The 144,179-nt window shown below is 41.9% G+C and overlaps 2 protein-coding genes and 1 long non-coding RNA gene across 6 annotated transcripts; 2 read left to right on the forward strand and 1 right to left on the reverse strand.

The window, feature by feature from the left end:
• The first annotated feature begins 1,425 nt into the window (after positions 1 to 1,425).
• On the forward strand, positions 1,426 to 35,875 carry LOC138747486 (carbohydrate sulfotransferase 12-like). 3 transcript variants are annotated; one of them, XM_069906749.1, is made up of 5 exons: positions 1,426 to 1,642; positions 2,651 to 2,848; positions 17,278 to 17,397; positions 21,643 to 21,739; positions 27,058 to 35,875. In XM_069906749.1, exon 5 carries the CDS (start codon positions 27,104 to 27,106, stop codon positions 28,433 to 28,435), a length of 1,332 nt encoding a protein of 443 aa, XP_069762850.1. In that variant the 5' UTR covers positions 1,426 to 1,642; positions 2,651 to 2,848; positions 17,278 to 17,397; positions 21,643 to 21,739; positions 27,058 to 27,103; the 3' UTR covers positions 28,436 to 35,875. The 3 variants fall into 3 exon arrangements, with proteins under 3 accessions (XP_069762850.1, XP_069762849.1, XP_069762851.1); XM_069906748.1 differs by lacking the exon at positions 2,651 to 2,848; XM_069906750.1 differs by lacking the exons at positions 2,651 to 2,848; positions 21,643 to 21,739.
• On the reverse strand, positions 8,879 to 58,447 carry LOC138747487 (uncharacterized). 2 transcript variants are annotated; one of them, XR_011347514.1, is made up of 3 exons: positions 58,368 to 58,447; positions 22,429 to 22,486; positions 8,879 to 9,027 (listed from the first exon to the last, which is right to left on the reverse strand). It is a non-coding gene; the product is annotated as an uncharacterized lncRNA (long non-coding RNA). The 2 variants fall into 2 exon arrangements; XR_011347513.1 differs by lacking the exon at positions 58,368 to 58,447 and adding an exon at positions 25,284 to 25,383.
• Positions 58,448 to 111,104: 52,657 nt separating this feature from the next.
• On the forward strand, positions 111,105 to 112,394 carry LOC138746474 (carbohydrate sulfotransferase 12-like). Its single transcript, XM_069904668.1, has one exon. The coding sequence runs from the start codon at positions 111,105 to 111,107 to the stop codon at positions 112,392 to 112,394; it is 1,290 nt and encodes a 429-aa protein (XP_069760769.1).
• The last annotated feature ends 31,785 nt before the right edge of the window (positions 112,395 to 144,179 follow it).

Genomic DNA, 144,179 nt, shown 5'->3' on the forward strand with positions numbered 1-144,179 from the left:
CTTTGCCTTTTGTCAGTGAGGTGTGCTCTGCGGTCTTCTTCAAAGGACGTTGCTGCCCGCTGAACTGTGAGGCGCCAAGATGCACGGTTTGAGGCGATATCAGCCCACTGGCGGTGGTCAATGTGGCAGGCACCAAGAGATTTCTTTAGGCAGTCCTTGTACCTTTTCTTTGGTGCACCTCTGTCATGGTGGCCAGTAGAGAGCTCGCCATATAACACGATCTTGGGAAGGCGATGGTCCTCCATTCTGGAGACGTGACTTCAGCAGCGTGGACTCGATGCTGTCGACCTCTGCCATCTCGAGTACTTCGACATTAGGGATGAAAGCGCTCCAATGGATGTTGAGGATGGAGCGGAGACAACGCTGGTGGAAGCGTTCTAGGAGCCGTAGGTGGTGCCGGTAGAGGACCCATGATTCGGAGCCGAACAGGAGTGTGGGTATGACAACGGCTCTGTATACGCTTATCTTTGTGAGGTTTTTCAGTTGGTTGTTTTTCCAGACTCTTTTGTGTAGTCTTCCAAAGGCGCTATTTGCCTTGGCGAGTCTGTTGTCTATCTCATTGTCGATCCTTGCATCTGATGAAATGGTGCAGCCGAGATAGGTAAACTGGTTGACCGTTTTGAGTTTTGTGTGCCCGATGGAGATGTGGGGGGGCTGGTAGTCATGGTGGGGAGCTGGCTGATGGAGGACCTCAGTTTTCTTCAGGCTGACTTCCAGGCCAAACATTTTGGCAGTTTCCGCAAAGCAGGACGTCAAGCGCTGAAGCGCTGGCTCTGAATGGGCAACTAAAGCGGCATCGTCTGCAAAGAGTAGTTCACGGACAAGTTGCTCTTGTGTCTTGGTGTGAGCTTGCAGGCGCCTCAGATTGAAGAGACTGCCATCCGTGCGGTACCGGATGTAAACAGCGTCTTCATTGTTGGGGTCTTTCATGGCTTGGTTCAGCATCATGCTGAAGAAGATTGAAAAGAGGGTTGATGCGAGAACACAGCCTTGCTTCACGCCATTGTTAATGGAGAAGGGTTCAGAGAGCTCATTGCTGTATCTGACCCGACCTTGTTGGTTTTCGTGCAGTTGGATAATCATGTTGAGGAACTTTGGGGGACATCCGATGCGCTCTAGTATTTGCCAGAGCCCTTTCCTGCTCACGGTGTCGAAGGCTTTGGTGAGGTCAACAAAGGTGATGTAGAGTCCTTTGTTTTGTTCTCTGCACTTTTCTTGGAGCTGTCTGAGGGCAAAGACCATGTCACCAGCTGTGGTGCAGCCATTTTTTTGTATCTAATCCAGGGAGCAGCATTCATCTGCGACACCCTCTAGTGGTCAGGAGTATCACTAGCACTCGATCACCACACATCAGTCGCGCAAAGGTTATTTCTTATTGATTGCTGCACGTGACGCGACTTCCACAAGCTGCCTCGGGACACGGGCAGGGGACTGCTCTCGCGAGACTTCGCGGACTCCCAGGGGGCGGCGCCCGGGGGTGGGATGTGGCCTCGTTACCCTAACGCTCGAACAGATGCGGGAAGGGCGACCGGTTCGCTGACATGGACGTGAGGCGTGGCCGCAGCATCCTCGGCAGCTCAGCGAGCGGGAGCTGCCGCCACGTCGGGGAGAGCGGCGGGACGTCCTTCGGAGAATAGCACAGGTGGGCAGCGAGGGGTCGAGGCAAGGATGGACGCGGGGGGGAGAGAGAGAGAGCGACCGGTCCCTTCGTGGGGGGTGGGGGGGGGGGGGGAGAGGGGGAGAGTCTGGTCCCTTCGTGGAAGTGGAGTGGAGTGGAGGGGGAGGGGAAGAGAGAGACCGGTCCCTTCGGGGGAGGGAGGGAGCGAGAGAGACCGGTCCCTTCGGGGGAGGGAGGGAGCGAGAGAGACCGGTCCCTTCGGGGGAGGGAGGGAGCGAGAGAGACCGGTCCCTTCGGGGGAGGGAGGGAGCGAGAGAGACCGGTCCCTTCGGGGGAGGGAGGGAGCGAGAGAGACCGGTCCCTTCGGGGGAGGGAGGGAGCGAGAGAGACCGGTCCCTTCGGGGGAGGGAGGGAGCGAGAGAGACCGGTCCCTTCGGGGGAGGGAGGGAGCGAGAGAGACCGGTCCCTTCGGGGGAGGGAGGGAGCGAGAGAGACCGGTCCCTTCGGGGGAGGGAGGGAGCGAGAGAGACCGGTCCCTTCGGGGGAGGGAGGGAGCGAGAGAGACCGGTCCCTTCGGGGGAGGGAGGGAGCGAGAGAGACCGGTCCCTTCGGGGGAGGGAGGGAGCGAGAGAGACCGGTCCCTTCGGGGGAGGGAGGGAGCGAGAGAGACCGGTCCCTTCGGGGGAGGGAGGGAGCGAGAGAGACCGGTCCCTTCGGGGGAGGGGAGTAACAGGAGAGCTGGAAGTGTCCGGGGGTAAGGAGCGGCCTCGCGGTGGGCTCACCACGCTGCAGCCCTCCTTCCACCCCCCGGATAGCGATCTGAGTATCGGCCACGAGGTCAGGGAGCCCCGCCGGAGAGGTCCGGGGACACGACGTGGCATCAAGGCGAAGGAAAGCGCCGAGAAGAAATAAAGGGGACATTGTGAAGGCACTAATCACGGAGACGGAGCCAAGGGCTTCTTCCGCTGTCTGCACTTTCTCTCTGCAGTGGATAACAGAAGTTCCCTTTAATATATATCTGTCTATTTTTAGTTCGACCGTTAAATTGGACGGAGGCATCTGTAACGTGTAAATGCTTCTCTATTTAACGTCGGGGTCGTCTCTTGGACTGAAAGCTTCCGTGAAATGCAGCAGTTTGCTTTCCTGCGGCCCTGTCTGAATGACTCGAGACGTCTATGAAAGTTTTCCACTCTGATGGAATTTGACTCCAGTTTTAAGTATTTTTAAATGGTAATTTATCATGATTCCATCAACCCTTGCCTTTTTTTTCCTTTTTGAGGAGTTTGTGCAGTTTGACAAATTAATCCCAGAACTTTCAAATTCAGAAATGATTTGCCCATAAATAAACATTGAAAAATTATGTATTTTAGATGCTCAATATTAGTCATTTTTTTTCATTTGTTTGTTTGGTATCTTGTGCCTTTTATACTGGCAATATTAAAGAAGGCTAGAAATAGCTGCAGCAAGTTATTCGGCCAGTCCTGCATGCTTCCTCAATGCTGCTTTTGAAGGATATTTCCCTTGGCTTTTCACCTCACTGGGGAAAAAGTTCATCTTGGTTTGGAATAGCTGGCCCTTGTTTCAATACTGGGACCCTGATTCTGGATTCCCCTGCCAGAGACCATCCTCTAATATAGGTGATCGGATGCTATAGGAATGTTGGCATGTAGGCATGTATTGACTGTTTTTGTGACAGTTTAGGCTTTAGATATAAGCAGATGATTTTCTCTTAGGACCAATATTTGTGGGGAAGCCATTTTTGCAAGACATTGATGTGGTGTGAATTTAAATGCGTGACTTGTACAATGTGAGGTGTGTTGTTCCCAGTGACACTGTATTAACTTTGAAGGTAATCAAATCTAAACAGACATTTGTGTTTGAGTAACTGGCATTCGAAGCATTTGGATCATAGTTGTCATTTCAGTCCACGAGTATTAATATTTAGACAGGCCATTTCAACCCAAGAGTCCGTGCCACCCAATTTACACAACATTAACCTATACCCCGGTATGTTTTTGAACAGTGGGAGGAAAACTGAGCCCTCAGAGAAAGCCCATGCAGACAGGGGGAGAACATACAAACAGTGCAGGATTTGAGCCCCAGTCCTGATTGCTGGTACTGTAAAGGCATTGCATTATCTGCTATACCATGTCGCCCCCAGAAAGAAATACTGAGGAGCAAAAGATGGCTTTGAGGGGGTGGGGGGAGGAAAGAGATGAGAAAGAAGGACTGGAATAGTTAAACAAGATATTTTTGGACAGAATCAATATAAAATTTATAGTTCATGTACCCATTGTTTAAGTTGATAATCTGCAGATGCAGTTAAACATGCAAAATTGTGGAACTTGATCAAAGAATTCTATTGTTCCTCAAAACATGATGATTCTTAGATGTCTGGTCCAATAGAGAAGATAATGTTGCTTGTCTTTGTGAAAAGAGCCAGGACAAGTGGCACAATTATTTGGAGGAATATCTTGAAATGTCATAAAATATAGGCTATAGGAAAGGATATTGTCATTTGGAAGAAAGCTCATTTCAATAGTATGAAAACTGATCTGCCCCAAGTAACGACATGAGTTGGCCTGTTACACCTTTTAAAAATTTTCATTGATCCTTCACCTCAGCAGCATTTTTCTCCACACACCACATGTCCCTTCAGAGATCTTTCAATGGCTATAAATTTCTGGATATTAGAATCAAAGCTTACCTAGCAAAACCTCTTAATTTTTTTTTGAAGACTTTATTTAAAATTTTAAGCAAAACCTCTTAATTGAACAAAAAGACGTCAAACATGGAAATATTTCAGATGCAATCAAGAAATTCCCATGATAGAGGGGTGTTAACGTAAAGTGAAAGCCAAACTGATTACAGAATGTTCACAAGATAAATAAAACAAGGAAATGAGGCAGAAGGAGACCATTAGAAGAGACTGGCAGCAAACCTAATAGGGCAGTGAAAAACATTCCATAGAAGTGAACAGGGAAAGACTTTTAAAGCAAGAATTGAGGCTGATGAGAGCCTGAAAGAAATCGATTCTTGGAGGCAGCGGATATGATTGAGTGTTAAATTACTCCCTCTACACCATGAACAATGCTGTTGGAGTCTCAACAAAGCATCAGATTGGAGATCAGTAAAAAGGTGATTAAGGGTTGAGAAAATCATGGAGTTTGTCTCCCTGCCCTCTATTGATGATATCTATAGGTGAGAGGTGCTTAAAGAGGGCTTGATGATCATTGAAGACCCTTGCCACCCAACTCTCAGCATCTTTGAGATACTACCTTTAAGGAAGATGTGCAGGGGTATAAAAGTCATGTCTTCCAGGTTGAGAAAACTGCTTTTTCCCTTAAGCAGTGAGACTGTTGAACAATTCTTGAAATTATTTTTATATACTGTATATTTTGGCATACAAGATGGGTCCCCAATTTCGGCCTGAATTTTATGATCTTTTCGTATATCGGGTATATTAAAATTATTAATGTTACTGCTTAAAATTAAGAAACATGTAGCTGATGTAACTAAATTAGAGGAGAGATTTTAGAAAAAGATTTACAGCAAAATTCAACAGAAGTTACGAAAATATATTTAATGAAGTTACGATATAATTCAATACAAACATAAAATTTGAGAAGTTATTACAGAGAACTAGACAAAGATATGAATAAGGGGAAAGAGCTCATAAAGCATTAGCTTGGCAATTAAAAATGGAACAAGTTTCTAGAACAATAAATGCTAATTGATGAATTTTGTTATCATGGGTCATCTCTTTTTCGGGGTAGTTAGGGGTCAGTTTTAAAATATCCTGTATGTATTTTTTTAATTGTTTGTTTTAGTCATTAATTGTATGTTTCAATATATGCAAAATCATTTAATAAATAAAATTTTCAAAAAGATGTAAGAATCAGAATGTAGGAGATTGTCAAAAGAATGTGAAGAAAAATATTTTTTTATTTGGCAAGTGTTCAGGGTATAGAATATGCTCCCAGTGATATCAGTGGAGATGGGTTCAGTTGTTTTGTTCAAAGGGAGCTGGATGAATATTTGGAAGCAAATTTACAGGGCTTTGGTGACTGGAGACATTGGATTATATTAACTCCCTTCGCATTGGAGCTGGTATAGATTGGATGGAGTAAAGGAAAAATTGGAGAAGGGTTGAAAGCAGCCGAAGGCTATGATCAATGTTGGAAGCTGTAACAATGTGTTTGTCAAAAATTCTTTTAATTTAAATTGAGTTACTAGATTATTTTTCTTTTAAAACTAAAGGTCCGTTCCCACTTTTGCTATTTGTAAACTAAAATAAGGGGAGGAAGGTTGGGGGGATTTGTATGTGCATGAAGGGATTTACTAAGCCACATATGCTATTCTTCACCAAAACAGAAATGACATCAATAGCTTTGTGCCAAATTTGCATGTACACTTTCGTTTGATCTTGACCCAGAAATGTGCTGGGTTACGCAAGGGTTTTGTTCTTGATAACTGAGAATTGTCTGTGAACTATTTTGTTCAAAGTCAGAAATTAACAATTTCAGTATGGATCAATTAACATGAAAATATATTTGTTGTATTCTATGTGGATACAATAGTACAGAATCACAAAGTTGCATTGTTTTTGTTTACATGGTAAATTATCTGATATTCAAAACAGTTTTTAAGTGACTTCCCACTGTGAACTGGCAACCTGTCGTCATTCAAGCAGTAGTTTTGTTTGATTACAGCAGGGAGGTAGTAACATGTGAACCTTATTGAAGACTGGTTGTCTTTTGAATTGATAAGTTCTTACCCATATTCCATAATTGCTGTGGTGTTTGATTTTTGTAAATATTCTATCATGAAAAACTTGACACAAATTTCCCCTAATCTTTTGAAGTTGGATTTCTGCAAGTTAAGCCTTCTGTAGCCAATTGAGTACAGGTCGTCGTCGACTTCTGACGTACGTGAGTTACGTCCACCCATACATACGACTGATTTTACAAGTACATATTTTCTATTGAAAGCAGTGGTCCACGCTCCCCGTGGCAGCCAAGGTCCCCAAATTGCAACCAATTTGATTATGGCTGTAAGTCGGGGACTACCTGTACTTAATTTTTTTAAAATTGTTGTCTCCTAGGCCCTTCTGGCACCTGCTCTTCCCCACCCATACACCTGTCAACCATTTATCTTTTCTGCTGAACAGAGAAATTAGCGAGCTTTCCACCAACATGTACTACAAACCCTCTAACTCCTTGACTACACTTCCTCACACCAAGTCCCAATGCAAGGATTCCATCCTTAATTTCTCTGTCTCTGCCTCATCTGTTTCCAGACCAGATCTTTTGAAAGAATCCACCCTCACCTTCATTGCCTCCATTTTCTGCTCATCTACCTTAGCCCCCTCTGTCCCCAGACACAACAAACATAGAATCCCCCTCATCCTCACCTACCACCCAACTAGCCTTCACATTCAATATATTATCAGCTGGAATTTCCAACACTTACTCCAGGATTCCATCACCAGACATATCTTTCCTTCTCCTCCCGTCCTTCTGCAGGGACTGTGATTCCCTCATGCACTCATCCCTCCCCCTGGCACCTTCCCCTGTGGTCATATGAAGTGCAGTACTTGCACCTACATCTCTCTTACCACAGGCTGGAGCCCCAAACGGGCCTTTCACGTGAAATAACATTTGTATATCTGATGGACTTATTTTACTGAATCCGGTGCTTCCTTTGTGGCCTTCTCTACATCAGAGAGACCGAGATTTCTTCCCTGAGCACCTCCTCAGTCCACAACCATAATGACCTCCCAGCAGCCAACTATTTCATTTCTGAGTCTCATTCCAGGCTAACATGTCTGTCCATGGCCTTTTTCACTATCCCACCCTAACCACCTGCAGATTGGAAAAGCGGCACCTTAATTTCCATCTGTACACTCTCCCGCCAAATGGTATTAAATGCTAAACTTGCTTGCCTTTTCTTCCCCCCCCTTCCTGTCTTTCCAGTTCTCCCTCCCATTCCCCTTGCCTCCCCTTCATTGCTGCTGTCCCCACCCTCCCTCCCTCCTATTATCTCTTGCCTTTGCTACCCTCCCCTCCCCCTACCCTTTCGTTCAGACGCCTGCCGGCATTCTCTCATAGCTTGAGGACCTCGAGCCTGAAGCATTGATTATGTATTTCTACCTTTGATATAGAAAGGATCCCGTTTGACCTTCTGAGCTTCTCCAGAATTTTGTGTTTGTACTTCAAAGTTCATTATTTCTATTTCCCCCTTTTGGCCTCTTTTTCTAATACACATTCTGGATTCTGAACCATTGCACTTCTAATGAAACCTGTGGTACCTCTAATATACAATACAGCTTGTGTGAGAGCACAGCTGTCATGGTGAGACCTATTTGTTTTGATCCCTAGCTTGAGGCTAAACATTTTTTGCTATGGAGGTTGTCTTGGCCTATTTCCGAAACAATTGTTGGATACTAGTCATTTGTCTGTTGGAGCAAAAGTGATCCTTTGTTTCTGGTAAAATATACTAAAGAACTCATTGGGTGTTTATTATAATCAATTCATTGCTATGGATAATCAAGGATCTTTAAAATGTTCAGCTTGTGAGTGTATAGCTCTTTTGGATTGACATCTTCTCAAATTACTTTTAAAATTGAACTGAGTTAAGGGGGGGGGGGAAACAATAAAAATGGTGGTGGGGGGAATCAGATCCAAGAGAATAGCATGAAAGTTTAAATAGTTAGACCAATAGGTAACAAGTATTAAGGATCAAAACTGAAATGGTGAAAAAAAAGTTTAACATTTACTGCTTATGTAGGAGGCGAACATCACAAAGTACTTGCCTGCCTGAATAGGCACCACCTGGTAGACTGGTAGAGGAGTGTGTGGTCCTAACATTGGCCTAATAAGACATCCAAAATCCACAAAACCAGAGTAGAAATGTCATACTTGACCCTGAAGTAACCAAGATGACAAATCAATAAAATGAAAACAAAAGAAATAAGTTTTAAAAACTAGAAAGTGCTGGAAACTCAGTGGAGATCAGAGTCTGATCTTTTCTCGTTCTCATAAAAGATCATTGACATGAAAAATTGACTTTTTCACTTCACAGATGTAGTCTGACCTGCAGAGTATTTTCAGGAATTTTTTTTCTGATTTCCATCATGTTTTTTAGTTTTACAATGTATTGTTAGTGTTCATTTTGGTTTATCTAATTGTCCTTGATGCACCATCAATAATCACAAAAGACTAAAGTTGAGGTTTTTATTCAAGAGAGACGGGAACAGCCATCAACCTCATTGACTGATAAGGGAGAGTAGAATGGGGAGCATGAAAGGGGCAATGGGTAGGATCGGTCTTGGGAGGGAGGGTCCAGCTGCAGCAGTCAATCATAGCGTAACAGTGGTTCACCACATTCACCCCTCCTTTTCAAGAGTCCTGCGGGGTGAAAGGAAAAAGTTGAATCAATTATACATGTAGACATTTTACAGATTGTCAGGGGGTCACCTTTGCTGCAGCAAATGATGTGGTAATGGTTGGTGGGGGGGGGGGGGGTTGGGGCTGCTGTAGCATCCTGAGCAGCTTGTGGATTGGCCTGTCATCAATAGTTATAGTTCAAGGGGGGAGGGAAGATGGGTAAGGGAGTGACAACAGTAGCTATGAGTGGTGAGTGATCAGCTGCAGGCTCAGGAACCTGTAAGGTAGCAGTAGGGGAGAGTGTCTGTTGATGGTCAGTGGTGGCTGGAGGGGCACCTGGTGGTGCCAAATCCTGGATTGAGACCATGTCCTGGTGCCCATCAGGGAAGACAACATAGACATGCTGGGGTTAGCATGGAGGAGTCGGACCCTTTAGACCAGTGAATCAGTCTTGGATTGCTTCCGAAGCAGGACCAGTCCGGGGAGGATCGCCAGGCGGGCAGTGTTGTCCCTGATGCAGACTTCCAAGGGAAAGCAAACACCTGTTCATGAGGCTGGTTGTTAGTGGCTGTACATAAAAATGACTGGACGGAGTGGAGTGCGTCTGGGAGGTCTTCTTGCCATTGGGAGACTGGGAGGCCTCGTGACCTCAGTGCCAGGAGGATGGTTTCCAGACCGTGCCATTCTCCCTTTCCACTTGCCCATTTCCTCTAGGGTTGTAGCTGGTGGTCCTGCTCGTGGCGATGCCCCGGCCAGCAGGTACTGCGCAGCTATCACTCATGAATGAATTCCCCATGTCACTAGGGATGAAGCTGGGGTACTCCAAGAGCGAGATGATATTCTGGAGTACCCTGATAACTGTGGTGGTCGTCATGTCCAGACATGGGATGGCAAAAGGGAAACGGGAATATTTATCGATGATTGTAAGGAAGTAGACATTCTGGTTGGGATCCCTTAAAATCAATGTTTAGGCACTCGAAGGGGTGGATAGCCTTGATCAGGTGCACCTTGTATTGTCGGTAGAATTGTGGTTTCCATTCGGCACTGACCTGGCAGTTTTTAGTCATTGTCTGGACTTCCACAACAGGGTATGGTAGGTTCCAAGCTTTAAAATGGAAAAACTTAGTCCCTCCAGGGTGGCAAAGGTTATTATTGAGGGTCTGCAGCCTATCCATTTGAACACTAGCGCAAGTCCCATGGGATGGAGCGTTTGGGGATTCATTAAATTTGCCAGGCTGGTCAAGGTTATTGCAGTTGTAAGTATTTCTCCACCTGAGGATCTTATCGTTCTTGGTTTTTTTTTTGCCCCTTTGCTTATTATTAAATATGAACGTTACCACTTGCTGATCTTTGGGGGGTTAATTGTTTTCAGGCAAGGTAATGCTTACAGTGGTGTACTGCCTCCACGATGACCTGGGCCGCCTCAACAGAGGAGAGGAGGACTTTCAGGGCCCTGGATGGTGCGTGAGAAAAAGGTAATGGGTCTGCCCGCTTGGTTGAGTGTAGCAGCCAGGGCAAACTTGGACGCATCTCTCTTCACTTGAAATGATGTGAATTTGTCTATGGCGTGCAAGGTTGACTTGGCAATGTTGTCCTTGATATGGGCCCCTGCCAGTGGGGTAACTTGGTGGCTTTGAGCAATGGGTGAATCTTGTCCACATGGTGGGGACCCATTGAGTGTAATATGAGAAGAACCCGAGGCACCACTTAAGTGCTTTGAGAGTATGTGGGAGAGGTAGCTCCAGCAACGGACACATGGGATTGGGGCCAATGATGTCATTCTCGACCAAACAGCTGAGGATGACTAGTTGACCTTGTTATAGGTAAGGTTCAAGAGTTTTGCTATGTGGACGAATTAGCGGAGATTTGCTTTGTGACCTTGCAGATAGTGGCCACAGGTGGTCATGTTATCAAGGTATGGGAAGATGACCCGCAGCTTATATGAGGTCCTTCTCCTGCTGGAAGACAGGGACCCTGTTGATGATACCTAAAGGAACCCAGAGGAAGTGGTAGAGGCTTTGAATGCAGTATACTGGCGGTCTTCTGTGCAGATCGGGTGCTGGTGATGCACCGACTTCAGGTCAATCATGGAGAATACCCGATATTGTGCGGTCTGATGACCGTATTGGATATGTGGGGAAGGGGGTACACATCAAGCTGTGTGTACTGGTTTATGTATTCTTTCCACCTTGTTAACCACAATCACCTGGCCCCTTCAAGGGCTATTGCTGGCCTCTGGTGTCCTTGTCCAACAAGTGCTGAACCTCCAACTTAATGACTGCCTTGTCTTCTGCACAGTACCATCTACTCCTGGTGGCCACCCAATTGCAGTCAGGGGTGAAGTTGGAAAGCAGTTGAGGGTGGTCGACCCTGAGAGTAGAGAGGCCACAGGTTGTATGCAAGGGGCCATCTGAATTGTTTGTTGCAAACGGTGAGGGGGGTGGGGGAAATGGGGCCCATTGAATTTCAATATAATTTTCTGGAGTTGGCACTGAAACTCTAGCCCCAATAGCAGTTGTAGCATGACAAATATCCTGAAATGTTTGTAAACTATGCCTCCAACAGTCAGGGTCATAACACATAGATGGCTGCTCTATGTGATTTGGACATGAGTGATGTCTTGTGTTTGGCGGACCATACTTTAAGAGGTGGGCACTTAGCAGTATCGGGGTGACTCTCCACACACAGTGCTGCTAGTTTTTGCAGATGGTTTGGACTGGCATAATATCCCTTTTTCCTGCACCTAACACATACCGCCACCTTGGTAGGGCAGTGTTTCCTCAGGTGATTAACCTCTCCGCAGACATGGCGATTGGGGTCACCACCCACAATGGCAGTTGAAGTCAGGTCACTAGAGGATTTTGATGTTGTGAGCTCATGGTGCAGGACGATTCCCCCGCCCCAGGATAACGGCACCTATGGCGACCAAGAGTAATTGTATGAGTTATGGAGGGCCATCCCCCAATCTCTGTCATCTCAACTGCCCTCTGTAGATCCGGTAACCTTTGTTCAAGGAGTCTCTGGCATATGTACCCAGAGCGAATGTCGGCCACCTATGCATTCTTGATGAGGTCCTCAGGATTCTGGGCGACCAACATGGCCTTACAGTCACATACTCTGCATAGGTTCCAGAGGGCCCACAGGTACTTGGTGCTTGACTCACTGGGTCGCTGCTTTCTGGTGGCCAGGAGGTGCGTGCGTAGGCCTCGTTTACTTTCTTGCGATACTGGACCTTCAGAGTCTCCATGGCCGCTGGGTACAAGCTGACATCACTGATCATTAGGAATACTTAGGATCTGACTTGTGAAAAGAGAACTCTCAATGGGTTAACATCCATGGTGATGAAATCAGCAGGTCCCCAGGAAGTCTTCAAAAAAAGGGTAGCCAAATGTGTTCATGGCATCAGGCGATCAAGGGTCGATGTTGAGCTTCTCTGGTTTCAGATACTGTTCCTTTTTTATTGAAAAATTATAGTTAATAAAATTGATTCACCATTAATAATCACAACAGACTGAAGTTGTGAATCTGATGGGCTTTTTTTATTCACTGTAGACGGGAACAGCAGTCAACCTCATTGACTGATCAAGGCAGAGTGGAATGGAGAGCATGAAAAGGTCTATGGGTAAGATCGGTCTAGGGAGGTGTGTGCAGCCGGCAGCAGCCAACAGTGGTTTACCACCGTCCTAAACCTAGCACTGTTGTCAAATCTAGGGTTGCTAAATGAAATCGTTAAATAAGGACATTCTTTCTTTAAGAAGATACTTTGTGCCATTCTGCTGAGATTTGTAGCAGCAATAATAATTATCTGCTGGTCCTCAGGAAGAAGTTCAGCACTGCTACTGGCAGCCACTCAAATTGCAATGTAGTTGAGGGAACGGGTACAAATAGAGCAAGAAATTTGGATTGGCAGGGAAACTTGGTGGCTTTGTGCACATGCCTCACCTGATCTGGTGCCATTGTGCACATGGATTGAGTTCTGTGATTGACTGCAGTTAGATTAAGAGTTTTTAAGTAAAAACACACAATGGTGGAGAAACTCAGCAGGTCAAACAGAGCCCTTTATATAGCGAAGGTCAAAATACGTTTTGGGCTTGAGCCCTTCATCAAGAATTGCCCAATTTTCTGTCGGTGATCAAAGAAACTGAAGGTATTGGAAATTAAATAAAAACAAACTGCTGGAAAAACTCAACTGATGGGCCTCGAACTGAAAAGTTGTCATTTTAAATTACATTTTAAATAAACAAGGTTTAATTCTCCTTCTCTTCCTTACCAGGGATTACAAAATGGAGCCCACATGATTTTGCCAGGAATTGATGCATTTTTGATTTTATTTGAGTAGGGGTACTAGTGTAGGGGAGCAGATGACACTCTTCCTTTATTTGTCACATTTTGTCAACCACACCCTTTGGTAACAAAGTTCGCTTTGTGTCAGTTGACACTTCCTGTAAGCGACTGAAACAGTTTCCTAACTGAAAGCATTATTCTGAAGTTATGGATTATTACCACTTTCAAATCAGCTATATGGATTTATTTACATAATGTCAATTCATTTTGTGGCGTTTTGTTCTGTGCTTCTATCTTGCTGAATACTTGGCGGACACCTTGTTTAAAATGTATTTTGATTAATCTCTCCTATATGAGATTTTTTGATTTTTAAGAAGATAAAAAACTAAATTCAATGGGGGATGTTGTGATTTTTTTTTCTGGATGTCCAAAAATAAGTCCGGAACCGCGGAGAATTCTTCGGAAAGGTTTAAGCCTTTATTTGCAAACAAAAGCTGAGATAAACCGAAGCCTGGGCTCTGAAATGCCTGTTGCTATGGGACACTGCCTTTTTTTTATATTATAGTCCTGACTTAATCACATTTCTGCGCCCAATTATTCATAACCTCATATCTTAACAGGATGTCATCCCATGGCTCGCCACAGTTATTTTCATTATTCTTCACCCATTAATCTAATCATGTTTCTTCTTTGGCTTGGCTTCGCGGACGAAGATTTATGGAGGGGGTAAATGTCCACGTCAGCTGCAGGCTTGTTTGTGGCTGACAAGTCCGATGCGGGACAGGCAGACTCGGTTGCAGCGGTTGCAGGGGAAAATTGGTTGGTTGGGGTTGGGTGTTGGGTTTTTCCTCCTTTGTCTTTTGTCAGTGAGGTGGGCTCTGCGGTCTTCTTCAAAGGAGGTTGCTGCCCGCCGAACTGTGAGGCGCCAAGATGCACGGTTTGAGGCGATATCAGCCCACTGGCGGTGGTCAATGTGGCAGGCACCAAGAGATTTCTTTAAGCAGCCCTTGTACCTCTTCTTTGGTGCATCTCTGTCACGGTGGCCAGTGGAGAGCTCACCATATAACACGATCTTGGGAAGGCAATGGTCCTCCATTCTGGAGACGTGACCCATCCAGTGCAGCTGGATCTTCAGCAGCGTGGACTCGATGCTGTCGACCTCTGCCATCTCGAGTACTTCGACGTTAGGGATGAAAGCGCTCCAATGGATGTTGAGGATGGAGCGGAGACAACGCTGGTGGAAGCGTTCTAGGAGCCGTAGGTGGTGCCGGTAGAGGACCCATGATTCGGAGCCGAACAGGAGTGTGGGTATGACAACGGCTCTGTATACGCTTATCTTTGTGAGGTTTTTCAGTTGGTTGTTTTTCCAGACTCTCTTGTGTAGTCTTCCAAAGGCTCTATTTGCCTTGGCGAGTCTGTGGTCTATCTCGTTGTCGATCCTTGCATCTGATGAAATGGTGCAGCCGAGATAGGGAAAATGGTTGACCGTTTTGAGTTTTGTGTGCCCGATGGAGATGTGGGGGGGCTGGTAGTCATGGTGGGGAGCTGGCTGATGGAGGACCTTAGTTTTCTTCAGGCTGACTTTCAGGCCAAACATTTTGGCAGTTTCCGCAAAACAGGACGTCAAGCGCTGAAGAGCTGGCTCTGAATGGGCAACTAAAGCGGCATCGTCTGCAAAGAGTAGTTCACGGACAAGTTTCTCTTGTGTCTTGGTGTGAGCTTGCAGGCGCCTCAGATTGAAGAGACTGCCATCCGTGCGGTACTGGATGTAAACAGCGTCTTCATTGTTGAGGTCTTTCATGGCTTGGTTCAGCATCATGCTGAAGAAGATTGAGAAGAGGGTTGGTGCGAGAACGCAGCCTTGCTTCACGCCATTGTTAACGGAGAAGGGTTCAGAGAGCTCATTGCTGTATCTGACCCGACCTTGTTGGTTTTCGTGCAGTTGGATAACCATGTTGAGGAACTTTGGGGGGCATCCGATGCGCTCTAGTATTTGCCAAAGCCCTTTCCTGTTTAGAACCCTATATTTCATCATATCCAGCCACCAGTTGCTTTTATTCATTACTGTGGCCTTGTGTAGTAAATACATAATGGATTATTACTTTTGTAACATAGTAAATTGTTATATAGTAATGGATGGTAGTTCATGTGGTTCATTTTCCATAGGGATAAATGCAAATTTTGTTATTTGCCCATCATGAACAAGATCTGTCCAGTCAGAAGACATGCAAATGTGTGAGAGTGCAACACTGAGGCACTGCATTGTGGTGAGCTGGAGTATTCATGGCCAGCTCTTACCCCAGCTCCTTAAAGTAATCCTTTTATTTGGCCTTTGTTCTGCTTCCTCAGTCATCTCAAGTAACCCATTATCTACACCATCTTTCTCCATGAACTTTAATCCTTTAATCCCATCCCTTTCTGCAAAATCCTCACTTTCTAAACAATCGTCTATTGCTTTTTCCTCTTCTCTTCCCCCCCCCCCCCCCCAGTTAATTTGTAATAGGTCCTTTTGTTATCAATGATGAAATGGCTTAATATGAGAGAAATATTCATAGGAAGGGATCTCTACTATTAACGTGGAATTCAGTAGGAAAGGTGTTTTCTCGGAACACAAGCCTGCTGTAATGTGGAAGTTGCCAGTGCATTGGAGCAAGTTTTTCTAGTACTTTGTGCATCCACAATCTGTTACTTTAACCAGTCAATAATGTGTTGATTCTAAATAAGATATCACTTCAGAAATGTGTGTTCCAGGTTTCTCATTAAATGACACTTTACTGTGAAAATATCTGGTAAAATGAAAAGCCATTGTGGACTCTGGCAATAGATGGAATGTTCATTTTTCAGTAATAATTCAAAAGCTAATTCCCGTCGAGTCAAGTGTTGCACCATTTGCTGATGTTTTTGAGATTTTTAAATAAGTTTTCTATGCCAAACCATTGTTATATAAAAAAACAGATAAATTGTACTTTGTTTTACTTTGTGCATTTCCAATAAGAAAGGAATATTTTGCCGAAGAGCAGAAAATACTGTCATCTGATGGATTGGATTTTGTGGCAAATGAAAGATAATCAATGTTCATTACTTTCTCATGAAAGATCATGTCTTTCTGCTTTTGGAATTGACAGTTCCTGGAATGCCACATCCAGGAATTAGTCATTTGGATGTTTGTTATCTTCCATTTGCACCCTCCTATTTTTGGTCCCAAAATCTGATATTTTTAATATATTGTGTGTAAAAGTTGACCCCCCCCCCCGCTATTTTTTTTAAGCTTTTTCAGCAACCTGCCTATCAGAGCTCCTGGCAGCCATTGCTCGAGGCTAAAGATGAACCATGCTAACCATCTCCTTATTAATGTATCCTATATCTTTGAAAATTGATACCCACTTTTTGTCTGACATTAGTTATCTTGGCTCCCATTTTACTGACCTATCCTGCATACTATAGTTTAAAAAAGTATTTGCAAGTATTCAGGTTAGTCACAAATTTGCAGAATGATGGCCGAAAAGTAAAGTGAGCATTTCAAAAATCACTTTACCAGGTATCTTTCAGGATGGTGCACTACTCAGGGATTCCCATTTTTGTTTCGGTTGCGACTTCAGATGGAAGGACTGAGTTTGAGTTTTTGACTTACTAAAAGTGTGTCTGTTGCTAAGAGAATACCATGAAGTTTGCCATTTAATCTATTAGTGCTGTCTGACAGCAGGCTTAAACTTTAACTGTGATGGCTGAAATCCAGTATGTTTAAATTACAGCATAATAAATCCCTTAACATTTCTTGTTTTGATTTCAGTGTAGACTTTTGTAGTTCCAGCCATGAGTGGCTTGTTAAGAAATTCCATCATTTTCATTTATGAAGCATTTATTTGTGTGTTCTTGGAAGATGATGGGGATTTGTCCTTGCTAATTATTTGGTCAGAGTTCAAAATAGCACCCTGATTTTTGTCAATCCCTTTTCCCTAACTTTCTCAGCATTTAATGCTTTTTTAGAAGAACATCACTGAATTGCATGATATGCTGGACTTCTTCAGAGGACAATTAAGAGTCAGCTATAGAATGGAATTGGAGATGCGTACCCCATGCTGGAAAAAAGACCGGTTTATCCCAAAGGTATGTATGATTTTATAATTTGACAAAACACAAACCTTTGCGCATTTTTATTGGCACCAGTCTGAAAGTCTCTATTCCTGGCTATTTAAAATCCTGTTCAAATTGTCTGGGTGCAACTTTTTGTATTTGTAGTAAACAGATTACACTATTGCCTCTTAAAATAAAAAATAAATTGTATGGGCACTTTAATCTTGACCAACAAAACAAATGTAAAAATGATTAAACAATGTGCAGATGTGTATTAGTGTGAGAAATCGATTCAATTGCAGGCAATTAGCCTTGTGTTACATGGCTTTAACAATCGAAGAAGAAATGTCTTTACTTTTGTCAGCTTTGGTGCTTAGTTGCATTTAAACAAGGGTTGAATTGTGTTTGATCACAAGATCTTTGATTTGTTTCATTGATCAAATTAGTTACATTATTAGTTTGATCAAAACCAATGTTTATTCTCTTATAGAACTCCCATGTTCAAAACAATTATGCCTATTTTCTATTGCTGCAATATCATCTGGATTGATTGATTTTCAGATTTATTGTCAGAATATATATATATGACATCATTGGTAGTGCAAAAAATAAACTGAACAGTGTAAAGCATGTCAGCAAAATAAGAACTGTAGACTGCAATACAGAGAACAAAAAAAAAATCAAAGTGCCCAAGTAAGATTCCTTAAATGAGTCTGAGTTTGTCGTCGAGTCTGATGCGGGGGGGGGGGGGGGGGGGGTAGCAACTGTTCCTGAACCAGGTGGTGCAAGTCTTGTGGTACCTCGACCTCTTTCCTGATGGTAACAGCAAGAACAGAGGATGTGTCGGGTGGTGAGGGTCTTTGATGATTGCTGCTGCTCTCAACTGCAACGTTCCCTGTAGATGTGTTCATGGTGGAGAGGGTTTGGCCTGTGACATCCTGGGCTGTGTCCACTACCTTATTGGAGGGCTTTCTGCTCAGACCATGATGCAACCGGTCAGCATACTTTCTACCACACCTCTGTGTGCCAGGGTTTCTGATACCATACCAAACCTCCACAAACTCCTGAGGAAGTAGAGTCTGTGACCTGCTTACTTCATGATGCTATTCGTCTGTTGGTCCCAGGAAAGATCCTCTGAGATGGTGACTCACAAGAACTTAAATTTGCTCACCCTCTCCACCTCTGATCCCCCAATGATCACTGGATTCTATACCTCTGGCTTTCCTTTTCTGAAGTCAACAATCAGCTGCTTAGTTTTGGTGGCAAGGAAAGGAAGATGGGTTAATTGCACTTTACTTTAATCAGTTCTGATTTTATTTCCTTTTTCAATCTTTTATTGGTTTTAACACGTGCAAAATACATAGATACATATGATGATGATATTAATAAATTAATAACGAGTTATAAATATCAAATAACAGTGAACAAGGTACACATGAACTGATGTTATTGATTGGGGAAAAAAGAGAAAAAAAAATTAAGTAAAAAATTTTGCCCACTCTGAGGGCAACTGGCCACGTTAAGGAGTACACTACTAACAACAACAATGGGGTCAAAAAAAGATCAATAATCTACAAGTTTTGATAGTAATTGAGAAAAGGATCCCAAAGAGAAAGAAAGTTAAAATCCATGCAGTAGTTGAATGCCTACTATTTTTCTATAGGAAGACATGCCAATGCATCTGACAACCATTGAGTAAGAGTGACAGCATTGTTCCATCCCAGCAAAATGGGACATCTTGCAAGAAGGGAAGCAAAAGCCACTGCATGAGATTGTGAAGAATTTGATGTTAAATCTATTGGCCCACTCACTGCAAAGATAGCAAAAAAGGGTTAAGGTTAACCCTAATATCAAGAACTAACTATAAAGTGCAGAATACCTCTTGTCAGAAATTAGAAGGACATAACCAAAACACATAATACAAAGTACCTTCCTCAGTTATGCATTTATCACATTTAGAAGAGATGTTAAGATAAAATTTAGGTAACTGAACCTTGGAAAATTGGGCTCGATGGACCACTTTAAATTTTAATAATGAATGCCTAGCACAAAGGGAAGATGAGTGAACAACTTTTCAAAATCCCATGTAGTTTTGGCAAATGGATGTTGAAAGTATTTTCTTGATGTCACCCAGGGAACTATCCTTGGATCTTGAAAGTGATTCACAAAGGGCTTAAACTTCCCAAATAAGGTTAGGATCAAGTCCTGGTGAAGTTTCAAAGTTAAAGAATTTAAGATGCTTCTAATTTGTAAATAATGAAAAAGTGATGTTCAGGTTTTTTAAATTTAATAGATAATTGTTCAAAAGAAGCAAGCTTTTGTCAATATATAGATCTAAAAAAGATTGGATACCCAAGCTTAACCTTTGAATGAAGCCAATATCTTGGACTGAAGGTTTTTATAAAAAAAAGTTAATAGAATAGAACTAATCAATAAAAACCTATGGTAACTAAAATGATTTCTAAAATGAAACCCTATTTTCTCTTTGACTACCAGATTATCTGTTAACTTGGAAGCCAAAAAAGTCAAGCTTTGCAATACAGAGAGAACAAAAAGAAAATTTTGTTACCGACCAGACAGTTGGCATTGTATTTAAAATAATTGTAATTAACAATGATATAACACTGAATCTAATTTACTTTTTATCTAAACTAAACTGCAATTATCTAACTTAACCCTCAACTATGTGCAAACATGTGTGTGTGTGTGTGTGTGCCACTACAGGCAGTTCCAACTTCAGTTTCAGAAAATACCAATGTTGTTACATAGCTTGAAATGAATGAGATATGCAGGCCTTGGGCAGATGTGATACGCAGGCTTTAGTTGCCCATTCAGAGCCAGCTCTTCAGCGCTTGACGTCCTGCTTTGCGGAAACTGCCAAAATGTTTGGCCTGGAAGTCAGCCTGAAGAAAACTGAGGTCCTCCATCAGCCAGCTCCCCACCATGACTACCAGCCCCCCCACATCTCCATCGGGCACACAAAACTCAAAACGGTCAACCAGTTTACCTATCTCGGCTGCACCATTTCATCAGATGCAAGGATCGACAATGAGATAGACAACAGACTCGCCAAGGCAAATAGCGCCTTTGGAAGACTACACAAAAGAGTCTGGAAAAACAACCAACTGAAAAACCTCACAAAGATAAGCGTATACAGAGCCGTTGTCATACCCACACTCCTGTTCGGCTCCGAATCATGGGTCCTCTACCGGCACCACCTACGGCTCCTAGAACGCTTCCACCAGCGTTGTCTCCGCTCCATCCTCAACATCCATTGGAGCGCTTTCATCCCTAACGTCGAAGTACTCGAGATGGCAGAGGTCGACGGCATCGAGTCCACGCTGCTGAAGATCCAGCTGCGCTGGATGGGTCACGTCTCCAGAATGGAGGACCATCGCCTTCCCAAGATCGTGTTATATGGCGAGCTCTCCACTGGCCACCGTGACAGAGGTGCACCAAAGAAAAGGTACAAGGACTGCCTAAAGAAATCTCTTGGTGCCTGCCACATTGACCACCGCCAGTGGGCTGATAACGCCTCAAACCGTGCATCTTGGCGCCTCACAGTTTGGCGGGCAGCAACCTCCTTTGAAGAAGACCGCAGAGCCCACCTCACTGACAAAAGGCAAAGGAGGAAAAACCCAACACCCAACCCCAACCAACCAATTTTTCCTTGCAACCGCTGCAATCGTGTCTGGCTGTCCCGTATCGGACTTGTCAGCCACAAACGAGCCTGCAGCTGACGTGGACTTTTTACCCCCTCCATAAATCTTCATCCGCGAAGCCAAGCCAAAGAAAAGAAAGATGAAATTAGCAATTCAGGAATGGGTGGAAGAGATGGGGAGTGTCAGAATGTTTATAACTTACAAAACCCTTTCAACGTAATGAGTGCCAACCAAACTTCCCTTTTTTTGTCATGGGGACACAAAGCAAGTGTTGCTCACAAAGCTTTTTTTTGTGGGTCCTCCGAACTCCAGTAACCCTCAATTTGTTCACTATCTAAGCACAGTATTTCTTCTGTAAGTAGAACCCTTTTCGTGGGTCAGTCAAACAAAATGTGACCTTCACACTTTTGATCCTGGTGTGGTCTTCTCATTCCTCTATAACAAACAGGAGGAAATCAGACAGATTGTCTATAACCATGTATGAGGCCAATGCAGCACAGTATTTCTTCTTCAGAGAGCTGTTTGCTCCTGTGGTGTCTCCTTAAAATGGCCTTGAGCAAAATTGTATATTCAGTCTTAATCTGTTGGTGACATGGTCTGTTCACTTGGGTTTTAGGGTCCCTGCCTTGGTTCTCTTCAAATGTATCCAATTTTGGAATGCAATGATCTTCAGCCTGCCAGCTCAGTTTAACAGATACTCCAAAGCCTGCAAGGTTTGTTAAATCTTTTTTTTTGTGATAGTCCCACATAAATTAAAATGAACTAAAAAAATGGGAGCATATAACACAAGTAAGAGTCCTTAAATGAGTCTCTGAGTGTGTTGTTGAGGAGCTGATGGTGGAGCGGTAACAGCTGTTCCGGAACCTGGTGGTGTGAGTCTTTGTTCCGGAACCTGGTGGTGTGAGTCTTTGTTCCGGAACCTGGTGGTGTGAGTCTTTGTTCCGGAACCTGGTGGTGTGAGTCTTTGTTCCGGAACCTGGTGGTGTGAGTCTTGTGGTACTATAACTCTTTCCTAATGGAAGCAGTGAGAATAGAGTGTGTGCTGGGTGGTGAGGGTTTTTGATGATTGCTGCTGCTCTCCAATGGGAACACTCCCTGAAGATGTGCTCAGTAGCGTGGAGGGTTTTGCCTGTGATGTCCTGAGCTGTGTCCACTACCATATGGAGGACATTACTCTCAGGGCATTGGTGTTTCCATTACCAGATCTTGATGCAGCCAGTCAGCGTATTGTCTATTACATCACTGTAGAAATTAGCCAGGGTTTCTGATGACAGACCAAACCTCCACAAACTCATGAGGAAGTAGAGGCCCTGACGTACTTTCTTCATGATGCCATTGGTGTGTTTGGTCCAGGAAATATCCTCTGGGATAGTGACACTCCAAAAAACTTAAATTTACTCACTCTTTCCACCTCTGATCTCCCAATGATCATTGGATTGTGCACCTCTGGTTTTCCTTTCCTTTTTTAAAATTAAAAAAAAAAAATTCAAACTGTGAACCATAGCAATCAAAATAGATACAAACATTTCCCTCTTAAGTATACACATTGACATTAAAAAAATTTGGTTTTAGTAAGTTGGATTCTTGTTTTCGATGTGATCAGACGGCCAATACTTTTTTGCATACTGTTTGGCTTTGTGATCGATTGCAACAGTTTTGGAAAGGTATTCAATCTGTTTTTAACAGTTTATATAATATCCATCTTGTATTAGATCCCGATATATTTTTATTAGGGAACATGCAATCATTAATCGATTTAGGTTTAGAGGATTATCAGATTTCATTTATTTTCTTAGTTGTGGCTAAGAAATGTATAGCACTTACTTGGAAAGATAGAAATATACTAACTTTAGATAAGTGGTATTTGGAAATGAAATTTTGCTTGACTATGGAAAGGATATCTTTTTCAATTCAGGATAAGATGTCTTTTTATAAGTTAAAATGGACTCCATTTGCTAATTATATGCATTTAAGTTTGATTTAAATATATGTTTAAGTGTGATAATTTAGTATTGACAATTTTTTTTTGTTGTTAGAATTGTTTTAGGTTAAGTTTTATTTTTTTTGTAAGTGGGTATTTTTTTCATATATAATGTCAATTTTATTAACTTTTCACTCTATCTTGGGAGGAGGGTTGGACTAATTTTAAGTTAGACTATTAATATTGTGTTACAATTAACGGGGGGGGTTATTTTGTGTAGTTTTCTGATGTAATATTGTAATCATACCTTTTTAAATTCTTTTTTTCTATTTTTATTTAAATGTAATTCTTTATTGTATTCATGTTATAAAATTTTAAATAAAGTCTTTAAAAAAAGTATACACATTGACATTTTCTCCCCCCTTCCCATGCCCTCCAAACCCATTAAACGTTCAACATATACAATACAATAAACCCATTAAACAATGTCATCACATATTGAAAATAAACAAGAAAATTGTGTCATCTACTTTTAGACACTGGGTCAGTTCATTTCATCTTCTTCTCATTCTATAATTTTAGGGGGTGGAAGCCAGAGGCAAGCCCTCTCTGTTATGTTCCACGTATGGCTCCCAAATTTGTTCAAATAATGTGACTTTATTTTTTAAATTGTTATTTTTTCCGATGGAATATATTTATTCATTTCCATGTACCATTGCTGTACTCTCAGGCTTTCTTCTGATTTCCAAGTTGACGTTATAAATTTTTTGCTTCTGCTAAGGCTATCATATTAAATCTTTTTTGAGCTTCATCCAGTTTGAGGCCTAATTTTTTATTTCTTGTATTACTTAGAAGTAAGATCTCTGGATTTTTTTTGGTATGTTGCTTTTTGTGATTTTATTTAATACCTGATTTAGATCTTCCCAAAACTTTTTCACTTTCTCACATGTCCAAATTGCACGTACTGTTGTTCCCGTTTCCTTCTTACAGTGAAAACATCTATCTGATACTGTTGGGTCCCATTTATTTAATGTTTGGGGTGTGATATGTAGCCTGTGTAACCAATTATACTGTATCATGCGTAACCTTGTGTTTATTATATTCTTCATAGTTCCAGAGCACAACTTTTCCCATATTTCATTTTTTATCTTTGTTTAAATCTTTTTCCCACTTTTGTTTGGGTTTATAGCTTATTTCATCATTTTTCTTCTCTTGCAGCTTGATGTACATGTTTGTTATAAATATTTTTATTAAAAGTGAAGCGATGCCAATGAGTAATGCGGATTATACAGAATTTTTTTTTAAATTACCATTTAAATGGCAAACACAAGCAAACTGATGCCTAGGTATAAGGTTAGATAATAATTTAAGCCACTTGTACAAATTAAATTGTCAGCCACTAATAAAGAAATTGCAGGAAGACTTAGAACATTGGAAAGAATTACTGCTAGCGTTGATAGGGAGGGTAAATTGCATTAAAATTAATGTCTTCCCAAGGATACAATACTTATTTCAATCAGTACCAATTCCCTTAACAGAGAAATTCTTCAATGAACTAAAGAGAATAATAAGGAAATTTTTATGGAAAGGGGGGAAACTGAGGATAGCATTGGATAAATTAACAGAGAGATACAACCAAGGTGGTTTGCAGTTACCAAACTTTAAAAATTATTATAGAGCAGCACAATTAAGGTATTTATCAGATTTTTATCAGACAAGGGAAAAACCAGATTGGACTAATATAGAGCTATATAAAATAGGGGAGAAGGTACCGGAACATATACTTTAAAAGTGGGATGAAAAGCTGGTGCAATATAAAAGCTCACCAGAACTGCATCATTTACTTAATATATGGAAGATTCACTTAGAAAGCAAAAAAAACAAATTACCAACTACCAAATTATTATTGATGCAAAATCAGATAATCCCTTTTACAATAGATAACCTTTCCTTTAGAGAATGGGAGAGAAAAGGAATTAAAAGAATAGAAAATTGTTATTTGGGAAATAATTTATTAACATTTGAACAAATGAAGTACAAATATGGAATAACTCATGGTACAATGTTTCCATACCATCAACTGAAAGCCTACTTAAAGGATACATTGGGAAACAGACTGAGATTACCAGAAGGAAGAAGCTTTGAATATGTGATTACAGAAACAATGGCTTTCCCTTCCTGAGGTCAACAATCAGCTCCTAGTTTTGGTGACAATGAATGCAAGGAAAGGAAGATAGGTTGATTGCACTTCACTTTAATCAGTTCTGATTTTTAGCTGTAATATCAAATTAGTCCACAAAGTTTGTTCGTAATTGGTTTATAAAAGTAACATGTACCTAGCTTAAATAATACAGGTCCATGATCCTTTATCCAGAACCCTTGGGGGGAACAGTGTGTTCTGAATTTTGGATTTTGGAAAGCCAGATTTAAACCCATCTGCATTGTGCTGCCGTATCCACCCCCACCCATTTCCAGTCGCACTATCGTCTCTTTCTCTTCCCCCCACCCCCCGCCAGATTCGCGATGAAGGTCTCTTTCCACCTCACTCGACCGATTCGTGCTGCCGGTCTCTCTCCCCTACCCCCCTCACTCAACTGACTCGCGCTGCCGGTCTCTCCTCCCCGCCCGACTCGCGCTGCCGGTCTCTGCTCCCCGCCCGACTCGCGCTGCCGGTCTCTGCTCCCCGCCCGACTCGCGCTGCCGGTCTCTCCTCCCCGCCCGACTCGCGCTGCCGGTCTCTCCTCCCCGCCCGACTCGCGCTGCCGGTCTCTCCTCCCCGCCCGACTCGCGCTGCCGGTCTCTCCTCCCCGCCCGACTCGCGCTGCCGGTCTCTCCTCCCCGCCCGACTCGCGCTGCCGGTCTCTCCTCCCCGCCCGACTCGCGCTGCCGGTCTCTCCTCCCCGCCCGACTCGCGCTGCCGGTCTCTCCTCCCCGCCCGACTCGCGCTGCCGGTCTCTCCTCCCCGCCCGACTCGCGCTGCCGGTCTCTCCTCCCCGCCCGACTCGCGCTGCCGGTCTCTCCTCCCCGCCCGACTCGCGCTGCCGGTCTCTCCTCCCCGCCCGACTCGCGCTGCCGGTCTCTCCTCCCCGCCCGACTCGCGCTGCCGGTCTCTCCTCCCCGCCCGACTCGCGCTGCCGGTCTCTCCTCCCCGCCCGACTCGCGCTGCCGGTCTCTCCTCCCCGCCCGACTCGCGCTGCCGGTCTCTCCTCCCCGCCCGACTCGCGCTGCCGGTCTCTCCTCCCCGCCCGACTCGCGCTGCCGGTCTCTCCTCCCCGCCCGACTCGCGCTGCCGGTCTCTCCTCCCCGCCCGACTCGCGCTGCCGGTCTCTCCTCCCCGCCCGACTCGCGCTGCCGGTCTCTCCTCCCCGCCCGACTCGCGCTGCCGGTCTCTCCTCCCCGCCCGACTCGCGCTGCCGGTCTCTCCTCCCCGCCCGACTCGCGCTGCCGGTCTCTCCTCCCCGCCCGACTCGCGCTGCCGGTCTCTCCTCCCCGCCCGACTCGCGCTGCCGGTCTCTCCTCCCCGCCCGACTCGCGCTGCCGGTCTCTCCTCCCCGCCCGACTCGCGCTGCCGGTCTCTCCTCCCCGCCCGACTCGCGCTGCCGGTCTCTCCTCCCCGCCCGACTCGCGCTGCCGGTCTCTCCTCCCCGCCCGACTCGCGCTGCCGGTCTCTCCTCCCCGCCCGACTCGCGCTGCCGGTCTCTCCTCCCCGCCCGACTCGCGCTGCCGGTCTCTCCTCCCCGCCCGACTCGCGCTGCCGGTCTCTCCTCCCCGCCCGACTCGCGCTGCCGGTCTCTCCTCCCCGCCCGACTCGCGCTGCCGGTCTCTCCTCCCCGCCCGACTCGCGCTGCCGGTCTCTCCTCCCCGCCCGACTCGCGCTGCCGGTCTCTCCTCCCCGCCCGACTCGCGCTGCCGGTCTCTCCTCCCCGCCCGACTCGCGCTGCCGGTCTCTCCTCCCCGCCCGACTCGCGCTGCCGGTCTCTCCTCCCCGCCCGACTCGGGCTGCCGGATAAAGGATCTTGCACCTGTACAACTGGTATTCTTGCAATAAACATGGAAATGTGAAATTGTATATGAATGATTCTGAAGTCTTTCTACTTTTTTTTGTTCCAGAGAATAGTCATTTGGCGATGATTTTTCACAGATGAACATCTACTAAATGCCTGGTGAACAAGGCAAGGCACGTTGCATTTCCCTCAAAATGAGTAAATCTCGGGTCTTCCAGTTCTGCGGGATTATCTCATGTGTGTTTATGATTCTCCTTATTATATTTTATTGGAATCATGTTGCAATAGTTCATTTCTATTTGGACACTGCTTTCATTAAAGTTCAGGCCACACACTTTCAATCCACGCTAAACCAAATCCAGGGACATCAAAACTCTAAAATGCCAACAGGAGAGAGAATAACCAGTTCTACGGCTACTGTTCAGGATAATCTAGAATTTAAGTTTCTGGAAAATACAGAAGGATACCAAGGGGAAAAAAGTTATCCCAAAATTAATCAAACCTTCAATGAAATATCTCGGGCCCCCTTTGAGGAAAAGGTTCAAGGCTATGAATTGGGAATCAATTCTGGGAAAACCAGCACTGAATTAGAATGGATACAGAATGAGAGGAAGCAAAATATTAAAGATGCTTGTACTGATTCCAGTATAATGTTCTCAGGAAAAAACAGGAAATTTGACGATATTCCAAATAAGGAATTGGATCATCTAGTTGTGGATGACCGGCATGGGATTATTTACTGTTATGTACCAAAAGTAGCTTGCACTAATTGGAAACGGATCATGATCGTCTTAAGTGAAAGTGTTTTAAAACAGGGCATTCCGTACCATGACCCCCTTGAAATCCCCAAGGATCTTGTACACAGCTCCAACAGCCATTCCACCTTTAGCAAGTTCTGGAAACGCTACGGAAAATTCTCTAAACAGTTAATGAAGATCAGACTGAAAAAGTACACCAAGTTTCTCTTTGTACGTGATCCTTTCGTACGATTGATTTCTGCTTTTCGCAGCAAGTTTGCCGTTCAGAATAATGATTTTTACAGCCGATTTGCAAGGCAAATGCTCAAACTGTATGCTAACTGCTCTGATCCTCCTGAAACTGTCAAGGAAGCTTTCTCTGCAGGGATCAAACCAACTTTTAAGAATTTCATTCAGTATTTGTTGGATCCTCAGACTGAGAAAGAGATGCCTTTTAATGAACACTGGAAGCAGATATACAGACTCTGTCATCCATGTCAAATAAATTATGATTTCATAGGAAAATTAGAGAGTTTGGATGAGGACGCCAGTTACTTACTTAAGTTGCTGAATGTGGAAAAGCTTGTTCAATTCCCAACCAGTTCACGGAACCAGACGGTTGCCAGTTGGGAAAGTGACTGGTTTGCGAAGATTCCAGTGGCTTGGAGGAGAAAGCTGTATGAAATTTACAAGCCTGATTTTGTGGTTTTTGGTTATCCCAAACCAACAAATTTATTAGTTGACTGATGTCAAAGATGCACTAATTGCCTTAAAGAAAATGAGTATTCAGTTAATGCCTTGTGTAATTCTTTGATAGACCTCTTCCAAAATCAAGTTGGTTTTGCAAGTGTTCTCTCATCGGAGCAGATTGATTGGACTCGAAAAAAATCCTCTTCTTGCTCCATTTAATCTCTAACCACAAAAAACTAATTTTTATATGATCTGGTGTTCTTGTTAATGGATATGCAATATCGATCTGATAATCCTGGATTTTATATTCTGTGCTTGCTCAACTGCTAGATGCATTTCAAATAATTTGAATTTAACATGCCCCTACTGTAAGGAACGAAGACTTTTGCACAATTTGATGCTAACAATTGATGAAAATTTTAAAGCAAATTTATTGGACACGTTAAACATCAAGATTGGAACCTTGATTTGGTTGACTTGTTTTTGTCTCTGTTTCTATCCTAATGTCCTGCCCTAATATTTGACCCTTTCCTGTGTTTATGCTATCCTTAATACAGTTGCTATAACAACAAAATGGTCCTCTCTTGAGGAAATTGAGAATTATTTAATGAAAATGTCCTTCAGAGAATACAGTGCAATATTGGGTTAATTCTAAGTAACTGTACTTGTAGGCAAATTTTTATCTCTAAATATAATGGTGCAAAAAATGTTTTGTGGGCATTGTGCTTAGAAAAGTATTTAAAAATCAAAGTTGTGCCTTGTATTTATCCCACTGTAGTAAATATGTATTGCACAGAGTTCAGATGTGTCAAATTGCAGTTAGTTGAGCTACTGATCCTCATCGATGAGGATGTAGAAATTTACCTAAGGGTTGAAGAAGGGAAATTATTCAATTATGGGGCAAAGCAATAGATTGACAAAATTTCTTGATATGTTTAGGGGATTTTTTGCACATCTAAATTGTTGGACTATTGTAAAAGTTTGTTAAGATAAGTATACAAATGACGGGATTATTTTTTTGCATTTTATTTTTCCTAGCTTAGTTTAGGCAAGGATAATTTTGGTGTCATTTGGTACAAAATGTATTAATTATATATTGTCCAGTTTAAATTTAATGGAGAATAATTGGTCCTTTGAAGTTGGCTGAAAAAATACAAAAGGATGCCATAGGAAATAAGACTGCAAAAAGAAAAAGGGAGGCTAAAATTAATAGGCCTTTTAAAGAAAGGTTGGGAAACATACTACAGGAAATGATAAACAAGGCAAGAGAGACACAACTCTCAAAGATAAGAGAGGAATGAAATATCATACTTCACAGAGAATGATATTAAGCTATGTACCCTTGACCAGGCTGCAATGCTTGAAATCATTCAAGCGTTCTTGGATTCTGACGATGCAGCAGAGAATTGATAAACTACCAATGTGATGTCCCTTTTCAACAAGAGGGATAGGTAAAAGTGGTTATAGATCAATTAGCCAAACATTTATTGATGGATAATGCTAGAGTTGTTCATTGGACGATAGCAGGGCATTTGGAAAGTTGTAAATTAAATCTGGCATAGTTTCTTGAATGGGAAATTATAAATGCTGAAGTTATTAATTATTTAAGCAGGTATCAACCAGAGTTAATAGATGGGAAACAATAATGTAATGTATTTAAACTTCCAAAATCTATTTAGCAAGTTGTGATAGGTTACTTTGCAGCATAAGAACTCATGGAGGCAATGTATTGACATGGATTAAAAATGAAGTGTTTGAAACATTTAATAAGTTGGGCAGCATCTGTGGAAAGGGAAGTAGTTAATGTAGATTTGCAACTCCTGAGCAAATTGGGGAAGAAAGAAAGTTGTTTTTTCTAGTTGCTGAGAAGGTAAGAAAGGGAATATCTCTTGGGGGCAAGGACAAATGGGTTGATATAAAGTTGCAGTTACCAATGCATGCTTCTTTGTCTGTATCGTATAATGAGGCTAATAGAAAAAAATGGATCCAAAGTGATGACTGTCAGAAATGGCTACTTCTGATACCAAAAGGAAGAGTAAATTAGCGAAAGTTAGAGAATTCACTATTTAGACTGTAATGTTACAATGTGCCCAATGAACGTGATGTGTTGATCCTCAAACTTGCTTTGCGTGTTGTAGGAACAATGCACAAGGCCACAGGCACAAAGGTCAGAATGGGTTGGGGAATTGAAATGGCAGCCAACCTGAAGATTGGGGTCACTCCTGCAGGACCAAATGCTGGTCCTCTCCAAAGCAATCCTACAATCTGCATTTGATTTCTCCAATGTAGAATGGGCTACATTGTGAATGCAAATGCAGTGAATAAGATTAGGTTTCCATTTGTATATTGCTTTCCATGTTTTTTCATGGCAATCAAGTCATTTGGAAACAGTTAGTATTGCTGGACGGAAAATCTGGCACATAATTTATGTACAGTTCTCATGTACACTAACATAATGTGATCTTATTTGGAAATGTTGAGTAAGGAAAAATGTTGGTTCAAACAGCAGAGAACATCCCTTTGCTCCTCTCTGTTGTGGCCTTTATTTTTTTCTGAGATTACTATCAATTGTATCAGGCCCATCGTTGTATATTACTAATCCAAAGAACAGAACCTCTGGGAATGTAGCACTCCATTAATATTGCGTTCAGTATTACTTAATTTCTTGCTACATGCCAAGGAAAAAAATAGTTTGCAATTATGAAGTAATAAGTAAGCCCAGGCATTAAATTGTATCACTTTCTGGAAACTCGTACCTTTCTCCTTTCGACTCAAAATATTTCTACGGAGCCCAGGTACAATAGAGATTAAATGTATATTTTTACAGAAAATAAGCTTTTGATAACTATTGCTTCATAACTCTTTCTATATCTTGACATTTTTGAAATTAAAAATGCCTCCAATTGGACAACTAATGACTTTTTTCCATCGACAGGTGAAAGTGATCATGAGTTATCAATAATCTTGTACAGCACAGCTTTAATTAGTGAATGGGCTTCAGATGTGTGATTAAATTCTACAAATCTTGGAGGTTTTATGTTAACAGTTGCAATTTGCCCTTTTGCTTGGTTGTGATGTATTTGGCTGTCTATAATGCTAACCTCTGCATGTAATACACAAGCAGTCAATTTATTGGCCATCATATTGTGTAAGTGCAGCAGACACACTCACACTCTATCCTCTCTGCCCTTTTTCTCCTCGCATGCTAATCCTATCTCGCAATTGGACAAACTCCAAGAAAACCTGAGGTAAAATTTGATGCAACATTTAATATAATTGAAGACAATGGAGCTAAAGGAGTAGTGACTGTGGGAAGATGATATTGACTAAAATTGAAAAGTAAATCAGTCTGGAGATTGACGTGTTTCCAGGGGTTGGTGTTTGGATTTAATTTCCAAGTTGATAGATGCCATGCATTATAGAAATCTAATAACCAGTGAGAAAAATAACAATTCAGACCATGTGTACTAATTTGAACATTTGAAGGACGTTTGGGGAAAGGGTTGAGCATTGGTGTGGGATGTTCACAAATTAAAGGATGTTAAACAAATTTGAGAAAGGGACTGGAAAATCATCCTGGATCATTGCGCTCCTAAATCAATGCAAATCACGAATGAATTTTACAAGAATAAACCAAGCATGTACAGAAAATTTGTAGAGTGCACAACATAGATGTCAAAAATTAAAGAATCTAGTAAAATTCAGAGCACATCCATGTTATAAAAGCACAAAGAATGTTCTCTGAAATGGATTAAATTTTATCTGGAGTATTGTGGACATCACTTTTGGTTAGGTTGTGATGCTTTCAGAGGGGCTATGATGATCATTTACAAGGATGCAAGGTTTCAGCTGTGTGAGAAAATTAAAAATGTTCTCTTTAGAATGGATATTTAATCAAAATTTTGATGTGCAGATTGCCAAAAGATTTTCCATAAAGGATTTTCTGTTCCCTGTGCATGCGAAAATGGGTTTTGGGCAAATCTGAGAAACTTGGATTTGGTTTTAATGCAGGCAGTTACTTGGGATGCATTTCATAGAAGTACAGAGGAAGCAAATTTGATTGTAATATTTAAAGAATTGGATAATTTGTCTGCTCTGAGGTTGGTAATTCAGGAGAATGGATGAGGACAGGTGCAATGATCAAAACATGGTAGATGAAATAAGTGGAAAAGGGGGAACGTAAATTGGCCAAGGTTCATCTATGAAAGCCTGCAGAAAATTTGCCTTCAAAAATTATATTAATCAACCCTGAAGAGAAGATTCTCAGCTGTTATACAACTTAAATCTCACATTCCTACTGCACCCTCCAAAAAGAATCAGCAAGCAAGATGAGTTAGGACTGTGTCATGTAAATCATTTATTAACCCACATCTGATCTTGTTTTCTTTAATTCCCTTGGTTATTGATAAAATACACATGATCCAAACCAGCTATTGTTGACCTTTTTTCTGTTCTGGCCCCCCTCATACTCCACTGACAGTTTACTCCCCCCTTCCCTGTGAACCAGTGAAGTTTTGGTTTCTTCCGTTCTTCTCGCCTACCCATGACTTTAAAAAAATTTATATTAAAAAAATTGTTACATGAAGTGAAAACAAGGCTTTTGTGCTGTTGTCTCCAGGGAACAATAGGACCCCATTGAGAGGCTGATTTAAACTACATTAGGTCGGATGCTATTTCTTGTCATGTAATAACACAGAAATGTAATATTACACAAAATGACCTGTAGTCTGTCATTAAGGCAAAGATTTGCCATTAGCACTGACTGGTTACTCTTAAGGTCAGAGAAAGAGAAGCAATAGAGAGTTCTCTCGTAATTGCTGAGTGTCCGTGGATCTGTCTCCAGCACTCCCATAGCCTCTGCAGTCACAACACTCCAGTTCAAACCATTGGCAACCTAAGGCCAGATTTTATTTTAGACATGCATACAGCAGGCCATTTTGGCCCATGAGTCCATGTCGTCCAATTAACCTATACCCCGATACATTTTTGAATGGTGGGAGGAAACCCACACAGACATCAGGAAGCTCTGACACAATGAGGAATCCTTCAGTGCCCAGGGCCCTTTGGGAATCCTTGCTTTTAGCACCCTCTCATATTCTGGTTCCAATACCTGGTTCATGAGCCAGTCTCCAGCATCCCACATCCTGGTGTTGGTCTTTTGACCTCAAGTCATTCACAGCCTGTGTAGGATCCTTGTCCACAAGTTGCCAACCGCTTGCCTTTGTGTGTCCTTCAGTCGCAGAACCCCTTGCTGGTCCACCACTGTGATTACCATCCTTGCAAAGGTCTTCTCTGCTTTTCCTTCTTAATTGGGGATGGGGGGGGGGTGTTCTTCCCATTACTGGTGCCTTGCCATTGGCAGTAGGACCCTGCAGGGGAGTGCTGTGTTTCTGCTCCCTGCTCTCCCTGGGTCCGCACCTGAGCCTAAACTGTTGTTACAGCAGCTGCCACATTATTGAGTCGCGCCACCTGTTGTTTTCACTGCAATGTGGTTGCATCTTGTGATTGGGTGAAAAAATAACGCTAGCAGGTAGTTTTAGATTTATAGATATTTAAATTTTAAATAAATGTATAAAGTTAAACATACAGCATGGTAACAGGCCATTTTGGCCCATGAGTCCATGCTGCCCAATTTACACCCAATTAACCTACACCCCCAGTATGTTTCAAACGGTGGGAGGAAACCGGAGCCCCCCAGGGAAAACCCACGCAGACATGGGAAGAACGTACAAACTCCTTACAGACAGTGTGGGATGATTAAGTTTCTGTTGAAGTAACAATCTAATTTTTAAACAATCAGTGTTTCAATCTATTATTGGAAATGTTCCATTATGTGAATAAGTAAAATAATCATCTGCAAGAATGATGCATAATTTTTTAATGTTTAATCCGTATGTTAAATTGGATGTAAACATTCTGCAAATTCAGATCTGTATATTGCTGGCATTTCAAAACTAGAGTAAAAATCGGAGATCGCTTTTATGTTGGATATTAATGTATTTCCCTCCATTTGTTGGTGTTGATACTGAGTGATGTGTATACATTTTGTAATTTATTCCAGACCAGATGTGATTTTTAGTTTTAATTTAAAACATGAGAATTTGTGCACTTTGTAAAATGTACATTTCTGGTGCTTGGTCAGGTGCTACTCGGAAGTAGAGCAGTGCATCTTTTCTCTATTTGACATGAAGTTCCATCAGTGTTCTAAGAATTTGTTTTATAAAGGGAAATCTTGAATTTTTGTGTAAATTCAACATTTCAGAGCTTTAAGTTTTGATAATGTTTTGACAAATTTCATGTTTTATGAAATTGCATGTATTTTTAACTTCATTTTCTTTACATTGTTCCATATTTATTCTGTTCCATTCTCTGAAGGTAGCTAGTCATATCCAGGTGAATGACCACAGATGAACTGGGAACATATAAAATGGAACTTTTAGAACAAATGTGAAAATGTATACTTTTTAAGTAGCTCTTTTAAAAATAGCTATTTATAAATTTGATACCTTGTGTAGAATAGATGAAGAATTGACTACACTGGACAAAAAAGAATTTGCTTCCTGAACACCTTTTTCGGTATATTATATATTTTGGGCTGCTGGTCATGCAAATCTCTTTAAAATTTCCTATCATGTACTGTTTTTAGATAGAATCTATTTTTGTGACTTTTCTGTTGTATTTTAAGTCTACTTGTATGTTTCCCACAAAGCAAGCTGTTGTGGTCAGTCCAAACATTCCTGTGTATGCACTTGATACCATGCAAATGCTGTTTTAGGCTTGGGCATGCTTAGTCAGGATAGATGTAGATAGGCTATCAAAGCAGCTCACATACAGATACTGTACATTACAGTGATATAGATTGAACATCTGTTGATGCACATGTTCTTCAGGCAATTGCATAATGAGTGTATTTAATAGTAGCATTTATTGTCTTCAGGAAGATTCAGTAAGCAGAAATGTCTTGTCAGTATCGCAACAGCTGTGATACACTGTTACATTTGTGGTGAGTCTACGCTTAAGGTTCAAAGACGCAGCATGACTGCAATTATTAAGGAAGCCTATGAGCTCTACTTCTGTTGTAAAATTGGTGACCACGTGAAGCTCTGGGCTCTTCACATTTGTTGTACAGCAACCTGAGAATTTGGCTCAGAGGTACATGATGCGATTAAACATTTTATATTCAATAAAAGTTAATTTAATGTTTCACCAATTTCCTGTGTGATACAGCAAATCTGAAATTGTGTTCAGCTTGAGGTTATCTATCATAATCCCCAATTTTTTTTCAGGAAGCAAACCTTTTGGGGTGGGAGGAGTCTAGTGATTAGTTTCTTTGGTTTTTACTCAAAAAGAAAGCAACATTGCTGTTTTTATTTGAATTTTGTATTTCTGTAAAAGTGGATAAAGAGTGAAATATGCCGTTAAGTGTAGAACATTTGTAATTTCTTTGTTTTACTTGTAACTTGTGCAATAAAACATCTCAGGCTTGGTTATGTAAAATGGCTGTATCAATTTGTCAGCTGCATCCAGCTTGGATACTGTGATTTTAAAAGAATAACTAGAATGTCTGTTCTAAACCAAATTATAATTTACAAAGAAATAATCTGATATAACCCTAAACTTTCTGAAACAATTATGTAAGAACCCTCTTACAAAAAAAAAATTGCAACCTTTGATATATGCACAGCAAGTTACGTTTTCCAAACTTTGCTGTGATGGTTAGAATTAATGCTGTGATCAATTTCAGTTTAGATAATGCTGGTCAAAGGATGGATATTGGCAGCACCCCATATAAACCCGTCTGGTTTATGAAGATCGACATGCCCAACTGAATAAAGGTAAGTGGGACAGCGCGTCCAAAAGATTACATGACTAGCAGTAGCTCTGATGTATAAACATCAAATTATGATAAAAGTTTTATCTTTTTGTTGTAAACTTGTTTCAGAAACTAAATCAAAATCTTGATTATTTGTGATTATTGATTAATTCTGCCATTTTCCCCTTTTAAAGGCTACAAGTACTTGTTTGAGTAATATGTTGTGCCTGTCCCTTTACTTCAGATATTGGAAACCTCTGAAGAATGGAAAATTGACATTGATATGAGATGTACTCTAAAGCAAGACTTTCTCTTTGATAACTTTCAGGGGTTTCATTGTGTTACGAACTGCACATAACAAGCAGCAATAGACAATGAAACACAGTGTTTAATTTGAAAACATTAATTTTATTTCTTACTCTTAAACTATAGGGTTTACTCGTAAATTATCCTTAACACTAAATCTATCTCCATCTATGCATGTAAGTAATATACCAAAACCATTACATACAGTCCAGGCTGAAATCTATAAAGTTACTTCAGAATTCACTCTTTTAAATTCAGTGTTGAAGCGTAGGCCTTTGAAATTTGATGCCCAGAATTACTGTTCAACTGATGGGAAGAGTGGAGTCGTGGTTGCTACAGACTCACGTTTTCTTCTTGCGTTGCCTTTGAAGAAATGTCCATCCACACAAGCTGTTGTCATAACACTCCTGGTCCTTTTGTAGGCGAGACTTGAACTGGGTGGCCTCCACAAAGCTTCCAAGACTCTGGCACCAGTCTCTCCAAGTAACTTCACTGCTCGTCACACTCAAAATGAATCGCTCCTTCCAAGTGCAGAGAACTGAGATTCATGTGTGTAATACTGATGGGTGGCTCTCTCTCCCAACCCCCCCCCCCCACATCTACCTAAACCCTGAGCCCCTCAGAAGACTACTGTAAGACCCTACCCTCAGTTATATGCTCATAAAAATGTTTGTTCTCCACCCAGTTCTGAGTTTTTATTCATGCTACCCCAAGATACCTCCACTGTTGAAGCACTTTTCCTCCCAAAAAGACCCTCCTGGTGCAGGTCCATTCACTGAAAATGCCCAGTCATTCACAAAGCTCGCTTTGCTCTGAATTCCACAGAAGTGGCTGGGCCACAAGGGCTGCTTCAAAGCTGTTTCAACTTTCAGAAAGGTTCTCCCTTTGCAAAATCCCAAAGACTTTGCAAACGTATTGAATTCTGGAACAGTCTGTGACAAGCCTTCCCTCAGTTCTTCCAATGTATCGAATTGTTGCTGGGCTGTGACTTGTGCTTGTGTGAAATGTTAGCTGACCATTCAGTCCCTCCTGTATACTATCCCTTACAGTGATAATCCCATTTTACTAAAAAGGGAGCTCGTAATAAGTGGTTGGGGGGCATTGAATGAATTAGCAGGGAATTGCCATTTGTTTTGAGTAACTATACCAAGACCAAATGAGTTAGCAGTATTGCTATTTTTAAATTTGTTTTTACGACAATCAATAAAAAAAATGGATTCAGCAAAGAATGGGTTGAAGGGCATGATTATTGATACTAATGTGTAGTTTCCAACTACAGTCTCATAAATAAAATGTTATGTATTTGAGTCCACTGAGTTAGTTTTCACTTCTACAGGGTAATATTAGTTAAATTATTCCAGCTAAAAGAATGTACAATTTATGAAACTATTTAAACGTCTGTCAACAGTTGCAAAAAAAAAAGTCCCGAGACAAGCACCACCTGATTCTCCTTTAGACCACAGATTTTTTTATTTCAAAAATTCAGGTGTGAGGAAAGATTATCAGGGAAGAATAAAGAAGTGGGTTATGACCTTTATCTGAAGAGCTTTAGAATATTCAGACATGCCCCTAAAGAGGCAGTGCATTGAAATAAGAGGAAATGACATTCTTTATCAGTGCCTGGTGCCTTCTGACTCGATGGATTTTTTTTCTCAGAAAAGAGAGGCAATTCCTTTCCTGTTTTGTGTCTATTTTTGTAAGTCTCTTTCCTTTGGCCGTCTCTTACAACTTGCCAGCACTTAATTTTCCTTGTTTTTCTACAGTTGTGGGCCTGAGCTTGTCATTTTGAACTTTTGGATCCAATCTAAATGCATCAGGATTTTAAATAGGTATCTTTGGAGCATAATCGAGATTTTCCTCTCCAGCTCACTTTCTTGATTAAGAACTCTTGATTAGTCTTTTAAATTTGTGGCCAAGGATCACATGCGTGGGACACGTAAAGTGCAGCACAAAAACAGGCCCTTCAGTACATACGTGCTGATCTTTTTCCTGAAACACTGATCCCTTTTGCTCATATCAGGGTCTTGTTCTTCTGCTTAAGAAGTAGTATCTGTTTCCACTACTTTCCCTTACTTGAATTTCTACAGACATTTTTGTTTACAAACCTATCCACTCCCACAACCACCTTGACCACCAAGTCCCATGTAAGAATTCTATTTTTTCCTCAATTCCTCCGTCTGTCATGTCTGCACCCAAGATGAAGTATTCCAGTCTAGGTTATCTGAAATAACTTCAAAAATATGTGGCTTCTGCTCTACTGCCATCAACTCAACTCTTTCCTGCATCTCCACTTCCCACACATCTGTCCTGGCCCCCTCTGCTCCAAGACGCAACAAAAACCGGATTCCCCATGTCCTAACCTATCACCCCACCACCTGCTTCATCCAACATATACTCTGCAATTTTTGTCAAATACATGATCCCACCACAAAACACATCTTCACCTCTCTGCCTTCCTTAGGGACCACTCCCTCTGTGAGTCTTGGCCATTCATCCCTTCCCATTAATCGCCCTCTGAAGGAGGTGCCACACATGACCACACCTCCTCTGTCACCACAATCTGCAGCCCCAAATGGTTCTTCAAAGTGAACCAACACTTGTGAATCTGCAGGAATTGTCTACTGCATCTTGTGCTCTCGATGTGCCCTTCCCATCAGGGAGACTGGACGCAGACTGGGAGATCACTTTGATGAGTACCTTCACTCTGCCACATCAATGACTGGGATCTTCCAGTGGCCAACCGTTTCAATTCATCACCCCACTCCCACGCTGATGTGTCTCTGTGGCCTCATGCACTGTCAAACCAAGGCCATCACATATTGAAGGAGCAACACCTAATCTGTCTGGACACTCTCCAACTGGATGGCATTAATATTGGCTTCTCTGGTTTCTGCTCGACCACTTCCCTTCTCCCTCTCTTTAACATCTCTCTATCTCCTTTCCTCCATCTCTCCACCCCCTTCTCTCCATTTACAGAACCATTCCCCACCCCACCCTGTTTTCTGTAGAGCCCTCCTTCCCTCATCTACCTATTTTTGTTTGTGGCTCTGTGCTTCTACCACCCCCCCCCCCCCCCCCCCCCCACCACCACCACTTTATTCAGGTGCCTTCCTATATTATGTTCATACCTTGATGAATGGCTCAGGCCCTAAATGCTGGTTATATATCTTTAATGTTGCTATCCTATCCTTTAGCATGGCAATCTGAATGGCACAATCCCAACTACGGCTTAAGGCTTGCATCCAAAGACTACTACAAATCGGCCTTCATCACCCTACCTAACTGTTGCCTCTTTGGGAGAATGAGGGACTTGAACCATTAGGGTTTTTTTTAAATTCCATGTTCCTCAGTGCCTGAACATTTTACAATACATGTCCTGACATTTCCAAAAAAAAACCATCCTCTCACACATGTTGGGATTAAATCTATCAGATGAATTCAAGTTTCTGCATGTATTTGTTTAGGTACATGTCCAAAGATCATATTTTTTTTGGACATGATTTATTAAAATTCCATTTGAAACCTTTTCCAGTCGGAATCTATTGCACACCCTATTATAGATTGCACTGTTAATAGTTTTTAATCTTTACATTCAGTAGACTTTAAATACATGACAGTTCATTTCTGACCAAGGCTGATGGGTGTTATTTCACACAATTACATGTTAAGATTTCTCGAGCTATTTCATTTATTGCCACATTTACATTTTTTGCTACTTAGGACGAAAATTTCAGTTTTCTTAAGTTTCCTGGTTTGAATTTTGTCAACTGCTCACCGCCCCTTGTACTCTAACCCACCAGGTTTTTTTAAATTCTTATTTCAACTGTTACATTCAACACTTTGTCTCACTACTGTTCTTTATGAAGACCAAGCTTCAGTTCTCAACTCTCTCAGTTCTCCACCCCACCCCCCCCCTCCCCGCCCCCACCAATCCAGCAGCTGCCATCAGGTTTTGCTGCAGAAGCTTTTAAAACTTGGTGTACTTTACAACTTAGTGCATTTTGATCTTGCAACATCAATGATCATCTGAGTCATACTCTCCCCACTGAAAGTTGAACAGAAATTAATTTCTCAACATACTTTCCACTTCCAAATACTTTTGAAAATAAACACCCATGTCCCTCTCTTCATTGCACACCTTTGATCTCTGCCATTTAATTCATATTTTCACTCAATTTGGAGTTAATTTGAAATATGTTGTATATGTAAAAAGCCAAAGGCAAGGATTTACTTAATCCAGTCATTTTATTCCTGATGGGGCAAATTATACAAGAAAGCCAAAATGAATTATGCCTTGAACCACCTAAGGCAGGGGTGTCAAACTCAAATTCACGGAGGGCCAAAATTAAAAACTTGGACCAAGTCGAGGGCCGAACTAAATATTTATTGAAAATTTTCAACAACATATGCATGTTTTCTCTTATTTCAACATATGTAATGTTAAACTTTAGGATATAACTTTAGGAAGATAATGTTACAGGTCAGGAGTAGGTAGCTCAAGTTCACCCTTTGCTTGACCTGAGGGAAACCTATTTGGTCCCTGTGGAGATGTAGTCAGCATTCACAGGCTGTGTCCATTTTGGCCTGCATCAGGTCTCAGCATTTCCTGCTCACTCCTCAGGCTCTAGGCCTCTATTTACCCTCGACCCACCATCCCTCTAACTGACCAGTCCTTTACCCAACCTCTACTCACCCCTCACTCCACTCGCTCTGCCTCTACCCACCCCATCCTATACACGCCCCTCTACTGCCTGTTCCTCCCTCTACCCGTCTCTCACCCTCTAATCACCCCTTCCCTACTCGCCCTGCCCCTCCCCTTTTACCTCTTCCCTATCCACCCCTCCTGCTCATCCCTCCCTCTAACTGCCCCTCTCACCACCCCTGCCCATTACTCCTCACCTACACCCTCTGCCCACCCCTGCTTACCCACCCACTCAGGCCCAGCGCGCTGCTGATCAGCCTTTGCGGACAGCCACCATCTCTCTCTTCACGTGCAGGGCCGAACCAGCCGTCCCTGGGGTCCGCGCGGGTGCAAGCGCTGAAGGCTGGGAGAAGTGCGCTCGCGCTGTGGAAGGGCTGTCCGGTGCCAGTAGCGCGGGGGCCATGCGCAGCCTGCCATGCCCGTCGCGCCGACAGGAAATCACAGGCGCTCGCCCATCCACCGCACCACTCGACAGGTGGGAGAAGTGACTGGTTGTGCGGGGAGCCTTCCAACTGGCTTGCCGGCTGATGACATGGACAGACTTCTCGTGTTACAATTTCTCGTGTTACAATGGGGAAGGATGTGCAATAAAGGGGGAGGATGGTGGGGGTGACTTTACCAAAAAAACAACATCGGCTCTCGCTGCAGGGCGGGCCACCTCTAATATATTTTTGAAATGATCTTGCGGGCCAAATATAATTATATCGCGGGCCGAATTTGGCCCGCGGGCCAGAGTTTGATGTGTGACCTAAGGGCTTCATTCTGCAAGATATTAGCAGGTAAATGGAATGCATGAGGCCGAGTTTATTGTGCTGAGGTCTTTCAATCCAATGGGAATCATTTGCTACCGTGAACAAATATGTAGCCAAAGACAAATTCCAAAAAATTAGATAACATTTGTGGAAGTTATCCTGACAGGCACAGTCTTCTCTTTGGCTTGCTTCGCGGACGAAGATTTATGGAGGGGTAATGTCCACGTCAGCTGCAGGCTCATTTGTGGCTGACAAGTCCGATGCGGGACAGGCAGACACGGTTGCAAGGGAAAATTGGTTGGTTGGGGTTGGGTGTTAGGTTTTTCCAGTGAGGTGGGCTCTAAGGTCTTCTTCAAAGGAGGTTGCTGCCTGCTGAACTGTGAGGCACCAAGATGCACGGTTTGAGGTGATATCAGCCCACTGGCGATGGTCAGTGTGGCAGGCACCAAGAGATTTCTTTAGGCAGTCCTTGTACCTCTTCTTTGGTGCACCTCTGTCTCGGTGGCTAGTGGAGAGCTCGCCATATAACATGATCTTGGAAAGGCGGTGGTCCTCCATTCTGGAGATGTGACGTACCCAGCGCAGTTGGATCTTCAGCGTGGATTCGATGCTGTCGGCCTTTGCCATCTCGAGTATTACGATGTTGGAGATGAAGTCGCTGCAATGAATGTTGAGGATGGAGCGGAGACAACGCTGGTGGAAGCGTTCTAGGAGCCGTACGTGATGCCGGTAGAGGACCCATGATTCGGAGCCAAACAGGAGTGTGCGTATGACAACGGCTCTGTATACGCTAATCTTTGTGAGGTTTTTCAGTTGGTTGTTTTTCCAGACTCTTATGTAGTCTTCTAAAGGCACAGTACATCTAGAGAAAGCATCATTCAATGTGATCATAAATATTTCAGTAACAATATAAATTGCTAATCCACACCTCTGTGTGCTCAATATTCTTTCTCTGCCTAGTAGTGCAGACTTGTATCGTCGATGTAACGTGATCAAAGGGTGGAAGAAACAATATTATTTGATACAGGCATGAATATTTCTAAGTCACGATGACAGGATTCTATGTAAGCGACTGGTGGGTTACCCAGGAACTCATTTATGAGTTTATGCTGACAGATTAAAGAAGTAGACCGTCATCCTGTAAACCTAAACCCCCCCCCCCACCCCCGAGCTTTGAGGTCAAGTTGAACTATCTGATGTCCCATGCAATGTATGGTTTGAAAATCACTGTTATATTTCATGCTCTTTCCCCAATACTTTGTGCTTGTGGAGAAGAACAGCCTCCAAGCCCTGAGCCATGTCTGTGTCGAAGCCAATGCATTCTGTGAATGTGGCAGGTTTTTTCCGTTTTCCTGTAGCTGGAATACTTTGGATTGTTGGCTGTACACAGTGTACAGCTGTCACTGAATGTTAAACATTTAAAAAGCTCCTCTTGCATCTAAAGCAACCAAGATTTATTATTACAGAAAACATTTAAACAAGCATAATTCACTCTCTTCAGCAAGTGGTCAAAATTTCAAATAATGACAAATAGTTACAACACAAGTGTCTTGCAACTTTCTGGAGTTCAAGGGGACGTTAACGACAAGAGCAACGAGACTGGGAAAGTCGCCAGCATTTCTACCCATCCAAGCACTTTTTTACTTGACCAATATTAATAGATTTCAAATAAAACAAAATTGAGATTAAATTTCAACAAGTTCAAAGTCTGGGGTGAGATCATGGACCTGAAGCATTCTACCATTTCTGTCTCCGTCGGGGTTCCATGATCTGTGAGTATTTCCAGCAATTTTAGCTTCCATTACAGATTCCCAAGATTTTTTTTTAAGTTGATACATTTCAAGTGTTTGGGAAAACTTACTTATGTTAACATCACAGATGACCTTGAGCAAATGCAAAGTATGTATAAGAAATTTGTGTATTGTTATCTTAAAAACCAGACACAGTAATTGCTGAAGGAAGAGGCAGCTTGATTAGCATAATGGATAGCGCAAAGTCTTTACAGAACCAGTAATCAGGACTGGGATTCAAATCCCATGCTGTGTGTAAGGAGTTTGTATGTTCTCCTTCTGTCAGCATGGGTTTTACCTAGAATCTCCAGTTTCCTCCCACCGTTCGAAATGTACTGGGAGGGTGGGGGGGGGGGGTAGGTTAATTGGGTGCCCATTTGGGCTCATGGGCCATGCTTTAGATCAATTTTTAATTAACAATAATTTGTAACTACTGCTGTAAGATTGGATGGTGAGGAATTTTTTTGTTTTTCTTCTGGAATCCAAAGTTATCTCCAGACTCGACTCGATGATAAAATAAGTTATTTTTAGAATTCAATTTTAATCCACGATCTAGGCTCATTTGAACTTCACAAAAAAAAAGTAGAAATCTCAGGGAAAATGTGTTCTGAGGAGGAAGTTTCTTTGAACTATCTAGCTGGAAATTCGTCACCTCAAATAAATTTAAAACCTTCATTCACGTTGCCAAATTATTTAGAGAAGCCATGGAATCATAGAACAACAAGCATCAAAATAGGCCCTTACCGCCACATTATCCATACCAGCTGTGATGGCTACACTAATCCAATTTGAGCACATTAGGCCCGGAGCCACCTTTCACCTTCTTAGCCAAATATCTGTCCAAATGCCTTTTAAATATTAGAATAGTATATTACTCTGGCAGCTTGTTTCAAATATCCACCACCAGCTTACCAAAAACCTAACCTTCTGATCTCTTGTAATTTTCTCTCTCATCCTAAATGTGTGCCCTCTAGTTCTGGATGCCCCTTCCCTGAGAGGAAAAGAATTTTCTTCATCCTGAGGGCGGTGAAACTTTGATACTTCCCATTCAAGAGGTTTGTAGAGCTGAGTACTTTGGAGACCAAAGATTTTTGGATGTGAAAGGAATTGAGGGATCTAACATAGATCATGATGGCTGCCTGTATCAGAACTGATTATTTTTGCTCTTCATCCTTCTGTGATTTGGCTTAGTTTGTTTCTACATTAGCCTTATTTGGGTAAGTCCCACTGCCACATATGATCTGAACAAAAAAGGTAAAATGCTTTGAAATATATTTGGTCTCGCTCTAACAATGATATTCCCTTTGACCTTTCTATCTTCTCTTTCTTCTCCCCCACCCACCCCCACCAAGCCCACCACCTGCAATACAATCTAAAACAACCTTTTCTCTCTCTCTGATCTGACAAGTGATCTCAACCTGAAATGTACTTCAGTTTCCATAGATGGCGCCTGATCTGCTGAACATTTTGTTGATGTTGGAGCACATTTTCAACACACTGAGCATTCTCATTTGTTATTATCATATAGCAAGAGATTACACAATCTGACCATTGGAAAAATGCTGTCCCTTTGAGATAATCTCGCTATTGATTTGCTTTTGCTCCATTAAAAATGAAGAACATTGGTTTCCTGGCTTTTGGTTGGACACCTTAGCTTAAGGACACCTCAACTGAAGGTGCCGATCTCATTCACAACTGTATGGAAGGGCGCACACCACCATCAGGCTTCAAATGGAGAAGCCTGCTGTTCATGTACAGTTGTTGGTCATGATCGTCTTCTATTTCTTACATTGACAAAGCTCCATCAGAACCTCTTTTCTCCTTGTGGAAATATATGGATTTATTTTTCACCTTTACAATCATTGCAATAACAAAGAATCATCTGCTGAGATAGAGCTGATGCAAACAATTTCAATCACTGCCACACCCTGGATTTTTCATTTGAAATGTAATTCTTTATAGCCTTAGTCTGAAAAGGAGGAATCTGGGCCAACTGGGAGAATGGGCCAAAAAATAGCAGATGGAGTTTAATGCAGACAAGCATAAAGTGCTGCAGGTGGACAGGGTTGAAAAGAAAGCTTTTGGCATCTTAGCCTTTATAAATCAAAGTATTGAGAGGAGGAGTTGGGATGTTCTGTTGAAGTTTTTAAGATATTGGCGAGGCCAAATTTGGAGCATTGTGTGCAGTTCTGTTCACCAAACTACAGGAAGGATATCAATAAGGTTGAAAGAAAGCAGAGAAGATTTACTAGGATGTTGCCAGGTCTTCAGGATTTGAGCTACAGGGAAAGATTAAACAAGTTACGACTTTATTCCTTGGTGCGAAAAAGAATGAGGGGAGATTTGATAGAGGTTTACAAGCTTGAGAGGCATAGACAGAGAGGGTGCGAGTAGGATTTTTTGTGTGGGGGGTGATAGATACAAGAGGTCATAGTTTTAAGCTGAAAGAGGAAAGATTTAGAGGGAACATTAGGGGAATGTTCTTCACTCAGGGAATGGTGGGAGTGTGAAATGAGCTGCTATCTGATGTGGTGAATGCGGGCTTGATCTTGTTTTAAGAATAAATTTGGACTGAAGAGGGCTGGAAAGTTATGGAATGGGAGCAAGCCAATGGGACAAGCAGAATAATGCTCAACACAGGCTAGAAGGGCTGAATGGCCTGTTCTCTGTTCTGTAGTGTTCTATGGTTCTAACCCCCAGTGCATTTTGAAGGGTGGTTAAAAAAAAAACTGTAGCCCCCGGGATAAACCTAGGCAGGCACAGGTAGAACGTACTAACTCCTTACAGATTGCATGGGATTTGAAACTTGGACCTGATCGTTGGTGCTGTAATAGTGTTGTGCCAACCACTGCACCAATCGTGATGCCCCAGCTTCTAAAAGTTGTTTAGTACCTTGGCTGTTTACTTATGACAAATTAACTATTACATCAAAGTATTAAATAATATAATGCAGAAAAGATCAAAACAATTGTACTTCCTGTAATCTTATTTCCTTGTGGAAACAAAATTGGCTGAGATGTTTCACAGGTGGCCATGTTAAAGTTATGTGTCTTCCACTTGTCTTAATTTAGAAACGTTCAAACGTAGGATGGGGGTCCAATATAAGAGTGAGGGAATGTGGTTTTATAAGTAGTCAGGCTTTTGAACAAGTGACAGATGATTCAGATCAATACTAAAGGTCCTATGCATCAATTGTAGAAGGATCTGTTCATTCTTGCCTTAAATTTGACCACAAAATTTTAATTGGCTTTTAATGTCTTTGTTGTGATTGGAGCTGGGGTTTGATGATAGTTGCTTCAAAGTTGCTGCCAGGTATGTTGTTCGATAAAGCATGAATAACCAGTTCAGAGGCAATGCAAAAGGAGTTGATAAGGTTCATTTCCAGCCACCTTTACATTAGTAACTTTGGCCTTTTGCAAAAGATTTGTTTTTGTCCAGGACCTTTGTATGATATGATTCTGTTAAAATCTAGCTCAAAACAATCCAGAAAATAACATTTATGTTTAGCAGTTAAGCAGCAATCAAAGGCCAGGTGCCCAGATATGCTCATCACCAGTCCTGTGTCAGGAACCAATATCTGCTAGATTGACAGCTGACATCCCATAATGACAACTCTTCATAGTAGTCGGTTAATTACCACTTTACAAGGACTTGTGGAGTGTTTGAATCTATGAGTGACCCTAAAGTAATTGGTACCTATGAAGAGACTCGACTTTTTTTACTAAGAAGAACCAGGTCAAGTTTGATGAAATAGACAAGGATATTGAGAGATTCCTCCATTGAGAGATTCCTCCATTGAGCGATTCCTCCATTGAGCGATTCCTCCATTGAGCGATTCCTCCATTGAGCGATTCCTCCATTGTGCGATTCCTCCATTGTGCGATTCCTCCATTGTGCGATTCCTCCATTGTGCGATTCCTCCATTGTGCGATTCCTCCATTGTGCGATTCCTCCATTGTGCGATTCCTCCATTGTGCGATTCCTCCATTGTGCGATTCCTCCATTGTGCGATTCCTCCATTGTGCGATTCCTCCATTGTGCGATTCCTCCATTGTGCGATTCCTCCATTGTGCGATTCCTCCATTGTGCGATTCCTCCATTGTGCGATTCCTCCATTGTGCGATTCCTCCATTGTGCGATTCCTCCATTGTGCGATTCCTCCATTGTGCGATTCCTCCATTGTGCGATTCCTCCATTGTGCGATTCCTCCATTGTGCGATTCCTCCATTGTGCGATTCCTCCATTGTGCGATTCCTCCATTGTGCGATTCCTCCATTGTGCGATTCCTCCATTGTGCGATTCCTCCATTGTGCGATTCCTCCATTGTGCGATTCCTCCATTGTGCGATTCCTCCATTGTGCGATTCCTCCATTGTGCGATTCCTCCATTGTGCGATTCCTCCATTGTGCGATTCCTCCATTGTGCGATTCCTCCATTGTGCGATTCCTCCATTGTGCGATTCCTCCATTGTGCGATTCCTCCATTGTGCGATTCCTCCATTGTGCGATTCCTCCATTGTGCGATTCCTCCATTGTGCGATTCCTCCATTGTGCGATTCCTCCATTGTGCGATTCCTCCATTGTGCGATTCCTCCATTGTGCGATTCCTCCATTGTGCGATTCCTCCATTGTGCGATTCCTCCATTGTGCGATTCCTCCATTGTGCGATTCCTCCATTGTGCGATTCCTCCATTGTGCGATTCCTCCATTGTGCGATTCCTCCATTGTGCGATTCCTCCATTGTGCGATTCCTCCATTGTGCGATTCCTCCATTGTGCGATTCCTCCATTGTGCGATTCCTCCATTGTGCGATTCCTCCATTGTGCGATTCCTCCATTGTGCGATTCCTCCATTGTGCGATTCCTCCATTGTGCGATTCCTCCATTGTGCGATTCCTCCATTGTGCGATTCCTCCATTGTGCGATTCCTCCATTGTGCGATTCCTCCATTGTGCGATTCCTCCATTGTGCGATTCCTCCATTGTGCGATTCCTCCATTGTGCGATTCCTCCATTGTGCGATTCCTCCATTGTGCGATTCCTCCATTGTGCGATTCCTCCATTGTGCGATTCCTCCATTGTGCGATTCCTCCATTGTGCGATTCCTCCATTGTGCGATTCCTCCATTGTGCGATTCCTCCATTGTGCGATTCCTCCATTGTGCGATTCCTCCATTGTGCGATTCCTCCATTGTGCGATTCCTCCATTGTGCGATTCCTCCATTGTGCGATTCCTCCATTGTGCGATTCCTCCATTGTGCGATTCCTCCATTGTGCGATTCCTCCATTGTGCGATTCCTCCATTGTGCGATTCCTCCATTGTGCGATTCCTCCATTGTGCGATTCCTCCATTGTGCGATTCCTCCATTGTGCGATTCCTCCATTGTGCGATTCCTCCATTGTGCGATTCCTCCATTGTGCGATTCCTCCATTGTGCGATTCCTCCATTGTGCGATTCCTCCATTGTGCGATTCCTCCATTGTGCGATTCCTCCATTGTGCGATTCCTCCATTGTGCGATTCCTCCATTGTGCGATTCCTCCATTGTGCGATTCCTCCATTGTGCGATTCCTCCATTGTGCGATTCCTCCATTGTGCGATTCCTCCATTGTGCGATTCCTCCATTGTGCGATTCCTCCATTGTGCGATTCCTCCATTGTGCGATTCCTCCATTGTGCGATTCCTCCATTGTGCGATTCCTCCATTGTGCGATTCCTCCATTGTGCGATTCCTCCATTGTGCGATTCCTCCATTGTGCGATTCCTCCATTGTGCGATTCCTCCATTGTGCGATTCCTCCATTGTGCGATTCCTCCATTGTGCGATTCCTCCATTGTGCGATTCCTCCATTGTGCGATTCCTCCATTGTGCGATTCCTCCATTGTGCGATTCCTCCATTGTGCGATTCCTCCATTGTGCGATTCCTCCATTGTGCGATTCCTCCATTGTGCGATTCCTCCATTGTGCGATTCCTCCATTGTGCGATTCCTCCATTGTGCGATTCCTCCATTGAGCGATTCCTCCATTGAGCGATTCCTCCATTGAGCGATTCCTCCATTGAGCGATTCCTCCATTGAGCGATTCCTCCATTGAGCGATTCCTCCATTGAGCGATTCCTCCATTGAGCGATTCCTCCATTGAGCGATTCCTCCATTGAGCGATTCCTCCATTGAGCGATTCCTCCATTGAGCGATTCCTCCATTGAGCGATTCCTCCATTGAGCGATTCCTCCATTGAGCGATTCCTCCATTGAGCGATTCCTCCATTGAGCGATTCCTCCATTGAGCGATTCCTCCATTGAGCGATTCCTCCATTGAGCGATTCCTCCATTGAGCGATTCCTCCATTGAGCGATTCCTCCATTGAGCGATTCCTCCATTGAGCGATTCCTCCATTGAGCGATTCCTCCATTGAGCGATTCCTCCATTGAGCGATTCCTCCATTGAGCGATTCCTCCATTGAGCGATTCCTCCATTGAGCGATTCCTCCATTGAGCGATTCCTCCATTGAGCGAAAAAAAAGTCCTGGGTTAAAAGCTTTGATTTATTCAAAGGAAAAGAAACTTCTCTACAGCTGGTAAAAGACTCAGGTTCAGAGGACAACCCATGTCCTAAGGAACACTTAACAAAGAGAGGAAATGAGGCTCAAAGCTTTCCTCTCCTCATAATGTGTGGGTTGCTTAATGCTGTAAAAAGTGACGCCAAACCCTAACAGCTAAACAGAAGAAGGAGCTCAATGTAACCTTTTGGAAGGAAGCTGAGAAATTTATTACTTTTAGTAGAATGAAGGAAAAGTTTTAGCTATTGGAAAATACAAAAATTTGTTATTCTCAAATTAAGAGATTTTTTTGTGAAGTTTTTGGTCAAGAGTTTGTATTCCCAGCAGAGACAGAGGTAGAATTATTATTAAGTACTAGGGATGTAAAGAAATTCACTTCAGAGATGTATAAATTATTACAAAAGAAGCCTCAAAAAGGAGTTCATAAATCAAGATATAACTAGGAGGTAGATTTAAATAAGCAAATAGATGAATGTAGATGGATTCAGACATGTAGAGGGAGTATGAAAAGTACAATAAATGTGAACTATCGGTTAGCTCAATATAATTTTATTCATCAGCTATGTTTAACACCACAAGTTGCATAATATGAATTTATTCAGATTTATGTTTTAGCCGTGAACAAGAAGTTGATACTTTTTTTGCATTCGACTTGTCAGTGTTCCACAAATAAACCTTTTTTGTCTTGGTTTGGGTCATTTATTAAAATGAATAACTGCAGTTAGATTCCCTCAGGATCCAATGTTATTTTTACTGCTAGATGTTAGAGGGATTAAACAGAATTTAAAACTGAATATGTATCAAGTAAATGTTGTTCAAATTACCTTGGGAATAGCTAGAAATGTATTGCTATAGATTGGAAGTCAGATACTGATCTGAGAATGGACAGATGGCACATAAAATTTCAGAGTTGTATTCCACTTGAGAAAATTAGTTATAATTTGAGATAAATATCAAACATATTTATATTTATATGTTTGAAATATGGAGCCAGTATTTATAAACTGTTTGTATTAAAATTTAAATGAATCCCGAGCATTCCCTTTCTCTTATAGGCATCTATGAATACATACATATATGTGTGTGTGTATATTCCAGGCCTGGAAGTCAGCCTTAAGGTCCTCCATCACCCAGCTCCCCACCATGACCACCAGCCCCCCAACATCTCCATTGGGCACACAGAACTCAAAAAGGTCAACCAGTTTACCTACCTCGGCTGTACCATTTCATCTGATGCAAGGATCGACAAAGAGATAGACCACAGACGCGCCAAGGCAAATAGTGCCTTTGGAAGACTACACAAAAGAGTCTGGAAAAACAACCACCTGAAGAAACACACAAAGATCAATGTGTACAGAGCCGTTTTCATACCCACGCTCCTGTTTGGCTCCGAATCATGGGTCCTCTAACGGCATCACCTACAGCTCCTAGAATGCTTCCATCAGCGCTGTCTCCGCTCCATCCTCAACATTCATTGGAATGACTTCATCACCAATATCGAAGTACTCGAGCTGGCAGAGTCCGCAAGCATCGAATCCATGCTGCTGAAGACCCAAATGCGCTGGGTGGATCACGTCTCCAGAATGGAGGACCATCACCTTCCCAAGATCGTGTTATATGGCGAGCTCTCCACTGGCCACCGAGACAGAGGTGCACCAAAGAGGTACAAGGACTGCTTAAAGAAATCTCTTGGTGCCTGCCACATTGACGACCACCAGTGGGCTGATATCGTCTCCAACCATGCACCTTGGCGCCTCACAGTTCGGCAGGCAGCAACCTCCTTTGAAGAAGACCTCAGAGCCCACCTCACTGACAAAAGACAAAGGAGGAAAAACCCAACACCCAACCCCAACCAACCAATTTTCCCTTGCAACCGTTGCAACCGTGCCTGCCTGTCCTGCATCAGACTTGTCAGTCACCAACGAGCCTGCAGCAGACGTGGACATACTCCTCCATAAATCTTCGTCCACGAAGCCAAGCCAAAGAAGAAGAAGAAAGAAGATATGTATCTGTGTGAGTGTGTGTGAGTGGGTGAGTGGGGGGGTGGGGGGGCGGGTGTCTGTGTCGGGGGTGTCTGTGTCGGGGGTGTCTGTGTCGGGGGTGTCTGTGTCGGGGGTGTCTGTGTCGGGGGTGTCTGTGTCGGGGGTGTCTGTGTCGGGGGTGTCTGTGTCGGGGGTGTCTGTGTCGGGGGTGTCTGTGTCGGGGGTGTCTGTGTCGGGGGTGTCTGTGTCGGGGGTGTCTGTGTCGGGGGTGTCTGTGTCGGGGGTGTCTGTGTCGGGGGTGTCTGTGTCGGGGGTGTCTGTGTCGGGGGTGTCTGTGTCGGGGGTGTCTGTGTCGGGGGTGTCTGTGTCGGGGGTGTCTGTGTCGGGGGTGTCTGTGTCGGGGGTGTCTGTGTCGGGGGTGTCTGTGTCGGGGGTGTCTGTGTCGGGGGTGTCTGTGTCGGGGGTGTCTGTGTCGGGGGTGTCTGTGTCGGGGGTGTCTGTGTCGGGGGTGTCTGTGTCGGGGGTGTCTGTGTCGGGGGTGTCTGTGTCGGGGGTGTCTGTGTCGGGGGTGTCTGTGTCGGGGGTGTCTGTGTCGGGGGTGTCTGTGTCGGGGGTGTCTGTGTCGGGGGTGTCTGTGTCGGGGGTGTCTGTGTCGGGGGTGTCTGTGTCGGGGGTGTCTGTGTCGGGGGTGTCTGTGTCGGGGGTGTCTGTGTCGGGGGTGTCTGTGTCGGGGGTGTCTGTGTCGGGGGTGTCTGTGTCGGGGGTGTCTGTGTCGGGGGTGTCTGTGTCGGGGGTGTCTGTGTCGGGGGTGTCTGTGTCGGGGGTGTCTGTGTCGGGGGTGTCTGTGTCGGGGGTGTCTGTGTCGGGGGTGTCTGTGTCGGGGGTGTCTGTGTCGGGGGTGTCTGTGTCGGGGGTGTCTGTGTCGGGGGTGTCTGTGTCGGGGGTGTCTGTGTCGGGGGTGTCTGTGTCGGGGGTGTCTGTGTCGGGGGTGTCTGTGTCGGGGGTGTCTGTGTCGGGGGTGTCTGTGTCGGGGGTGTCTGTGTCGGGGGTGTCTGTGTCGGGGGTGTCTGTGTCGGGGGTGTCTGTGTCGGGGGTGTCTGTGTCGGGGGTGTCTGTGTCGGGGGTGTCTGTGTCGGGGGTGTCTGTGTCGGGGGTGTCTGTGTCGGGGGTGTCTGTGTCGGGGGTGTCTGTGTCGGGGGTGTCTGTGTCGGGGGTGTCTGTGTCGGGGGTGTCTGTGTCGGGGGTGTCTGTGTCGGGGGTGTCTGTGTCGGGGGTGTCTGTGTCGGGGGTGTCTGTGTCGGGGGTGTCTGTGTCGGGGGTGTCTGTGTCGGGGGTGTCTGTGTCGGGGGTGTCTGTGTCGGGGGTGTCTGTGTCGGGGGTGTCTGTGTCGGGGGTGTCTGTGTCGGGGGTGTCTGTGTCGGGGGTGTCTGTGTCGGGGGTGTCTGTGTCGGGGGTGTCTGTGTCGGGGGTGTCTGTGTCGGGGGTGTCTGTGTCGGGGGTGTCTGTGTCGGGGGTGTCTGTATATATGTATGTTTAAAGATTTTTTCCTTTTTTTTAGTTTGTAGGGGATTGGGAGATTTATAGGTTTTTCTTTCTTTAGTATTTACTTTTTCTTTAATTTTTATAAAATACCACATATATTTGAAATATTGTGATGTGTTTGTTAAGTGGTTTTTATATTAAATAATATATAATTACAATCTGCTAGAAGGAACTCCTTTAAGATCTCAACAGTGACTCTGTCTGGACTCCATCACACAATAACCTAGGTGGGGACAGTCTCGCTGCCATTCATAACTGACAAAAAACCAAGAAAGGCACATCCCAGCAAAAAAGTTTATAGTTTCTTTGGTGACTTTGGTAGCCATCTCAGATATGTAAAACCAAAGTGCACCTGCCTACTCAGGTTTCCAGTTATCAATACCAAGTTGAAGATCAAGGATCTTTGCAAAAGTGTCCTTTATATACCAAAGATAAAAAAAAAATACATAACTGATGTTTCGGGCTTGAGCCCTTCATCAAGTTAAATAAAAATGTCAGGAGGTGTCAGAATACAAGGGTAAGGCAGGAAATGATAGGTGGAGAAGGGAGGGAGGGCACAGCAATGTACAAGGGGAGGAGGAATGGTTCAGTGAATAGAGAGGGAGGGGTGGAGAGCTGACAGGGTGATGGAAAGAGAATGGGAAAGAAGAGCAGGTCAGCAGAAATTGGAAAAGTTGATGTTAATGCCAACTGGCTAGAGAGTTCCCAAATGGAAAATCAGGTATTTTTCCTCCAATTTGTGGGTGGTCTTGGTGGGATAGTACATCGGCCATGGAAGAATGTAAGAATGGGAGTGTGACACAGAACTGAAATAGTTGGCTATTGGGAGGTTTCTGTCACTGGTGCGGCAGAGTGCAGGTCCTCATTGAAATGATCTCCCAGTCTGTACCCAGTCTCTCTGATGTAGAGATGGCCACAAAGAGCAATTCAGTAAATCAGTTCTGTGGATAAACAAGTGAAAAGTTGCTTCACATAAAAGGCCTCTGTGGCACCTCCTGTGGCCACAGGGGTAGATGCTGGGGGGGGGCGAAATTAGTGGAGAGGGATGAGTGCACAAGGGAGTCATGGAGGAAGTGGTCCTTACAGAAGGTAGAGAGGGGAAGATGTGTCTGTTAGTGGGATCCTGTTGTAAGTGCCAGAAATTCTGGAGGATAATGTGTTGGATGCAAGGCCTGGTGGGGTGGTACATGAGGTCAAGGGAATCCTGAGTTTGTAATATCTGAGGGTAGAGTGGGCCAGGGTAGATGAGCAGGAACTGGAAGAGATGTGAGTGAGGGCTGAGTTGATGGTAGTGGAGGGGAAGCCACATTTGTGGAAGAAGGCAGACAATTCAGCAGATCAGAATAGAGAGAAAACAATAGAATTCTTGCAAGGGACAAGGTGTGAGGAAGTATAGTTGAGGTAGTTTTGAAAGTCGGTGGGTTCAAATATATGTTGGTGGAAAGCTTGTCTCTTGAAATGGAGACACTCTTCCCCAGGAAGGGGAGAATATTGTTGTTGGACCAGGTGAGTTTGAGATCGGGGTGGAAGTTGGCTGTGAATTGAATGAAGTTGATGAGCTCATTGTCGGTGCATAAGGCAGCCCTGATGTAGTCCTTAATATATCAGAGGAAGAGTCAAGGGGGTTTGCCTGTGGGCTTGCAGCATGGATTGCTCCACAAAACCCACAAACAGGCAGACGTAGCTGTGACACATACGGGAACCCATGGCTACTTGTTTGATTTAGATGAAGTGGGATGAGTTAAAGGAGAAATTGTTCAGAGTGAGGACAGGTTCTGCCAGGTGAAGATGGGTGGTGGTAGAGGATGATTGGGCAGATCTCTGGTTCTGAAAGAAGGAGTGCTTTAAGACCTCCTGTATGTGAGATGGAGGTATTAAGGGATTGGGCATCCATTATGAAGATGAGTCCAGTTTGGGGAATCTGATGTCATTGAAGAATTGGAGGGCATGTGAGATGTCATGGATGGAGGTAGGGAGAAAAGGTAGAGTCAAGGTAAAATGTATCTAGTTCAGTAGAGCAAGTGGAAACAATGGATCTACCCTGATGGTTGAGTTTATGTATCTTGGGTAAAGGTAGAAGCAGGCAGTGTGGGGTTGAGGCACAGAGGTTAGAGGCTTTTGGAGAGAGGTGACGAGGTGATGAGGTTGGAAATGGTGCTGGAGGTTGTGGTTTGATGAGTAGTGGTGGGGTCCTGTGGAAGGGGTAAGTAGGAGGTGGTGTCTGAGAGCTCATTGGGCCTCAGCAAGGTAGAGGTCAGTGTGTCAGACCACAACAACATCAGCATTCCTGAGAATTTGATGATGAGGTTGGGATTGTTGTGGAGATAGTGGAGGGCAGAGCGTTCGGAGGAAGTAAGATTAGAATATGAGAGCGGGGTGGTGAAGTTGAGATGGTTGATGTCTCAACTGCAATTGGAAATAAAAAAAATCCAGAGTGGGCAGCTGGTCAGGATGGGGTGTCCAAGAAGAGGAAGAAAGGTTAAAGTGGGAGAAGGGGTCGGGGAGTCACGGTCTTTTACAGCAATAACAAAATCAATGTTAACAGTACAGGGCTCTAATGATGGGAAAAAGATTAAAGACCAGTCAAAGGATTTTATGTGGTCTAGACTGAGGGAAGAGTGATATTTTATGCACATTTGCACATCCATCTGCAAGTGGTTCTGTGGGAGCTTTGATGTTTAATATCGGTGTGGATCACTCCAAGTTATCCAAATGCTCAAATCCTCAATCATTTCTTGTCCCTTGCTCAATCTTTTTTTGTTTGTGGCTGACAAAATGGTGAACATCAAATCAAAACTTCCCAGAAGAAGCATTCTAGCAGTGCTGACCATCATAGCAGGTGAGTCAGGGGCATGACTCAGTGACAGAAAATTGGTTGATTTCGACAGGACGGAAACCGTCCTTTCAGGACAACTCTTCCATGCCAACCTAGCTAGTTCCGTTCAGCCTAGATCCTCCTAATACCTGTCCAAATGCATTTTAAACAACACAAATGTCGCCACGTCTACCACTTCGTCTGGCACCACATTCCATATTCCCCTACGAGAATTCTATTATTTTCTCTCTGTTCAGATTTTCTGAAAGGTCTGCCTTCATCCACAAATGTGGCTTCCCCTCCACCACCATCAACTTAGCCCTCACTCACTTCCCTTCCAGTTCCTGCTCATCTGCCTTGGCCCACTCTGCCTTCTGGGTTAAGAAAATTCCCCTCAATTACATTTTAAACCTTTTCAACCTAAATCAATGTACTCTGGTTTTAGGTTCCCCTACTCAGGGAAAATGACTATTTACCTTTTCTCTGCTCTTCGTAATTTTATAAACCTCTTAAGGTTCCAGGAAGAAAAGTCCCAGCCTGTTGAGCATCTCCTTATAATTTAACCCCTCCAGTCCTGGTAATTTTCTCGTGAATCCCTTTAGGTGGATTCTCTTGAAATGAAAATGTCAAAAAATCAGTTTATTGAAATATATATTCATAGCAATCGAATTCCTGATAATATACATCTGCTATTTAAAAATGTCATCCCTTAAATTACATTGTAATGCCCATTTGTCAGTCCAGATAATCGAACCATCCATCAGTGCTCTTCAGAGCTGGTTGCTTACCTTTGAGAAAGGAAAGGAGTGGCAAACCCAGTAACTCCTTATAATTGTGGTTAATTAATTCCTTGCTCTCCTACTTCAAAAAATAATTCCTGGTTCTCGTCTGTGAAACCAAGAGCAATTTGGCCAAGTTTAAATAAAAATGTTCTTCAGCAGTTTAAAAGTTGAAATTTGAACTTTGGGGTGGGACTGTCATAGCAGGTGAGTCAGTTAGCACATCGCCTTCACAGCGCCAGCGATCGGGACTGGGGTTCGAATCCCACGCTGTCTGTTGGTACGTTCTCCCTGCATCAGCGTGGGTTTTCCCCGGGGGATCCGGTTTCCTCCCACTGTTTGAAAAGTGCCAGGGTGGTAGGTGAATTGGGTGTAAGTTAATTGGGTGTAAGCCAAAATGGCCTGTTACCGTGCTGTGCGTCTAAATTTAAATTTAAAAAAAAAAGGCATTCTGCGCCCAGGGGACAGTATTCGTATTATTTAATGTCAATGTTAATGGAAATGACAAAGCCTCCACTTTGAAGTCGTATAAATATTCCATTAAAACTACATCCCTCATTCACTGTTCAGGGCAGGTGAGAAGTAAAGCAATATTTGAACCTTCAATTTATAAATGAAGATTCCCATATATTTTCAGTTGAATAAATTAAATTCACAATAAGGGTTGCAAGCTTCTTCGTATAAGTCCTCTGACACATGTCATGGCAACATACTCTTTAGCACTTATCAGAATCTGCCATTAAAGTATCATGTCATTACAGATTTCCCAGGAATCATTAAAAATTCATAAGCTGCAAGACTGGAATAAAATGAAAGTATACCTCAGAGGTGGACTTAGAGTATTCCACAACTTGGAATTACAAGGGAAACATTGGAATCAGATATGATGGGTGATTGTACTTTTAAAAAGTATATAACTCAATCAATGAGACAATGAGACTAGAATGGATTACTTACCGATCAAGTACATTTGCAGCTAGGGAAATGGAGTGGAGGCACGTCATTCTCAGTCCTGAGGGGCAGCCTAAAAGAAATTAGTTACAAATACAGTTGTTTAACATTACTTCTGAGGGCATGAAGTGCTATTATGATTAACTTCGTCCAAAATTGCAAGTTTTCAATTTCCTTGGCACATTATATAGCTTTCCATCTTAATATATGAGCGCCAATGAAGAGTAACAACTAATATTGCTGGAAGATAAAGTAGTTACAAACACTCCACAGTGCTGTTTGGAGCCAGGCGAGATCCCAGTTTCTGTCCAATTAGCTGATCTCATCAGAGGTGGCTCTTGCAGTGACAATTGGTCACTGAGCTACTTCAGTCGTAAAGGGGAAAATAAAGCCACAAATTCAGTTCTGCCTGCTGGAAACTCACTGAGTTAACATTGGGATAGGACAGGAACTGGTTTGGCTGCAACTCCTCAAATGCATCAATGGGCTTCTGTCACGGGTTATGTGTGAGAAATAGAGCATTGAGAGAGAGGTCTGAGGGAAATGCAATGACTTCAGTTGCAAAGAGCGGATGGAAGTTTTGGTTAACTTTTCTCCATTACATAATATTGCAAAATATTTACAATGCACAAGTTTAGCTTAACAGGTCTATGCTGGTGCTCATGGTTCACATGCCTCATCCTCTTCGTCATCCAACCCCATGAACAGTTCCTTATGTTTCTTTCTCTGATGAACAGTAGCTTGTCATAAGTTATCAAAGGACGCATTACCAACATGAAGACTGTAGTGGACTGCCGTCGCATAGTTTGAACAGTAGGGCTGATGACGACTCTGCACTGCCGGACAAGCCGCCACTTCTCCAGTCCACATGGAGACCGATGGTTTCCTGATGTACGGTAACCCACGAGGCATCATGGGCCACTGCAACGCTGCAAGGGCCAGAAGCAGAAATGATGCCCCTGAATTACGAGCCCCCTCGGATACTTGCCCAAAGCAGCAATTGTGGACCTGCGACCCAGGTAATGGAAACCTCAATCTTTGTGCAAAAAATCAGTAAAAATGTTCAGCACCAAAGTACATTCTCAGTGCCTGGTTTCCACATTGGTTACTGACTTTTGCGTTGTCTTCTTGTTACTGTGGTTGAATATATTTGCAGCCTATCAGTGTTTGTCATCCATCATTATATAATCAGGGCTAATGAGACCATTTATTCAAACAATCAAGCACACCTTTTCGCAGCGACCAGAAGGTGGAGCTACCATCTGATTTTGTTTGGGCCGTAGTTCACTTTCAGTGTTCAGTACTCCTGCATGTTGCTTTGAGAATATCACTTGACTTTATGAAGTGCCCCATTAGAGATTCCACCCCCTTGACATCCAGCACCTTAGACAGTAGATCGTACAGGTGGGTGCCTAGCATTGTCGACAGAGGCTGTGCTGCCTTCATTCTGCACTAGTACACTGTGCCATCTGCATTAGAGTTATCATGACAAGCTGAAGGGGGGGGGGGGTTACTGAATGACAAAGGCTATTGGCTAAACACCCAGGTCTACAATCCTTGCCCATACAAAACTCTGCTAATAATGAGTGCCATGATGTCACACAAAATTTGAAAGAAGTGACTATTAAGATGCTGAGGAAATGCTTCCACTTTTTGGGCTATTCTGGACAAGCCTTACAGTACTTTGTAGAGCTGGTGTTGAGTCATATTCCTCTGGTCTCTAATGCAAACCCTAGAGCTGGATTAAGAATCACGGTTCTCTCCTGCAGAACCTCATTACGATAAGGACACAACCCTTGTCCCTAGCAATATAACAAGCAAACAAAGAGGTGGGGGGGGGGGGGGATGAAGGAAAGAGTAGTCAGGTTTTTTTTGTTGCATTCTCAGGGAACAACGCATTCAATTGCATTACCTGTTAAGGCAATGGTGATTCCCATTCACTGTCTGTTCTACGCTTCCTCTCTAATGCTGAGGCATGTGCAAAGATAACAGCCGACAGAGAAAAAAACATTCCAAATCAAATTTAGTGATCAAAGTATTCCACAGAAATGACCACACCCCATGTTTATCATTGCCTCAATGCTAATCTTCCAAATCCTGAGCACTTTTGCGAGGGACACTGCTTGTGACACCAATGTAATCGGCCAAAAGGCATTGGGATCTAGATCAGATGTCCGTAGATGGAAATTTGGGCTGTTCTTGGCCAGGGCTACATTTCAGACATGGTATCAATAACACAGCAGTCAGGCCAACATGCAACAGCAGGAGTGGATGTGCATTGGCAGAGGTGGGATCATGTATAGCATCGTCATGAGACAGTTAGCAGGCTTTTCTCAATGGAGGCACTGCTGATCTTATGGTGCTATGCACATTGGATTAGCAGGCCCCACAGTGTCAATAGAAAGGAATGAGGTGTAACCAGCATTCTGGGATTGAGCCCTTCGTCAAAGGTATGAGCAGAAAATAGGCAGGCACATGAATGAACATAAAGGTGTGGGTAGGAGAGAAGAGGCAGGCGTAGGAACACAGGTAGAGAGAGAGAGAGAGAGGAGCAGAAGGGAGCTGGAAGAAAGGAGATTTAATACTGAATAGCAGAGAAATGGAAAGCTACTGATATTCTAGCTGTTCCACTTGTTGGAACCAAAGGGTTAAGTAATCATGGAAAATATGCCTATGTTCTATTCATTATGCATTCATTAATCCATTACTATGTAACAATTTACTATTTACTTCAATTATACTGTTCAAGGGAAATATTAATGCAATTAAGTAACAGCCACAGTATGTAGAAAAGTTGGCTGATTATAGTATGTGTAGAATTTGCTGCCTCCAAATACAAAGAGAGAGAATACTTTCATCCCCAAGGTTACACTGCTAATTGTAAAGCACACATGGGAGAAAAAAGATAGCAGATAGGAGAAGTTAGATAGGATGAGGTTGGAGGAACCATAGGGATAGTGATTTATTCTGAAAGGCCAGTGACAGGAAGATAAGTGGATTGCAAGGATAAGTGATAAGAGTGCCATGACTGAGAATGTCAGAGACAAACAAAATGGATAAACCAATTTAGTAGAAATAATTAAGTCATAAGGATACATGGGAGGTGTTGATTAGAACAGAAGACTATGGCCAGACGAGAACAAAGAAATAATTAGAAATATCTGGGGTATGAATTGACTTCTGATCAAAACAACAGGATGTTCTGGCCTTGGGGATTAAGATAGGAGGTCTACACCATCGATAAGTGCAAAGCAGGAAATTGCTTTAGATAAATTTTATGCAAGGAGTTTATCAAAGAAAGCCAACTCATGGTCAATGATCTATATAAACAGAAGAGACTGGACAGTAGAAGTCAGTCTTGGGGAATAGCTCACCGAGCAGGTGACCTATGAACTAACGACTGAACCAGAGCTCTGTTAAGCTTTATTCTTGTGCTATATAGTAAACTGATTGTGAAACCGAATACCTTCTCCTATCACTTCATTCAACGAGCATGCTGGACTCAGACGACACATAGACCAAATTGAGGGGAGGGTAAAGCCAGAATCCGACACATTGTATTCCTAATAATAACTAGATTGTCATAGGAAAACAAGAAAGGCATTATATCCTAAAAGTTCCAGGAAAATTGTATCTGCAGAGTTCATGTTCCTGTGCCTGTTACTGTATGTTTGGCATTTGAATAGATACTGTCCACATTGAATATGCATGAGGAACCAGGAAATGATATGGGTTTGGTCATTTATTTTCATTTTTGGACAAATATTAAAGTATTTTCTCATTGTTTTCAAGGAAATTTGGCTACGATGTCCTGGCAACTGATCCACACTCTGTCACCACTAGCAACTCCATGTTTGACGGTAATTTCCCATGACCTTACAAGAGGTGGAGCACCTGTCCATTCTTCCCTGCCCACTTTTCACGATCCTGATGGTCTTTCCAGGGGAAGCAGCAATTTACTTACCTTTCTTCCGATCTACTTCAGTGTTCACAATGTAGTGTTCTCCATATTGGAGAAACCAAATATAGATTGTGTGGGTTACAAAGCAAGCACCTACATTCAGTCTACACAACTGGCCCTGAGAATTCACTGACTTGCCACTTTAATTCTCTGTCTAATTCCCAGTCTGATCTTCCTGCCTGGGTTTCTTTACTGTTAAAATAAAATCCAAAACAATGTTAAGGAACAATATGTCAAAGTCTATTTAGGAATCATAAACTTATTAACATAAATCAGAACTTCAGCTATTTCAGAACTAGCCATTTCTGCTCGTCATTTATCTGTGCTTTGGCTCAGTTTGCCTCTACATTAGACTCTTCTGGATTGTTGGGCAATCACGCCATATAATTGGTGATGTAATGTAAACAAAACCAGGAGAGTATAAGCTTCTAAATGCCACACTAACTAATTTGGTCTCCCTTTATCAGTGATATTCCCTTAAACCACCTTCACTACAACCTAAAACAAACTTGTTTTCTCTGTTTATAGAATCTGATAAATGGTCTTCAACCTGCAATATCAACTCCGCTTCTGCTTCTATAGTGTTAGGTCTGCTTTGTTCATGAATGAGTGAGACAAACACCAGGCTGAGTCGAAATCAGGGTTCTTTGTTCTTTATTACCGGATTGTAACACTTGCGACTAACCATGTTAGTCGGAGAATGCATTCTGCCGTTATCAGCAAAATGGTGATTTTTTTATACCCTTGGATATGTGCTTAGAACATCATCATATCATTACTTGTCCAATGACTAAAACTGTTGCTATCCTTTCCCTGCTAGCTTCCTGCCTCTCAATCCATCAATGTCTCTCTTATCTTGTAAGTACAAGGATGCATTCACATCTTGTTACAGCCCTGTACATTCCCATCTCATGATGTTTTACCTAACAGGAGTACAAGGACACCTCCCCTTCTTGTTACTGCCCTGTACAGGGTAACTCCCTACACATTCCCATCTCATGATGTTTTACCTTACAATAGATCTGTGTTTGTTCTGCAGAACATTTCCAGGGGGTTTTCAGCATCTGAACTTTTGTTTTGTTTAGGGAAAGGTTTGTATGTTGTTAAGGCACATTTTCAACACACTGATCATTCTGATCTATTAATATCTTATTACACCTTCTGACCATCGAAAAATGCTGGCAGTTCAAGATAATCTTGCTGATTAACTTGCTTTTGTTCTGTTAAGAACAAGGAAGTTCTGCTTTATATCCTGGCTTTTGTATTAAATAATTATCTTTTTTATCTTTTAAGATGTACAAAGGAGCTTTTATGTTGATGTAAACTTTAGGGAATGTAGGGAACCAGGGATTGGGCAGGTCGTTGTTTGTACAGCTGTCTCTCTTGATCCAGATTACTGATTAGCTGTCACATTCAATAAATCTGGGTGTTGTATTTCCACTTATGGAGGCATATTCCTATTGTATCCATGCATTTTATCACTGGAAATATGCGGAAACAATATTGGATAAACTATAATGTACACCAGGGGTGTCAAACTCAAATTCACGGAGGGCCAAAATTAAAAACTTGGACTAAGTCGAGGACCGAACTAGATATTTATTGAAAATTTTCAACAACATCTGCATGTTTTCTCTTCTTTCAACATATGTAATGTTAAACTTTAGGATATAACTTTAGGAGGATAATGTTACAAGTCAGGAGTAGGTAGCTCAAGTTCACCCTTTGCTTGACCTGAGGGAAACATATTTGGTCCCTGTGGAGATGTAGTCAGCATTCACAGGCTGTGTCCATTTTGGCCTGCATCAGGACTCAGCATTTCCTGCTCACTCCTCAGGCTCTAGGCCTCTATTCACCCTCAACCCACCATCCCTCTATCTGACCAGTCCTTTACCCAGCCTCTACTCACCCCTCACTCCACTCGCTCTGCCTCTACCCACCCCATCCTATACATGCCCCTCTACTGCCTCTCCCCTCAAACTGTTCCTCCCTCTACCCGTCTCTCACCCTCTAATCACCCCTTCCCTACTCGTCCTGCCCCTCCCTTTTACCTCTTCCCTATCCACCCCTCCTTCTACTCATCCCTCCCTCTAACTGCCCCTCGCACCACCATAACTTCCCCTGCCCATTACTCCTCACCTACACCCTCTGCCCACCCCTGCTTACCTACCCACTCAGGCCCAGCGCGCTGCCGATCAGCCTTTGTGGAACAGCGGGGGCCGTGCGCAGCCTGCCATGTCCGTAGGAAATCACAGGCGCTCGCCAATCCGCCGCACCGCTCGACAGATGGGAAAAGTGACTGGTTGTGCGGGGAGCCTTCCAACTGGCTTGCCGCCTGATGACATCGACAGACTTCTCGTGTTACAATTTTGATTTCCCCGTTCTCAAAGTTTGCACGGTCAACCTGCAACACTCTTGTTCCCTCCGCGTCCCGTGGATCTGATGCCCGGGTGTTGTTAGGATTCCCCGCAGAAGGTTTGTGGAACTTTACCATTCTGGGTTCCTTTTTGAGAATATTCTGGCCATCTTTTAAGGGGGGTGGTTTTAGGGGGGAGGGGATAGTTAGGGGGTGGGGAAGGATGTGCAATGAAGGGGGAGGATGGTGGGGGTGAAATTACCAAAAAACAGCATCGGCTCTCGCTGCAGGGCGGGCCACCTCTAATACATTTTTGAAATGATCTTGCGGGCGAAATATAATTTGGCCCGCGGGCCAGAGTTTGACATGTGTGGTGTACACGCTACGATGAGTGTGGAAGGAAGACACACACATGAGAAATCAAAATCAAAGACTGTTTTACTGCACTGACAGCTCTCTGCTTATATGGGCCCCTGGCGTTGACGTCAGGGGCCCACATCATTGGACCGCCAACCTTGGGTTGGCTGGCATTCTCACTGTTTTGAACCCAGAGGACCCCAAACGCCAACAGCAATAGATATTCACCAAGACAAATGGTTACCTAAACAAAAATTGCTTTTAATTATCTTTAAAAATGAAAATAGAATCAAACTTTAACTTAACTAACCTAACTTAACCCCCTTGTAATTCTAAGTGCCCATGTATGTAATGTGTGTGTAAGTTCAGAAAAGTTCTTTGATTTACAGTCCAAATCTCATTTCTCATTCCTCAAAGTTCACTGGTTGCAGGCAATTCTTATACTGTGCAGAGAATTTAACATTTATAAAGTTCACCAGGTTTTGGTACTTGAAAGGAAAATGGTTACCACTCAGGAAGGTTCTTGTCAGTTTTCAGAAAGAGAGACTTGTTGATCCAGGACATCCACAACTGATGTACTTCCATCAGTCACCTCAGTGTCTTGCTGATGAAACTTGCCCCTTCAGGGTTCTCCAGATGATAACCTCTTTCTTTCAGGTCACCACAGAGTTCCTTTTTGTTTTTCTTATTCCAAGTAAAACATTAGGCAGCCAGTCCTCTCTTCTTGCATGAACCACAAGGGCCTTGACCAGGCTGTCTTACAACAGGGCTTTCCATAAGCTTGCCAGCTTGTCTTGTTCCAGTCCCAGCTGCTGTCTGTTGGCTGTAACACGATACAAGTGATCTCTCTTAGAGAGAAAGACTGTTTTACTCTCTCTGCTTGCAAAACTACATGACCCGTTTAGAACAGCAAGCTCTCTTCTAGACAAAAGGCAGCTCCAACAAGATCAATCATGTGTTGAATTTTTGTAAACATCAATCCATTAGTGAAGTCTCTTAGGCACTCTCCAAAGCTTTTGCAAAGGCTATGGGGCAAACATGTACAAACATTGCCAGAACTCTTCAGAGGGCAGCATGTGCATATTCAAGAGCTGACATTGAAAATATGGACCCCAGCAAAAGTCATAAGAGAGGATGAGACACCAAAATCATATATTGTCGAGACAGACTCTGGCAATCAGCTGAGGAGGAACAGAATTCACATCCGGCCGACACAAGATATGATGAAGCAGAAAGCTTTAATACCAGCAAAGCCTGCGACACCAATATTGTGAGGTATCAAGTAAAGAGACCACAACCACTAATACTGAAACATCAACACAGCCGTTGTCAGGTGAAGCACAACAAGCTACATCACCTACATGTGGACCAGCAACACAGAGCCCAACGGTCGCAGCCAAACCCACAAGATGGTGAAGCAATATACTGCCACCAGTGTTATATCGATAAGAACTATTTAAAATATTTGTGTAAATAAACTAGTGTATAAGTACAGTTACTTAAGTTGCACGGGAAAGAAAGTGATAAAGAACAGTAATTTTTTCTTTATCTTGAGAAGGAGGGATGTTATATAGTCAGGATAATATGAACTATTTTGTAACCATGTAAGAATACACCCTTCTCACTGAGGTAACTGTAGTGCATCACTGTGGGGCTCATGTATATGTGAGTGTGTGTGTGAACAGTTTCCTGAGATGGTGGAACGCATCAGTAAGTAAAGTCTCTCCTGTTATCTGAATCTTGCATCTCTAAGTTATTTAAGAAGCCTCCCAAGTAACACAGAGACAACATCAGGGATCGTCATTCAGCTGTGCTACAATATCAGCAATATTTTCTACTGCAGATTTTTAAAGACAAGACCTTCAGTGCTGTAGGCCACACCCTTCTAAACATTATTTCTATTGCACCCGAAGTTAAATCTTTAATCCTATGCTTGCAATTTTGCCCAATTGACTGCCTCTCCTTCCTCACAATCTTGCTACAATGCACCCACTTGTATAGATTCTACCCTGTTCATTACTGTCCCATTCTGCTTCCCATCCCCTTGCCAAACTAATTTAAACCCTCCACCACCCCCCTACAGCTCTAACAGACCTTCCTGCCAGGATATTGGGCCCCCCTCCCATTCAAGGAGCAACTTGTCCTTTTTGTACAGGTTATTCCTTCCACAGAAGAGATAATGATCCATGAATCTGATCCCCTGCCCCCACACCAACTCTCCCTCCATGCATTCATCTGCAAAATCTTCTTATTCCTGCTCTCGCAGATATGCGGAACAGGCTGCAATCCAAAGAATCTCACCCTTAAGGTCTTTTTTTTTGCTCTTTTCCTGACTCCTTATATTTCCTCTTCAGGACTTAATCCGTTTTTCCTTTCTGTGTGATTGGTACCAGTATGGATAACAACATCTGGCTGTGGACTCAATCTGAGACATCCCTGTCCCTCACACCTATATTCCATCCAGAAGTCACGATCTTGTCTGCAGAACATCCTATCTGCTCCCCAGACTATCAAATTGCCCTGTCACTACAGATCTCTTCATCTTCCCCTTCCCTTCTGAGCTGAAGCGCCAAACCCTGTGCCAGAGGCCTGACCACTACACCTTATCTCTGGTAGATTGTTCCCCCAGCAGTATCCAAAACAGTATATATATTGTTGAGGGGAATGGCCACTGGGGTTCTCTACCTGAGGCATATTCTCCCTCCCCCTCCTAACAGTCAACCAGTTACCTGCTTCTTGACACTTGGCTGTCACTATCTTCTATGTATCAACCCTTCTGGCTCCCAAATGTTCCAAAGTTCATCCAGCTCCAGTCTGTGACAGAATATATAGATATGTTTTTGGGATATAAATTAGGAAAGGTTTGTTAGACCAGGTCACATACAAACACTTTAAAACAGATCTTATTTAAAATACTGGAGCTCTGCCCCATGCTAGACATATCGGCTCCAGAGCTTTTGCAAGAGCTTTTGAAGAGTGCTCAAGAGACTTCACTAATGGATTGTTGTCTCAAAAGGAAAGAGATGAAAGAGCTTGTCGGTGCCGCTGCTGTCTGGAAGAGAACTTGCTGTTCTGAGAGGGTCATGTAGTTTTGCAAGCAGAGAGTGTCAAACAGGCTTTCTCTCAGAGTGTCAGAGTGAGAGAGAGAGAGAGAGAGAGAGATACACAGAGATGACTTGTACAGTGTTACAGCCAGCAGATAGCAGCTGGGACTGGAACAGAACAAGTTGGCAAGCTTATGGAAAGCCATGTTGTAAGACAGTCTGGTCAAAGCCCTTGTGGTTCATTCAAGAGGAGAGGATTGGCTGTCTAATGTTTCACTTGGAATAAGAAAAACCAAAAGGAACTCTATGGTGACCTGAAAGAAAGAGGTTATTATCTGGAGAACCCTGAAGAGGCAAATTTCATCAGCGAGATACTGAAGTGGTTGATTGAAAAGGAAAAACAAGTCTCTCTCTGAAAACTGACAAGAACCTTCCTGAGCAGTGACCATTTATCTTTCAAGCATCAAAGCCTGGTGAACTTTATAAATGTTAAATTCTGTGCACAGTGTGAGAATTGCCTGCACCCAGTGAACTTGGAGGAATGAGAAGAGAGACACATTACATACACGTGCGTTTAGAATTAGAAATGTGTTAAGTTAGGTTAAGTAAGTCAATAGAAATAAGTTAGAGTTTGATTCTATTTTCATATTTAAAGATAATTAAAAGCAACTTTGGTTTAAATATCCATTTGTGGTGGTGAATATCTATTGCTGTGGATTTTGGGGTCCTCTGGGCTCGTAACAAGCTCCAGTTCCCTAACACAGTTGGTAAAGAGCTGCAGCTGGATGCATCTCTTACAGGTGCAGTCATCAGTGACACTTGTGCTGTCCTACATTTCCCACATGCTGCAATTGGAGCTTTCCACTGTCCCAGCTGATATCTCCACTATTCTGAGTTATTATGAAAAGATCTTTCATGACCTTACTGTGGTGAATGTCTGCCTAGGTGCCTGTCTTCCCTCTGGCGAGCCTTGCTGTACTAACATTGGCTGTGCATTATCTCTACTGTTAAGGACACTCCCCTTGGGTATAACTGTATATGCACATATTGTCTTTCATTCTTGTACCATGAGTTTCTGCTAATAAAAGCCATGATTATTGTTTGACCACATCGTCTTTGTCTACTTCATCAACTGGCACTTCAATTTTATTAGCAGAAATGGATGCAGCCCTCAAGCCAGAGCGGCTGATAATCGACCAGTCTGCCTCGAGGGCCAGAGAAATTTTCAACCATTGTTGTCTGCAAAAGGAAACAGATTGCTTGTTTCGATTGCTACATGGCTCGAAACAATGTGGTTGATGAGGCGATACAGTGGGGCTACCTGAACTCTCTGCTGGGTGAGGTCCTTTTCGCTGTAACGCAAGGAGTTACCACTCTGGCTATAGCCCGGGAACGTCTGACTGCTTACTATGTAGCGCCACGGAATGTGGTGCTTGCTCGACACTAGTTGCTGCCTGGACACCAGAAACCTGGGGAAAGTGATGCTGCCTATGCACTGGTCCTCAACTCGCTAGCAAATGAATGTGATGTCAGGGCAGTCAATGTATATTTCCTTACTGTGATTGACGAATATTTCAGGTTTCCCTTTGCGATACCCTGCCCTAACGTCTCGTCAGCATCTGTCATTAAGTCACTTGACAGGATTTTCAGCATTTTTGGTTTTCCCAATTACATTCATGAGCGCTAAACTGCGGAGAGCCCTGCTACGCAAGGGGATTGCCATCATCCATACCGTGAACTACAATGGGTAGGTTGAAAGGGCTAATGCTACAGTCTGGAAGACTGTTAATCTTGCTTTAAAAACACATGGTTACCTATAATAATAATAATAACAATTACAGCACGGAAACAGGCCATTAGGCCCTTCTAGTCCGCACCGAACCAAACACCCCTTTCTAATCCCACCTCCCTGCACAATGCCCATAACCCTCCATCTTCCTCTCATCCATATACCTGTCCAACCTTTTCTTAAATAATACAATTGACTCCGCCGCCACTATTTCTCCCGGAAGATCATTCCACACAGCTACCACTCTCTGAGTAAAGAAGTTCCCCCTCATGTTACCTCTAAACCTCTGCCCCTTAATTCTTAACTCATGTCCTCTTGTTTTAATCTTTCCTCCTCTTAACGGAAATAGTCTATCCACATCCACTCTGTCTATCCCTTTCATAATCTTAAATACTTCTATCAAATCCCCTCTCAACCTTCTACGCTCCAAAGAATAAAGACCCAATCTGTCCAATCTCTCCCCATACTCCAGATGCTTAAACCCAGGCAACATTCTGGTAAACCTTCTCTGCACTCTCTCCACTCTGTTTATATCCTTCCTATAATTAGGCGACCAGAACTGCACACAGAACTCCAAATTAGGCCGCACCAACGTCTTATACAATCTCAACATCACCTCCCAACTCCTATATTCCATGCAATGATTGATAAAGGCCAGCATACTAAAAGCCTTCTTCACCACCCTATTCACGTGAGTTTCTACCTTCAGGGAACGATGTACCGTCACTCCTAAATCTTTCTGCTCTTCTGTATTCCTCAATGCTCTCCCATTTACCACATATGTCCTATTCTGATTCTTCTTACCAAAATGAAGCACCTCACACTTATCAGCATTAAATTCCATCTGCCATTTTTCAGCCCACTTTTCTAAGCAGCCCAAATCCCTCTGCAATCCTAGAAAACCTTCTTCATTATCCACCTATCTTAGTATCGTCTGCATATTTACTAATCCAATTCACCACCCCATCATCTAGATCATTAATGTATATAACGAACAACAATGGGCCCAATACAGATCCTTGAGGCACACCACTGGTCACCGGCCTCCAACCTGACAGACAATTATCCACTACCACTCTCTGGCCTCTCCCTTTCAGCCAATGTTCAATCCATTTGACTATCTCAAAATTTATACCTAAAGACTGCACCTTCCTAACTAACCTTCCATGTGGTACCTTATCGAAGGCCTTACTGAAGTCCATATAGACAACATCCACTGCGCTACCCTCATCCACATTCCTAGTCACCTCTTCAAAAAATTCAATCAGATTGGTCAAACATGACCTTCCTCCCACAAATCCATGTTGAGTGCTCCTGATCAGACCCTGTCTATCCAGATGTTTATAAGTACTATCTCTAAGAATTTTCTCCATTAATTTACCTACCACAGACGTCAAACTTACAGGCCGATAGTTGCCAGGCTTCCTCCTTGAACCCTTTTTAAATAACGGAACTACATGCGCAATGCGCCAATCCTCCGGCACTATCCCCATATCTAATGACATTCGAAAAATTACTGCCAGAGCCTCTGCTATTTCCTCCTTCACTTCTCTCAATGTCCTGGGGAAGATCCCGTCTGGTCCTGGAGACTTATCCACCTTTATATTCTTCAAAAGCCTTAAAACTACACCTTTTGTAATCTCTATATTCCCCATATTTACCCAATTTGCTTTTTTTATCCCACATCTCCCAATATCCTTCTCCTTAGTGAATACCGAAGAAAAGAAACTGTTCAATATCTCCCCCATTTCTCTAGGTTCCACACACAGTTTTCCACTCTGATTTTCTAAGGGACCAATTTTGTCTCTAGCTTTCCTCTTACCATTAACATATTTGTAGAACTCTTTTGGATTTGTTTTCACCCTGCTTGCCATAGTTTTCTCGTACCTTCTTTTAGCTTTCCTAATTCCTCTCTTAAGATTCCTCTTACATTCAATGTATCTTTCAAACATCTCCTTAACTCCATGCTTCTTATATCTAATGTACGCCTCCCTTTTTCTTCGAACCAAGTTTCCAATATTCCTTGAAAACCACGGCTCTCTCAAACCTTTTGCCCCTCCTTTTAACCTAACAGGAACATAAAGCTTTTGCACTCTCAAAATCTGATCTTTAAAAGACTTCCATCTCTCTACTACATCCTGCCCATAAAACAAATTGTCCCAATGCACACCCTGCAAGTCCTTTCGCATCTCCTCAAATCTAGCTTTTCCCCAATCAAAAACCTCAATCCTTGGCCCTGATTTCTCTCTTTCCATAATGACATTGAAGCTGATGGCATTATGATCACTGGACCCGAAGTGCTCGCCAACACTAACCTCCGTCACTTGACCCATCCCATTTGCCAACAGTAGATCTAACACTGCTCCTTCTCTGGTCGGCACCTCTACATATTGTTGTAAAAAACTATCTTGCACACATTTCACAAACTCTAACCCATCCATTCCTTTCACAGAATGTGTTTCCCAATCTATATGTGGAAAATTAAAATCTCCCATAATTACAACCCTGTGCTTATCACAAATATCTACTATCTCCCTACAGATTTGCTCCTCTAGGCCTCGGTCCCCTCCGGGTGGTCTATAATACACCCCTACAAGTGTAACCTCTCCTTTCCTACTCCTCAGTTCCACCCAAATAGCCTCCGTGGATGTGCCCTCTAATCTATCCTTCCTAGGCACCGCTGTAATATTTTCCCTGACAAGCAATGCAACCCCACCTCCTCTTGCCCCTCCGACTCTATCACACCTAAAACAACGAAACCCAGGGATACCTGATGGCAGGAGGTGATGCCTGAGGCGCTACATTCTATTCGGTCATTACTGTGTACTGGAACAAATCAAACACCTCATGAACGTATATTTGCCTTCCCTAGGAAATCAGGAACTGTGATGGACTGGCCAGCCTGTTTATCTGAGCCTGGAACCGTGCTGCTGAAGAGTCATGCTCGGGCGCATAAAACAGACCCCCTAGTCCTACCAGTTCAGCTTCTGCATACCAACCCCAACTACGCTCATGTTAAATTCCCAGATGGGAGTACTGACACTGTACCCCTAAGAGATCTGGCTTCGCTTGGTTTGCCTCTTTCTCACACCCCTACTCAGAGTGAGCCTGAGAGATTGAGTCACCCCTCCAGCCTGTGACCCCTAGTAAGCTTTCAGATGGCCATGCTGAGGCTCCACTGCCTCATGCTGGTGATTCTGGAGTGAGTCCAGAAGTCAGTCCTTCCCACACTACAGACCCAGGAACTGTACCAGTTTCCAAGGTTGCAAAGGAGCTACCAGTTTTGAGAAGAAGCACCAGAATTTGTAAACAACCTGATAGGCTGACATATTCATAAAACATCTCATTATATTTTGATTGCTTGCTAGATACTGGCGTATTTTGGCTGTTAGAGAATTCTCAATGCCAAACATGGTATCCATGTATTGCTTGCTTCAGTCTTTCCTAGCAGTTGTCCTTTTGATTTTAACCCTTCTTCTGCCAGGGGGAGAATGTGGTGAATGCCTGGTAAGCTGCCTGTCTCCCCTCTGGCGAGCCTTGCTGCACTAACATTGGCCGTGCATTATCTCTACTGTTAAGGACACTCCCCTTGGGTATAACTGTGTATGCACCTATTGTCTTTCATTATTGTACCATGAATTTCTGATAATAAAAGCCATGATTAATGTTTGACCACATTGTCTTTGTCTATTTCATCAACTGGCACTTCATTTACCTGTAGCTCGTCCTCAGCATCTGCTCGCCAAAGCCCTAACTCTCCACTCCTGCACTGTGCTACTCACACATCGACCGCGTCACTTGAACTTCCCTTCTTTTACTTTGCTGTTGGCTCTATCTGTATCAACAGACTCCAATAATTTGCCAAGGTTCCTGCTGCCCCTCATTTTAAATGTCCCTGGCACAAGGTACAACTCCCAACACCTACCGATCACTGGGGTTCATAATTTAAATATAAAATTTTTCTTTTCTTCTTATACCTGCAAAGAGCTAATCTCCTCACAGGTTGAGCTCCTTGTATATTCCCTAGCAAAGAGCTAATCTCCTCATAGGTTGAGCTCCTTGTATATTCCCTACACCGTGACAAAACTCCATCAGAACCTTTTTTCTCCATGGATTTAATTTAATTTAATTTTCACCTTTAATTGCAATAAGTTAGAATCAGGTACAAACATGTTGCTAATACAAACAATTTTAATCGCTGCCATTTTATCTATAATTTAAACATAATTCTTTAGCTATAATCTGCATTTCACAATAAATTATAACCAAATATGAGGCTATCTTTAATCATTATTTTTAATATTCCAAAATAAGTGATACTGCAGATGTTTGGTTCCTTGGCTGTTTAGATGTGACAAATTAACCTTAACATTGAACTATTAAATAAAATGTTGAAGAAAAGAAATGAAAAAAAACTCAGCTCTCTGTAATCTTATCTCCTTGTGGAAACAAAAACAGCTGAAATATTTAACAGGTCTTAAGTTGGAAAGAGCTCTAATCTAGTGAGCTAGTCCAATAGAAGAGTGAAATAAGGTGGTTTAGGGAGAAGTGATGAATAATTCAGAGGAGTATTAAAGGTCTGACACTTTAATTGTTCAAGGATCTATTTGGTGAATACATTCTTAACTTAAATTTGAGCACAAAATATTCATTGATCTCGAATGCTTTTGCTGTGATTGGAGCCCTCCTTTGATAATTGCTTCTATGTTGCTTCCATAGTAGCAGGGAATGTTTTGAATTAAGCATGTATAGAAATAGAAACCATTTTGGGCTGATTAATGAGATTTACAAAGATTCTATATGAAAACAAACTTAATCTTACATTTAGGAGTGGCAAGAACATGAGATTCGATCAAAAAGCAAGCAGTCTCCTGAATAAAAAGGAAGGGGTGGAAAAGAAAGGTGACAGAGACCTCCCAGTAGCCAACCATTTCAACTCAGCGTCCCACTCCCATGCTCCCATATCTGTCCTTGACCTCGTATGATCCCACCAAGACCACCTGTAAATTGGAGGAACAAAACCTGACTTTCCATCTGGGCACTCTGCTGTCATGGCGTTATCATCACCTCTGGTTTCTGCTAACTTACTCTCCATTCTCTAATCAATATAAATTGAAATGTAAATATTCTGAGTATACCAACCATTTATTAATAAAAACTATAATTATCACGTGAAACATATGTAATTTTTCCCATTATTAAACAATATTTCATCTCATTATGCCATTTATTAATATCAATCATATTTGTATCTTTCCACGTACTAGCAATACATTTTTTTTGCTACAGATAAAGCTAAATATACAAAAGCAAGTTGAAACTTATCTAATCCCAAACCTTTCAGAGGTTGCAAACTACCCAATAAAAATACTGTCAGATCTAAAAGTATTTTAATCTTATACAGGTATTCTAAAAACAATTGAATTTTCTTCCAAAAAGATTGTATATGTATACATGACTAAACAGCATGAAAAAAAGTTCCAACAGAATTACCACATCTAAAACACAAATCTGATTCATGAAAACCATACTTTTTAAATTTTTCAGGTGTTAAGTATAATTGATGTAAAAAATTATAGTTAATCATTGCATAACGTGCATTTATCAATCTAGTAACCAATCATCCTCGGAAAAAATAAGACCAGTATCCGCTTCCCATTTACTTTTAGATCTATCCCAACCCTTTTTATCCATACCATCCTGTAATATTTGATACATAGATGAAACATAACCCTTCTCTGGTACCTTTATAAGAAAAATCTCAAATTTAGTCATTTCAGGTAAAATCATATCTCTACCAAATGTACGTTTTACCAAAGATCAAATTTGATAATAGAGAAACAAAGAGGTCTTATCAATACCAAAACTGTCCTTTATCTGATTAAAAGATAAAAATTTACCCTCTTTAAAACAATCTCCCAAATTTTTCACACCTTTAAATCTCCAATGCAATAAACTTTGATTATGTATTGAAAAAGAAATAAGTTGATTATTATACAACGGAGTCAAAGCTGATAATTCACCCCTAGAGCCTATCATTTTATTTTTCTTTATTCACAACTTCATTAGATGTTTTAGTATAGGCACATTATATTGCTGTAACAAATTTACATTCCATCTAAACAAAAAAAATGATGTATTTCAAATTCAGAAATATTTGGCATTTCAATTTTGGCCCAACTAGGAGGCCGTTCCAAATCCATCAATGAACTAATAAATTTATGTTGGGCTGCTTCATAATAATTTTGAAAATGTGGTAAATGTAATCCCCCTAACTCATATTTTCAAGTTAATTTATTTAAAGCTACTCTCGAAAATGTACCTCTCCATAAAAACTCCATAACCATTTTATTCAAATCTCGAAAAATAATATTATCAAGTAAATACAGAATAGATTGAAACAAATATTGTATACGCGGAAAAATATTCATCTTAATTGTATTTATCCTACACAATAAATTAATAGGTAAATCTTTCCATTTAATCAAATCAGTTTTAATTTTTTTTATTAACAGAACATAATTTAATTTATATAAAGATTGATAATTAACATTCAAAATTATACCAAAATATTTAATTCAATCAGTCCATTTCAAATTAATAATATTCTTATAAACTGAATAATCTCCTTCACTTACCAGTAATATTTCATTTTTTTCCCAATTAACTTTATATCCAGAAAGACATCCATATTGTATCAGACACTCCTTCAAATGCAAAAGTGTCTGAGCTGAGTTTGTTAAATACACCAATACATCATCGGCAAATAAATTAATTTTATATTCCTCATCTAAAACTTTAATACCTCGTATCTGTGTATTTTGTCTTATCAGCTGTGCTAAAGGTTCAATCACTAATGCAAACAAAGCTAGTGATAAAGGACAACCTTGATGAGTTGATCAATTCAATTTAAAAGGTTCTGAAATCAAGCCATTTGTCAATACTCTAGCTACCAGTTTACTATATAAAGCCTTAATCCAAACAATAAAGAAACGACCAAACTTAAATTTCTCCAGAACTTTAAACAAAAAATTCCACTCAACTCTATTAAATGCTTTTTCTGTATCTAAAGATATCACCATCGGGTGATCTGGAGATTGTCGAAATCTATTAATCAAACTAATCACGCGCAGAATATTATCTGAAGCATATCTATTCTTTATAAAACCTGTTTGATCCATATGAATCAACTTAGGTAAAAATTCCAGGAACGACGTAGTCCTCCACGGTCTCCAAAGAGGGCAGAACTGCAAGAAGGGAATTTGATTTCTGGAAGAAATGGAAGAAACGGTGGTCGCAATGGCAAAGGAAACTCATTTAATAGATAAGGAACACTTGAAACTCAAATGTGAATGGGTTGGGCACATTTTTTATTCTTCGTTTAATTCTAAGGCAAAAGGTGTGGCAATTTTGGTACATAAGAATTTACCATTTTAGTTACAGAGTGAAGAGAAAAATGGTGGAAGATTATTAAAATTAAATTGTATAATCCAGATTCTTAAAAGAAATGGAAACAATGGTGATCGAAGTGGTAACGTTGATTTAAAAAAATAAATCTTTAATCTTTTTTTTTGAAAAGAGTTTAAATAGTTTAAATAATGATGATAGTTTAATGAAATGGGAGTTGGGAGAGGGAACTGGGTGGGCACTAGTTTCCAGAAGTCATCAGCTACCTGTGAGTTATCTCACACCCAATATTTTGGGGGAATTACCGCTTTGGGCGGTTTAAATAGGAGGAGGTAGTTGTGACCACCGACCTGTTTTTTTTTCTTTTTAATTTTTGGGTTAAGAAGTGAAGGTTTTTTTTTATTTTTTTTTTAAATACATAATAATTATTTTTTTTAACTCTTTTTGTTTTGATTGTAATTGAGAGGGAATTAGAAGGTTTTTTTTCTCTCCTTTTTTTTTCTCTTTTTTTTGTTTTTTTTCTCTCTTTTTTCTTTCTTTTTAAGAGGATGATGTCACAGAAGATAATAAGTCAAAAATTGAGGATGTTGAATTAGATGAAGAGGAAGATGAGGGGAAAGGTGATAAGAAGAAGAAGAAAATTAAGTACAAATACATTGAGGGAGAAGAGTTTAATAAAATTAAGTTAATTTTGATAGAGAATTTTGAAGATGTTATTAATGAAGAATATGGAGAATTTTATAAGAGTTTGAACTTTTTTTTCTTTTTTTTCTTTTTTTTATATAAGGGGAGGGGAAGGGAATAAAAAGTTTATCTGATTGTTTTTCTAAGGGATGTTTTTGTTCTCTCGATGAATTATAATGGAAACTTGGTATTAATGGAAATTCTGTATTTATGTATTATTAATTATGATTTTTTGTATAACAGATATGTGGTTGATATATGATTTTAATATTTGAATTTAGTTTTAAAGTGGATTTCATTTGTTAAATACATGAATTATGTTTGATTTAAATATATGTTTAAGGGTATTATTTTAGTATTGATATTTTTTTGTTGTTAGTAATTTTTTTTGTTGTTAAGTTTTATCCTTTTTTCGTAAGTGGGGTTTTTCTATTTTATTTACAACATTGTTAATTAATTCTTCACTCTTTATTTTGGGGGGAGGGTTGGATTAATTTTAAATTAGATGATTAATGTTGTCTTATAATTATTGGGGGGTTAATTTGTGTAGTTTAATTATGTAGTATTCTAATTTTTATTATCTTATTTTTTATTATTTCTTTAAATGTAATTTTTATTTTATTCATGTCATAAAATTTTAAATAAAGTTTAAAAAAAACTTAGGTAAAAATTTAGCCAATCTATTCACTAATATTTTAGCTATTATTTTATAATCTACATTTAACAATGAAATTGGTCTTTATGAAGATACTTTCAAAGGATGTCTATCTTTTTTTGGGATTACTGTAATTAAAGCACTAGAACAAGACTCAGGTAATTCATAATGTTCTCCAATACATCCCCAAACACTGTAGATAAATCATCATAAAAAATTTTATAAAATTCAACCAAGAATCCATCATCGCCAAGCAATTTACCATTCGGCATTTCCATCATAGCCATTTTAATTTCAGAATCAGTAAATGGTTCTTCTAACTCCTGTATATCTGCATCCTCCAATATCGGTAAATTTAACTGTGATAAAAAAAAAGATCATTCGATCCAGTTTCTTGTTTTTCTTCAGATGTATATAACTTTTTATAAAATAAACAAAATTCATCATTAATCTCACGAGGTTTATAAGTAATAAGAGAATTCCGTCTAACAGCATAAATAGTCCTCGAAACCTGTTCTTTCTTTAATTGGCACGCCAATACCTTATGTGCTTTCTCTCCCCATTCATAATACCGTTGTTTAGTCCTTTTAATTACACATTCAAATTGATAAGATTGCAAAATATTATATACCAATTTCAACCTAAATAATTCTATGATCTTCTGTAGCATCTTTCTGGAATTCCTTTTCTAACTCATCAATCTGTTTCTCTAATTCAAGACACTGATTTAATCGATTTTTTTTATTTTAGAAGTATAACTAATTATTTGTCCTCTCAAATAAGCTTTCATAGCATCCCATAATACAAACTTACTTTGAACATAATTAGAATTTTCTTAAAAAAATTTAATTTGTTTTTTCAAAAAAATCAATAAATTCCATATTTTTAACATTGTATTAAACCTCCAACGATAGGCCACTTGAATTTTCTCAGAAGTTGCATATGTAAAATATAACAAAGAATGATCTGAAATCACCCTACTTTTATATTCCTCTTGCTGTATTTTCCCTTGTAAATGTGCCGATACTAAAAAAAAGTCAATCCTTGAAAACGATTCATGTCTGGATGAATAAAAGGAGAAATCTTTCTCTGTTGGATTAAGATGTCTCCAAATATCTACTAAATTAAGATCTTTCATCAATGCTTGAACCTGAACTGCCATCTTAGATTTCTTAACTTTCTTTGGAGATTTATCTAATAAAGGTTCCAAAACACAATTAAAATCACCACCAACTAAAACATTATCATTAGCCTGACCCAAATATAAAAATGCATCTGAAATGAATATTTCATCATCTATATTTGGAGCATAAATATTAAGTAAAGTCCAAAATTCACTAAAAATTTTACAATTCAATTTAAGAATACATCCTGCCTTTTCCTCCATTGATTGTAATTCAAAAGATAAATTTTTATGTATCAAAATTGCTACACCTTTAGCCCTAGAATTAAATGAAGAAGAATATATATGCCCAACCCTCTTTAATTTCATACTTTCTTGTATAAAAGCAACATCAATTTTCATTTTCTTAATATACGCCAAGACTTACTTAAGCTTAATTGGACAGTTTAAACCTCGAACTTTAGCAAGTAGCAAACCTCAACTTTGACATATCTACTATTATTACTAAATAACAATAATATCTTTATATGAAAACTCAAATCAACATATATATGCCCTCCAATAGGAAACAAAATCACAAATTAAAAGCTAACTAAAATGAAAATAAAAAAAAATAAAACCCCCCCCCAAAAAAATCCTACCAAAAGGTAGTAATCCCTAAACAAGAATTGGGTGTGGGTCACCCACCAGTGGCTGATGACTAATAGAACATAGAGCAAATCTCTCCCTCCCCAGCCAAAGAATGAATAACATCAAAATATCATAATAACAAAAGAAAGTAGAATAAGAATAAGAAAATTCTTCTTTTCATCCAAGAGATTCCAATCTCGGAGGTCCCATTTCAGAAGAAGTTGGACTCTTTCCATTCCCATTTTTCCCATTTCTGCCATTTCTTCAGTTTCCAGAACAACCAGATTTTTCTTTAGGAAATAATGGTGGACTACGTCTTTGTCCTCTTATATATGGCAATGAATCAGCAAAAATCATTGCTTCACGATCATTCTCAAAAAACAAAAATTGATGGTCTCCATAAGACACCTTCAACACTGCTGGGTAGCGAAAAGTAGACTTATAACCTTCACGCCACAAAACTTCTTTAACTGGATTAAATCGATGTCGACGTCAAGTCAGGATAAAAAAAAACTCTGCTATTCTGAATCAATAACAGTGTTTGTCGTTGTCTCGCATTTTGCACCGCTAGTCGAAGTATTGCTTCTCTGTCCAAATAATTCAAACATCGAATTATTACCAGTCTCGGTGGTTGACCAGGTAAAGGTGACTGATCAACACTTTTTCTGTTAGAAACCACTTGTTGTTTACAGTCAAAAAAAAGGAGTCTGAAATTTTTTAAATTCTTTATAAGATGCATCCACACATGCTTTAACTGTATTCAATTCTAAACTTATACTAACATTCATTTGAACCATCTCATTCATTAAAGGTTGAATGACAGCAGTTAACTGCATACACTGTAACTCAGAAAAGCTCAGCTCTGCTTTTTCTGACATAGTGGCAGAACCAGGTAACTGCAGCTCCTGCTCCAACTCAACAAAAGGCATTTTAGAAGTTTTACTGTGGGTCTGGAGTCCCAGCGACGGCACCCCGACTTTCTCAGGGCGTCGCCGCTGGTCTCCCCCTGCAGCTCATTGTTTTTTCATAAAATCATGGAAGAAAGCGATATCTTCAGGTTGAAATGCTTCCTGATGCATTTCCCACAACAGAGTCATCTTCCTGCATGCTCCCTCCATTAAAATCGAATGGCTTTCAGAATTGGGATCCACTTCTTGGGAACACGCACCTTCTTCCAGAGAATGGGTAATTCCAGCGCCATCCTTCACTTGGTGAACAGTAGACATTTTTTTTTCAGCTACCACAGGCAGTCTTTGTGGTTTAGACACTGAAGAAATTAAACCTGAAGCTGTATCAAGTCGTCTAGGCCCCAAATCTTCAGCACTTCGAAAATGTAACTTCTTCTGCACTTGAGGTTTAATCTTTTTACCATTAATGGCCATAATAGTTCCTTCGTACTTTAAACTAAAATTTTAAAAGTTTAAACTTGAAAACAAAGGGTTAAAAAACAGGTACTTAAAAGTCTGGCCAGAGAGGTCGAGATTACACATTCACTTTCATTTTAATGCAGTTAATCCTTCCCATCAACATGATAGGCAGGTGCATCCACTTGTGCAAGTCCTCCTCAATGTTTACAAGTAGGAGGAAATAATTCAATTCATATAGGTTTTTATAACTTCTTATCTATCCATATTCCTAAATATTTCATCCCCTTTTCTAGCCACTTAAACTTACTCTCCTGTTGGAATTTCTCATACTCCCCATTCATTTGTGGCATTATTTCACTCTTATCATAATTAATTTTATATCCCGAAATTTTGCCGTAGTCCTTCAGAAAAATCCGCAGCCTGGCCAATGACCCTGTTGGCTCTTTTGAACATATCAACACATCATCTGTGAACAAACGAATTTTGTGTTCTTTCTGGCCCACTCTAAACCCTTTGATGCCAGCGAATGGCTTCCACTAACAGTTCAATCACCAATACGAATAGAGCAGGGGATAATGAACAAATCTGTCTATTAGATCTGGTCAGCGGGAAAGCTAAAGATGTCTGCCTATTAGTGATAACTTTGGCCTTGGGTTTGTTGTACAATGTTTTAACCCAATTTATGAATGAATGTCCAAATCCAAATTTCTCCAGTGCTTTTACCAAAAAAATCCCACTCCAGTCTATCAAAGGCTTTCTCACCATCAAGTGACATGGCTATACTTGGATCTGCCCTTGACTGTGCCAGGTGTATTATATTTAGAAAGCTACTTATATTGTCTGCTAATTGTTTTTTTTTCTGCACGAACCCCACCTGATCCAGATTTACTAATGTTGGTAAATACAGAGCTAATCTATTTGCCAAAGCTTTAGCTATTATTTTGTAGTCTGTGTTCAAAAGTGTGATTGGTCAAGGAGGACAGCTTCATGAGTCCCTATCCTTTTTAGGAATTACTGTAATTATTGCCATCAAAAAAGACTCTGGGAGGGTATGGGACTCTGCCGCCTGTTCAACCACATCCAGAAATAGTGGCATTAAATGGTCCTTGAATTCTAAATAAAACTCAGGAGGGAACCCATCCTCCCCCAGAGATCTATTGGTCTGCAGCAAGCTCAATGATTTCTTCCTCTGAGAAGCGAGTATTTAACCCCTCCCACTCATCAGATTCTAAGTTTGACAATTCCGGGTTGAACAAGAATTATTCCATTTTGTCCAAATCCCCTTCAACTCAAATTTTTATAATTATGTGTAGAACTGTCTAAACACTTCAGTTATTTATTTCAGTTTCTAAGAAATCCTGTGTGGTCCTGCTTGAATTGTGTTGATTGTCCTTTCAGATTCCTTTGTCCCCAGCTGCCATGACAGTACCTTATGGACTCTTTCCCCAGCTCATAGTACCTTTGCTTGGATCTTAATATTGCTTTTTTTCCTTTTGTATGTTTGTGAAGTGTTGCACTTGAGCTTATTTATTTATTTATTTATTTTAGTCCTTTTTCCATTTGAAATCTCTTGTTCCAATTCATTGGCCTCCCTGATATGCTCTCTTTTATTACTTTTAGTATATCCAATTATTTGTCCTCTCAGATAAGCTTTTAATGTATCCCAGAGCAAAAACAAATTATTGGCAGTGGAGGTACAGTTAGTTTCACAAAACATTTCCATTTGAGCTTCAACATATCTGCAAAACTCCAGTTTTTTTTTAATAGCAATGCGTTAAGATGCCACCTAAAATGCTATGGCTTGTTTATGTGGCATGACAATAGATAAGTTCAAAGATGAATGATCTAATAATAGCTTTGCTGTATATTCAATTTTTATAATTCTGCCCTCTAGCTTAGCCAAAGCAAGAAACAAGTCAATTCTGGTGTAAGAGTCATGCTGTTTCGAGTAGAAGGAGTAATCCCTCTCCTTCAGATGCCATTCTCTTCACACATCCATCAGATTTAACTCTTTCATGAAAGCCAGAGTTGCCTTTGCCGCCTTAGCTCTTGTTAATTTCTTGGCTGATTTGTCAATTGCTAGATCCAGGCAAAAGTTGAAATCTCCTCCAAATAAAGACATTTTCCTGCCTTCTGCCAATTGCAAAAGACATCATGTATAAATTTTTTTGTTGTCAAAATTAAGGGCATATATATTCATAAGTGTCCAGTGTTTGGAATTTATTTGACTGCGTACCTTTATAAATCTACCTGCCGAGTCTATGACCTTGCTCTCTACTTTTATCAGGACATCATTCCCTATGAAAATACCTACTTGCCTGGCCTTGGAGCTATTACTTGTCCCATCCAGGCTCTTTTAAGTTTTTAGTGTTCACTATTTGTATGGTGGCTCTCTTGCAGAAGGCCGCATCCACCTTCATTACTTTTAATGTGTGCCAAGACTCTCTTCCTCTTCACTGATCCATTTAAGCCTTTAACATTGAAGTTCAATAACTTGATTGTTTCCTCCATTGCCCCAGCTCTTTTCCTTTGATTGCCACCACCTCCCCCCCCCGCCCCCCGCCCCACCCCATTCTTACATCTCTCACTGAATACTTTCCTTTCACCCAGTTCATAATGCTTTTTGTTTCGGTCCTGCAAGCCAAATATAAAATAAATCCTAGAAAATTATGACAAAATGTAAAAAAAATTCCAAACAAATAATAAATGTCCCTTCCCCCAAGACACCAACACACTGGCGCCACTGCTCTTCTCATCCCGGAGTGTGCCCATTGAACCCATCTTTTACATTCCCACCTACTTAGTCACTCTGGAGCTCGCAACAAACTCTTTTTGTTTAAGATGTTTACTTTTGTTAAACCGGTATAGTGTTTTCTTCAGTTGTTTTTACATTATAGACAGCCAACTATATACTCAGCCTTTAGCTTAAAATCCCTTCTCTCCCCATTTCCCTTGGGGATTCTTTTGGGTGGGGGTCAAAGTATTAACATATTTCAGTGCCTCTCTGGCCTCAGTGAAAAATTTTCTCCCTCCTGTTGTCAGGAATATTTCCAGGGTTACTGGATACAATAAGGTTGATCCAATTCCTTTATTCCTCAATATTTTCCTAACCAGATCAAATTCTTTGTTTTTTTAAGGAGGATCGTGGTGACGTCTGGATAGAAGAGGATTTTGCCCCCTTGTATTCCATATGGCCGCTCCTCTTCCTTGTTCCCAAGGCCACTGTCTGGAAGATTTTTTTTCCCTCTCCTGGAAAGTGAGGTTTCTGTTTCATTTTTCAATCTCTCCATATTACTTTCCACCCTTTCCTCTACAATGGTCACCCTTCCTGATAGTTCTCCCATAACTTTTCTGACTTCTCCCAGTTCCAATGACAGGTCTCTTAAAATATTTTTTTATTCTGTTTTATTTTGGGGTTACGAGGGCAGCGTCCTCCTCACTACCTCTCTCTGTATGTGCCTGTTTGGAACCTCGGCACGTTCGTGCTGGAGCTTCGAGACACCCGACTACCCTCTCCACTCTATATATTCTTTTTGCATATGTACATATATACTTTCTGCTAATCCCTTGGTGAAGGTCTCAGGCCTGAAACATTTGTTACACTTTGCTTCGTGACCTGCTGAGTGCAAACGTTAACTCCACACAGAATGAAGTAGCATATGCTTAGTAAAATTAAAACTATTGCAAGAGAGACATAAATTTACACACATGATAATTAGAATATTCAGAGCTCTGATGGAGTTGAGCAGAGGGAATGCATAAGGATCAAACAAGGGTAATTGCCAGAATGATTTCACCTTCATATTATTAAATACTTTGGTCTTTTGCTAAAAGATGACTTTCGTCCAAGTACCTTTGCATAATTTGATTCTGCTACAATCGATCTCAAAACAATCCAAAAACCTACATTTATAAAAATTATTTATTGAGGTTTAGACTGTTTATCTTCCCTCAACCTTGTAGTTGGAGGCTAAATGCCTATATACTCTCATTACATGTTCCATGTCAACACCAATATCTGCTGGACTGACAACTGTCCATTCTATTCTGTTATCCTTTTGCCTGCCATCCAAACTTCAATGTCAACAGAAACTGCTGCAATCAAACCAATTATGAAGCACATCAGGATTCCAAGATGGCAGCTTATTATAGAAAGCAAATTAATTTCCACCTTACATGTCCCATGGAATGCCCAAATCCATAAGCGGCCCTAATGTCCTCTGTAATTGGCACCTGTGAAGAGATTCTTGGTTCTTCTATTAAGGAGAACCAGATCAGGTTTAATGAGACAGACAAGGAGACTGAGAGGTTCCTCAGTGGCAATAAAAAGACAGTCCAGGGTTGGAAGTTTTGCTTGATTCAAAGGAAAAGACATTCTCTACAGCCAGTAGAAAACAGGGATTCAGTGGAAAACCCATGACCTTAGGAACATGTAGATGGAGAGAGTAAACGAGGCTCAAAAGTTTCCTCTCCCCATGATTTGTGGGCCGCTCAGTGCTGTAAAGGCCATCAATCAGCTGAACACCTGAAGCCAAACTCTACCCAGAACCAGGCAGAGAAAGGAGCTCAACAGATCCTGCTGGAAGCAACATTTGTAAGAGATCCTCAACAGTGACTCTGTCCTTAGTGTAAACTCACAGGATTCCATCCCATAGAAACCTAAATGAGGACAGTCTTGCTGCCATTTCTGACTGGAAAAAAAAACAAGAAATCCACATCCTAACAAAAAAAATGAGACTTCCTTGGGAGAAGATGACATCCCTGATGAAATCCTCAACTCGGTAGGTGGACAGGAAAAAAGGATGAAAAATAATGTCCAAAACTGCTTTGAAGTGCTTTATTCCCATGGGAAGCTTTGGCACATGATCACTCAAGGTGGCAAAGAAATGTTTGGAATAGTATTAAGGCCATGCATCGATACCACGCAAAAACTCTGAACAAATAGAAAAAGGAACACATACCGTCCCATACATTCATTTACCTCATGCCACACCCATGAATATAGTTTCCATGGGACTTTATTAGCATGCAGATAGATACATAGAACCCTCTTCAGCTTTCAACACTATCAAACCCTCAGTACTGGGCAGCAAACATCAAACCCTGAAATAAGAAAAACAAAAAGGAACTCTGTGGTGAGCTGAAAGAAAGAGGTTATCATCTGGAAAACCCTGATGAGGTAAGTTTCTTCAGCAAGACACTGATGTGACTGATTAGAAGGGACCAGTTTGTGTCCAGTGAACAATATATCTCTCATTGAAAACCAGCAAGAACCTTCCTGAATGGTAACCATTTACCTTTAAAGCACCAAAGCCTGGTGAACTTCATAAATGTTAAATTCTGTGCTCAGTATAAGAATTGCCTGCAACCAATAAACTTGGAGGAGTGAAATTGGACTGTGAATTAAAGAACTTTTCTAAACTCACACACACTTTACATGTGTTTAGAATTAGAAGGGGGTTAAGTAAGTTAATAGTAATAAGTTAGTTTGATCCTGCAAAAACATCGACCTCTTCGTTTTCTGGTAGCCACCCACCCTTCACCTCCCCCCCCCCCCATCATTCTCTATGTTTCCTTTCCTCCAGTTCTGTCACTCTCTCCCTAATTTTTTCTCTTGCCATCGTTCTTCTTTATCGCAGCTCTGCATGGGATAAAGGAGAAAGAGGGAAACCTCCCTCCGTCAATCAATTCTCACCTTCCCTCTCTCCTGGCTCCTTCTCCATATCCAATTAGCACCTTCTGTTTGTTGGTTGCTACTCCTCCCCTGCCCTTTATTTTCATTTCGGCTTCTTCCTGCTTTTACCTCATACATCGAAGAAGGGCTCAGACTTGAATCGTGGGTTAGATTGTACATCTTCACCTCCTGCCGACGTGAGAACTACTGAAATCCTCCAACATTTCTGTGCTTTTACCACAATCTGCAGACATTTGTGCTTTACTTGGAATTATTCAGGTTAGTCACAAATCAGCAGAATGATTACAGAGATTACAGAGAAATTTAAATGACCACTTCAAATATCACGTTGCCAGGATGATACACTAACCAAAGATTCCACTTTTGTTCTGAATGCATATTCTGGTTGTGACCGTGGAAGGAATGAGATTGAGTTTTAGCTGTTGCTAAGAAAATACCTCGAGGTTTCTCATGTAATATGTCAATACTTTCTGACAGCAGGTTTAAACTTTCACTGTGTGGCCTGAAATCGGGTAATTACTGCATTCAAATTACAGCTTAATAAATCCTTCACAAACGTGTTGTTATATCAAAAATCTAGACTTGTATTTCCATCCAAAAGTGATTTGTTATCACAAAATCCCATTTCCATTACTTGCTTAATTTCCTTTTATTTATGAAGCATTTATTTCTTGGAGGATTTGGGGGATTTTTTTCCTTGTTAATTATTTTGTCAGAGTGCAAAACATTATCTTGATTTTAGTCAACACTTTTGTTATAATTTTCAAACCATTCCATGCTTTTTCACACCATTGCGACACCACATTTAAAAAAATATTTTTCATTTGCATAAGACTAATGAGAACTACGATGCAAAAAGAATTTGTTTGTTTGTCATCAAAGTCCAATATTCAGAATATATTTTGCAATTTATCATCACATACTTCGCCACTTTATCATTCATTACATCCAGTATTTCAACTGGTAAGCTCTTATTTATTAATACCACTACTCCTCTAGCTTTAGAATTAAATGAAGAAGAGAATACCCTTCCTACCCAATTTCTCTTTAATTTCATATGTTCTCTGAGTTTCTTGTATAAAGGCCACATCTACTTTAATTTTTTTCATATAACTCATAAACCTTTTTCTCTTTAGAGGCGCGTGATGTCAAAATGGCTCTATTCCCCTGATCTATAAAGGATGCAAGGCATCATGGTGCCCATGATTCCATAGTGGTCAGCATCACATTCCCCACTCACTCACTCACTCACTCGAAACACTATACCATCCCTTATCAATAAACCTTTTCATCCATTAATCTTTCCCAGTAGAATAGATAACGCATGATACAGGTTAAACTTTCCTCCCTCTTTAAACTCTCTTGAAACTCAATATATTTTCAGTTATAGCAAAACTTCTCAGTTATGTAATCAACTGAGGTATCGACAACCACCTGCTGGTCTTTAGTAGGCGATGAATCGGCATTTACCTTTGCTTCATTAGGCTCAGTAGAAAATTTATTCTTCCCTTCCGGGGACGAATACTTTCAAAGTGGCAGGGTATCTGGAGGAGTCATGTGATGGAGTAGTGGCCGGTAGGAGAATACCAGCCCTCTCCAGAAAAGAAGGAAAAAAGTAAAGAAAAAGCAAAGCCCCAGACACACAAACCACAACAAATAAAAAATAAAGGTGTGGAGGAAATGGCACCAAAGAAAGAAAAGCCAAAAACAAGGGGAAGAAAAGAAGAAGGAAAGATGCCGGAAGAGAAAGGTGAAGGCCTTACCTGTACGAAGAGGCAGGGACCCGCCATGGAAAGAGGAGCCCACTCCCTGAGGTCAGTGGAAACCCCGCAGGGTCGCGACCCACCGAACGCAGGACTACAAAGATTTGGCTCACGGAGCCAAACAGAGGTGCGGAACCATGCACGACAAAGACAACACCGATGGGAGGGGGGACCAGCTGTGAAAGACCCGATAGCAGGGCTCCCAGCAGGAAGATACAGAAAATAACGGGAACGAGAGGGAGGAGAATGAAAAAAGGAAATCAAAGACACAGCAGATGACCAGCCCAGAAGAAGAGGACCAACATCAAGACACCACACAAAAAAAACCCAGCAAACTGAGACAAACAGCCCAACAGGAAGGTCAGGGGAGACACAGATACGGGGAAGAAAGGTAAAGGGTGAACTTTGTTATATGTGAAGATAGAAGTATTTTCTGGAGGGTGTTGGGTGCGAGAGAATAACCGTCACTGTGAAATCAGTTGACGCTTGCGAGCGGGTTCACAATCCGAATGGAGAGGGGAGTTGTGGTTGTCCAGCAAGGGATAAGGGGCAACTCGGGGGGGGGGGACATTTGGGGTTAAGAGAATTTTAGATGTGGGAATAGTGGAAATATTTTATGTTTTAGAAGTGTTGTCTTACAGTGGGTTCAAAAAAAGAAAACAGAAATGGATAAGGAGGAAAGGTGGTGATGAGGAAGCGGAAATGAAAGGTAAACAAAGTACGAAATGGCCATGTTGAACTATATGAGCATAAATATTAATGGAATACGTAACTGTCACATTTGTGGCCCGAAATGTGAAGTTAAGGAAACATTAAACACAAGTTTATCAGTAAACTTCTTAGTGTCTTTTTATTCTCCGGTTTTCTTTGTTCTCCTGTTTGTGTCTTTATCTCTCCCTCATACCACGTGACTTCCGGTACATCTCATACATATTCATTATCATGACATCCCTCCTTTAATCAGAAATAAACTTTACCTTCACTTACCAATATCCCTCGGAAACTTACAAACATCGTAACTAATGGTAATACTATAACTCAACTACATAAAATTTACTTCCTACAGCACTCATACATGCACTTTATGATATAAGATTAAAATACTGTCCCAAAGTTCTTATTAAAACTATGGCACAAAGTCTTCGTATCGTTTGGGCACTTTCTGGTTTCGTTTCGGCCTGCCTGCGATATTGTCGTCGCTTCTCGGTTGTTCACTCTCGGCGTCGGAAATACTGCTCGCCACGGCTTCGGGTGTTTCTGGCACTCTAGTCACTTCATCAGGAGTGCTGGTAACTGCCTCTGGAACATCATCAGGTCTCTCAGTTTCAGCATCTCGTATTGGCCTTTCAACCTCTTCGCTCGATGTATCTCTGGACTGGTACCTTTTTACACCTGATACATTTCTCTTATACAGGACTCCAGTCGGAGACTTGACTGTCACCATACTGCCACTTCTGGATACGACAGTATAGGGTTGATGGTAATAAGGTGTATCTAGCTTACCACCAGTTTCATGCCTCACTAGAACATTATCTCCTGGCATGATGTCTGAGTACTTGACTCCACGTTTCGAATCTGTGTACAGCTTTGCTGCACCTTTCTTTTCAGCATCGTAGTCCCTCATCTCCTGGTCGTCTCGGATTTCCTTTATTTCTGGCATTTTTGTGCGGATTTTTCTCCCAAAAAATGCTTCTGCAGGACTTTTTCCAGTGGTTGCATGAGGCATTGCTCGATAGACAGCCACATAAGATAGCAATGCTTCTCGCCAATTTTGTTCTTCTGCGTGTGCAATCCTCAATCGTTTTTCAATGGATTGATTTTGTCTCTCAACTTCTCCGTTGGCTTGCGGCCATTTCGGAGTTACTTTATGATGGTGGATTACCATGTAATCCGTAAATGTCTCTGAAATGAATTGTGGACCATTGTCAGAGTATAATGTAACAGGTAATCCATATCTTGCGAATATCTCTGCTTATGCTTGTATTGTTTTTTCAGTGGTTGTGGACTTCAACACCACGTACTCATAGTATCTGCTGTAGTAATCTATCACTACCATAATTGATTCACCCGTCGGTAAAGGTCCAAGAAAATCAACAGCTACGTTGATCCATGGTCCTGTCGGGAGTTGCGTACTCCGGATCGGTTCTGGCGGATTACTCCTACTTGTGATTTGACATCCGTGACAAGTTTTAACAAATTTCTCTGCGTCTTTATCACAACTTGGCCACCATACCTTGGTCCTGAGGTTTTGTTTGGTACCAACAATACCTAGGTGTCCTTCATGCGCTAAGGATACGATCTTCGGTCTCAATCTTTGCGGAATCACCAATCTGCAACCTCTCAATACACACCGTCCGATGCAACAAAGTTTGTCTCTAATGTGAATGTAAGCCTTGTGAGTACACTTGTCCCATTGTCCACTCTGTATGCATTCTCTTATTTCCATGAGTTCTGGATCACGTTCGGATTCTCTCTCGACTTCCTTCGTAGTCACAGCTTTCGGTGTCGCCTGAATAGCTATGAAGCGTACAAAGCTCTCTGTTTCTGTTCCCAATTCTGACTTGGATTGTGGACCTCCATCCTTCACCAATCTGGACAGCGGATCAGCAATGTTTGTTTTCCCTGCAATGTGGATTACTTTATATTTGTAGGGTTGTAGTCTGAGTACCCATCTCTCTATTCTGGCACATGGTTTGGATCTAGGTGCATAGATCACCTCTAATGGCTTATGATCTGTGATGAGTTCAAATTCAATGCAGTATAAATATGCATGGAACCTCTCACAGGCCCATACAAGTCCGAGTGCTTCTTTCTCTGTCTGAGAGTATCTTCTTTCCACATCTGATAACGATCTGCTGGCATAGGCAATGATTCTTGGTCCTCCATCATGCATCTGGACCAATACGGCTCCTAAACCAACCTGGCTGGCATCCGCTATGACTTTGGTTGATGCCGCCGGATCGTAATATCCAAGAGTTTTTGCATCTGTCAGGCTTTGCTTCAGCGCTGTGAACGCTTTCTTCTGCTCAGATCCAAAATGAAATGGTACTCCTTTCTTGGTTAGTTTCCTTAGTGGTTCTGCCACTGTAGCGAAATTAGGAATGAACTTTGCACAAAAATTGACCAATCCCAGGAAACTCCTCACCTCTGTTGCGTTCTGAGGTGCTCGTGCCTCTGCAATAGCTTTCACCTTGGCCTCTGCAGGGTTTAGTCCTTCCCGTGTAAGTCTGTGTCCCATGAAGTCCATTTCTGACACACCGAACTGGCACTCGTTTCCATTCACGGTAAGGCCTGCCTCCTGTAGTCTAGATAGTACACGCCTCAACCATTTGTCATGCTCTTCCTTCGTTGGTGCATGGACTATGATGTCGTCAGAAATGTTGGCAACTCCAGGAATGCCTTGAATCACTCGATGGATTTCATACTGGTAGATCTCCGAAGCTGCATTAATTCCAAATGATAGTCTCTTGTAACGATACAATCCACAGTGAGTCACAAATGTTGTCACATCTCGGGAACCTGGATCCAGCTCTAATTGATGATAGCCCCATTTCAGATCAATTTTTGAGAATATCTTACTGGTAGTTAGTTCTTGAAGTATTTCCTCCATTGTTGGTATAGGGTGTCGTTCTCTAATTATAGCTTCATTGGCCATTCTCATGTCTACACATAGTCTTATGTCACCCTTTGGTTTGGGCACAATCACTACTGGACTGACCCATTGTGTTGAATGTTCCACCAGTTCAATAATGTCTTGTTTGATCAATTCTTTAATTTTGGCTTCGACTTTCCCTCGAAGTCCAAACGGAATTCGGCGCATTGGTTGTGCCTTGGGTTTGACTGTTTCATCTACCGCTAGCTTCAATTGTTGACCTTTCAGCTTTCCTACTCCTTGGAAGACTGCGGGGAATTCTTGCTTCATATCCTCGTATGACTGAATTGAATTGACACAAGCTCCAATATGAAGTATTGCCAGGTCTTGCGCTGTGCTTCTACTCAGCAATGGTTCTCCCCTCTCTTCTATGACCATAAACTCTGCTTCGGTGTACTTATCTCCAGCTTCAACAGTTGCAGTAAAACATCCAATGGTCTGCAATGGCTTGGTTGCTGTGTATGGATACAGTTTCTTGGAACACTTCTTTGAGGCACAGATGATCTTTTTCCTTTTCTACTTCTCCCATAAATGTCGATCAATCACATTACTGACACTGCCTGAGTCTACAATGAACTGAACTGTCACTCCACCAATGATCACTGGAACCTTCTCATGATGTACTTCATTCAACGTAAATTGGTAACAACTCTGTTCCTCCTGGGTATCATCATCGTCACCGTCTATCTGGCGAATGGTATCTTTCTTTCCAGGATATTTTCCTTTCCCCCAGGCTTTTCCTTTGGAAGTTGTACTCTTCCTCTTCTGGTCTGCATTGGACTTGCTTTTGCACTTCTTTGCAAAGTGGTCCTTACCTCCACACTTTCTGCAAACTTTGCCTTTGGCCGGGCAATATGGGTCTTTTCCAAAGTGACCTCGGTTTCCACATCGATAACACTCCACATCCTGTGTCGACGTATATCTTGGCTGATTATGGTGATGTGAGAGCCTCTTAATTTGCTGGCTTGAGTTGTCTTTCAGGGTCATGGTATAAAATTGCCCTTCAACAGCCTCTAATGAAGCAGCAATGGTTAAAGCATCGGTGAGTTCCAACTCACTCCCTCTTTCCAGTAGACGTCTTCTGAGTTTATCTGATCTGCAGTGCTGTACGACTTGATACAGTAATTGGTTGTCCAAATCAGCTGGCATGTAATTGCATCCAACAGCTAGCTGACGTAGTCTCGTCACGTACTGAGCAATTGTCTGGCCATCTTCTTGTCTCGTTCTCCGAAACAAATGGCGTTGAAATGTAGCATTCGGTGTCACTACATAGTGTGCATTTAATGCATCTACCGCTTTCCGGTACTCATCCTTTCTTCCAGTATTCAAAAGTGTCTTAAATGTTTCCCGAACTGAGGGTCCTGCAGTGAAAAGAAGTAACGCCCTTCTCTGCGCTTTTTGTTCAACTGTACCGGTATCTAGAAATAGGCCACGACTGTCGGCGTAGGATTCAAATTCTTCCAGCCATGCCTTCCACTTCACACTTACAGTGCTTGCATCACCCGTTGGGTCAAAATGAGCAATTCCATTATGTGTTACAAAGTCACTGTCTGCCCCAGCCATGAGGAAATATTCCAGCCCCAAAAGTACTGAGTCACAGAGAAAATTCTTATCACCTTGAAGTTGTCTGTAATCCTCTGTAATCTTGTTTAGTCTTTAATTTTCTTCAAGCTTCTTTCATCCTCGTCGCCAATGTCACATTTGTGGCCCGAAATGTGAAGTTAAGGAAACATTAAACACAAGTTTATCAGGTAAACTTCTTAGTGTCTTTTTATTCTCCGGTTTCCTTTGTTCTCCTGCTTGTGCTCTTATCTCTCCCTCATACCACGTGACTTCCGGTACATCTCATACATATTCATTATCATGACAGTAACCAAAGCAAAAGGAAGAGGCAGCAAAAGGAATCATGCAGGAAACACATCTAACTGAAGTGGAACACAAGAAATTAAGGAGAGACTGGGCAGGGCACGTAATGGCAGCGTCATATAATTCAAAAGCCAGAGGAGTAGCTATATTAATCAATAAAAATGTACCAATCAAAATAGAGGAGGAAATAATAGATACAGCAGGGAGGTATGCAATGATAAAATGTCAGATATATTCAGAATTTTGGAATTTGCTCAATGTATATGCACCTAATGAAGAGGATCAAAAATTTATGCAAGATATCTTTTTGAAGATTGTGATACGCAGTGGAATATACTGATAGGAGGGGACTTTAACCTTAATTTGGACTCAAAGATGGACAAAACTGGACAAAAGACTAGCAGAAAGAACAAAGTAACCAAATTTATGGTTAAATCGATGCAGGAAATGCAACTTTTGGATATATGGAGGAGACAACACCCAAAGGAGAAGGAATATTCATATTATTCGGGTAGACACAAAACATACTCAAGGATAGACCTGTTCCTGTTGTCAGCCCACATCCAAGGGAGAATTAGAAAAACGGAATATAAAGCTAGATTGTTATCGGATCACTCACCCCTGTTATTAGCAATAGAACTGGAGGACATCCCACCGAGAATGTATAGATGGAGATTAAACTCCATGCTACTTAAAAGACAGGATTTTAGAGAATTAATTGAGCGACAAATTAAAATGTACTTTAAAATAAATACGGAATCAGTGAAAGATAAATTTATACTATGGGATGCAATGAAAGCGTTTATCAGAGGGCAGATAATAAGATGAAGAAGGACTAAAATTGGGAAATAGAACAGCTGGAAAGGGAAATAGCAAGTACAGCAAAAGAATTAGCAACAAGGGAAAATACAACAAAAAGAAGAGAATTGGTGGACAAAAAAATAAAATATGAAACACTACAAACATACAAGGTGGAGAAGAACATAATGAAGACAAAACAGAAGTATTATGAGCTAGAAAAAACACACAAAATACTAGCTTGGCAGCTTAAAACAGAACAAACTAAAAAAATTGTATTGGCATCAACGAAAAAGGACAAACAAATTACATATAACCCAACAGTGATCAATGAAAACTTCAAGGAATTCTACGAGCAATTATATCGAACTGAGAATTAAGGGAAAGAAGACAAAATAGATGAGTTTCTAGCTAAAAATGAACTACTGAAATTGCAAGAAGAGGAGCAAAACAAATTAATAAAATCATTTGAAATAGAGGAAATACAGGATATATTAAAAAATCTACCGAACAATAAAACGCCAGGAGAGGACGGACTCCCAATAGAATTCTATAAAACATTTAAAGACTTATTAATTTCTCCTCTCCTGGAAGTAAAGAACCAGATTGAAGAAACACAAAACATGCCAGATTCATGCAAAACAGCAATAATTACAGTAATACCAAAGATGGGGAAAGATCCACTAACACCAGCATCGTATAGACCAATATCTCTACTCAACACAGATTATAAGATAATAGCTAAACTATTAGTAAACAGATTGTCTGACTGTGTACCAAAACTAGTAAAACTAGATCATACTGGATTTATTAAGAAAAGACAACAATGCACAATATCTGTAAGTTCATTAACTTAATCCATGCAGTGCAAGGAAACAAGACGCCAACAGTGGTGGTTGCCTTAGACGCAGAGAAAGCCTTTGACAGAGTAGAATGGAATTATTTATTCAAAGTACTACAGAGGTTCAACCTAGCAAAGAAATATATTAATTGGATTAAAGCATTATATAAGGGACCATTGACGAAGGTGACAGTAAATGGATATATATCAAACCAATTTAAGTTAAGCATGTCAACTAGGCAGGGATGTCCACTATCTCCTTCACTGTTCGGATTAGCTATAGAACCATTGCAGAACTGATAAGAAAATAAAATAAGAGGGATAAAAATAAAAGAGGGAATATAAAATCAGTCTATTTGCAGATGATGTCATAGTATACTTACAGAACCAGAAATATCAATAAAAGAATTACATAAGAAATTGAAGGAGTATAGAGAAGTATCGGGGTACAAGATCAACGCAAATAAAAGTGAAGCAATGCTAATGAATAATGCGGATTTCACAAAGTTTAAGAAAGAATCACCATTTAAATGGCAAACACAAGCAATCTGATACCTAGGTATTCAACTAGATAATAATCTAGGCCATCTATACAAATTAAATTATCAGCCATTAATGAAGAAATTACAAGGCAACTTAGAACATTGGAAAGATTTACCACTAACACTGATAGGAAGGGTAAATTGCATTAAAATGAATATCTTCCCAAGGATACAATACCTATTCCAATCATTGCCAATTCACCTAACAGAGAAATTCTTCAAGGAGCTAAAGAAAATAATAAGGAAATTCTTATGGAAAGGGGGAAAACCGAGGATAGTGCTAGATAAATTAACAGAATGGCACAAACAAGGGGGCTTACAGCTACCAAACTTTAAGAATTATTATAGAGCAGCACAATTAAGATACCTATCAGATTTTTATCAAACAAGGGAAAAACCAGATTGGACCAGATTAGAGCTAGATAAAATAGGGGAGAAGGCACCTGAACATATACTATATAAGTGGAATGAAAAGCTGGTGCATCATGGGAATTCACCAGTACTACACCATCTGCTCAACATTTGGAAAAAAATTCATGTAGAAAGGAAGAAAACAAATTATCAACTACCAAAATTAATATTGTCGCAAAATCAACTAATCCCCTTCGCAATAGATAACCTTTCCTTTAGAGAATGGGAGAGAAAAGGGATCAAAAGAATAGAAAATTGTTTTTCAGGAAATAAATTATTATCTTTTGAACAAATGAAGTGCAAATATGGTATAACTCACGGTACAATGTTTGCATACCACCAATTGAAAGCCTACTTGAAGGACAAATTGGGAAGCAGGCTGAGGTTACCAGAACGAAGCAATTTTGAATATGTGATTACAGACACAATGATAATTAAAAAGTTTGTAACAAACATGTACATCAAACTGCAAGAGAAAGAGAATGATGAAACAAGCTGTAAACCCGAACAAAAATGGGAACAAGATCTAAACATAAAGATAAAGAATGAAACGCGGGAAAAGCTATGCTCCAGAACTATGAGAAATACAATAAACACGAGGTTATGCATGATACAATATAATTGGTTACACAGGCTATACACCACATCCCAAAAGTTAAATAAATGGGACCCAACAGTATCAGATAGATGTTTTCGCTGTAAGAGGAAACGGGAACAACAGTACATGCAATTTGGGCATGAGAGAAAGTGGAAAAGTTTTGCGAAGATCTAAATCAGGAATTAAATAAAATCACAAAAAGCAACCTACCAAAAAATCCAGAGATCTTTCTTCTAAGTAATATAAGAAGTAAAGAACTTGGACTCGATTTGGATAGAGCACAAAAAAGATTTATTATGATAGTCTTAGCTGTAGCAAAAAAATGTATTTATGTCAACCTGGAAATCAAAAGTTCACCTGAGAATACAGCAAAGGTACATAGAAATGAATAAATGTATTCCATTGGAAAAAATAACATATAATTTAAGAAATAACATCACAATAGTCAAACAAATTTGGGAACCGTACGTGGAACACAACAGAGAAGTCCTACCACGGACCTCCACCACCTAAAATGACAGAAGGAGAAGAAGACGAAATGAACTGACCCAGTATGTAAAAGTAGATGACACAAATTTCTTGTTTACTTTCATTGTGTGATGACATTGTTTAATGGGTTTAATGTATCATATATGTTGAACGTTGAGTGGGTGGGGGGGGGGATGAAGGAGGGAAGGAAGGGAGGGGAGAAAAGGGGAGAAAATTACACCGTATATTCAAGAGGGAAATGTTTGTGTGCATTTTGGTCAGTATGGTTCATAGTGCGAAAATAAAAAAATTTAAATAAAAAGTGGCAAGGTATCTAAAAACAAAGGCCTAGCCTTTTTTTCCCACACTACATCTGGATTAAACTCTTTGCTCTTTTTCAACAAATCAAAACTTTGATTTATAATGGAAATGATTTTCTTTCATCCTGATAAAAGTCTTGATTTGTTGAAAAAGAGCAAAGAGTTTAATCCAGATGTGTTGAAAGAGCAAGGCCATCGGGCACTGAGACCTAAACCTCAGCCTGACAAAAGGTCCCGTCCAATACTTGTCAAATTCCTTCAATACAAAGTAACAGAGAAGATGGCAGTGAAATATGCCAAAGAAAGACAATCACCTTTCATTTATAATGGAAATAAGATTTTCTTTTATCCAGATCAAAGGTGATTGTCTTTCTTTGGCGTGTTTCGCTGCCGTCTTCTCTCTTACTTTGTATTGAAGGAATCTGACAAGTATTGGACAGGACTTTTGGTGAGGCTGAGGTTTAGGTCTCAGTGCCCAATGGCCTCGCTCTTTCTCCAAGTCTCCTTGAAATTCAGCCTGACCCAAAGATTCCAGCATCCATCGTTGCGAAAATCTTTTCAAATCTTGACCCTCGTCCCCTTCTTTAAGTCCAACAATCTTGATATTATTCCATCGACTGAAATATTCCAAAACATCATTTTTTGCATTAACTGGCCATGCTGAGCAGCTGCCTCTGCTTGTATTTTCTTCATGTGATCTTTAATATTTTGAATCTCAAACTCATCCCCTTAAATTTTTCCTTCCGTTATTTCAAATCTAGTGTCCACTTGTTGCATTAATCCTTCTACCTTACCACCATTCTTCTTTACTTCATCAGTTAACACTTCCATAGATTGCCAAAAAAAATCTTAACATTTACTTTCATTCACCAGATGATAAAGAAGCTTCTGCACATTTTTCTGCTGTTTTCTTGATTGTAGGTCATTCTTGTTCTGTCCTTTGCTTTTCCAGGTCTTCTTCTTGATCACTGGAGGTGTCAGGAATCCTTTTTTAAATTTCCTCCTTTTGTTTATGCTCTGTGCATATGCGAGGAGTCAAGCATACGCAGAGTTACTTCTTCACCCGATGTCGGCGGTCATTGTCGGGGGAGACCCTGTGCAGCAACGTCCAAGGTTTCCCTGGCTTCTGGCCTCTCTCCTTTGGATATTACCTTATGGACAGCTCTAGGATCCTTTCTCAAAGTTGACCTCTCTTCCTTTCCTTGTTCGGTTTCTTGTACTGCAGTAAGGCCTTTATGCTTGGTGGCATTGTTCATGTCTTCTGTATATCTTCAGACAGTTCTTCCTCAAATTTTCTGTAACTTTTAGAGTCTTATTTGTCACTTTTTCACTACTTTTTCAAGGAGGGCAGGGATTATCAGTCTAACCCCTCATCATCACATGGCACACCCCAGTGATTCACCATATTGATGAAACAACGTGATTTGCTACACTTCTTCAGATGACAATTAAGAGTCAACTTTAGTATGGAATTGAAGATGTGAACTCCATGCGGAAACAATGGCAGGTTTATCTCAGAGGAATACAGTGCAATGAACTGGAATTCACTGTCGGAGTGTTGTTCTGATGGCCAGTTCCTCCGCTGGCTCCACCCTCACCTTCCCTAATATAAACCCTGGTTTTCCCGCCTTACCGCAGATTCATCTGAGGACTATTGTGTCCACCAGCCATTGATTGTAAGCTATTAAAACCATTTTGTACTCTTCGTGTGACAGAATATATAGAGGTGTTTGGGAGATAAATTGAGAAAGGTTTGTTAGAACAGGTCACACACAAACACTTTAAAACACAGAATATTTGCAAGAGCCTTTGCAAGAGGTTCAGACTCACAATGGACTGTTATTTGCAAAAGGCAACAAATGAACAACAGGCAGTAGTAGCTTTGTCTGGAAAACAGAACTTACTGTCTGGAAGGTCATGTGATCTTTGAAGACAGAGAGCAGAAAAAAACACTTTGATCTCAGAGTTGGAGGGAGGAGAAAGAGAGAGAGAGGAGAGACACAGACATTGGTTCCAGAGGGACAAGCTGGCAAACTTTGGAAGATGGCCTGGTCAAAGGAGAGGACTGGCTGTCCGGTGTTTCCCTTGGAATAGGTGAAACAGAAAGGAACTCTGTGGTGACATGAAAGAAAGAGGTTATCATCTGGAGAACCCTGAAAGGGGAAAGTTTCGTCAGCAAGACACCAGAGTGGCTGATTAAAAATGAATCAGTTGTGGATGTCCTGGGACAAGAAAAGCTCTCTCTCTCTGAAAACCAATAAGAACCTTTCTGAGTGGCAACCATTTACCTGTTCAGCACCAAAGCCTGGTGAACTTTATTAATGTTGGCTTCTGTGCACAGTATAAGCATTGCCTGCAACCAGTGAGATTGGACTTTGAACCAAAAAACATGGCTGAACTTACACATACATTACACACATGTGTGCTTAGAATTAAAAGGGGGTTAAGTAGGTTAAGTGAGTCAATAAAGACAAGTTAAGGTTTGATTCTATTTTTATGTTCAGAGACAATTAAAAGCAACTTTTGTTTAAGTAACCCTTTGTCATGGTGCATATCTATTGCTGCTAGGTTTTTGGGTCCTCTGGATGTGTAACAGTCTCTGAGTACAATTAGTCATGTTACAATTTTAATTGCTTAACTTTGAAGCATGGTGGAAGCCCTGTTAAAGCCAGGCATGCTCCACATTGACCCTCTGTCCCCAGAGGCCCCAGAGGAACTCGCCTACTGGCTGGAATGCTTTCAGTCCTACCTGACGGCCACACAAGTTGTCTTCAACTCTGATAGTCTCTGGAGATTGGCACTTCTCTCTTGAGTTGGCCCCAAGGGGTTCACTATCATCAGAGACTGTGCAACTTACGAGTTGGCTATAGAACGCTTGAAGGCCTGCTACATAAGGCCCCAAAATAATGTGCTAGTGAGGCACTGGATGATTATGTACTTGATCTGTGGGCCATGATTAGAAAATACCATTATGAAGCGATCACGGCCCAGGTGAGAGAGGAGGAACAAAACCTCTGGAACTGGCAAAAGCGCTCGAACAGGCCCAACTGGGAGTTGATGACCTCACGTGCAATAGCAGTACTTTTTCAGTCAACCAGGTCATTGAGGCGGCCACGCACAACCGGGGTTGCTACTTCTGTGGACAGGCACAGCACCCCTGCGCCTGATGCCCTGTGAAGGACTCCGTGTGCGCAGGATGTGGTAAGTGAGGACACTGGGTGAAAGTCTACTGGGCTAAAGCGAACCCAAAGAGAGCGATTGCATGTGCACCCTCCAAATCATCGCTCAACCTGTGCTCAAGTCCTGAAGTACCAGCCTCTGTCTCTCCATGCTGTTCATTGCCAGTGTTTTTCTGCGCCTCGTGGCAAAACCTGGCACCGAAGTAAAGCATCGCGAGAAGATATGGCAGCCATCTTGCCACACCTTGAGGTCGATGCCACCTAGTCCTTCATCGGATCAAGATGGAGGGCAGCCATCTTGGCATGACTCGTGGTTGACGCCATCTTGTCTGCTGCGGGCCAAGAGGAGAGAGTTGACATTGACATGGGGAGCGATGGGGTTTCCAGAGCACTGGCATCGGTTGTCCTGGATCAGGCCATACCTCACCAATTGTATAACTCGACGATGGAGGTAAGGGTAAATGGACACTTGACTGATTACTTAGTAGACACTGCCTCCACTGAGAGCTTTATAAACTCTGCAATGGCTCAGCAGTACAACTTAAGTGTGTACTCGACAAACTATCGTATCTTCCTAGCTTTGCACTCACACTCTGCGATGATCTTCAGGTATTAAATAGTACATATAAATGTAAAATAAGATGGGGGGGAGGAAGTTTGTAAGTTCCAATTGTATGTACTGAAGAATTTCTGTGCTCCTGTGTTGCTGGGCTTGGACTTCCTGTGTCACCTTAAAAGCGTGACCATTGAGTACTCTGGCCCACTTCCTCCAATCACAGTGTGGAACAGAAGGTCCCAAAAGCTGTAAGAGTTCATGTGGTTCCCACAGATTAAGAACCAGACCAAAGTCGAGGTACAAAGCACAGATTTATTTCGGGGATGCAAATGGGACACAGGGTCAATATGTTAGGTAAACCTATGCACACACACAATCTTTGGCTTGGCTTCGCGGATGAAGATTTATGGAGGGGGTAAAAAGTCCACGTCAGCTGCAGGCTCGTTTGTGGCTGACCAGTCCGATGCGGGACAGGCAGACACGATTGCAGCGGTTGCAGGGGAAAATTGGTTGGTTGGGGTTGGGTGTTGGGTTTTTCCTCCTTTGCCTTTTGTCAGTGAGGTGGGCTCTGCGGTCTTCTTCAAAGGAGGTTGCTGCCCGCCAAACTGTGAGGCGCCAAGATGCACGGTTTGAGGCGTTATCAGCCCACTGGCGGTGGTCAATGTGGCAGGCACCAAGAGATTTCGTTAGGCAATCCTTGTACCTTTTCTTTGGTGCACCTCTGTCACGGTGGCCAGTGGAGAGCTCGCCATATAACACGATCTTGGGAAGGCGATGGTCCTCCATTCTGGAGACGTGACCCATCCAGCGCAGCTGGATCTTCAGCAGCGTGGACTCGATGCTGTCGACCTCTGCCATCTCGAGTACTTCGACGTTAGGGGTGTAAGCACTCCAATGGATGTTGAGGATGGAGCGGAGACAACGCTGGTGGAAGCGTTCTAGGAGCCGTAGGTGGTGCCGGTAGAGGACCCATGATTCAGAGCCGAACAGGAGTGTGGGTATGACAACGGCTCTGTATACGCTTATCTTTGTGAGGTTTTTCAGTTGGTTGTTTTTCCAGACTCTTTTGTGTAGTCTTCCAAAGGCGCTATTTGCCTTGGCGAGTCTGTTGTCTATCTCATTGTCGATCCTTGCATCTGATGAAATGGTGCAGCCGAGATAGGTAAACTGGTTGACCGTTTTGAGTTTTGTGTGCCCGATAATCATGGTGGGGAGCTGGCTGATGGAGGACCTCAGTTTTCTTCAGGCTGACTTCCAGGCCAAACATTTTGGCAGTTTCCGCAAAGCAGGACGTCAAGCGCTGAAGAGCTGGCTCTGAATGGGCAACTAAAGCGGCATCGTCTGCAAAGAGTAGTTCACGGACAAGTTTCTCTTGTGTCTTGGTGTGAGCTTGCAGGCGCCTCAGATTGAAGAGACTGCCATCCGTGCGGTACCGGATGTAAACAGCGTCTTCATTGTTGGGGTCTTTCACATTGTTGGGGTCTTTCACACATACACAATACACAGGGGGTAAATATACACTGGATAATGAGGGAGGAGCCGACAGAAACTGGGAGAAATTACATGAATACACACATTCAACAGTCAGGATCAAGGTACCCCCCGGCTCTAGCTACCTAACGTCGGGACTCACCCCAACCCAGTGCGAAAGGTGCTACTTACATGCCAGGAGGAGTCCAAAAAGAGGCAAAGCAAAGGGGCCCATGGCCCTTTCTAGTTCTGCAGGCAGTATTGGGAGGGTCCAATCACTCAGGGCAGGCTGGTCCCCATTGGCTGCAGTGGCCAATGGCTCAAAGCCAAGTGCAGGAGCTCAGCAGGAGTCAGCTGAGGTGATTCACCTAGACCAATTGGGTAAAGGTCAGGGCTGAGTCTGGGCAGACTGCCTGGACTGCAGCACCTGGTGATTACAAGAGTCACCTTGATGGCTTAGGGTGAGTTTTGACCTTGATTGGCAGGCAGTTTGCCCTCCGAGCAGGAGCGCAACAGCGCCACCAGGTGGTGGATGCTGCCTCTCCATTACAATGCCACATGCGGTCTCTCCATCCTAAATATTGATTCCCTCCCACCTGTTCCCGAACCTAACTCCTGATTCCAAACCAATAGCTGCAAAGATACAGTGTGGATGTTCGGGAATTTATTAGAGCTGAGACATAGCGGCTGCTCAAAGAAAACATAATTGAGCCCAGCAACAGCCCATGGAAAGCCCAGGTGTAGTCGTGAAAGGCTAGTGACTGACTCTCGCCAAACAATTAATCATTCCACGCATAAACCTCCCTTGAATTTTGGGCATGGTAAATGAAATTGCGCTGTATCGGGTCTTTTCAACCATCAACCTGAAAGGTGCATACCATCAATTACTGATCCATTCTGAGGACTACCCCTACATAGCATTTGAGGCAGGTAGGTGGCTCTATCAGTTCTGGAGGGTCCCTTATGGCATCACTAATGGGGTCTCGGTTTTTCAGGCACAGATGGACAAAATGGTCAATGAGTACAGGTTGAAGGCCATCTCCCCTTATCTCACAATGTCACCATTTGTGGACCATAACGCCAACCTCCAGAGATTTCTCCATACACCCAATGCCCTGAACCTCACGAACAATCCCAGTAAGTGCGTGTTCCAGATGAAATGTCTGGTGATTCTGGGCTCTGTGGTGGAGAATGGTATCATTAGCCCTGACCCCAATCGAATGCGCCCCTTGTTAGACCTCACAATCCCAAGCCTTAAGGAGTTGCCTGGGCTTCTTCTCCGACTACGCCCAGTGAGTCTCTCACTAAGTTCCACTCCCTCTTAAAGTCCACCTCTTTCCCGTTGTCAGCTAAAGCCCAGGCAGCTTTGTACTACGTTTGGAGCCACATCGCAAAGTTCACCATGGATGTGGTGAACGAGAATTCACCCTTCCAGGTGGAAAGCAATGCTTCTGACGTAGCTCTTGCTGTTACCCTTAACCAGGTGGGCAGGCCAGTTGTCTTTTTCTTCTGCACCCTACAAGGCTGCGAGCTTCAGAACCCATCTGTGGAGAAAGAGGCCCAAGACATTGTAGAGGCCATCAGGTACTGGAGGCATTATCTGGCCAGCAGAAAACTTACACTACTCACCGACCAACGATCGGTGGCATTTATGCTTAATAATGCAAAAAGGGGTAAAGTAAAGGATGATAAGATTGTCAAGTGGAGGTTCGAACTGTATGACATAACGTACAGGCCAGGTACGTTCAATGAACATACAAATGCCCAGTCAAGAAGAATCTGTGCCTATGGACACTCCGGCCAGTTGCGGTCGCTGCACGATGAGCTTTGCCATCATTCACATGGCTCATTTCGTCAAGACACACAAGCTGCCCTACCCTGGTGAGGACATTAGGGAAATGACCAGGTCTTTCCAGGTCTGTGCAGAGTGCAAGACGCACTTCTACTGCCCTGACAAAGTGCAACTGATAAAGGCATCTTGCTCCTTCAAATGACTCAATGGAGATTTTATGCATCCCATCCCTTCCACCAATGGAAATGTGTACTTTCCCAACGTCATCGACGAGTATTCACGCTTTCTGTTTGCCATTCCCTGCCCAGACATGATCACCGCCATGGTCATCAGGGCCTTGCACTCTATTTTCATCCTGTTCAGGTATTCTAACTATATCCATAGCTACTGAAGATCATCATTTATGACTGAAGAGTGATGCCAGTTCCTGCTCGTAATAGGCATTGCCTCAAGCAGGACGACTAGCTACAATCTCCTGCAGAATCAGCAGATTCATTTCCATTTTTCTGAAAATGAGTTTTGTTTCCGAGTTAAAAGTTAAAACCCTTTTGGTCACTGTATTCTGGAATATCCAATATTTTCAAGTCCTTTTTCAACATTTTGTGCTCTGAAGATCTTGTTTGCTGATGCATCTCTCTCTCGCTTTTCAATATTTTAATTGGTTTCATCAAGTATATTTTACATAGGTACTGAAAAGTGATCGATAGTACTCAGAGACTTCCGAGGAGAACAAATACACTTTTATTAGCTCTCAACTAATGGCTGGTATCTATACTAGTCTTCGGGTAAATCGGAAGTAAGGCAGGAAAACAAGGTTTATATCGGGACCGACGGCGGTGGAGCCAAGAGGAAAGGACAGTGAATAGACAGTGAATTCCAGTTCACTGCAGGACCTTAATAATAACAAATCAGATATAATAATAAAAATTATGGAAAATAAGTTTTTAAAAATCCTAAAAATGCACCATACTAATTATCAACCCCCTCCCTTCAGAGGCTACTGGCTAAATATAAACAGTCCACTACCTGATAACTGAAGATAATCAATGGGGTCAAAATAACCAAAAGTAAACTAACCTTACAAATTCTGAAAGTAATTAAGAAAAGAACCTCACAAACAAAGAAAATTAAGATTCATTTCAGAAGTGGAGCCTCTAATTTTTTCCAAAGTCAAACATGCATCATATCAGACATTGAGTATGAGTGGGAGGAACAGCTTCTCTATTACAGTTTAAGGTCGCACACCGGCCCCACAATTCCAAAGTCCAATTGGCTAAATTCTTTTCTAATCTCTCTTCTAAATGTGACAAATGTATAACTGAAGAAGGAAAACAGTACCATATTTTCTGGTTATGTCCTTTCTTTCCAGTTTTTGGGAAGGTGTATTTCATATCTTGTCTTTAGTTCTTGACGCTAAATCCTTTTCTTGCTCTTTTTGGAATAAATGGACCAATGGATCTGATATTGACTGCCATGTAGTTTCCCTCACCTCCCTTACCACAAGAAGGGACATATTGATGAGCTGGTGCATCTTCTAATCAATTTCATCAATTTATGTTGAAAACAATTCTTTCTTTACTGATTTCGATGCTCGATTTATTTTTGTCAGCAAGATTTTCTAAGAAGTCTTAGTATTCTTTTGAAGGTTTTTAGTTCTTATCAAGGCATTTGGGAAAGTCTGGCTTGAACGGTTGTTTCAATCGTTCATCGAGTTTCACAACAGATATCATATTGTTGACTGCTTCAGAGCAATATCATTCTTTCCTTTAGATGTTTCCATTGATTGCCCATCTAAGCATAGATATGATAGCGTAAGGTCTATTTCTCACACTAGGCATTACTTCTATTGGTTCCAGAGCTTTTGGTACATCTAAACCAATTAGCATCTCTATCTCAGAGCTATCTTCTGGTATATAAACTTTCCTCAGATATGACCACTGATCCACTTAATTTCGATCTGGGATGTGTCCTTTATGCACAGGCGTCATCTTCTGATTGTATATGCCTGAGAGATCACAAAAAATGTCACTGTGTATTCCAGCAGTCTCTAACCCTGTAACCTCGTTGGTTTCAAAGACCTTGACTTGTCCCATGGTTTTCAATAGAATCCTTGACTTTCTTCCTTCAAGATTCAGTGCAAAATGACGCAGTGCTACCTGGGTCAAGAAATGTATGTATATGTCCATTGCATTCCCGTTCTTGGCCTTAACTTGCACAGGCACAATGGAGAGTTTGCAGTTACCTGCACCTGCCCCAGTAAGACAACTTGGCAAGTCTAAGCCTTCAGCACTGCTTTCATCTGCATCTTTACTTATCATTTGTTCATTTTCCACATTCTTCTTTTCCTGGAAGGTATGTAGCATTTTGGGATGGTTTTGCTACATATGTCACAGCTGAGTCGCTTTTCGCAGTCTTTGCTGATGTGTCCTTTACACAGACAGCCAAAACCTACCCAATTTTCCCTCAGAAAAATGATCTTCTTACTATGCGTCTTCTTTGCCTTCTGTGTGCACCTTTCTAAATCGTGCTTATCATTACAGATCAAACATCGTATCAGCAGGCAAACTCTTCTTTTCTTTCGTTCCTTTTTCTTTTTCCTTACCTACAACAAATACATTAATGGCAAAGACACATCCCTTTATTTTGAACTTCTTAACTTCCTTACTTACTGTTTGACTACTTCTGTGACAACATCTAATTGCCCTTCGGTGAACTCTACTAAATCCTTAAAAGTAGCCGTTGCATCACATTTTTTCTGGTATTCAACAACTTAACTTCTCTATAATTCTCTCATCCGGAAGAGTAATGTATCTACAATGTTTAGCCTATTATTAGGTATGTCAAGCTCTCGAAAATGGTGAAACTCTATCATGGCATTACAACATCCTCTTAGAAAGAGGGTGTAAGCTTGTAAATTCTTCATGTCATCTGGTCTTATTACTGGACAATGAAAGAGCCTTCTGTACATAAGCTGTAGAAATTTTATACTTGTTACCAAAATGCTTCTTTAGTTATGACTTTAGCTTGTTTGAATCCTTCATTTGAAGCCATATGTTGGCAACTCTTTCCAAGATTTTGTGGTGGTTCACTTGTAAACTGCTGCAAGTAATATAAACAATCCTCCGAGTTTTTGACACTTAATTTCAATACTGCGTTCAAAGCTGGTATTCAAGTGGGCCACCATCAAAATCTGGAATCTTTCTCTCGGGCAGAGAAGAGAGAGTCTGCAACTGCATTAACAACAATGTATCATCTTGTCTTGCCATGCCTGGACAAAAGTTACTTTGTTCACCCAGATTTCTAATATCTGCCAGGAGTGAGTGGTATTCTTTTTCACCTGATTGCATTATGCTCACATCTATTTCCAAAGACATTATTATTGGGATTTTGAGATCTGGCACCTTACCTTAAACCGATTAGTTCGGGATCTTGCAAGTGTCTTAACCACGGCACTGACTCAGTACCATGCCTTAACCTGTCTAGTTCAAGACCAAGCTCATATTGTGGTTACAGCACTGACTCAGCACCATACCTTAACTTGTCTAGTTCAGGACCAAGCACATATTGTATTTATAGCCCTGATCCAGCACCACACCTTAACGTGTCTAGTTAAGGGCCAAGCATGTATTATGGTTATAGCACTGACTCACCCTTGGTATTTCCTTTTTCTGTTGTCCTTCCTCAAAGCATGATGCTTTGGATAATTTACTTCAAGCACCATTACCTCTGAACCTCCTAGTGCCTTAAATCTGACCTGTTTAACATCAATTTCTGTGTTGAGATCTAGCAGCTCCTGTTGCCACTTTAAATGCCTCTTCTGCTCTTCTAAGTTGAATTTATTTAGAAGGAATTTTTTTTTGCTTCAAGATCTGTCATTTCAGCCTTAATGTTTACATGTGTAGATGCAGTACTTGAAACACTGGAGCCTAGAACTCCTCCTGCATCCAGCATTTGACATACTCTCCTTAGATCCTTTTATGTCCTGTATGTCAGATGTTGCCTTAATATCTCACTGCCTCCATTTTGTGTTGCTCATCGTCCTCACCACCATCTTGTGTCACAGCTTCAGTCATTTCCTTGCGACTGATCTTATTTTCTATTAATCTGTATCCCCAGCAGCTGAAACCTTCTTATCTATATCCTCATTCAGTCTTGCTTGAAGAGTTGCTTTGTACCTAATTCTTGCCAATGCAATTCTTCTTTAAGATTCGTGACGTTCAGCTTCTTGACACATAGCTGCCATCTTATCCATCCATTCAATCATCGAACTCAGACATCAACCATGCACAACAATTAGTCCAAAAACAAAACAGTCCACAAAGGACAAGTGGCAGATTCTCCAAACTGTGTACTAACTTGCAATAAACACATAGTTTATTATAGTAAGGCTTACCACTTCAAAAACCTTGATGCTGTTGATATTTGTACCTCGTTCCTCAATATGCTCTAAACATAGCCCAATTGATCCCACCTTCCCTTCCAAATCCAATTTCCAACGTTCTTTTCTCTTAAATTCTGTCTTTTATTGACTAACAGGTCAATAGTCCTTTTTATTGACTAAATATTGTGACTAGTTTCCTCTATAATCACTTGGAGAGACTGTGATTGTTGATGATTCATTCAAATAATCTGCAATAAAGTTGAGTTGAATTTTACCAGTTTATTAAACCTTCTATATCAATAATTACTTTTTATATGATACTAAAACTATGAAAAAACAATTAAACATGCTTGCAATGTTGCTTAAAGTGGTCAATAAAGGTTTTTGGACCCCATCTTCACAGAGCAAAGAAATTCAAAACCTGAACTGCTTGCAGAAAGCCAGCCAGAACTTTGAAGGTGGCTGTTACTAGGAGACACTCAAAGAATAAAAACATCTACACAGTCTGCTTTCATAATCTGCTTGTGTGGTGCGCTGTTAGACAGAATCAGACACACACAAGGTAAAGACTGTACAATAGGCTTTAAACCACAAAGACTTCCACAGAGCCAGGCTGGCTGTGACTGCAGTAACTCTGTGTGAGGCCTCGGGAGGCCGACACAGGCTTATATCCCGGAGGGTGATTGACACCCGACCGGGTGGGGCTTGATCCATTCAGGTCAACTGATTGACAGCCGGCCAGATGTTGTCCTGTCCCCTTACACTGCAAGTACAGAGGTTGCCCCCTGTAGTAGGCCGGTGGTGTACCACCACAGCTTGCAAGTCATTTTTACCCTTACAAGAGCAGTTAGCATACAGTTGGAGCATTGACAATGGCTTTTTTGCAATGATCATGTAAATGTGAACTTGCTCATGAATGATTCTGAAATCTTTCCACTTTTCTGTTACAGAGAATCGTTGTTTGGCGATGATTTATCACACATGAACATCTAACAAATACCTGGTGAACAAGGCAAGCCACGTTGCATTTCCCTCAAAATGAATAAATCTCGGCTTTTCCACTTCTGCGGGATTATCTCATGTGTGTTTATGATTTTGCTTATATTTTATTGGAATCATGTTGCAATAGTTCATTTCTATTTGGACACTGCTTTCATTAAAGTTCAGGCCACACACTTTCAACCCACGCTAAACCAAATCCAGGGACATCAAAATTCCAAAGTGCCAACAGGAGAGAGAATATCCAGTTCTACGGCTACTGTTATTCAGGATAATCTAGAATTTAAGTTTCTGGAAAATACAGAAGGATACCAAGGGGAAAAAAGTTATCCCAAAATTAATCAAACCTTTAATGAAATATCTCGGGCCCCCTTTGAGGAAAAGGTTCAAGGCTATGAATTGGGAATCAATTCTGGGAAAACCAGCACTGAATTAGAATGGATACAGAATGAGAGGAAGCAAAATATTAAAGATGCTTGTACTGATTCCAGTATAACGTTCTCAGGAAAAAACAGGAAATTTGACGTTATTCCAAATAAGGAATTGGATCATCTAGTTGTGGATGACCGGCATGGGATTATTTACTGTTATGTACCAAAAGTAGCTTGCACTAATTGGAAACGGATCATGATCATCTTAAGTGAAAGTGTTTTAAAGCAGGGCATTCCGTACCATGACCCCCTTGAAATCCCCAAGGATCTTGTACACAGATCCAACAGCCATTCCACCTTTAGCAAGTTCTGGAAACGCTACGGAAAATTCTCTAAACAATTAATGAAGATCAGACTGAAAAAGTACACCAAGTTTCTCTTTGTACGTGATCCTTTCGTACGATTGATTTCTGCTTTTCGCAACAAGTTTGCCGTTCAGAATAATGATTTTTACAGCCAATATGCAAGGCAAATGCTCAAACTGTATGCTAACTGCTCTGATCCTCCTCGAACTGTCAAGGAAGCTTTCTCTGCAGGGATCAAACCAACTTTTAAGAATTTCATTCAGTATTTGTTGGATCCTCAGACTGAGAAAAGAAATCCTTTTAATGAACACTGGAAGCAGATATACAGACTCTGTCATCCATGTCAAATAAATTATGATTTCATAGGAAAATTAGAGAGTTTGGATGAGGACGCCAGTTACTTACTTAAGTTGCTGAATGTGGAAAAGCTTGTTCGATTCCCACCTGGTTCACAGAATCAGACGGTTGTGAGTTGGGAACGTGACTGGTTTGCGAAGATTCCAGTGGCTTGGAGGAGAAAGCTGTATGAAATTTACAAGCCTGATTTTACTCTATTTGGTTATCCCGAACCAACAAATTTATTACTTGACTGATGTCAAAAATGCACTAATTGCCTTAAAGTAAATGAGTATTCAGTTGGTACTTCATGTAACTCCTTGGTAGACCTCCTCTTGCCAAAAACAAGTTGGTTTAGCAAATGTTTGTCATCAGAGCAGATTGGTTGCATCACTGAAATATTCCTTTCCATGTTCCATTTAGTCTCTAACCTGCAAAATAGATTTTTTTTTATATGATCAGGTATCCTTGTCAATAGAAAGTAAATTTCAATCTGATCACCCTGGATTTTATCGTTTGTGTATGCTGAACGGCTAGATGCAGGTGAAACCATTTATATTCCACATGACCGCCTTGTAAGTCTGTTGAGCAACTGGGTTTTAATAACTTGCCAACAACTGATGAAAAATATAAAGCAATCATTCTTGTGTTCTTAGGATTTGGGATATTTCAATCATTATCAGGTAAATATTGGGAGATGCATGCATGTTTATCAATATTGAATTATTACTCGAGAGTTTTTAACTTTTAACTTTTGTCCCACAATATGGAGATGTTAAAGTCAAGATTGGATTCACTAACTTATTTGGTTAATTTCCCTGTATTTCCCCTTTTAATAAAATGTTTCCGCCATCCTTGACACAGTTGCTATAACAACTAAGTGGTCTTTCATGAGAAAATTGAAAAAACTCACAAATGCTGGAGAAACTCAGCAGATCAAACAGTGCCTTTATGTAGCAAAGGTGAAGATTCATCACCGCATAATTAATTTTTAAATTAAAAAATTCTTCAGAGAATACATTGCAATATCAGGTTAATTCTAAATGTAAACCCTACTTATTATTAGCAAATATTTTCTCTCTAAATAAAATGGCTGCAGACAATGCTGTTTGTGGCCATTGTGCTTAGAAAAGCAATTTAGAAAATCAAAGTTGCATGCCTTGTATTATCTCACTGTAGTAAACATATTTTGCTTAAATTTCAGTAAGTTGAGCTACTGACCCTCGTCGATAAGGGCATAGAAATGTAAAGGTTCCATTACTGTCATGTAATAATTCATTTAGAATATAACATACGTGAAATGAGAGATGAACTTTACAAGACCAGCACTCTAACCACTGAGCTAATGGAACCTCCAATGTGCTAAATGGGCTTCACTATTAACTAATGGAAATCATTCAATTTGGGAAAAAAATTGACAAATACAGAAATTTCTTGATCAGTTGATGGGATTTTTGCACACCCAAATTGTTTGACTATTTTAAAATGAGTACAAATGAAGAAATTATTTCTTGTATTGCAGGTTCCTTTTTCCTAACTTGGTTTAGGCAAGGGTAATGTTGGTCTTCATAGAAATCCTGGTCATTTGGATGTCTGTATTAATTGTGTTAATTATGTAATGACAAGTTTAGTTGTAATAGAGAATGATTGGTCCTTTGAAGTTAGATGGAAAAAAATTACAAAAGGGTGCCTTGAGAAACTTAAGTACTGGCAGTGCTAAATAAACTGGCACCACAGAGCATTAGAGTCCCGTATGGGCAAATTAGGTCAGGTGTGAAATTTTCCACATGTGGCAACATGTCGGCACTCAAAAGGTTTCAGATTTTGGAGCATTTTGGATATTGGATTTTCGGATTGGGGATGCTCGACCTGTATATAAAAAGAATAAGGGTCAACTTGAAGAGGTCTTTTAAAGAAAGGGTGGGAAACATGCAGATGAAAATAAGAAAATGACAAAAGGGTTAAATACAGTTTTAATTGCAGGAGATATGACCAAGCTCCCAGTAATACAAGAGAGGAATAAAATATATTAATAGAAAATTGAAATTCAACCATGCACTAAAACAAAGGGCTAAGCCATTTTGCCCTCCCGACCACATTATTGCATCCTAAGAAACTAATGCAATGGTTGAAATCATCAAAAATAGTCCTTAGATTCTGGCATTACAGCTGAGGATGAATAAAATACCAATGGGATTCCCATATTCAACAAGAAGGACAGGTAAAACCGGTTCTAGACCAATTACATTTGCTGAAGGAGAATATTAAAATTGTTTGTTACAGAGACAATAGTAGAACATATGGAAAGTTATAAATTAAATCTAGCATAAAGGGGAAATATGACCAAGTTAGTTATTAAAGCAGGAATCAACCAGAGTCAATAAATGGGAACCAATAATATAATGCAGTGGTTCATGACCTTTTTCTTTCCACAATAAGTAATCCCTAGGCCATCGGTGATCTGTGATGAGTAAGGGATGGCTTAAGGTGGTCTGTGAGTGGGAAGGGAAGATTGAGAATCACTGCTCTAGACCCAATTGTTACTGAAATATTTTGCTTCAGAAAAATTGCCATTGGCCCATTTCCTTTGGAGTTATGAAACCATGCACATAACGAGTCAATTAGGTACAATTAAAACAGTGGTTTTCAAACCTTTTCTTTCCACCCACTTGTGGCACCTGTACATCTTTCCTGAGGGCAGCAGCAAGAACAGAGTGTGTGCTGGGGGTGGGGTGGGTCTTTGATGATTTCTGCTGCTCTCCGATGGCAGTGTTCCCTGCAGATGTACTCAGTAGTGGGGAGGGTTTGCTTGTGATGTCCTGGGCTTTACACTCAGCCAGTCAGGACACCTTCCATTACACCTCTGTAGAAATTTGCCAGGGTTTCTTGGTGTCATGCCAAACCTCCACAAATTTGTGAGGAAGTAGAGGTGCTTTGAGTAGAGCCAGTGAGATGGCATCCACAGTGCAATGCAGGTGCTCTCCAAAGCATCACCAGTCTGCATTTGATTTCTGTAATGTAGAGTGGAGAATATTGTCAACACGAATGCAGTGAACTAGATTGGTAGGCAGGTTTGCATTATTGCTCTCTATGGTTTTTCATGGCAATCAAGTAATTTGGAAAGAGTTACTATTAATGTCCAGGAAACCTGGCACCTATTTTCTGCACAGATTACATTTGCATGAACATAATATGATCTTAATGGTAATGAAGAGCATGGGTAAATGTTGGTTCGAACAGCAGAGACAACATCCCTGCCCCTCTTTAGTTCTGAGTTGGCTTTTATTTTTAACAATACACCTAAGAGTGTAGATGAGCCTTCTCATCACGAACAAATGCTTCTGAAGTTAAATTCTGTGCATTCTCTAAATTCCCTATTGGGATGTCAGTCAAGATTATTGTGTCCAGTAACTACACTGTGATTTGAACCCAACATTTTCAGTCTCAAGCCCAGGCATTTGATAACTATTGCTTCATAACCACATTCACTTTCTTTTCCTTGTCATATTCTTGACATTAAAAAAAATGCTTCCACTCGGACAACTGATGTCGTTTTCAATGGCAAGTGAAAGTGATCATGTGAGAGTCATTAATAAACTTGTACTGCACACTTTCCATTAGTTAATGGGCTTCAGCAGCATGGATGTGGACTGGTGAAATGAGCAAATTATGTCAAATGAGATTTAATGTGGAGAAATATAATGATTTACGGCATTAGGGAGAATGAACTAAATTCTGTTCCAATCTCTGATGGAAGGTGGCCTTGTCCAGCTGAATGATCACAGATGGAGTGGGAACATATAAAATAGAACTTCTCGAGCAAATCTAAAAAAAAATTATAGTCTTGTAGTCCTTTTGAAAATGACTATGTATATATGTTATACCTTGGGTAGAATATCTTTGGTATTTACTCAAAAGAAAGCAACATTTCTGTGGTTTTTCTTTGAATTATGTATTTCTATAAAAGTGGGCAAAAAGTGAAAAATTCTGTTCGGTGTAGAAAATTTGTTTCACTGTTTTACTTGCAGTAATTTGTGCAATAAAACATCTCAGGCTTAATTACAAAAAATAGTTGTGTGTATTGATTTGTCAGCTGCATCCAGCTTGGCTACTGATGTGATTTTTTTTAATAACATAATTAGAATGTTTGCTCTAAACCAAATTATACTGTCTACAAAGAAATAATTTGATATAATCATAAACTTCAAATGAAATTCCTCAGATCCAATTGTGTGAAGAACCCTCTACGAATTTTTGCAACCCTCTTTGATGCGTGCACAACAAATTAAAATATTTCCTGAAACGTCCATTGTTTCACAAAGGTATAACTGCACCCAAATCTAATCCTAATGATCACAGTGTAGCAGCTACTTCAGTAGAGCTGTTAAAGCAATACACATACACCAGGTTATAACCATATAACCATATCACCATTCACAGCGCGAAAACAGGCCATGTCGGTCCTTCGCGTCCGCACCGGTTCACTTGAACAACTCCACTAGCTCAACCCTCCCGCTCTCCGCCCATAACCCTCCAACCCCCCTCACCTCCATGTACACATCCAACCTTCTCTTAAATGACAGAAGGGACCCTGCCGCAACTATCTCATTCGGAAGATCATTCCATTCTGCCACCACTTGCTAAGTGAAAAAGCCACCTCTAATATTTCTCCTAAAGTTTCACCCCCTTACCCTTAACTCATGTCCTCTTGTTTCAACCTCCCCTGCCCTCAGGGGTAAGAGTCTGTTTATGTTTGGTCTATCTATTCCTTTCATAATTTTAAATACCTCAATCAAGTCCCCTCTCAGCCTCTATGTTCCATTGAATAAAGTCCCAATTTCTTTAATCTCTCCCTGTAATTCATATGCTATGAGCCAGGCAACATCCTTGTAAACCTTCTCTGTACCCTCTCCACCTTATCTATATCCTTTCTATAATTTGGGGACCAGAACTGAGCACAATACTCCAAACCTGGCCTCACCAATGCCTTAAACAGCCGCAGCATCGCCTCCAAGTTCCTATACTCTATACTATGATTGATGAAGGCCAGCATACCAAATGCCTTCTTAACCATCCTGTTTGCATGGGAATCCATCTTCAATGAACTCTGTACCATAACCCCAGGTCCCTCTGCTCCTCTGTGTGCCTCAGTGCCCTTCCCTTAACTGCATATATCAACACAAGACTGTTTGATTTAGACTTCACAGGCTTCTTTTATATACCTCACATCCCAATCTCCATGGGACAGGGTGGGACATCATCATGAGTTTGCTGCCTATCCATGGGACTTGCAGGTTTAAATTAAGCATAGTGAGAATCCCGGGCCTTCCGGCAGGAGACTCAGCAAGCTAACATGCCGTTACTCAGCACACAGCACTGCGTGCGTGCAGTCCATTAAATGGGCGAGTACCCAGTTGTCTGTCCTATGGCTCCGCACGCCCGCTGAAGAACCGCGCTGGCAACGGTTCGCAATATCACGCTCTGCGCCCACTCTGCCCGCTGCACGGCCGTTACTACAGCATATTTTACAATTAATACAATGAATGGCAAGAGTAAGGAACGGGTCTGGTGAACTACAGCTTGCACTTCTAAAGGTTAATGTGAGGAGTTCAATTATACAGAATGTACAAAGAATTGATTTATGAATCGTGCAAATCATTTAAACAAAAAAAAACTCACGAGACAAACACCATTTGATTCTGCCTTAAGAGCACAGATTTTATTATTTTAAAATTTCAGGTATGAGGAAAGGAAACAAACACTGTTATCTGAATGAACTTTATCCAGGTGGAAGACCTGTGTGAGATTTTAACACAAGTAATGACAGCTTCACATGTAAATAAATCCTTCATCGGTTAAACTGGAAGAATAAAACAGTGTGTTTTGAGCTTTGGAATATTCATACATGGTCTGAAGAGGAAGTGCATTGAAATGAGAGGAAATGACATTCTTTATCAGTGCCTGGGGCCTTCTGTCTCCATGGATTTTTTTAATCAGAAACAAAGAGAAATGCAATTCTGATCCTGTTTTGGGTCTACCTCGATTTTTGGAAGTATCTTTCCTCTTTTTCCTTTCCGTACAGCTTGCCAGCACTTTAATTCTCCTGGTCTCTCTGCAGTTGTTGGCCTGAGCAATGCCTGCTCGTCATTTATAACTTTTGGACCCAGAGTTCAATCAGCAGGCTTGAGGATTTAAATATGTTTTTTCTGGAGCATGATCAATATTTTCCTCTCCAGCTCACCTTCTTGATTAAGAACACTCCTGGTTACAAAGTGTAGTATTTCTGAATCTGCGGCCAAGGATCACATGAATCAGAAACTTAAAGGAATGGGGCAGAAAGTGGCCCTTCAGCCCATCTTTCCATGCTGGCCTTTCTGCCATGTACACTGATCCCATTTGCTTATATTAGGCCCTTGTTCTGTGCCCTGCCTGTTCAACTGTATATGTAAATGCCCTTTAAACAAAGAATTGTATCTGATTCTACTACTCTTCTGGTAGCATGTTCCAGATATTAACCACATTCTATGGAAAAATTAAAGCCTTACTATCGAAGGTCCCCTTATTTAACTCCTTCCTCGCAGAACAAAACAGTCCTGTCTTGTTTTGGCAAACCAACAATGGAAGAAAGATTTTGACTGTCTGTGCTGTTTATGTCTCCTGTAATTTTGTGTACTTCTATCAGGTTTTGGCCTTTAATTCTTTATTAGAATCTAAATGTGGGATAAGATACAGATTCTGCAAACTGCTCCAGGGAAAACAAATCCAGTCTATGGAATTTTCCCATGAACTAAAGCAGGGGTGTCAAACTCAAATTCACGGAGGGCCAAAATTAAAAACTTGGACTAAGTCGAGGGCTGAACTAAATATTTATTGAAAATTTTCAACAACATCTGCATGTTTTCTCTTCTTTCAACATATGTAATGTTAAACTTTTTCTTATTAAAATAAATGTTTAATAATAGTTTTGGATAAACTCTTTCCAGAAGCATTAACAAATGAGAAATAAAATATTCAATAAATAATATTTCTCTATAGAGGATTGTCAAATGTTGCTAGTGTGCTGTCGAATAGTAAAATCTGAGGGCTATTGAGAATGTGGGAGAATAACATGATTCCTGAAACAATCAAATGTGTGACTGATTGTGGGCATGAACTCTAGCAGGGTTATTTGCCATGCCCTTTTTCCATTGGTACAGATATCCTTTGATTTACACACTTTTCAAGTTTTATGCCTAATGAGCTTGTATCCAGGTGCAGGACAATTTTTAACCAGGAATATATTTATCACTGTGACATGAAACTATTGGAAGATCGTTTTATCCTGAGATTAAAGTTCATAATACCTACTCAGGCCTGTGTGCGGGAGGGCGGGGTTTGCGGGCGATCGAGTTGGACAACGACAGTGTGGGGGCATCGGCTCTCGCTGTAGGGCGGCATCTTAGCAGATCAGCGGCCCCGTCACCATGAGTCGTGGGTCGGCCTGCGGCAGGGAGGGGGAGTGGGCAACGGTCCTAGTGAGGTCAGGCCCGAGGCCTCTGGTTCCAGGCGATGGGAAGCGGCCTTGGCTTCCCCTGACACCGGCCAGGCCCCAAAACCAGAGTCCATGGTGCAATGTAAACAGAGGAGGTGGGGGCGATTAGCGGGCTGACGCCAATGCATTCTGGGATTTATAGTATTAACTGTGCATGTATTAACTGGCGTGGCGGCCAGCGGGCCATCTCTAATACATTTTTGAAATGATCTTGCGGGCCAAATATAATTATATCGCGGGCCAAATTTGGCCCGTGGGCCAGAGTTTGACATGTGTGAACTAAAGCCTTCCAATCCAAACATCATCTCTACTCGCCAGAATTATCCTTATCTTTAGCATGGCAATCTGAACTGCACCATCCAACTACATCCTAACCAGTGTTTGGTAAAGTTGCCACGTTACATTCTAACTCTTCTTCCTGTCAGAGTAAGCATGTTGTGTTCTGCTTTCATCACCCAAACTACCTGTGCTTCCTTTTTTGGAGAATCATGGTCTTGGACCTTTCAGTCGTTTTATTCCTCATTATTCCTCTGCAGCTGAACATTAACAGTAGACGTCCTGCCCCTATGGGATTGCTCAAAATGCATCATTTCCCATTTGTTGGGATTAAATTTATCTGATGAAATACAGAGTTTCTGCCTGTATTTGTTTAGGTGCATGTGTGCAAATCATATTCTTGGACAGGGGGCCTGTTTTATTAAAATTTCATTTGAAACCTCTTCCAGTTGGAATCTACTGCAGACACTGTTATAAGGCCATTTCATGACAGGCCTCTGCCTGGAGGCCGGCTATAAGTACGGAGGGAAAAGGCTACTCCAGTGTTGCATTCATGTCGAGCAGTGCCTCGTAGTGCCCTTCGGATCAGATGGAGTCAGAGCAATTGATGCCATAACACCAGCCATCATAAATACATGACAGAGCAATGGCCATCTTCCCTAGCCCTAATCCCCCAGAACAGTTCCAGCTGCGTGCGGGATTAGGGGTAGGGAAGACAGCCGTTGCTCTGCATTTTTTGAGCTGCAAAGAGTGGCCCCGAAGGCCGAAGCCGGCCGATGAGGCTGTCATAGCCTGATGGCTCTCGCTGGCCCCCGCTGCCCTGACGGCTCCCACCAGCCCCTGCTGCCCTGATGACTCCTGCTGGCCCCCGCTGCCCTGATGGTTTCCACCAGACCCTGCTGCCTGATGGCTCTCGCTGGCCTCCGCTCCCCTGACAGTTCCCAACAGTTCCTGCTACCTGACGGATCCCGCCCGCTGTCCCTCCCTTGACGGGGGTCATGGAGGGAGGGGGGTGAGTGGGGAGATGGGTCGCGGGCTGATGGTGTCATCAGCCCACCCTTAATCAGCCGCTTGCAGCGGCTGTACATTTATATAGGGTGGTGGAGGCTGGCGCTCTGCTGATTACCCTTCCCTGAGAAGGGTTGGATTCGGAGCTTCGGAGCCAGCTTCGGCGCATTCAGAAAGGTAAGTTTCTAGGTGTAAGGATTGAAAAACTCCACCTTTACAGTCAGGCATTTTCCTTGCTTGAAAAGGCCTATAGATTAGACTGTTAATAAAGTTTTTAATTTTTAAATGCAGTAGACTTTAAATACATGACAGATTCATTCTGACAGCGCTCACGGGTGTTACTTCACGCAAGAATTATATGTTGAGATTTCTTGAGCTATTTTATTTATTGCCACATTTACATTTTTTGCTACTTAGAGCATAAAATTTTCAGTGTTCTTAAGTGTCCTGGTTTGAATTTTGTCAACTGCTCACCGCACCTTGTACTCTAACCCACCAGGTTTTTTTTTAATTTCTTATTTCAACTGTTACATTCAACACTTCCTGTCTCACTATCTGTTCTTTATGAAGACCAAGCTTCAGTTCTCAACCCTCTGTCATTCTCTCCCCCAATCCAGCAGCTGCCATCAGGTTTTGCTGCAGAAGCTTTTAAAACTTGGTGTACTTTACAACTTAGTGCATTTTGATCTTGCAACATCAATGATCGTCTGAGTTATACTCTCCCCATTGAAAGTTGAACAGAAATTAATTCCTCAATATGCTTTCTGTACTGACAATAACCACAATAGCAGTGTGAGTATAACACAGCTTTAATGAACTAATATGTACACTAAGAGGTCTTGTCTCTCTGCAAGACAAACCTGGAAGGCTAGACTGTAGCTCTGGACCGCTTTATATACAAGGTCACCAGGATGACCCCTGGTGACCTAGTGGTGTAATTGGATATCACCACACTTCCGACTTCCAAGTACTTCTGAAAATAAACTCCCATATCCCTCTCTTCATTGCACACCTTTGATCTCTGTCATTTAATCCACATTTTCTTTTTTCTCTGTCAAAGAGAACCAATTTGGAGTTCATTTGAAACTAGTTAGATATGTAAGATGCAAAGGGTTAATAACTCCATAATCACTTTATTCCTGGTAGGACAAATTATACAAGACAGCCAAAACGAATTCTGCCTTGGACCACCTAAGGGCTTGTTAGAAATCGAAATACCTTAACAGAAATTGCTCGAGACAAAAATTGAGAACAAAGAACATTTATTATAACAACAATGCAAAGTTGGGTGCTTCCCCTTACCCTGGGAATACACACATACACTGGGGCTCACCCAACTTTTATACAGTGAATTTCAGTATCAGAATACCCTCCCCCTTACATTCTTCTGCCCCCTGGATGGGTTTGGCATAGGCAATCCTTCCTGCCTACGTGCAGTTTCAGACTTGGAGGACCAGGGGGTATCCTGTCGGTGTCTTCTCATGTCATTATCCCCATTGTCCTTATTCACAACCTTGCCCTTGTCCCCATTCACACCTTTCCAACTCTCAGAGTCCCTTCATATGCAGAGTTCGCTAATCCTGTCTAGGGTTTACTAATTAAATATGCCTAACTTGATAAATCTGTGTATGGCTTACTAATTATATATGTAGAAATTGGTACTTCTGTCTAGGGCTAGGAGACCCTTATCTCATCCAGACTATCTCAACTTCCTACATTCTATTATTCCTTGCCTTTCCTTATCTTATTCATACGATGGGCTCACTGATCTTGTCGAAAGGACTAGAAGGTTCTTATCTTACATAGGCTGTCTCTGCTTCCTGCATCCTAATTTCCATGCTTAGCCTGTTCATACTGGTTTAGTCCATCACTCCATGTGTCTGTACTAGTTTCCCCATCTTTCATATTTTTATGTCAAGTTTACTCATCTCTCACAGGCTTCATTCTGCAAGATATTAGGAGGTAAATGGAATGCATGAGGCCAAGTTTATTTTGCTGAGGTCTTTCAATCCAATGGGAATCATTTGCTACTGTGGAGAAATATGTGGCCAAACCAAATTCCAAACAAAATGGATAACATTTGTGGTGGTCATCCCGACAGGTTTGGTTAGTGGAGCCAAATCCACTTTTAGGAGGTTTCCTCTCATCCCCATTCCAATACATCGGGTTGAAACATCCTTCATTTTGATCAGTAACAATACAAGTTGCAATGTGTGCCTAATAGACTTTCCTTGTCTCATAGCCCAGACCTTTTGTGTCTTATTTTCATTTGATGTAAATGTTCCATATGTGAATAGATGTATGTATTCTTCCACATGAGATATAGTCTTACCCTCAGGATAAGCTGCTCAGCTGTTGTTTTGTTAATTGTTTTTAGAGTAGGTTTAGATGAGGCTTTTTTATATAATACTGTTGATATTTTTGTTTCCATAGTGCAGTGGAGGGGGGACTGTTCATACTGTTGAAGTTTTATGTTAATATATATAAATATACACACACACACGCATATGTGATTATTGTATTTTCCGTTTTGTTCCCTTTTCTTCATTGTACTGAATTTCTTATAAAAACCAATAAAAAAAGATTAAAAAGAAGAACATGGCCAAAGAGCAGAAGAAACAATACTGTTTGGTGCAGGAAGTGGCTATTTCTGACACTCCTCTCAGTCAAGATGACTGGTATCTATTTTACAAGACGATTTGGTAGGTCACCCAGGAACTAATAAATGAAACAGATGGATGAAACAAAGAGGCTGGAAACTCAAACTCTCAAGCTGAACTAATTTTCTGTTGTCCCATAAAACATATAGTTTGATTTGTTAATGCAACTGTTATATTTCAGGCTCTTTATCCCATACCTTAATTTGTGCTTGTGGAGAACAGCCTCCATCGAGCCTTGTGGCCGTTTAATGTGTAGTTTTCTTTTAGCTGAAATACTTTGCATTATTGACTGTACATAGTGCACCGATGTCATTACGAACATTAAACATTTAAAGTGCTCTATTGTGCCCTAAAACCATCTAAGATTTATTATTACAGAACATATTTAAACAGCAACAATTAGCTTTCTTCAGTAAGTGGTCAAAATCTTAAACATTTATGATAAATAGAACCACTGGGAAATACAACACGAGTATCTTGCAGCTTCTTGGAGTGCTGCCTGACGTTAATAGGGACAAGTTAATAAGAGCAATGAGACTTGGAAAGTCGCCAGCATTTCTACCCATCCAAGCACTACTTGGACCAAAATTAATAGATTTCAAATAAAACAAAGCTGAGTTTAAATTTCAGCAGGCCAAGGAAGTTGAAGTGTGAGATTGATCCCTGTGAGATTACGGACCTGAAATATTCCACCATTTCTGTCTCCATTGGGGTTCCATGATCGGCTGAGTATTTCCAGAGATTTTGTTTCCATTTCAGTTTCCAAGATGTTTTTTTTTAAAAGTAGATACATTTCAAGTGTTTGGTAAACTTGCGTCTAACATCGCAGATGGCCTTGAGAAAATGTAAGGCAAATATAAAAAATTCTTGTATTGTTATCTCAAAAACCAGATAGTTGCTGAAGGAAATAATTTTTAACTACAGCTAGAACATGGGATGGCGAAAAATTTTTGTTTACTTTTTCCAAAATCCAAAATTATCTCCAAACATAACTCAAGGACAAAATAGTTATTTTTAGAATTCAATTCTAATCCACAATCTAGGCTCATTTGAACTTCACAAAAAAGTTAGAAATCTTTGGGAAAATGTTAAGGTTTTTGAAACTGGAGCTCAAATACATTTAAAACCTTCATTCACACTGCCAGGACGGTGATGGATCAGCTCATTGAGTGACAACCTTGCGCCCAACGTTAGTGTGATGCTGTTATGCCGTTGGTACTGTATCCCTGTGTATGGCTGGCCCACCTCCTCCCTGTAACTCCTCCCCATGGAATTCCCCAATAAAGGTGATTATGCCTCAGTATGAATCCTGGAATAGGCCAGCGACAGGAGCACGTGTCCAGTCTTATGGTAATAAAAGTCTTTCATTTAGTAACTCCAGTCTTTTGTTTAGCGTATCAATTTTTTTTTAACCGCAATGGACAAGATGTTGAGGCTGGTCAAGCTAGACATTGGTCCACAATTGCCCAAGGCCCCAGACTGATTTGAGCTCCGGCTGCTCTGTTTTAATGACATGTTGCACACCTCTGCTCAAGTCATGGGTTCCAAGCTACATCTGCTATGATGGCAGGTTGGCCACCACACCTACGTGATCATCAGGGGCTGCACAACATATGAGGAGGCCATGAACAAGCTCCAAAGCCAGTACCGCCCAGGATGAATGCGGTCTATGCCAGACATATTCTGGCCCCTCCAGGTATAATTTCGGGTCCTGCGTGAATTCTGGCAAGCCTGTGGCTGCAGGGACATGACTTCTGAGTCTATACAAATGAGCTTGTTTGGGACACCTGTGTAGCAGGCATCCGATCAGATTATATCCGCCAGTGGCTGCTAGAACTGGACAAATTGACCTTGCAGAGGGCCTTGAAGGTGTCCAAAACATTGGATGTAGACTTCCATAACAAGGACTGTTCTTCTCCGGCACGTAACAGACTCCTGGGGAACACAGGTGCCTCCATCTTTGGATGTGGGTTCCCAGGTCACATTCACTTCACTTCCGCTTCTGACGCCACTGAGCACCCGAAGTGCAACTTCTGGTGCTAACAGAACCATCCTTGGAAACACTGCCCAGCCAAAGAAGTGGTGTGCTCAGGATGTGGGAAGAAAGGATACTCTGCCAAAGTCTGTAAGGCCAGATCTGCTCCTCTCCTGAGCAGCGCCGCATGCGGGCAGTAGGAGTAGTCGCCATCTTAGGCAGCATCATTTCCAGCATCACTTCGGTCCCCAGATGAGAACACTGCACGTGTGCCAAGGGAGCTGCCATCTTGGCCAGTGTCACTTCTGGTGCCACTTATGCCCCTGAGCAACATCACCGCATGTGCATCATGGAGGCCACCATCCTACTAGCCTGGGTTGCAGGCACCATCTTACCGGTTTGAATCGGACAGCAACTCCGACAACGACCAGATGCTGGCATTGATTGTTCTTGACCAAGACAGCCCCCTACAGCTCGACTAGTCGATGATGGAGGTCGAGGTAAATGGTTATCCCACTAAATGTCTATTTGATAATGGGAGCAGAGAGAGCTTTGTACACCCTGATACCATGTGGGACTATTCTCTCGTGGTGAGCCCCGATGAGTTACAAGATCTCCATGGCCTCCAGGTCCCAGTCAGCGGAGATTTGTGGCTACTACATGGTAACAGTGACTGTACGTGGCACATCTATGAAAACATTAAACTGTTAGCAATGACACAGCTCTGTGCACCCGTGGTACTGGGACTGGACTGCCAGTACCACCTCAAGAGCATCACCATGGTGTTTGACGGGCCCCATTCACCCCTCACAGTCTGCAACCACCAGTTTTTAAACTGCCCTCCTCGCTTCACATGACCAAGTGGCATTCCACCCACCGCATTCCACTTGCAGGCTGTCCACCCTCTGGATATCACCTTCCCCACCCCTGTTTGCCAATCTCACCTCTGACTGTAAGGCAGTCACTACAAAGAGCAGGTGACACAGCACTGGGGACATGGCATTCATTAGGTTGGAGGTGCAATGGCTTCTGGCCGAGGGGGTCATTGAACCAAGCATTAGCCCCTTGAGAGCCCAGGTCATAGTGGTCAAAACTCGGGAGAAGCTCTGCATGGTGATCAGTTACGGCTAAATTATCAACCATTTCACACAGCTGGATATGTACCCCCTTCCCCACATTGCTGATATGGTGAACCAAATCAACACACCACCAGCTCTCCATCCGCCCATAGGAACACCAGTATACCACGTTCAAGGTGGACGACCACCTCTACAATTTCCTACGTGTCTTCATCTTGCAGAGAGAAATGGACTGGATGATAGACCAGCACAAGCTCAAGGCCACATTCTCTTATTTAGACAATGTCACCATCTGTGGCCATGACCTGCAGGACCTCAACACGAACTTAGAAAAATTCCTCCAAACGGCCAAGGCACTCAACTTCACATAATAAAAACAAATGTGTGTTCCACCACACATCACACCTGGCCATCCTTGGTTACATCGTGGAAAAAGGTGTCATTGGTCTTCACCCCCCCAACCACATTCACCCTCTCATTCCATCTCCCTCACAGCCAAAAGGCCCTGAAGGTGTGCCTGGGCTTCTTTTCATATTGTGCCCAGTGGGTCCCCAATTATGCAGACAAGGCCCGACCCCTGGTGAAGGCCACCTCTTTCCCCCTGTCAGCAGAAGCTTGGGTGGTCTTCAACTACATCAAAGGAGACAACGCCAAAGCCACGCTGCATGCCATGGATGAATTCACCTCATTCTAGGTGAGAGCGATACATCCAACTTTGGGGTAAAATCAAAAATGATAAGATTCTGAGGTGGAGAATAGAACTCTCCACCTATAACTATGACATCTTGTACTGGCCTGGGAAGCTCAACAAGCCTTCAGATGCCCTGTCCCAGTGGACGTGCAGCAGTTCGCAGTCCTGACCGACTCCAAGCCCGCTCCATAACAACCTCTTCCACTCTGGGTCACCAGGCTTTTTCACTTAGTCAAAGCCAGAAACCTTCTTTATTCCATCGACGATGTCAGGACACTGACCACAAACTGCCATGTTTATGCTGAGCCACGCTTCTACAACCCCGACAAGTCACACCTGATCAAGGCCACCCGTTCCTTTGAATGAACTGAAATCTGTACTTTCTCCATGTCGTTGATGAGAACTCCGATTTCCTTTTGCCATCCACTGCCCGGACATGACCACGGCCACAGTCATAAAGGCACTGCACAGTATCTTTACCTTAATCGGATACCTGAGCTACATCCACAGTGATTGGGGAAGCCTCAGTGGAGTCAGTATCTTTTAGCATTACCACCAGTAGAACCACCAGCTATAACCCCTGGGGTAATGGCCAGGTGGAGACCGCCACTATTTGGAAGGCAGTTCTCCGAGCCTTGAAATCAAGAGGCCTACCCATCTCCCATTGGTGATTAGTTCCCTCCTGTGTACAACCACTAACACCTCGCCTCGTGAACAAATGTTTTCCTTCCCCAGGAAGTCTGCGCCAGGGACAACACTACCATCCTGGTTGACATCTCCAAGAACGGTCCTGCTCCAGAGACATGTGCATGGCCATAGGACTGACCCATTGGCCAAGAAGGTCCACCTCCTCCATGCCAATCCCCAATACGCCTATGTGGCATACCCAGATGAGCACGAAGACACCATCTCTGTCTGGGACCTGGCATGCACAGGAGATCCCGAAACCGCCTCTGACCCAGTAAGACCTACCACCACCATTAACCATACTTGGGCACCCTACACTGACCCATGCAACAGCTGATCTGAGCACCATGACTAATCCCCAGCACCCTGTCCTGACCCCTTCCCCACCGGCCCTTCCCCAGTCACTCGGTACATCAAGTGCTGACCTGTTCCCAATCGACCAGGATCTGGCTGCTGCACCACAGCTGACACCACGGTGGTCTCTCAGACACCGAAGATCATTGCACCGGCTGAAATTGTAATGGACACTGAACCGTCTCCACTCCAGGGGGTGAATGTGACGATACCACTGTGATTCTGTTACGCCATTGGTATTATAGCTCTGTGTATAGCTGGCCCACCTCCCCCTTTAACTCATTCCCCTGGAATTCCCCAATAAAGGTGATTACGCTGTGTCCCTCCTGCAGGGCGAATCCTGGAATCGGGCCAGCAAAAGGATCATGTGTCCAGTCTTAAGGTAATAAAAGCCTATCATCTAGTAACTCCAGTCTTTTGGTGTTATTGATAGTGTATCAGTTAGTAAAACCAAGGAGATGATTGTGTACTTCAGGAGGAAGTCAGGGGAACACATTCCAGTCCTCATCACGGGTCTATTAGTGGAGAGGGTTAAGAACTTCCAATTCCTGGGAGTCAACATCTCTGAGGATCTATCTTGGAGCCTCCATGTTGATGCAATCACGAAGAAGGCTCACCAGCGGCTATAATTTGAGGAGATTTGGTATGTCACTGAAGACTCTCGAAGACTCTCCACGGTGTAGCGTGGAGAGCGTTCTGTCTAGTTGTATTACTGTCTGGTACAAGGCTGCCAATACTCGGGACAGGAAAAATCTCTAGAGGGTTGTCAACTCATCCTGCAACATCTCGGGCACTAATCTTCACTCTATCGAGGACATCTACAAGAGGCAGTGCCTTAAGAAAGCAGCCTCTATCCTCGAGGACCCCCACCACCCAGGCCATGCCCTCTTCACTCTGCTACCATTGGGGAAAAGGTACAGGAGCCTGAAAATGAGCACTCAGCGGCACAAGAACAGCTCCTTCCCCACTGCCATCAGATTCCTGAATGGTCAATAAACCAAAGACGCTGCCTCACTTTGATTTTTCGTGCACTTTTGTTTTTTGAAAGGTGGTTTATATGAATGTTTGCCCTGTGATGTGGCCACAAAACAATGAATTTTGTGACTTGTTCATGGCAATAAATCCTGATTCAAATAATCTGTACAATTCATAGAATCAAAGAAGAATAAGTATTGAAATAGGCCCTTATGGCCCACATTATCCACTTCAGCTGTGATGTCTACACTAAGCCCATTTGGGCACATTAGTCCCAAATCCACCTTTCACTTTCTTGTCCAAATGCCTCTTAAATATTAGAATAATATCGATCTGCATCACTCTGTCTGGAAGCTTGTCCAAATATTCTCCACCATCTCTGTACAAAAGCCTTACCCTTCTGATTGCTTTCAGCCTCTAGACCTGGATGCCCCAGCCCTGAGAGGAAATTGATTTTCTTCACCCAGAGGGCAGTGAAACTTTGATATTTTCCATTAAAGAGAGGCTTGTGGAGCTGAGCAGCTTTGGAGACCAGTGAATCATTTTTTGGATGTGAAGGGAATTGAGGGATATGGTGCTCTTTCAGTGAAGTGTCACTGAGCCTAAAAGACCAACCATGGCCTTCTTTAAAAGTGACGCAGTGGAGAGGGTCTTGACGACAGTCACGTGGTTTTATTCCATGCATTTTTCAAGTGTTGAAAGCCTTACAGATTCACCTCCATCTAAATTTAAAACAATGATTTTAAAACAACTTAATTATTTCCGGTTTAGCATTTGTTCAAATCTATTACCACAATATTTCCATTTGAGGATTTGCAATATTGGATAGCACTGAAATTGTAGACAATTAATATGCTAGCTGGTCACATTATTACAGTTTCACAGAAAACAAATTTGGGAAAATTCTGTGCATCCTGTGCCTGTTTGCCATTTGAATAGCTGCTGTTCACATATTGAATATGCACAAGGAATAAGGAAATGATGTGGTTTTGGTGAATAATATGACAAATATTCAAGTATTTTCTTAATGTTTTCCATGAAATTTAGTGACGAGGTCCTTGCAACTGGTCCACACTCTGTCACCACCAGGAACTCCATGTTTGATGGTAATTTCCCAGGTGGAGCGCCTGTCCATCATTCTTCCCTGCCCACACTTCACGATTCTGACTGTCTTTCCAGGTGAAGCAGCAATTTACTTACCTGTCTTCCAATCTACTGCATTGCCTTCAGTGTTCGCAATGGAGTCTCCTTCATATTGGATTGTGTGGGTTGCAAAGCAAGCACCTACATTCAGTCTACACGACTAGCCCTGAGAATTCACTGACCTGCCACTTTAATTCTCTGCCTCACTCCCAATTTGATCTTCCTGCCTGGGGTTTCTTTGCTGTTAAAACAAAATCCAAAACAATCTTGAAGAACATGTTAAAGTCCATTTGGGACATTGTGGCCTTATCAACCCATTAAGGTAAATCATATCTGCCTGTGGAAGAATTTTTGCTCATCATCCATCTGTGATTTGGCTTTGTCTCTACATTAGGGCCATCTGGATTGTTGGGCAAGTCCCACCACCACACCAATAGTAACATATAATGTAAACAAAAATATAATGCTTCTCAATGCCACGTTAACCTATTTGGTTTCACTCCATCAGCAGTATTCACATTGTCCTTTCCATCCTACACACTTGCTTCTCCCTCCATATTCACTGCACCCTAAAACAAATTTGTTTTCTCTCGTTCTCAGATCCAACAAGTGGTCTTCGACCTGAAATGCATATCTGCTTCTCTTTCCATGTATGGCGCCTGATCTGCTGAACATATCTGGGATTTTTCAGTTTTATTTCAGCATCTGCACTTTTGTTTTGAAAGATGTGTATTGTATTGGAAAATGTTTGGTTGTTGTTGATGCACATTTTCAACGTGCTGAGCATTCCCATTCATTATTATTTTACTACAGGAGATTAGACATTCTGATCATCAAAAAATTCTGTCATTTCAAGATAATCCTGCTAATTTATTGGATTTTACTCTGTTAAAAACTAAGAACAAGGAATTTCTGCTTTGTATCTTGGCTTTATTATTAAGGAATTCACTTTTGATCATTATGAATTTATGAAGAAGCTTTTGTATTGGTGTAAAATTTAGGGCATATAGGGAACCAGGGATTGGGCAGGAAGTTGTTTGTACAGCTGCCTCTCCACATTTTATGCAGCTTTACTGAATAGCTGTCACGTTCAATAACTCTGGATGTTGTCGTTCCACTTCTTATTATCTGCACGGATTTTACCATTGGAAACATGCTGAAACAATAATGCATCCTCTGGCAACTATTGAAAGAAGAACAGGGTTATCTTCTCTGTGGCTACATTTCATTCTTTAAAAACACTGGCAGCACTTGTAGATATCACGAGGCTTTTAAGACCATAAGATATAATCCATCATGTCCAATCCACTTTCCCACTCAGTCCCACTCACCTGCCTTCTTCCCATAATTCTTGATCCTTTGACTATTCAGACACATATCGATCTCTGCCTTAAATACACCCAATGACTTCGCTACCACACCTGTCTTTTACTTCCTAAATCTTATGTATGCTTCCTTCTTTCTCTTAACAAGCCTCCTCACATCTTTTGTCAACCACAGTTCCCTTATCCTACCATTAGCAAATTCCAGAGTTTTACTATTCTCTGGCTAAAGAAATTCCTCTGTCTCTCTGTTTTAAATGCCCCCCTCCCTTCATCCTGAAGTAGTCCTATGGGAAACAGCTTTGCCACATCCACTCTGTCCACACTTTTCAACATTTGGAAGGTTTCTATGAGGTTCCCCCCACCCCCACCCCCTCATTCTTCTGACTCCAGAGTACAGTCCAAGAGCCATCAAACATTCCTCATATGCAAATCATTTCATTATTATGGTTGCTGTTTTGGGAGACTTCAACTTCCCGAATATTTAATGGAAATTCCTTACTGCAGGAGGAATCGAGAGAGTGGAATTTTTCAGCTGTATCCAAGAAGGATTCTTGTTACAGTATGTGGACCAGCCAACCAGAGGCAAGGCCATACTGAATCTAGTACTGGACAATGAACCTAGTCAGTTGACAGACCTCTTGGTGGTGAAGCATTGCGTGAAAGTGACCACGACTCCCTGACCTTTAGCAGAGCTACGTACAAGGATAAGAGCAGACAAAAGTGCTTAAATAGGGAAGGGCTAGTTATGATGGAATGAGGCAAGAACTAGGGAGAGTTCCTGGGGAAAAGCACAGAAGAAATGTGGAGGATGTTTTGGAACAACTTGTGTGGGGTTCTGGATAGGGTTTGGTCCTGCTGAAGCTGTAAAAAGATGGTAGGATAAGGGAACTGTGGTTGACAAAACATGTGAGGAGGCTTGTTAAGAGAAAGAGGGAAGCATACATAAGATATAGGAAGTAAAAGACAGGAAGGAACTTCAGAAGCAAGCAAGAAAGGGACATGAGAAAACCTTGGAAAATGGATTATATGTGGATGTGATGAACAGGAGTGTGAAGATAGGTTACAAAACCAATTGATAAAGGTAAGGCATTTGACAAAGTCCCACATGATAGACGTTCAATGACCAGTGGAGTCCCACAAGGACCTGTTCTGGCTTTCCTACTCATTATGATTTTTCTAAATGACCTGCAGGAAAGAGTAGAGGGATAGGTCAATAGGTTCACTGATGACACGAAGGTTAGAGGTTCTGTGGATAGTGTAGAGAGTTGTTGTAGATTATAACAGGGCACAGACATGATGCGGAGTTGGGCAGAAAAGTGCCAGATGGAGTTCAAGCCAGATGAAAATGAAGAGATGCATTTTGGAAGGACAAACTGGAAAGCAGAATACATTGTTAGTGGCAGGATTCATAACAATGTGGAAGAATAGAGTCCAAATCCATAGATCTCTCAAGGTTTATGCACAGGTTGATAAGGTAGTTAAGAAAGCTTATGGTGTGCATCCCTTCATTAGTTAAGGGATTGAGTTCAAGAGTTGCATGTCTATAAACCTCTGGTGAGCTCACACCTGTAATATTGTGTTCAATTCCGGTTGCCAAATTACAGGAAGGATGTGGAAGCTATGGAGATGGTGCAGAGGAGATTTACCAGGATATTGTCTGAATTGGAGAACGTGTCTTATGAAGCAAAGTTAACATAACTACAGCTTTTCTCTTTGGAGGGAAGAAGATTGATAGAGGTCTAAAGATTATGAGAGGCATAGATAGGGTGGGAAGCCAACAGCTTTTACCTGGGGTTAATTTTTTCCAGAGAGTAGTGGTGCCTAGAAGACATTGCTGGGCTGGTGGATGAGTTTGGTACAATAGGGACATTCAGGAGGCTCTCAGAGAGGCACATGGATGCAAATATGAGTAGGGGAAGTTTAGTTTTTGTTTGAGTAGGTTTATATAGGTTGGTATGACATTGTGAACCGAAGGGCCTGTACTCTACTGTAATGTTCTATATTTATTCCTGAGCCCAAAACTGAACCCCATATTCCAAGTAGGGCCTCACCGGAGCCTTATAAATTCTCAACATCACGTCCCTGTTCTTGTATCCTAGTCCTCCAGATATGAATGCCAAAACTGCCTTCACCTTCTTCACCGCTGACTCAACTTAAGAGATTACCTTTTAGGCAATTCTGCCCCTCCAAATTTTGAATTTTCTCCCATCCAAATAATAGTCTGCCCTTCTATTCGTTCTTCCAAAGTGCATGAACCTACACTTTCCAACATTAGCTTTCATTTGGTACTTCATTGTCCATTCTCCTGATCTATCTAGGTCTCTCTGCAGCCTTTCCATTTCCTCATCTCTACCTGCCCTCCACCTATCTTTGCATCATTATCCAACTTATCCAGAAAGCCATTTAATTTCTAAATCAAAATCATCAACATGCAACATAAATAGAAGTGACCCCGACAACGGTCGCTGAGGAACATTACTAGTAGCCAAAAAGAATAGGGCCATTGTATTCCCACTCTCCGTTCCCTGCCGATTAGCCAGTGGTCTACCCATGCTGGTATTTTTCTTGTAATTCTACGGGCTCTCATTTGGTTAAACAGCCTCATATGTGGGCTATTTGAAAATGCAAATATTATATACAAATTCTACAGCATTTCCTTCGTCTCACCTGCTTGTGGTTTCTTCCAAAAACTGCATTAGATTTGTCAGGCAAGATGTTCCATTAAGAAAACCCTGCTGACTTTGGTCTTTGTTGTCATGCACCTCCAGGTCTGGGAGTCCTGCCTACTCTTCGACCATTCAGCTTCTCAAGCACCTTCTCTTTGATAATTGTGATTACTTCATCTCTCTTCCCTGACACCCTTCAAAGTCATGTACACTGCTAATGTTTTCCACAGTGATGACTGATGCAAACTAATCATTTAGTTCTTCTGCCATCTCCTTGTTGCCCATTACAATTTCTCCAGCGTCATTTTCTATTGGTCCCATATCTACTCTTGCCTCGTTTTCACTCTCTTTTTTAGACATACAGTACGGTGACAGGCCTCGAGCCCGTAGCACCCAATTACACCCAATTGACCTGCAATCCCAGTATGTTTTTGGATGGTGGGAGCACGCAGACATGGGGAGAACGTACAAACCCCTTACACACAGCGCTGGGTTCAAACCCTGGTTGCTGATGGTGTTATAGTGTTGTTAACCGCTACGCTAACCATGGCTATACCTCTTAATATACTTGAAAAAGCTTATAATATCATTTTGGATGTTACTTGTGAGTTTCCTTTCAAAGCTACTTTTTTCCTTCCTTCTTGTTGCCTTTCATAAGATTTTCAAGTCTTCCCAGTCCATTATCTTCCCACTACGTTTTCTTTCTTGCCCCCTTTTTTTTTCTTTGACTTTGCCTTCTCTTGTCATCCTGTTCTTTACACGATACCCAACCCAGAATATCCCTGGTCGGCTCAGCAAAATATTTTTCAGAAACATTCTAGATTGGTATCTTGCACTAATCTGATTTTCCTAATCATGTTGATTACACCCATTACTATTGCAAAATTGCTCTTTTTGTATGCCTTCTCTATCTGCTGCTTGTTGAGGCTGATATAAACGAGTATAAGGGTCTTTTTACCCTGACAGTTCCCAAATTGAACCCACAGGGATTCTCTATCTTCTGAACCAATATATCTTCGCTCCAAAGATATAATTCATTTTTAACCCATGCCACCCACTCTGCCTACCTTCTGATACACTGTGTATCCATGGATATTTAGTTCGCAGCTGTGGTCTTTCAGCTGCAACTCAACCACATAGTCATACCTGCCAGCTTCTAGCTGGGCTACAAGATCATCAACCTTATTTTTTATACTGTGGGCTTTCAAATAAACGATCTTCAACACCCTTTTCAATTTTGCTTCTGAAGTATCTCAAGTTAAATTCATAATCTTACCCTTGTCCAATTGTCTGCCTAACCTTCCTCAAAATTTGGCTGCACAGTTCATCTACTTGGAGAGAGTAACCGAGGCTCAAAGGTTTCCACTCCCCATGATGTGTGGGTCGCTCAGTGCTGTAAAGATCATCAACTGGATGGACAGCCGAAGCCAAACTCTACCCAGAACCAAGCAGAGAAAGGAACTCAATAGAATCTGCTGGAAGGAACTCTTTGAAGACCACCTCAAACGTGATTCTGCTCTTGTTGTAAACACATGGGAGTCCTTCCCATAGAAGGCAAATTGGAGACAGTCTCTGTCATTTCTGACAAAACTGCAAGAAAGCCACATACCAACAAATAAATGAGACTGCCTTGGGACCAGATGGCATCCCTGATGAAATCCAAAACTAGCTAGGTGGACAGGAAAGACAAGATTAAAAATATGTCCAAAGATACTTTGAAATGCTTTATTCCCACTAGTAATAATTAATGATAAGTTGGCATGGAGGTTAGCACAACGCTGTTACACTGCCAGCAACCAGGGTCCGAATCTGACGCTGTCTGTAAAGTGATTGTGTGTTCTCCCCATGTCTGCATGGGCTTCCTCTAGAGAGTCTGGTTTCCTCCCACCATTCAAATTGTTCCAGGGTTGTAGGTCAATTGGGTGGCACAGGCACATTGACTGAAAAGGTCTGTTACTGTGCTGTATGTCTAATTTAATTTAATGATCACTCAAGAAGTTTTTGGGGTAGTATTAATGTCTGTAAGGCCATGCATCAATACCACACCAATGCTCTGAATAAATGGCAAAAGATGCTCACACCATCCTGCACCATCAGTCACCCCCTGCCACACCCATGGAAATGTTTATAGTTTCCATGGTGACTTTAGAAGCCATCTCAGAGCATGCAAGGCCAAAGTGGATCTGCCTACTTAGGTTTCCAGGTATCAATATCAAGGTAAGTTGAAGATTTTAAAAGCACAATGGGCATAAGTGCATTTTATCTGAACACCCTTAGTATTTGAAACAAGGTCAGTGAACTTGTGGCACAAATCAGTACAAAGGGGTATGATTTAGTGGCCATTACAGAAACTTGGTTGCAGGATGGAGAGGATTGGGAATTAAATATCCAAGGATATCAAGTAATAAGGAAGGTCAGGCAGGAAGGTAAGGGTGGTGGGGTAGCGCTCTTAGTTAAGGATGAGATCAGGGCAATAGTGAGAGATGATGTGAGATCTAAGGAGCAAACTATTGAGTCCATCTGGGTAGAGATTAGGTATAGTAAAGGGAAAAAAAATCACTGGTGGGAGTTGTCTGTAGACTACCCAATAATAACATTATAGTAGCACAGCCAATAACCCAAGAAATATCGAAGGCATGTAAACATGGAACCGTAGTTATTGAGGGGACCTTTAACATGCATCAGGTTGGTCGAGGCTACCTTGAGGAGGTCTTCATAGAATGCATACGTGATGGCTTTCTTGAACAGCAGGTACCTGAACTTAAAAAGAAATGTGTTGTCTTGGATCTCGTCCAGTGGAATGAGATAAAATTAGCAATCTTGCAGTTAGGGATTCTCCTGGAAAGAATGATCACAAAATAATTGAACTTCTCATACAAATGAAGGGTACAATAGTTTGATCTAAAACCAGAGTGTCATGCCTAAACAAAGGAAACTACATGGGGATTCAGGAGGAGTTGTCCTGAGTAGACTGGGAACACAGGTGATATCAGGGACAGTAGAAGACTTTTAAAGAGATTTTTGACAGTGCTCAACTGAGGTTAAAAATAAGGACAATAAGGGTAGTGAAGCCAGCCCCAGAGAACTAAGGAAATAAAGGAAGGCATCAGACTAAAAGCTCATGCGCACAAAGTTGCCAAGAGCAGTGGGAAAATAGAAAATTGGAAAAGCTTTAAGAAGCAACAAAGAACCATGAAGTGAGCAATAAGGAGAGGGAAGGTGGACTGTGAGAAAAGATTAGAACAATATCTAAAAACGGAGAGTAAATGTTTTAAAAATTATATGAAGCACAAAAGGATTGTTAAAGTGAAGGTTGGTCTCTTGGAAGATGAGAAGAGAGAATTAATATTGGGTAATGAGGCTTTCAGGATTGATTGGAGGATTAGTCGGTGATTTTAAAATCACTTTGTAGCAGTACACTGGTGGGGGGTGGGGGAGGGGGGGTGGAATGGGCAGAACCAGCACTGACAGCTCCAAACTCATGATAGCTAGACACAACAGGCTGGCAACTAGCCACTACTCCATAGTGACTCAGCAACATCAGTAGGCCTACTGAGAAGCTCTGGTCTACTCAATGTGGATGTCATGAGGTGGTATATACTCCAGATGTCATGAAACCAGGTCACCCATTGTTTGTCTCTATCTAGCCTGACAGCACATCAATAAATGACTTTTACTCTTCTCTGGCTGAAACCTGAGGTGTGGTCTCGTTATTCATCTTATTTCAACTTGATGGCATATGTCCACAACATACATCTGCCACACTGGTGACCCCGACAAGTGTCTAACCATAGTTAGACCCAGCAAACTTTCTCTTCGCAAGCCTAGGCAATGACTGCAACATTTCTGCAAATCACAGGTTGCTTGCCACAAACTGGTCAACCGTAGATGTTACCAACAACTTCAACAGGACATCAATCAAGCAAGAGGACAGTGTGGTCTCTCCTCTGTGCACATTTACTAGTTTAAAAGCACTTTTCTGATCACATAAGCAAATGAATCATTTGTTCAGAGGTACAAATGGCCAGAGAAAGCAAATAGATGACAACTCTCACAATGAAGCAAGTCTCAGTTTACAGTAAAGGTGACTCACTCTTCCCAATCTTGGCCAAGGACCCCAAGCCATTAATCTCTGGATGCACACCTTGCTTGCCTCTCATTCACCAGCTCCGTGCTTCCTATGTTTTTGTCCGACGGCTATGACCTGTGTGCTATTTTCCCTTAGTTCTGGCTGAGACTTTGAATGATTATTTTGTGTCAGTCTTCAGGGTGGAGGACATGTCAGAGACGTGTCTTTCTGGATGTGATGGGAGGTAAGGACCTGATTGTAATAGCTAATACTAGAGAGGTAGTACTCAGAAAACATGAGGGGTCTAAATATAGATAAATTCCCCTGGTCCTGATGGAATGCACCCTGAATGAAATGGCAGAAGTTTCAGTCGCAGTTTTGGTGAAAATTTACCAAAATTCTCTGGAATCTGGACAGGTCCCGTTGGATTGGAAGACGGTAAATGTCGTGCCACTATTCAGAAAAAGGTAGGGAACTATAGGACAGTTAGTTTAATATCTGTAGCTGGGAGCATGCTTGAAGCTATCATTAAAAAAGAAATAGTGAGGCATCTGGAGCAAAATGGATCCATCAGGCAGACATAGATTCAGCAAAAGTAGGTCTTGTTTGAGAAACTTACTGGAGTTCTTTGAGAAGATATACCAAACATGGTAGATAGAGAGGAGCAAATAGAGGTGTTTACATGGATTTCCAGGTGGTGTTTGATAAGGAGTCAGTATAGAAGCCAGGATGCATAGAGTTGGGAGGATTGGTTAACTCATAGAAAGCAGAGAGGTGGGGTAAGGGCTGCTTTTTTGGATGGCATTTGGTGGTGAGAGGTGTGCCGCAGGAGTCGACGCTGGGCCCACAACTTTACAACATACATTAATGATCTGGAAGAAGGAACAGAGTTTAGTATGTCTAAATTTGCCGACGACACTAAATTGAGTGGAAAAGCAAATTATGCAGAGGATTCAAAGGGTCTGCAGAGCGATATAGATACGTTAGGAGAGTGGGCAAGGGTCTGGCAGATGGAGTACAATGCTGGCAAACGTGAGGTTATCCAATTTGGAAGGAAAAATAGAAGATTAGATCACAATTTAAATGGCAAGCGATTGCAGTACAACTGAAGGACTTTGCAGCATTTGTGCATGAATCGCAAAAGATTGGTTTGCAAGTGCAGCAGGTTATCATGAAGGCAAAATAAATGCTGGTCTTCAATGCCAGAGGATGGAATTTAAAAGCATGGACATTATGCTGCAACTGTACAAGTGTTTTATGTGGATTGTGGAGGAACATGTGGACTCCCTGTCTAGAACATTGTGGATTGCAGGGGGTCAACGTGGCCTCCCTGTCTGAAACCTATTCAGAAGTCGCATCACCTGCCAATCAAGGTTGGATTCCAGCCACCTATTAGTGCACATCTTCCCATTGATACAGTGTCATCATTGACCAAATGCCCAGCTTTGAACAGAATAGACATCGATGCATGACTTGGTCTAAGTCCCAGACATTGTTTCACGCCAGGTTGCTCCTGTAGGCACTACACTGAGTTGAGCCATAGTTCTGCAATATATCAGTGCTTGCAGAGAACTGCACCCCCATTGGTAAGGGAATGTGTTTGAAAGTCCCTGTCTGTGAAGTGTGTACACATGCAGGAGAGTGTGGTAGGGTAAGCAGCCACTGGTATTGGAGTCTCTTGTACTCAATGTTCATGCTTACACTGTTATAATTTTTGTCTCATACCGTGCAGAGGATAGACGGTCACTGGTATCAGAGTCCAGCCTGTGTCCAATGTGAATGTCTATATAGTTATTTAGTAGTCGATTAATGACGCCTTCTCTTGTATGTTTCCTATATGCTCAATAACGTTACCCTCGATTGTAACACTTGTGTCTGGTCTTGTCTCTCTGTGAACCCACTAAACCTGATACTTCCCAAACACAACAACAAGGTACTGGTGAGGGTACATCTGGCGTACTGTGCATCATTCTGGTCTCCTTACTTGAGGAAGGATGTACTGGGTTTGGCGTTGATGGCGAGGAGGTTCACCAGATTGATTCCAGAATTGAAGGGGTTAGCCTATGAGGAGAGACTGGGTCGTATGGGATTGTGCTCACTGGAATTTAGAAGAATGAGAGGGGATCTTATAGAAACGTAAAATTATGAAAGTTATAGATAAGAAGGAGGTAGGCTAGTTGTTTCCATTGGCATGCGAGACCAGGACTAGGTGACATAGTCTCAAAATTCAAGGTACAGGTATATAATCTTTTATCCAAAATTCTGAAAACCCAAACCTCTTAAAACCAACCATTTTTTCTATGGATGCTGTCTGCACACCAAAGCTTGCATTTGACGCCAAACATGGCCCAACACTCAACTCACGATTGACTATCCCATGTCGGGTCTGTGTGGGTGATCAGTGAAACCGTAGGGAATCCTTACTTTATAAGTGCTAGAGGAAAAAGAGAGCCCGATTTGTCGTAGATGGCCCCACGCTCAGATGCCCTCCCCATTCAGCTGCCCCGCCACAACATCCATCCAGGGCCGTTGCAACCCCCATCCAGTTCCACCGCCACCCCCTGTCCAGAGACCTTTCTAGTTGGAGTGGGCCATTGTTTTGCATGAATCTGAAATCAGCACAATTACTTAATTCACCACCGTTACCATTACTCTATTATCTGAAAAATCACCAATTCCAAAAAGTGTCTGGTCTCAATGGTTTCAGATAAAAGATTCTGTACCTGTAATAGGTTTAAGATGGAGATGAGAAGAAACTGCTTTTCCCATAGGGTGGTGAATCTAGAATTCACTGCCATTGAAGCAGTGGAGGCCACCTCAGTAAATATCCCTTACTTACTTACTTACTTACTTACTACTCTTGGTGCCTGCCACATTGACCACCACCAGTTGGCTGATATCGCCTCCAACGGTGCATCTTGGCACCTCACAGTTCGGCGGGCAGCAACCTCCTTTGAAGAAGTCCGCAGAGCCCACCTCACTGACAAAAGACAAAGGAGGAAAAACCCAACACCGAACCCCAGCCAACCAATTTTCCCTTGCAACCGCTGCAACCGTGCCTGCCTGCCCCGCATCGGACTTATCAGTCACCAACGAGGCTGCAGCAGACGTGGACATTACCCCTCCATAAATCTTCTTCCGCGAAGCCAAGCCAAAGAAAGAAGACTTATCATGCACCACTAATTTAATTTCTTTATTTGTAGTAATGTTGTAAGATGGTTATAATATGAATGCTTGCATTATAATATTAATAGAGCAGGGTTCGAATAACAAGAAAAAAAATGGAAGAACAGTCAATGGATTTTTTCTGGTTGAGGATACTGCTCTGTCCTGTTGTGGCCATTCTACTATTTCTCGTGGTTTTAACAGGAAGGCAAGAAAATGGATCAAACCTGGCCAACTGCCGAGCTTCTCCTTTCTCCATTTATATGTACAAGAGACAAGTGGGTTCATATCGTGCAATGTGTTTGATGGATGTCCACTTGTAGTTGAATAGCTGACTGAGATACAGGAATGAGGGTGTGAGGCTTCCTATGTATTTGTGTGCTTTGTACGAAGTCCAGCGGGAGAAATTGCTAGTGGTCAGTGTTGTGAGAAACAGAAGTACCTTCACAGAATTTGCTCGAGACAAAAATTGAGAACAAAGAACATTTATTATACAACAATGCAAAGTTGGGTGCTTTCCCCTTACCCTGGGAATACACACATACACTGGGACTCACCCAACTTTTATACAGTTGATTTCAGTATAGAAATACCCTCCCCCTTACATTCTTCTGCCTCCTGGATGAGTTTGGCATTAGGCAATCTTTCCTGCCTACGTGCTGTTTCTGTGAACTTGGAGGACCAGGGGGTATCCTGTCGGTGTCTCATCATGTCATTATCCTCAGTGTCCTTATTCACAAACCTGTCTTTGTTCTAATTTACACCTTCCCAACTCTCAGGGCTACAACCTTCTTATATGCAGAACTTGCTAATTCTGTCTAAGGCTAGAAAACCTTTATCTTATCCAAACTAACTTTACTTCCTACATTCTAACATCTATTCTTATCCTATTCATACTGGTTTTATTCATTACACATATATCTATATTAGTTTCCTCATCTTCATATTTTTATATCAGTTTTACTCATCTCTCTCAGTGTCGATGTGCTGCGATCGTGATGCAGAGTTTGGAGGTACATTCTCTGCCCTAATTGTACTCGTGAGGTCATTCAACCAGTTCTGGCACTGTATCCTGTTCCAAGTGGCAAAGAATGCCATGGCTCTCTGGATTGAATGCACCCAAAGAAATTTGGGTGAAAGGCCATCTGCCCCCTGTGGATGGACCATCTCTCTTCTCACCTTCACGTCTTCCACCAAGCCCTGTGCCATCATGTGAGAAAAAGATTGCAGCCCATCGTCTTGCATTTCATGCTGTTATTTTACCATGTCAGGAATGCCACTGCAAGCTGCCACACAGCACCTCTTCCCTTCAAGAGGCTGAAAGACCTTAGGGACTCAAGTCAGTTCTGGGTGGAGATGATCGTATTATAATTTGAGCTTACAGATGGTGTGTTACTGGAGTACTATAATATTGTATACCCCCTCCATAAATCTTCGTCCGCGAAGCCAAGCCAAAGATAATATTGTATTAATGCAATTTTTTAAATGAGGTGCACGCTGCCTTTAATTAATGTAGCTGGGAATATGCCAATTACCTCATTGAATCCCTGCTGAGTCACGCAGTTACTTAAACAGCTTGGTAAGCCCCAGCTACACTCCACAATCATGTTATGTGGCAGACAGAACAATGTTGGAATGCTCCCTACTGTTGGAGGCAAATGATATACATTAAGCTGTGCTTGCCTTTTGGCGAATTCTATTCAAAAACAAATTGGCTTTTTGACTACTTTTTTCACTTTTTTTTCCCACAGATCTACTGGTAAATTTGTCATTCCGTTGCAGCTTATGTTGGAATATAGGGGTTAATTAATCATAGAAAATATGTAGAATATATGCTTATGTACTATTCATTTTGTATACATGAATCCAGTACTATGTAACAATTTAATATTTATCTCATGGTGAAGGGAAAGAGTAATGTAAGTAAGGGGCAGCCACAGTATGTAGCAAAGTTGGCTGATTACAGTAGGTTTAGAATTGCCTGCTTCCAAAATACAAAAGAGAGGATATGTATGAAACAATTTAGTAGGAAGGTTAAGGCAAAAGGAGGTGTTGATTAGCACAGGAGACGATGGCCAGACAAGAACAAAGAGAATCCTGACAGAGACTGTCAGAAACAAAGAGAATGGAATAACTCAGTAAGAAGACAGAAGGAGGTGTTGAGTAGAACATAACATGGCCAAATGAGAACAAAGAAATAATTAGAAATATCTGGAGTATGAATTGATTTCTGATCAAAACAACAGGATATTCTGGTCTTGAGGATTAAGATGGGAGCTCTACACCCCAGATATCTACAGGGGACTCTAACCCCGTTTCTACAGGGGACTCTAACCCCTGTTTCTTGCAGGGGACTCTAACCCCCGTTCCCTACAGGGGACTCTAACCCTATTACCTACAGGGGACTCTAACCCCCGTTACCTACAGGGGACTCTAAC

This window comes from Narcine bancroftii, chromosome 12 (assembly GCF_036971445.1).
Source record: "Narcine bancroftii isolate sNarBan1 chromosome 12, sNarBan1.hap1, whole genome shotgun sequence".
NCBI classification, from domain to species: domain Eukaryota; kingdom Metazoa; phylum Chordata; class Chondrichthyes; order Torpediniformes; family Narcinidae; genus Narcine; species Narcine bancroftii.

Coding starts and splice junctions, on each gene's coding strand:
- LOC138746474 (XM_069904668.1), top strand. CDS start 111,105: ATGAATAAATCTCGGCTTTTCCACTTCTGCGGGATTATCTCATGTGTG.
- LOC138747486 (XM_069906749.1), top strand. CDS start 27,104: ATGCCTGGTGAACAAGGCAAGGCACGTTGCATTTCCCTCAAAATGAGT.